General features: G+C 45.1%; 3 long non-coding RNA genes across 4 annotated transcripts; 1 reads left to right on the top strand and 2 right to left on the bottom strand.

Moving 5' to 3' along the window:
* Positions 1-15,198: 15,198 nt before the first annotated feature.
* On the bottom strand, positions 15,199-90,648 carry LOC309665158. 2 transcript variants are annotated; one of them, XR_014266248.1, is made up of 4 exons: positions 90,558-90,648; positions 25,752-25,804; positions 25,202-25,390; positions 15,199-17,590 (listed from the first exon to the last, which is right to left on the bottom strand). It is a non-coding gene; the product is annotated as an uncharacterized lncRNA (long non-coding RNA). The 2 variants fall into 2 exon arrangements; XR_014266249.1 differs by having other exon boundaries at positions 15,199-25,390.
* On the bottom strand, positions 25,919-56,696 carry LOC309665166. Its single transcript, XR_014266259.1, has 4 exons — positions 56,072-56,696; positions 33,430-33,513; positions 32,195-32,340; positions 25,919-29,399 (listed from the first exon to the last, which is right to left on the bottom strand). It is a non-coding gene; the product is annotated as an uncharacterized lncRNA (long non-coding RNA).
* A 21,933-nt stretch (positions 90,649-112,581) lies between the features above and the next one.
* On the top strand, positions 112,582-131,839 carry LOC309664699. Its single transcript, XR_014265990.1, has 2 exons — positions 112,582-124,167; positions 124,391-131,839. It is a non-coding gene; the product is annotated as an uncharacterized lncRNA (long non-coding RNA).
* The last annotated feature ends 12,340 nt before the right edge of the window (positions 131,840-144,179 follow it).

The following is a 144,179-nucleotide window of genomic DNA, read 5'->3' on the forward strand; positions in this document are numbered from 1 at the left end:
GGCACTCTGGGGTAGGGGCAGAGCATAGGTGTTGTTAAGCTCTCTAGCTGACTACAGTGGAAGCCAAGTGTGAAAGCCAGTGTTCCGAAGGGTTACTTACTATCCCCCCACTTCGAAGAGAGTCACTCAGGTATTATTGAAAATAGTGGGAATTTGGAAATATCCCTCAATAAAGGAAATGATAGATAAAGTTTGTATTGTTGCATAATAGAATATTTGCATCAGTCAAAATAAAAAATCATATGCCAATATGGAGAAATCTCTAAAGCATTGTGCTTAGTGGAAAGAGCAAGTTGAAGAATGATACATACACTTAAGTGTCATTTGTGTAACGTTTAAACCACATGCTACAGTTCTCTTACATGTTGGGGATAAAAACATGGGAAGAGACACATCATACCCATGGAGGAGAGGTGGAGTCATGTATCAGGGACTTACCAAGGGAGCATCAATTCTGCCGGCCACACTTCATTTCTCAAAAGGAAAACATTAGAAAGCAAAAATGGCAAAATATGAATTCATGTGAAACTGGATGGTGGGCACACGAGTGCTGATTATATTCTCTCTACATTTTCACGATAATCTTTTCAAGAGACAGTGACATTTACGGGTGGAATCTGGGTGGAGGAACAGCTGTGAGTTTCCAGATCCATGGAAATAAGGGACCCCACCTGACCCCAGGGGCTCATCCTATATGTCTTTGCACAGCCTTTACCCCCGGGCCCACCCATGGGATCCAGCAATCACAACAGCATGCTTCCTGAATGCTGTGATTTAATTGGGAATTGGAATAAACTCAGAACTCTCTATAGGCATGCACTGTTTCAGCATCCTAAATTTGGTAATACCCACATCTCCTTCTGACCCTCTGCCTTGGATCCAGGGACTTTGCCTTCTCCCTCCCCCCTTTCCTTCTGAGCCCTTCTCCACCTGGCCCTCATTAATTCTTCTTGGAAATGGCCAAAGTCAGATATCATTTCCTCTGTGAAGCCTGTGTGATCCAAAAGTCAGGTCCATCCTGAGTGGTTTCCCCATAGTTGATAATGACCTATTTAGGTATCTATCACCATTGTACCCAAGCCCTCAGCAGAGCACATTCAGTGCATATGTGTTAAATGTAAGGACTGCCCCACTCTTCAACTCCTGTTGAATGTGTGTCCATCTGTCAGATGTATTTCAAATACATCTGCAGTCTGTACTGAGTGAGAGCTGACACCATTACCCATTTTCTACAAAACGCCGCCTTCTCCTCCAAGGAACAGGCTTCAGGAGCTGCTGTTTGCTAGGACGCAACAGACCCTTCTAACTGCAAGCAACCTCACATTACAAGCCCCCATTTGGCCTGGGAAGCTGCAGCCCTGCCATTATTTCTTGTCATTTCAGATTCTGCTCAGCAAATGGTAGAAGTCCTTCTGTGCTTGCAGCCCCCAGGAGTCCCACACTTTTCTGCTAGTCTACACAATTCATCCACACGTCTACTTTAATGTTTCTACTGGCTTCTTTGGTGGTTTCTACCTGAGACAAGCAATGTCTAGCTGCCGTGTCTCCCTGCAGACACCTGTCTGTCTTCACAGTGGCATTTGTCCTGTGACCTTAGTTCTCTGATGGTTTCACAGAAAGGTGTTTCTACATGTCCAGATTCTTTCTTGTTGTAAGGAAGGAGCTCACTATATGTGACATCAAAACTCTACCTAGATCCAATCGTGATTTCAGATCACATTAAATAATCTATGTGAAAGCTCTTTGAACAGCACACTGCTCCACATACTATCATATTAATGATAGTATTCTGTGTAAAAGCAACAAAAATTCCCTTTGGCTCTCCAGGCATTCACCCTTCTCGTCTGTGCTCACAGCTTTGTCACACCAACTATTAGACAAATCACGGGCGGCAAATGCAAATGTCAGCAGGTGCCCGCCATGTACATGCAATCCACCTACTTTGGAAAACAATTTGGCAGTTTTTTTAAAAATTAAATATACCTACCATATGATTCAGCCATTCCTCTCTTATATATTTACCCAGGAGACCTGGAAGCTTGTGCTCACACAAAGAATTGCGCACAGATGTTCACAGCAGCTTGATTTGAAATAGTCCCAAACTGGAAGCCACCCGGATGTCCAGCCACAGAGAAATAGATAAACAGGCTGTGGTATGTCCATACAATGGAATACAGCTTAGCAACCAAAAGGAATAGAAGGGAACAAAATGGGTACATCCTAAAGTAGTGATGCTGAGTGAAAGAAGCCAGATAAAAGGGTATATACTATGTGGTTTTATTTACGTAAAATTCTAGAAAAGGTGAAATAAACTACAGTGACAGAAAGTAGACCAGTAGTTGCCTCGGGGTGGGAGGGAAGGATGCAAAAGGGTGCAGGAAAGTTTGGGGATGATGGATATGTTCATTATCTTGATTGGTTTTACAGATGTATGCATATATCAAAACCTGCCAAACTGTATCCTTAAAAATGTGTGATTATTTGTGTGTCAATTGTATCTCTAAAAAGCTGTAAAAAAGAGCAGGAGAAATGTGTGAGTGGCTGAGGGTAGGGAGGAAGGGGGTACACTGTTTAAATGCAGCCTTGATTCTCAATTCCACCACGTAAAAAAATGTGCATAGGGTTGCCAGAGACTCCCATCTTTCAAGAAAACCTGGAAGTGAGAAAATACTACTTTCCCCAAAAAAATTCTTTAGGCCAAAAAAATGAAAAGAAAAAAAAAAAAAGAAAAAGAAGGCAACAGGCCACTAGTTTATGACTTCTGATATACACATGAAAGCACATAAAACATACTAGTATTATAAATACTGCTCACCAACCAGGGAAGCACCCGTCTATCAACATACCTCTCAGAGAAGGTGAGAGGTAGGTGATCCCAGGTCTCTGGGATCACCTCCCAGACATTCTGAGGGGCAGAATATTAAAATTCTGGCAGCAGAGCAGGTGGACAAGTCTTCAAACTTTGGAGTCCACACCTACATTTGAATCCAGTTCTGTTTCTTAGTGGCTGTGTGACCTTGAGCAAATCACCTAACTTGTCTGCTTCAGTTTCCCCATCTGTAAAACAAGGATAATAGCCGCACCTACCCCAGGGAGTTGCCATCAGCTTAGAATGCATAAATACACACCTATTATTTGGAAATGGGCCTGAAATATTTAACATGCTTCGTGATTATGATCTGCTTTTGCTATATTATTATTGTTACTACTGCTGTCCTTTCTCCCTGCCGGCCTCACTCCTCTATTCCTCCTCAAGAAAATGCTATGCTCCCCTTTCTCTCTACATCAGTAGGAGGTAACATTTTCAGATATCGGGAATTTGTGTCATTGTGCAAAATCTGCAATACTAAATGAACTGTAAATTGCCTTTCTGATCAATTTAATCCCTGTTTTTCATTTGTCGTTGGGAAGTGTGGGGCGGGAGCTGTTTGCTTTTTGGTGGTGACTTTACATTTTGACCCACACTTGTAAGCTAAATTCCAGCAACACAAAGCAGCCCCTAAGACAGACTTGCTCTGGGTCTGAGGATCCACCTCACTTCTCAGGCCTGGTTCCTTCTTCCCATGGCCAGTACTATTGCATGTCGGCTGGCTCCCCACTGCGCTCCCTGAAATTGGCTCAAACATTGGCAAGGGCACATCAAGCATCCGTCATGGCAGTCAAGCATCTGTCTCTGATTTGTTGGAGTTTAGGGGTTCCTCCCCATCTGTGACCATGTGGTAGACCCGCCCCACAGGGCACCTGATGAGTTCTAGAAATGCTCCTACCTGACTCAGGTGGGCAGGCAGGTAAGCAACACCTCCCTGTCCATTTGCTTCTGTCCAGATCAGAGCTCTCCAACAGAGCTTTCTGCAAAGATGGAAATGTTCTGTATTGGTGACGGCCAGCATAGTAGCCACTAGCCACATGTGACTATTGAGCATGGAGGAACTCAATTTTCAGGCTAATTTCACTTTAACAAATTTAAATTTAATATAAGTGGCCACATGTGGATAGAGACTGCAATGTTGGACAGCGTAGGTCTAGGTGAGCGTGTGAGAGCAGCTCACACAGAGGGAGCACTGGGGTGTCCGGGCACAGCAGGTTGTGCATGAGGTCTTGCCCAGTAAGTAACAACAGCTGATGAACATCCATTAACACCCACATGGGTAAGGTCGTCGGTCCAAGCATTTCACATAGTTCACTTAGTCCTCCTAACAATCTGGGTAATTATCTCCATTCGATGGGGGAAGAAACTGAGGCAGAGTGAGATCAGCCACTTTCCCAGCATCACACAGCTTATCAAGGTGGAGTGGGAAATTCCAGTCTAGCCAGCCCCATCTCAGCATTGTAACCACTGCTGTCTGCCACTCATCTGGAGTGAAGCCAGCCAGCCTCATGTTTTCTTTTACAGCCTCCTGCCTCATATGCAAAGCTGTCACTCTCTCTGAGCTGTCCTCCCCTGAGCATGGCCCAGGCTTATCTGGGCATCATCTGGGCACATCTTTTGCGGGTCACTTTGTCCCCTTGGAAACCATGGCTTCTACCCAGAGAGTCCCGGCAGAGCTTTCAGAGGGCAGGCATTCAGCTCCCAACTCAGCCTCAGGGGTGTCTGTGGCTCTCAAAGAGAGACAGCCTGGCTGTGGCAGCCAGAAGTGTCTGGAAGCAGGGAGGGGGAAGGGTAAGCTGGGATGAAGTGAGAGAGTGGCATGGACTTGTATATACTACCAAATGTAAAATAGATTGCTACTGGGAAGCAGCCGCATGGCACAGGGAGATCAGCTCGGTGCTTTGCGACCACCTGGGGGTTGGGATAGGGAGGTTGGGAAGGAGACACAAGAGGGAGGAGATATGGGGATATTTGTATATGTATGGCTGATTCACTTTGTTATAAAGCAGAAACTAACACACCATTGTAAAGCAATTATACTCCAATAAAGATGTTAAAAAAAATTTTTAATTAAAAAAAGAAGAAGTGTCTGGAAGCATCCTTTCTTCTATTGTTGAGAAAAGCAAGGAGGGAAGGCCTGCCGGGGCCATGGGCCCGACCAAAAGGACTTCTCAAAAGAGCAGATGTCCAATCTGGGACTTCCCAATCAGCTCCCTTTGGCTTGACACCTGTCCCCCCATGGGGGGCCTGATTATGTGGTGGTCATGTCCATCAAGGGGCAAATGGACATGACTCAAGGCAGGCCAGCAACTGCAATTTGTGACTAAGTGCATTGCTGTGGGCACCACGCCCCAATGGCGGAGTGAAGCAGCTGCAGATCCATAGCTGGGCTATGTGGTCAGGACCCATCCTGGCTAATATAGATGAGCCTGAAAAATCACTTTTGAAACCATGTTTTCTTCTTCCAAACGGTTTTGGTTTGGGACTGTTTGTGTTTATATTTGCCTTTGTTTCCTTGTCTGTTTATTGACACATCTGAACTATAGATGCTTTCTAGATTTGGGAGACTAGGCTGATGTGGCAAAAATGGCTAATTTTCACCAGTACCTGTGCTCTCCTTTCTTCCTGGCTCTTACCTGTACAGTATTTATCAGCTTCCCTCGGAGTCGCAGGAGATCACATGACTAAGTTCTGGACAGCGGAGTGTAAGCAGAAGTGACATTCACCCCTTCCCAGACCTGTCTATAAGATCTACATGTAATCCCAACTGTTCTCCCACCTACCAGGTGAATGGAGAACATTCCAGGAACCAATATAGGAGGAGCTGGGAGTCCTGCATGATCCTATGGAGCAGAGAATCCCCTCCAGCTCACACAGGACTCACACAGGACTGAGCTATGTATGAGAAATACATTTGTATTGCATTAAGCGCCTGCAGTTTGGGGTTGTCTATTACGACAATTAGACACCAACTGAGAAGAGCTCATTATAGACAAGCAATATCAATGTCAGATCAATGTTGGCTAATTTTATTTTTCTTAAGCAAAATATATTTACACATGATCTTAACAGCAGCCAGAATGTTAAAGAACTGTGAAGCACATCAGTGGTAAGTAACAAGGAAGCAATTGGATCCCAGCCAAAGCCAAGGAAAGATGGTGCTTCCAAGTACTTCATCCATCGCCTACTCTGTCTCCGGCAAAAGACCAAATGTCTTTCTGTTGACATGGTTTTAGGTAAACATTGTGCAGGGATATATATAAATGGGTTTGGGTGGCCTTCCCTTTTATAAAAGTGTCATAGCTATAATATCCATATAAACCACATGAGGAAGGACATTTCTGCATAGCAAATACATGCAAGTTCCTAAGAAAGAAAGGACCTGGGGTCTTCAAGCTATCAAGGAGGGTCGGGGCAGGAATGTAGCAGATGCAGGGAAGGGGACACTGATGTGGGGTGGGGGCAGATGCAATAGGTCATGCCATGCCTTGAAGGTCAGCCTTAGGAGCTCAGAAGTTTTATCTGAATGTCAAGGAGAAACAATAGAAAGGTTTTAAACATGATTGATTTATGATTACAAAATCCACATGGTGGCACCGGTATAGGGTAAATTGTGAGTGCTGTAGGAAAGTGTCCCATGCAAGGGGCTCTTGGACTGTGGGAGAGCAGCTGGAGAAGCCATCGGTTGGGAAATATTGTTATTTTTAGTGGTGGGAGATACTAAATTGCTTTTAAGGAATTGAGAATGATCCCATAGAGAAAGAAGATCTGAAATGAGAGAGAAGGTAAGAAAAGACATGACACAGGAAGCACACTGAGGACCTGCACTTTGGTGAGAGAGAGAAAGTTAATTGCCCCAGAAAAGGAAAAAGAGAAGGTGTGTACAGAAGAATTCAGCGTTGAGGGTCTGGTGATGAGGAGTTGAGGGAAAGGGAAAGTCATGGACTAAGAGGGCAGGAGGTGAGGATGGGAAGATGGTTTGAAGGGAATAAAGGTACAAAGTAATCAAATAAGAAACCAGGAAACCTGGCTTGATCGGATAACTCCCCAGGCTGACACACAGGGTTGCTGTAATAGGTTCAGTGCCCCCTTCCTTCCTTTACCATTTGGCACATCCAGGCTCCTGGTGTGGCCCCTAGCGCCCATCTAAGTCTCTGCTGCCTGATCCACTCTGCCTGTTCCCGCAAGCTGGAGGTGCCTGAGGGATCGGGTCTCTCCTCACTCCAGTCCCCAACCCACCAGGTCTCCTGTCCCGTCATGGGGACAACTCTCAGGTGTACTATGAGAGCTCTCACTGGGACTCGCTGGATCCCACAGCCTTACCGTCCTGCTCCCACTGCTTCCTTTTTCTCACAAGTAAAATGGGAGGATGGATGATTATAAACAGATGAGTGTGTGACTCTTACACAGGAAGAGCAAAACACTAAAGTCTAAGTTTCTGTTGGCTTCAAATTCACTGGAAAGAATTTCAGTTGCCAGCTGGTGTACAGGAAAGTATTCAGGGGTGGAAATAATTTATATAGTCTATAAAGTTCTGGGTTTGTTGAGGCATTATTTTAGAGTCCTTTTAGGGAAAAGAAAGTCACCTTCAGAAAGTAATTTCACAAAATCACTGAATACTTGCAAAGACATGCTGAGAAACCCAGAACACATGTGAGGGATCTCATCTTCCTGCACCTGTCAAGCTGAGAAATGGAAAATCATTTTTTGAACCATTTCTTGCATTCACAGCATGGAGTCCCAATGCCAGGAAAGAGGGGATCCAACTAAGCAGATCATAGCTAGGAGTCAGCATGGCAGAACTTCACAGAAGTAGGGAACGCTTGGCTCTAATTCATTAAAAAAAAATGTGTTTTATACAACTATCATCTATATATTAATTCTGTCCCACACTCTGAGAGCACAGGAGCTTGTATACCCATTTTATAGATATGTAAGGTAGGAGGGCTTTCTCAAAATCCAGGCATGTCTCATGGGAGCAACTGGGGACAGAACAATCATCATATACTCACCATGGTAGATTGTCCATGAGTCCACTTCCCCAGCTAACCTGTGACCTTCCTGGGCAAGGACCATCCCCATCCATTTTCGCAGCCCAGGACCTAATCCAAAAGGCAGGAAGGCCTCACTAGGAGTCCCTAGGGAGGCTGTGATCACGCGGGGTGTCATTCCCCTCTTTGTCACATGGCCCTCCTGGATACTCCATGGCAGAGCCCAAACCACCACACTCCAGGATATGACATCATGTATGTTTAATTATGAACTATCCTGGCATGAACATCTTTGGATTTATTCTATTTGCCAAATTTGGGAAGCTTTCAGCCATTATTTCTTCAAACACTTTTTTTAGTCTCACTCTCTCTCCCCTCTTGGGACTCTGACGATACCAGTGTTAGGTCTTGTCTTCATGCTTCACGGGTCCCTGAGATAGTTTCTGTCTTTTTTTTTTTCTTCCCCAGTCTATTTTCTCTCTGCTTGGGTAAATTCCTGGACTCTGTCAAGTTCATTGATCTTTTCTTTGTCATCTCCTTTCTTGTACTGAACCCATCCTGTAAGTTTGCTGTTTGTTGCTTGGTTGGTTTTTGGTTTTTGTTTATTTTCACACTTGTAATATAGTTCTATAATTTTCATATGATTTTGTTATATCATCTGTTTCTTTGTTGACAAAATATTTTAATTTGTTTCAAGAGAATTCACAGTTACTTGTTGAAGCACTTTGATGATGGTTGCTTTAAAATCCTTATCAGATGATCCCAATATCCGCTTCATCTCAGTTCTGCTGTCTGTTGACTGTCTTCTCTCATTCAAGCTGTGGTTTTCCTTGTTCTTGGTGTGACAAGGGATTTTCAATTGTGTTTTTTCAGCACAAAAAAGCTGTTGAGCTTTTTTTCTCATTATAAGAAAAATTATAATCCTAGATGTATTGAATAGTAAATACGCAAATTTTATTTTTTATTTCCACTTGAAGAGTTATATTTCATTTGAAAGTTAAAAAATAACAGTTTTGATTTTGATTTTTTCAGTATAAAAAAGTTGCCAATGGCATATGAGACATAATGCTAATTGTTTGTAGGACAGTTAAATGTCAGTATTGAAACCTAATCTTTAGCTTCCGTTTTGTAGACAGAAACAAATGTTCACCAAGAATATATTTTGTGTTGTGTTGCATTGTACACTGCAACTAATAAGCTATGAAATCAACATATATTAAGTGCATGTACTGTTTGTAAAAACCACAAAAGGAGAATTATAAATTACAATATAGTTTAGCATTTGCTAATTTTACTACAGTCTTTTGTTATGTATATGTAGGGAAGTCATAAGGATGATAAATTCAATTGGAGTAAAATTTAAAACCATATATCTTATGATAAAGAGTCTTTAAGTTAAGATGATCAAAGTACTGATATACTCACTGTAAAGAGAATTACTCTAAGAGTTTTATTTCTCTGATATTAAAAGTTACTTAGGGGCTTCCCTGGTGGCGCAGTGGTTGGGAGTCTGCCTGCTAATGCAGGGGACACGGGTTCGAGCCCTGGTCTGGGAGGATCCCACATGCCACGGAGGAGCTGGGCCCGTGAGCCACAATTACTGAGCCTGCGCGTCTGGAGCCTGTGCTCCGCAACAAGAGAGGCCGCGATAGTGAGAGGCCCGCGCACCGCAATGAAGAGTGGCCTCCGCTTGCCACAACTAGAGAAAGCCCTCGCACAGAAACAAAGACCCAACACAGCCATAAATAAATAAATTAAAAAAAAAAAAAGTTACTTAATAAATACCTGTTTCCATTAACTTGAACAAACAAACAAAAAAAACTGTCCTGACCCTGGACATTTGGTCTTATGAGATTCTGGATCTCCTTTTATCTTCTGTTAGCAGGGAGTCCCCTGTTGAAGTATGGCGTAAGGACTGTGGCTGTGTAAGTCCAGCTTCCCTCTGGACCTTCTCCCTCTGCATGGGGAGGGAGGAAATTCAGCTCCCTCCTCGCCCTGCTGACAACTTCCTTGAGAAAATGGGGAGCAGGTGAGAGTACAGCTCAGTTCCCCATGGGATGCTGCCAACACTGGGGGAGGGGCCAGAATGCCAACCAGCCCCTCCTTTCACCACCTTGTTCTGGCTCATCACCTATGCTAAGTGGGAGGAGAGGGTCAGCTCCCTCTGAGAGACTAGCTATTGAATCCAGCTCAGGACCTGCTCCTATATAACCATGGGCAAGTTCCTTAAAGTCCTTGTGTCTCAGTTTCCTTATCTGACAAATAGAAGAGAGTAATAGTATTTAATCCCTAGTTCTGTTATGAGGATTATATGGGTTAAGCATGGTCCGCGGATCCTGGGAGCGTCTTAGAAATTCAGAATCTCAGGCTGCTCCCCAGACCTGGGGAATAATACTCTGCATTTTGATAAGATACCCAGAGGGTTGAAGGGCATAGTAAAGTCAGAATGCCCTGATTGAAAACATTTACAACTGCAAGTGAAAAGCAATGATCTAGGTTAAAATATCCACAACTGCCATGCCTTTTCTTTCTTTCTTTTTTTGGCCGTGCCATGTGGCTTGCAGGATCTTAGTTCCCGACCAGGGATTGAACCGGGAGCCATGGCAGTGAAAGTGCCGAGTCCTAACCACTGGACCGCCAGGGAAGTCCCATGCCATACCTTTTCTGTAAACAGTACAAGGAAGCCCCAGCCTCAGACATTTCCCTTACCTGAAGAATCGTTTCAACTGAGGAAGTTGGGAAAGCTGCCTCCAATCTAGATGCCAGTGGGTATTACAGAGGTTGATGGGCCTCTGTCTCTTCACCCATTCTTTCAAATGATGGCATTTTTATTAAAGGTGACATTTCTTCAAGAACACTTTCTGTGAGGTTTAACGTTTACTTTTTTGTTAACTTTATATCCAGTAATGAATGAAAAAAGTACTTGAACAAAATGAGTCAGAATTTGTCAGACCCTGGAGCATGGATTAATGTATGCATCACCATTGCAGCATTCATGGTAGACCTTCCGTGTACAGTTAGAACTGTATTACGCATGCCCCCCCAGTTCCTCCACGATCCTTGGATTCAAGAACTACTGTCAAACAGCATTCTTCCTGTCTCTTACACAAATAAACCTGCTTCGAATTAAACTCTCTTTGAAAAAGTGTTTTGAATGATCATAGGAATGCTTTGTGACGTACACAGAGAAAAGACGGCACAGAACACAAATAATTCTGTTCTTGCCTACCTAGTTCCTCTTTGCTGTTTTGCCTTGAAAATATGGCAGCCAAGTGATTCATGTCAGGAAACTTCACACTAGATAACCCTCAGGAGCCAATACTCTTCACTCTCTCTTTCTTGCTCAAATGATTGAAACAGCGTCAGATAAAATTCAGAGCTCAGAGAGCAAGAGAGAAAAGCAGCTCCTTGGTTTTTGTGTGCTGAGGCTTTTGAATCTATTAGTACCACTCCGTAACCTCTGTTTGCTGCTGCATAGCACCAGGAAATCTTCGGAAAGAAGATCTGAACAGCAGAACCCATAATAAAACGAACGTCTTAGCACAGCATGAGGTGAGTGAAGGTGTACATGAAGCTTTCTCCTACAAGTAAGGGGAGAGCCATGAAGGAGGGCATCAGACACAAGCTTGGAACTAGAGCAACAAGAGGCCACTTGCACCACCTCCTCTTGTCGGACCCTGCCCTGTCTAACAAGCGGCCCTCTTGTCTGTGAGATTCTAGAAAGAACATCCTGACAACCTCTCCCAACAAACCCTCAACAAGCTCTCAAAAGCTCTCGAATGCCTATGTCCTGGGTTGAGTTTTTTCCCCCTGGCACCAAAGTCTAATTATTCTGCTGCAGTTGAGAGTAATTTCTTCGTGTTCCTTCTTTTGTGGTGTCCAACCATATACTACCCACAATGTGGAGGTCTTTCATGTACATCGCATCTCAGCTTTCTACCAGAGGCAGAGAGTATCACTTCTCTTAGTGTCCTATTGGTTTTTGCAGGAAATAAGACCATGTGTACCATGTCTTGGGGCCCCATCACCCACCTCTGCAACCTGCTCTGTCTTAGGACACAAATGCAATATTTTAGCTATCAGGGCCTGATTTTCCATTTGTAAAATGCCATCTATACTGTCGTATGTACCTCCCAGAACTGGTCTACCTTTTCAAACAAAAATAGAATAATGGACTTCAGGCTGTAGGGCAGCACATCCAAGGGTGTGACTGGATAAAGGCAGGGGCAGGGGGAGTTCCTCGAGGAGGTGACTAAGGAATCCTATGTCATTAGGAAGAGGAAGAAGAAAAATGGAACACAGCAGGCTTGGGTGTGGCCTCTGTTATCTTGCCTGTGTGCAGCTGTAGGCTTTTCAGAAGGCTGTCCACTGAATATGCACCCCCTGCACCTGGGGAATGCAAGTGCGGCATGATCGCCATCACTACTTCCAGGTGAAGGCTGCAGTGGTCACTGCCCATTGTCTCACTTTGTTCTCACAGGAGCCGGGAGGTAGGTAGCACCAGCTCCACCTCTGACAGTAAAGGACCAGCTAGCGGCCTCAGCCTCTGCCATCATGCAGCGCAGGGAACGAGACTCAAGGGGAGAAGGCAGGACCAGGCAGAGTGACCAGGAAGGTGAGAAAGCTGCAACTCCAGCTAGTCAGACATGCCACTGACCTTTGTGGGTTTCAAACCATGCTCTTCAGAGTGGGGAGACCTTCAACCTGTGAGCGGGGTAGTAAGGAAGACAAAGGCTCTAGATTCCCACTCCATCTTTACATCTGAGCCGCTCGGCCCCTGTTTCACACACAGGGCCTCTGCATGAGTTTTCACCTAAAACAAAGTTTCATTAGTTTTAAAAAAAAAAAAGTGCAAAGTGCCTGGCCTGCAGGATAAAATCCAACGTCCAAGCATAGCGTGCTGGGTGCCCATGACATGGCCCTTCCTCTCCAGCTGTCCCTCTCGGGCACCGAAAATGGCCCGTGTCCCCACCTCTGCACCTCCCGGTGTGTCTGTCCTCTCTCCCTGGCCAGGTGATCTCCCGCTGCAAGGCTCTCTCTCTTGCCAGGATTAGGTCCCGCCTTCCTCTCCTCTGCCATCCTGGCTTTGTGGCTTCCTCACCACGGCCACCCTGGCTTTGCAAGCTCCACCGTGCAACCAGGGCTCTTTGCTGTCCAGAGTGCGTGCCCTCTGTATTCCTGCTCCCAGGGTGGCCCAGGCTCTGGGATAAAGCGACGGCCAATGACAGGCAGCCAGGCGTGGATGTGTAGATCTAAGTGGGGAGGGGTAGAGGGACTCCCAGGAGAGCGGGTGGGCCTTCTGTTCAGGAAACAGGAGAAATGGCCAAAACTTGGCTGTTCATGACCCCAGGGCTTAGAAAAGAGGGTGCTTACACCCTCCACAGGCTTGGGGTGACTTGCTGGTTTGATCTCACCTACCTTTTAATGTTACTTCTGAACATAGTTGGTTTATCCTGAGGGAGGAACTGAAATCATGGGAGTAACATTTTATCCGTCATGGTTTAAGAAACATGATACATTAAAATGCCTTCGCAATATTTCAATCTTTTGTTTAGAAGACCGGTATCCAGATAAAAAAAAGTATTGTAAAAGAGAGGTATCAGTTGGTGTCAGAAGCCAAATATTGAATAAAGGTTAAGAGTTAAAAAATAAATATGAAAAAAACCCTCTGCTGAGTCTGCAAATGTCACACTCTCAAAAGATCACCTGGAACACTCCAAAAAATGGAAAATGTGATCTTCAGTTGCCTCCAAGGGGAACAAGGGGGTCAGGGACAAATTAAGACCCACCGGCCTGATGGGTCTGATTACCCAGGATGCGTGGGAAGGGCAAGCAACATGTGAGTCCACAAGAGATGCAGAGCCCTGAACACAGCACCAGGTGGATGCCCTGGAGTCAGGACCCTCCCCCACCTCACAAGTGAGGAAAGGAGACCAGAGAGATGAAGCACCCAACCCCCCTCCTCCAGAGAAGAACACAGTCTCGAGCACCAGATACCAAAGGGAACCAAGTCACCCCGTGGGTTGACAGTCAGGGAGAAAGACCCCCGACCTCCTAACATCCTTCTTTCTGTAACAAGTGCCCCTGGAAACTAATCAAGAAGAAAAGTCATACACTTAGTTTCATGTGAAAAAACAGAAGCAACAACTCATGCAAGCCTTTCTCCACATGAGATGGAAAGGGAAAATGTTGTGTAGAAATGTCTGGGAGAAGAGAAGTTATAGAATATAAGGTATTTCTTCATTTGTCTGTTTATTCATCCAATATTTATGGGCCACCTACTATGTGTCAGGCACTGGGACAAGTATCAAAGACATAATACGGATGCAAAACCCACCTAGTCTGTGCCCTCCTGGAGCTTACGAGCCATGAGGGGAAACATAAATGCATCAAGTAATTTATGCAAAAAAAATGTGAAGTTGCAAAGAAGACAAGTGCCAGGAATAGGAGGAATATTCTTCCTTAATTACCTGTAGTTGGGCCTACGGGGTGACCTCAGGTGGGAGGTGGCAGAAGATGCACCAACAACCAACATGGCGGCCAGCAGTTCCGGCTAAGCCACGGGGCCGTGGTGGTTAGCACGGGTGTTCCCACAGATCACCTGGGGAGAGTGAAAACGAGGCCACCCCTGGCGCCACCCTCAAGGGACCCTGACGTAGTTGGTGTGGGTGAGACAAGGGCTCCCCAGACGATTTCAACAAGCAGCCAAGTTTGGGAAGCACTGCGCTAGCTGGAAGGAGGGCATGAACCCCTGTGTGGGTGGAGGAGGGAGTGCAGGGTCTCCAGGAGCGAGCACAGAAGACTGCCTATCCTCTCGCTTGGGACAGAGAGAGGGCACATGATCAGAGAAGCATTTTCCAAAAATCAGAAGAGTCTTCTGGAGTCTAGACTGCAGAGGGGAGACTACAACCTCATGAGTTTTCAGTCCCATAACCATCAGGGGCAGCCAAGGATTTACATCTAAGATGCGGGCAGAGACACACCCCCAAGGGAGGGGCACCCACCAGCTTCCTGCCCATTTCCCTTTCTGGCTCCAGATCCAGTGCGTCCAGCTGGGGTACACAAGAAAATCTTGGGATTCTTTAGTGGGTGTTTGTTTTGCCAAGGAGGGTGGCCTGATTCGGGAGGTCTTAGGGGTGTGGACAAATGGAAATGCTATAATAAGTCTGGCAGGCAGTTGAAACCACGTCATGGCAGGAGCATCTATAGGGCCCTCCAGGCAGCCACTGTCGTTTGTCATCCTTTCCTCTCACTGGCCTGTTCTAACTGCTCCTTACTTGTCCTCTGGGCCCTTCACACACACACACACACACACACACACACACACACACACACACACACACACACACACACACACACACACTGAAGTCTATCACCAGGTAGCCACACTGTGGGCTCCTCCTAGAGTATCTGGTTTTTCTCCTCACTGCTTAGAAATGTCTGCTCCATCCGCGCTGTCAAAGAGGAAGATCCCGCCCCGTGATCTGCAGGACATTCTGCAAAAAGAGTCCGGCTGCTGAGCTTGGGAGAGGCTGGCTACCACCCTGCCATTCTAAACCCTCCTCCTCAACTTCCATTTATCCACAGTCAGCTCAGCCGCTCTCTCTGCTCTCAAACTGCCTGCCGGCATCCTCTGATCTCTGCCACTGCCCACCAGTCTGCTATCTTTCCCCTCTTTCCTGCTCATCCCTCCCCATGGCATCACTCACTTCTGGACGTCTGCACACAATGTCTTGGCTTTTATTGTTGTTCCCTCCAAGGAGTATGGGGATTTCCTGCATGACCAGCCTGTATCCTGTTTTGTGTTATCTCTGGCTCTTCAGTCGTTTCCGGATCGGCTTCCTACTTTCTCTGGGGCCAAATACCTTTCTTTTTTTTTTTCCCTTTATTTAGAAGTTTCTGGCTTCTGAACCCTTGGGTTTGCTAGAAAGCTGACTTCCAGACGGCTGGGGGGATGATAATAATATCTCAAATGTATCTGGTTTCTTTCTCTTAGAGGTTTGCATGCATTCCATACATGTGATCTCATTAGTCTCCCAGCATCTCTGCAAACCAGGGAAGTGACAGGTGTTTATAGGGAGGGCACCAGCCTTAAGTAATATCTGCTCAATCATAGGGTGAGTCATAAGGACTTAAATAGAAACTGCTTGAGTTGCACTTCAGTTCTTTTTCCACTCAGTTGATTGGCAAAGAGTTATAACTGTTTTTGTTTTTGTTTTTTTTTAACCAACAAATGGATGTTTACACTACCCAGATAAGCATGTTCCAAAATCTCTGGTGGTTCACCCACTGGGACCAGATGAAATCAGCATTCTTTTGCCTGGTATAGTGGGTTCCCCACATAATAGCTGTTTTGTGCATGACAGGCCAGACCATTTTTCTCGGCCTTTCACCCTCCCTTGAATTATGTGTAATTTTCAGGGCTTGTTGATGCATCTAGATGTGCTGTCCCTGGCTTGGGAGTATGGCAAACTTCAGCTCCAATGCTAAGTATGACATTTCTCTTCCAGACTCATTCTCTTTTGCTCCCTCTATCTATCTCTGTACATGATCCCCAGAAAGTCACAATCATTTTATTTGATTATAATTCTTTCTTTCCATTGTTCTTGTTATTAAGCTGAGAGGAGAGAATACACCTTTTAATCTGTATTTCCAGCTTGAGTAGTGTTCAACTACAGCTGTATAACAAAGTACTTACATGCTTAAAGCCACCATGATTTCTGAGGCAGGAATTTGGAAAGAGAGGGTCTCTTATGGGGCCAGAGTCAGATGTCATTCAGTGGACTGGCCATTCATGAAGTCTCATTCACATGGCTGGCAGGTGATGTTGGCTGTTGAGTGACAGCTGAGCTGGGCTGTCAACTAAATTGTGTACTCATGACCACTTTGGCATGGTGGTCTTGGCATAATCATACTTCTTACATGGAGCCTGGCTTCCTGTAGAGCTACGGTCCCCAAAGAACCAGGCAGAAGTCATGGCTTTGATGGCCTCACCATGGAAGTCAAAGAGCATCACTTCTACCACATTCTATTGGTCACAAGTGAGTCATGAGGGCAGCCCAGATCAAGGGCGGGAATTAGACTCAACCCCTGGACAGGAGAAGTGTCAAGTTCACCTTGCAGAAGAGCGCATGGGATGGGAGATATTGTTGCAGCCTTCTTTAGTAATTCAACCTATTACAAGTGGCATGATACTTTTGCTAAGAACTACTCCATAGATAATATTGAATGACCGTAAATGAAGCTGATCTCTACTGCTGGCACTCAAAATGACTTAAAACCATGGTCACAGCAGTCCCAGAAGGTGCTTGGGCAACATTTCTCAGTGTTGCTCCTTGAACCTCCATCAGTAACCCCAAGATGCTTGTTAAAAAGGGAGATTTCAGGGGCCCGATCCAAATGGAATCTCTGAGGGTAGCATCAAATGTGTGTATTTTAAGCAAGCCTCCACCCCAGGACAATGCTAAAATGTTGTACAAGAAAGTTGGAGAAAAAGATCTTAAGGGGTTCTATTAGTTACCGTGCAGAAAACTTCCCACCAGAACTCAGTGATTGAAAACAACAACCATTTATTACCTCACTGTGCCTGTGGGTCAGGACTCAGGGTGTGGTGTTGAGGTGTCTCTGACTCAGGATCTCACACAGGCTGCAGTCCGAGTGTTGGCTGGGCTGTAGTCACCACAAGGCTTGCTTTGGGAAGGGTCAGCTTCTGAGATCATGCATGTGGCTGCTGGCAGGTCCACAAGCAAGTTGTGAAGACCGAGAGAGAGAACAAGATTTAAGTCACTGTCTTTTATACAACCTAATCTCAGAAGCTTCATCCCAACACTTTTGCCATATTCTGTTGGTTAGAAGCAAGCCACCAGTCCCGCCCACACTCAAGGGGATGGGATTACACAGGAGTGTGAATAGCAGATGGTGAGTGTTATTGGGTCAACCTAGAGGCTACTTGTCACAGGTTGCAGAAGTGGGGATTGAGTGCAGACCATCAAGAGGTTGTTTGTAGGAGACTAGAGGGATGAGCAAAGGAGGGCATGACGGAGGGCACACTTGATCAGTTCTGATAACAAAGCACTGAGGATCATAGAAACTGCCCCATCCAGGGCATTCCCACAGCCTCAAGTTACAAGGAAGTCTTGACTGTGATTTTGAGAAGATGTAAGGACTTGAATAGGCAGAGAGGAGAGAGAAGAAAAAGGAGCAGTCTCATTCATCTTATTAGGACTGCTTTCTAGATCATAGGTGGGAAGTTTATTAAAATGGAAACATTTCATTGAATTGTTAGAAATATGACCCAGCAGCTCCTTTGCCAGGAGGAGGCCATTGTATACTAAAATTTGTGGTCCAAGTACCCCATCCTCTACATTCTAAAATAGATCCCATGAGGAATTTACTATTATAGGGTAGGATAGTAAAGTGAAGCCAATCTCAAATTTAACCCAACCTCCTAACCTAGCACCATGAACAACAAATGGCTTCAGAAAGAGAGACGAGAGTCAGAGAGAGAGACAGAGAGAGTGCAAAGAGAAATGGCTGTTTCCAACCTCCCCAGCTTGAATTTGTGGAGTTCAGTGCAACTCTCAACTTTTTCTCGATATTGTTCTCAACATCATTAAAATATTATTATAATACCCAATTGGAGAGAAACAGCTCAACATGCCATTTGTTCAAACTTTCTATAGAAGAGGATGGAGAAAACCAAAGGGAAGAGCAGAGGGAAAGAAAAATGCATGCCCAAAAAGCCAAAATAATCTAATCTGGAAAAAAAGACAATCTGAGGACAGGTTTTGTCATGAATATTCTGGACCACATTTAACACATTTAGTTCGCAACGAGGATTCAGAGAACACACACCTTGCACCAGGAACATGCCAACCATCGTGGGGAATAAGAATTATACAACATGGACCTGTGCTCATAATGTTAAAATTCCACTTGACCTGCCCCACCCCACAGGGTCCTGAGCGAGAGCAGAGCCTGGCTGCTGACTGCTGCTCACTTCCTTCTCAAGCTCATCCAAGAGAAGAAACTGCTCTGTGACTGTCCCCATGCAGAGAGAGGAACCGGAAGCCAGGGATCATGCAGGTGCTTTGCACATGAACCCTTCTCAAGCTTTGGGCCCCTTGGTCCTCCATCCTATACACCTTGACCTCAGAAAGAACCAATGAGGAAATGTAGGGCAGGACATGGACCTCACCGACCTTCCTCAACTTACTAATCATTAAGAATGACCAACTTTCATCAGGGGAAAAGTAGACCCCTTCCCTCAATCTGCAGCCCCCACAAAGCCCCCACCTTTCTGGAAGATCTATCATAGATTGCAAGCTTCTCAAGCATTCTCAATCAATATTCAATATTAGGGTCATTCAGACCCCCAAGTGAGTTCTTAGGATGTGCCTTCCTCCCTGCAGATGGATCATCCGGAATGGACAGAGCTGCCCACCACTTTCCCTCGTGGCCTGAGATACCCCAGGTCAGGAGCAACCTCTGCAGCAGATGTCAGAGGAACAGAGAACTGCTGGGTAGCCCCAGCTTCCTCCAAGGAACAGGCACGGTCCTGGCTCCTCGCCCCTCTGCTGCCTTCCTCTGCCCTCTGAATCCAGGCCACCTGCTTTCATGAGAGCCTGGAGGGATCTTTTCATGTCTTTGCCTATGCAGTGATAAATTATACTCAATTTCCATTTGTTCTTTTCATCACAGTACTTGACTTTCTCCAAATAAGAAACCTAAGGTCACTTCCGTTTAAAGCTGATGAAAAATTAGTTCCAAACACACATCGTCCTTTATCCACCAAGTCACAACCAAGGTTCAGGAATAAAAGTTCCCTCCTTGGTGAGAATGGGTCAGTTAAGATGTGTTGCTTGACTCACGGATGGTGTCAATTTATGCCAGAGGTGCATTCTGTTGGTTAGAATGAGCATTGTTTCAGAAGACAGCAAACTGCGTGTGGTTTCTAGCGCTCAGTGATGGAGGGAACACCTGTTTCTCTTCAACTCCGCATTCCCAGCACACACCTGCTTCAGGCAGAACTGCCGTCGCTGTGGTGTTTGTCCCCACGAGGCAAGAATTAAGGAAACGGAACAGTTTTCTGCACATCTTAGGGACCCGCCCCACATTCTGTTTCATCTCCAGTGTAGAATGGATACATCTTAAAGTGCCTCCGCCACTCCAAAGACAAGTAAAAGGAAGAAACATGAACTGGGAATAAAAGACTCTGTAAACTGGAGTAAAAAATGTCTGTGGATACCTTGCCATTTGTGTTACTTTGAGGATCAAATGAGGTGATTGGGTAAACTTGCCAGGGAATGATAAAGCACCACACAAACACAAGCTAACGTGGAAACACCACCTGGATTTCGGAAGAGCTGGGCTTCGTCCTAGTTCTGTACCATCATGTGATCTTGGGCAAGTTCAGTACAGTCTCCAGGGCCCCAGTTTTCTCAGCATGTGGTTCTCCTGGCTGTATGATGCCCACCACTCTGGTCTCGCTGGAGTGGGCTCTTAACACATCTCAGCTTTGGCACTTGGCTCTGAACCACCCTCTGTTTTCCAGCTACAGATTTCATAGAACATGTGGTGTCCATCAGAGGCCCTCTCCAGGTGCTGGCACTGACAAAGAGATGCAGCTCCAGGCCCCAGTGTCCTTGACCATCTTCACAAGGTCACGAAAGGAAACAACATCAAAGAAAGGGTCCATTTAAAGAGCTGTTGTGGGGCTTCCCTGGTGGCGCAGCGGTTGGGAATCCGCCTGCCAATGCAGGGGACACGGGTTCGTGCCCCGGTCTGGGAGGGTCCCACATGCCGTGGAGCGGCTAGGCCCGTGAGCCACAACTACTGAGCCTGCGTGTCTGGAGCATGTGCTCCGCAACAAGAGAGGCCGCGATAATGAGAGGCCCGTGCACCGCGATGAAGAGTGGCCCCCGCTTGCCACGACTAGAGAAAGCCCTCGCACAGAAACGAAGACCCAACACAGCCGTAAATAGATAAATAAATAAATAAATTTATTAAAAAAAAAAAAAGAGCTGTTGCTACTGACTGGAACGGGTCCTTTGGGATAGAAGCAGACTTTGAAAGCAGGGTCCTCACCTGACCAGGCTCCCTGTTAATGCATGTTTCACTCATTCATTAACCTGAGTTACTCTCTTAACCTGCTAGATCTCTTGCTTTTACAACTAATTTTTTGCTCTCTTGGGCAGTTGCCAACTCTCAAAGCACATGGCTCCCTGCCAGGTGTGATCACAGACAGTCCATTTATTTCAGTGAGAGATGGAGGTAAAACATCCCCTCCCACTGGATTTTAACCACTGGCACCTAAAGAATGAAGACCTCTCAGTCCAGTGGGGTTCAGTGGGGCGTCTTGGCCAAAAGAGCAGCTGGGGCCGGGTCATTCCCAGAGTGGGCTATGGACCTGGGAGGGCCAGCAGGGAATGGCTCCATGATATGGAAGCTGGCAAAATCACAATTCATTTTTGTGGGCCCTAAAACCCTGACTATGATGACTTGGTGATGTGACCTTGAATCTGGGGTTTGGAAGATGACATTCCTGTGATACCTCAGAGATATGCCTCCTTGTATTAGCCTCACTCGCCCCCTCTGTCTCCTTCCCTCTCTTCAAATGCTGCCTGTTTCTTGTATGCTCAGGGCATCGGGGTTCCCCACAATGTGGACAGTCCCTGGAACAAAAGATCAATGGGCATCTGATCTGAATTTAGAGTTGAAACAACCCAGTGGCAGGGAGATGGGGTTGGGGTGGGGGGGTGATACAGCAGCTAATGCAGAGCTAAGCAGGGAGGATAAACTCTCCCCACCCCCCGAAGGGTATGGGGTTGCCTAGTTCACATGTGACCCAGTGCTTCTCCAGGGGGGCCAGGTGACAAGGAGGAAAGTGCACCGGGCAACGGGTAGAGGCGGAGGATGGTTGCATTTCCTTGGATTACTCAAGGTCTCACCCATCAGCCTTTCCCTGGGAATGATCTCTGCTGCATTTCTGTGTGTAAAATAAATTCTGAAATTGGAGGAGCTCTCCCTCACCAGCCACAGGTATGTCTCACAACAGCTTCCCCCCACCATGGAGAAGATCCTGCAGGTAGTAATGCCCAAACTCACTCAGCTCACAATGCAAGCAAGAATGTGACTTGTTCCCTCTCATTTAGGTCACCACAGTGCAGTGAGTAGAGTTCCCTGTGCTATACAGTATGTTCCCCTCAGTTGACTATTTTATACATAGTATCGATAGTGTTTTTGTGTCAATCCCAATCTCCCAATTCCTCCCACCAAAAGGAAGGGGATATATGTAGGTGTATAGCTGATTCATTTTGTTGTGCAGTAGAAGCTAACACAACATTATAAAGCAACTAGAAATTAATTTAAAAAAAAAGAATGTGACTTGTTCATTCAGGATTTACAGAAAAATACCAGAGTCATTTTCCCCTTTTGTCACACCCTTTTTAGAAATATTTCTCTGTACTTGGCCACTCGTACAGAAAGTGAGCTTTGGTCTCAGACAAGAAGATGTTATGAGTACCAAAGTATTTTTATATTTGGACAGTAATAAACAAACAAACACAAATAAGTAAATAAATAAAGTAACCAATACTATAAGTTACGATAAGAGCAAATTGCATCTCAGTCATCACGAGTGCAAGCGTTTGCGGTCAATGACCCGAGTTGTTAGTAAAACAGAAACATTTTGTACCAGCACATGCTCAGGCCAGCTCAGTCCACTCACTTGTTTTGAGGAAAATTTGGTCAGAGAGCAAACCCCTGGGCTCTGTGGGTGCTGCTTCGCTAGAAATGTGCCTTGGCTTGAAACCAAGGAAGAGATTTGGGCAAAACCTTCTGTTGAATGAATGTGCTTGTCCAAGCTCTACAAAGCATGAGAGAGGAAAAAAATGTCCTTGCTTGGGGCCTAACTTCCCTGCCCTTCTCCAAAGCCCCAGTGTTCCCTTTCTGATCACCAGCAAACTACCCCATAGCCTCAGGCACTTCTTTCTTCTGTGAACTTTCTCTCCTCTTCCCTTTCTTAAATTGGCTGTTCCCTGAGAACACCACTCCCCCTGCACCCATTTCCAGTTGCAGCTGTGAATGTTCTCCCTCCTACTCCTGACCATGGGCTGGGAGGTAGAGCTGGTGTTTTCCAAGCAGGTGCTTTGGTTCTCCTTCCAGATGAGTAGTTAGCCTTTAGCCTCTTGGGAAAGCCTTTGATTCACACCCCATTCATCTCCACAACTCTCCCCCCTTTTTATGGCATCAGACACCCCTCCTTATAGTATAATCTAAACAAGGCCACCTAAGGGCCTTGGTTGGTGGTGGGAGGATAAGGAAAGGGATAAGAGAAGGATGAGGTCAGTGACTAGCGCTTTCTGTGCCTGGCTCAGGTCATGAGGCCATTTCTCCCTCCCCGGGTAAAGCCTCCAGAGCACCCGCACACTGAGAAAACCCTCCAAAAGAGTTGATTTCACTGCCAACCAAATAAACACAATGAAAGCAAGGTGTGGGACCAGTGATACCACACACACAAAAGGCTCCATCCAGGGATGGGCCTGCACGCACGTAGGTGAAACACACGTCTCATCTGGTGTGTCACCTCTGGTAGGTAGGTAGTGGTTGTCCAGGGTCCTATGCTGAGGATTCAAGGACACCATGGCCTTCAGAGGGTTCAGGTAGTGAGACTGTCCTCTGGTAAGATAGGACGACGGGGACATATGGGCTTGTGGTCGCTCTTCCTGGTTTAGAGACATGTAAGAGATGTTCCAGACTGATGGTGTATCCCGCCCACTCCCCGCAGTCCCCTCCTGCCCGAATCCATGTCAGTGCACATTTCCTTCTTTTCCACTCCCACCCCATCTGACTCCAGGCTTACCATGCTCTGAAATGTGCCTACTGGTGGGATCAATAACTATTCTGCATTATGACTTCAGCTATTTATAGTAGAGTGGCTGGCTGTATGGAACGATGATGACAAAGCTACTCGCCATTGCCCTTAACCCATGTCTGTTTAGGGAGAGGACACGACTCCTTCACTTGTTCCCAGTCGGTCTGGCCAATGTGATTCCAGAACCAAGACAACGGCAGGGCAGGACGGCGACGGGAATCCCAGACACATAAGAAGCACATCCAGGACAACCTGTGAGTCTAGCCCCTACCTCATCACAGGGCCAATAATGCTGCTGCCCTGGCCACCTCCTGTTTCCAAAACAGAAAGCTGGACAGGGGCTCCTCATTTCCCACGGGACAAATCAACATGCTGCGGTCTGTCAGGCTCTGACTTCTAATCACCTTTTGTGTGCACTGCCACAAGACCAAACTGTCTGAAATGACACTTTCTCTTGGCCTGTCTGTGCCTTTGATGCACACCTCCATGACTTTGCACAGAATTCCTCTTTCCACTCTCCCTGTTGACCATCCTCTCTTCTCCTGTCTGAGAAATGCAGACCTTCCTCTTGACTCCTACTGCCCCTGTTTATGTGTCTCCATGTAGGGGACTTAGTTTATCTCTTTACACATCTGTGCCCCATTGGCCTGTGATGGCAGGGTCTATGGAATTTTCCCTCTCCATATGACCGGAGTGCTTGATATCTAGTAAGTACCCAATGGTTAAGTAATTGGACAAGATACTGAATGCATCAATAAATCAGTCTTTTCAGTTGTGGAAGAAACAGATGCAAAATTAAGCCATGTTCTGGTATTAACTTCCTGTGAGGTTTCTCCCCCAGGTGCACGCACTGTGGAAGGGAACAGCTCTGGGATGACCAACAGGTCTTTATTGGTACTTTCTAGGGGACAGTACAGACATAATGGTGGATGAAAACAGAGCTGGTCAGGGGGTCATGGCAATTACTACCTAGGGGGAAAGGCTGGCATTAATAACAAACTTTAGATCGAGGAGTAGAAAAAGTGCCAGAAGAAAGGAGGTAATAGCATATAGCAGATGACAGGCAGTGAGAAGGAATGAAGTTAAATTAGAGATATTTACTAGGATGAAGAGAGAAGGAAAAGGAGGTATAAGGACAGTGTCTAAGTTTCTATTTGCATACTTGCTGGGCATGGACACCACTCACTGCAGTACAGAAGGTGCAAGAGTAATAGGTTTAAGGGGACAGATTATAACTTAGCCTTTATGCATGTTGAATTAAAGGAGTCCTCCAGATAACTGTGTAGTGATTCCAAGTCAGCCCTTAGCTTTATGAACCTGAAACTCTGAGGATTAGTCAGGCATAGTGACATTGAGGTTTGTATGCTTTGTAAGTAAACGCTAATTGAAGCCAAGAGAGCATAGAAATATCTGCAAGTAACAAAAACCTCAACTTAGAATGATGTTGACAATAAAAGTATCTATTACCTCATATTACAAGGAGGGTGATGGCAAAGCAGTTACAGGGTTGGTTAATCTCACCATGGCATAAATAACCCATCTTTCTATATTTCTGTTCTGCAGTCTCAACACTTCAACTGGATTTTCAGGAGGCAAAGGAGTCAGGGTGGCCAGAGTAGAACAGGCTTCAGATCTCAGGTCAACTCATCCTGGTATCTCTTATTAAGAGTGAGAAAAAGAGCTCTCAAAACATACCCAGCAGAAGGATCGCCACATCTCATTGGATAAAATCAGATCCCATGCAAAGAGAAGGGAATTACTGTGACTGGCTTGGATGAATTGGAACTGACTGCCAAGTCACTTGAGGGGGTGGGCCAATTTGGAGCCCCAGCAAAAAAGAAGAATGAGGAAATGGATGTTAAGGGAAAAGTGTTTGCTCCATCTAAGGAGAATATGCAGAGTGAGTAAAAAAGGACTTGAGAAATACACATGCTTAATGGTTGGAGGATGAATCTGCAAAGGGATTAAGGTACAGCCAAAGAGCAGGAGGAAAGCCAGGAGAAGGTTTTTACTGAACCTGAGGGTAGAACAGGTCTCATGAAGTAGGTTGTGCTCATTTGCAGAATGCAGCTGAAAGATCAGACAACAACATGGAGATCATGAGTTACCTGAGCCAGAGGTGTTTTAATGACATGGTAAGGTCAGAAGCTGGATTAGAAAGGCTGAGAAGTGATTGGGGGATGAGAAGTGATTGGGAGGTGAGAAGTGGAGACATAAAATATAGGCAAGTCTTGTGAGAAATTTCTATAAATGCAAAGTGAAATGATAGACAATAGCTGTAGAGTTTTATATTTTTGTTCATGTTTTTGTTCTGTAACAGAAACTTGAGGCTGTTTTATATTTTACTGCAAGAATTCATCTGATAGGGTGAACAGAAAAGAGATCCAAAGTATCTGTGGGTATTCGGCGGAATGGAGCTGTGATTTGCTTTAGATAGGGAGAGGGCAGCTCTTCACTGGATAGCTCGGGAAGAAGGGCAGGTTGTGAGATTTATATAGTAATGTGTGTTGGATGTTTAGGGGATGGAAGATTTACTGTCTGGTGGCTTCTATTTTTCTCTGTAAAGGGGAATATGAGGTAATCAGCTGAGACCAAACACTGTTGGGTTCTTTGCTAGGGCTCCCAATAAATGTCATCCACGTTTCCCACCATGAGTTCTGAGTCATCTGAGAAATAAGTCAGAGGTATAAGCATATGGAAGCCAAAACATCACATATATTACTGATACAGCCGACCTTGAGAATGTGGTGTATATCTGCAGTCAAGTGGGCTCACTGATTCTCAACCCAAGAATTGTTGACTTAAGGAGACAGTGCAGTGCTGGCCAGGGCCAACACACACCAAGATAGTCATCGCAGACAAGAGACCTCTAGTCATCAAAATGGACAAACCACCTCAATAAATGACAGAAACACAAAGAGTTTGACCCCCAACAAACTCTGAAACGGTTACATAATTTATCAATTAAATTATCTCCAAAACCACCCTGTACCCAAGACAGAACACTTATTCTTGGATCTGTTTTTCTTTCACCAATTATGTATACTTCCATCATTCAATATAGTTCAGCAGGAGTCCTCAATAAGAGTAAATGGAAAAATTAAATGCCCCAAATAATTTGAAAAAATCTAGGGGTGTCTCAAATTTAAGGAAACATTTTCTCCCATTGCCAAGTCCCCAGAGAGAAATTAAATTCTCCGGTAACTTCAAATCCAAAGACCAAAGGAAGTAAAGGGCAAAATCAAATGATCCTGCCCTTGAATGTTAAAAGTTTAAAGAAATGAAAGTCCCTCTTGGTTCTTACTCTGCTTGGTATCAGCATCATGGCCTCTGGATACCTGGGTGGCATTCATGTTTCTGTAACCTGGGCTGTCTTTCACGGGAAATGGGTAGAACCTTCAAGACCTCAGAATTTGAATTCCCCCCGTGCCACACCTGTGATGTGGCTCCATTGTTAAAGTGGACAAGCGTATGAGATGCAGGAGATGATCAAGAGCCTCACACAGCCCACACTTAGTAATCCAGCCAATTGCCAGAGCCTAGAACAATAATCTGGGCAAAAAATAATAATAGCAGACTTGTTATTACCAGGAGACGTGAGTCACCCAGATAAAGCTTGGTTCTCACCTTACCAGGAAGCCAGTCAATTGATACCAGCTGGCCCTAACATACACTCTGTGAACTTCGATCTAACTGAGAGAAATCTCTCAGCAATTTTGGCACAGTGCACTTATCCTCTCTGGGAGAAAAATTCACCTGTGTGAAATTAGTAGCGAGCCTTCAAGATGCCCCTGTGATCTTTACTATGTATGTTAATAGTTCCTTCCCATGATGAATCAGTGCTGACCTATGTGACCGATAGAATATTTGTAGAAGTGATAGTATGGACAGTGATGGTGAGTGACTTCTGAGTCTAGATTAAGGACATTGCAACTTCTGCTTGACCTCTTGGACTATTTGCTCTGGGGGAGAGCTAGCTGTTGTATCTATTGAAATAGATGAAATCCAAAAAACTGGATCTATGACATGCTGGTGAGGAGGTTGAGCAGCAGACACTTTTTTCCATTGCTGGTGGAAGATATCCACAGAAACGTGGTATTGCTGGGTACAATTTATTTTTTATTGAGATATCATTTACATGGAGTAAGATGCACAAAACTTAAGAGTACAGTTCCATAAATTTTGACAGCTGTATACACCTCTGTAAGTACCACCCAGCTCAAGTTATAGAACATTTCCATCTCCCCAGAAAGTTGTCTTATGGCTCTGTCCAGTCAACACTCACCCTGTTCCCCCACCAGCAGTAACCATCACTCTGAGCTGTCTATCAATTTCTTTGCCCGTTCTTAACCTTCACACAATGGACTCATGCAGGGCATGCTGTTTTGTGTTTGGCCTCTTTGATTTAGGTATTCATCCATGTGGCTGTTGCACGTATCAGGAGCTTATTCTTTTTTTCTTCTTAATTTTGCTTTGCATTCCGTTTAGTGAATTGGTTTATCCATTCTCCTGTTATTGGATGAGTTGTTTCCAGTTTTTAATTACAATGAATAAAGCTTCTGTGAGCATCGTTGAACAAGTTTTCATGAAAATATATATTCTTTTCTCTTAAGAATACACCTTGGAGTCAATTGCTTATTCCCAGGATATACATGTGCTTACTTTAATGGAAACTGCCAAAGAGTTTTCCAAAGTGGATCTAGTATTGTCAGACTCCCCGTGTGAGATCCATTTTTTTCTCCACCCTCACCAGCACTTGGTACTGAAGCCTGTTTTATTTCAGCCACACTGGCAGGCGTGTAATGGGACCCACTGGGCTTCATTTGTCTTTCTCTGATGAGTAGCAATGATGAGCCCCTGTTCATATGTTTATTGTCCATTTGGATCTCCTCCTGCATGAATGACTAAGTCTAAGTCTTTTGCCCATTTTATAATTGGATTTTTGTCTTTCATGCATTGAATCGTGGAAGTACCTTGTCTGTTCTGGGTATGATCCTTTATGAAATACATGGCAGGGTGGATTGAACCTCCAGGAAGACTCCTTGGAGGGAGCAGCCCCTAGGTGGGAGTGGGTGGGCTTTATCTCACTCCACAGGCATGTGGGTGAGCCTAAAACAGAGAGGAGAAAAGGACAAAACCCCTCTCTTGTCCCACCTGCCCCCGTTTTCATCTGCTCTATCCCTGGTCATCCTGGCACAGGCCCGGTGTGGGGACAGGCTATCTGTGGGGAGCATCTGTGAGGCTGGGATTTCTGCATTCTCCCAGACGGCCGGCCTCACCCCTTGGCCTGGCTGCAAGTGGAGTCAAAACAGGTTTATTCCTCCGAAGCAGCCTTTGCCCAAAGCAGATGGACAGTTACGCATCTTTATGGATCATATCGATCAGTAATGACACTTGGTGGGAAAGCTGGCAGGTCCTTCAGAAGAGCCACAGAGAAATGGCTCGTGTCCTGGCTCCCTCTAGGAGTGCTCAATCCCAGAAATAGGAGCGGGGGAGCCCAGCCTTTGTCAGACATAGCCTTTGAGTATCTTCTGAGCGTCAGCACAGTGAAGAGTGGGGGCGAGCAGCATTGTGGGGAGGCAGGCCCAGTCTCAAATATCAGTTCCCCAGGTCACCATCCACGGGGCTGGGACCATCCACATTCTCCAAGCCCTTGTCTTCTCCCCTATACAACAGGAAGAGAAGCATTAGCAATGCCTAGTATGAAAGTTGTTGTGCCAATTCCATGAAATTAACAAGGCCGTATGTGTGCAAGTCGCCTTGACATAGAGACACGGGGAGCCTCCTGCTCCCTCTCCTTGTTCGCGCACGCGTGGCCTCTGCCTCCCTCAGATCTCAGTGGAGTTCTCATCTGAGCTGAGACCGTGTGAGTGAAGGTGGTGCCAGCCTGAACCCACGGTCACTCCAGCTGTAAATTCTCAAAGCAACAGCGGGCTGCACACCCTGAGCCCTCCCTGCTGATCCCAGGACCACAGGGAACTGACCGCCCCTCCTATAGACTTCTCAGGAGTGACAGATTCTGAGCACTGCCTTTGCAGTAGTGCATAGAGTGGGAAACAGGACAGCCGCTGTGATAATGTAGTTTATAATAAGAAACATATATTTCTGCCTTCATCTCTGTTTCTGGCACAGAGCTCCTAAAACCCTTGGAATTTCTGAAGTGAGGAAAGCATAAAGATGTCTTTTGTTGTGTTAATGAGGTTATGTTTTGGACTACAGCTAAGCACTGGGATATTCACCAGAAGAACCTGATAAGAGGGTTGGAACTTTCAGTTCGACCTCCAACTTCCGGGAGGTTAGAGGGGCTGGAGTTTGGATGAATTGCCAATGGCCAATGGCTTAAATAATCACACCAGTGTCATAAAGCTTCCATAAAACCCCAAAAGGAGAGGGCTCAGAGAGTTTCTGGGTTGGTGATTTGGGGAGGGTGGTGCACTCGGAAAGAGCATGGAAGCCCCCTCACCCTTTCCCCAAACCTCACCCCATCCAGCTCTTCCATCTGGTCATTCTTGAATTATATCCTTTTATAGTAAATCAGTAACCTACTAAGTAGAATGTTCCTCTGAGTTCTGTTGAGTCATTCTAGCAAATTAATTAAGCCCAAGGAGGGGGTCATGGGAACCTCTGATTTATAGCCAGTCGATTAGAAGCCCAGGTGACAACCTGGACTGGCAATTGGTGTCTGGAGTTGTGTGTGTCTGGGGTGTTGTTCTTGTGGGGCCAGGCTCCGAACCTGTGGGATATGATGCTACCTCTGTGTGGGTAATGTCAAAATTGAGTTGAATTACAGGACGCTCACCTGCTTTCAGAGAACTGCTTGGTGGTGTGAGGAAACCACACACGCATGTTGGAATGGGGCACAGAACACTGAGTCACCAACCTCTCTGTGTTTACATGTTGGTGGAGGAGACAATGAACCCCAGAGGTCACAGTTTAAGAGCAAGGAATATTAAGAGCAAAGACCTGCACGTCTCTGAGAACATGGCATTTGAGAGAACCTTCCAGAAGGCTGAGGGAAGCATTCCCACCTGAGAGCTGGGACACAAATGAGTCCATGGTCTGAAGAGGAGCAGGGAGACGGGCGTTCCTGAGAAGGAGTAGATAGTGGTTGGAAGACCGGTCAGCAGGGCCAGACTTCAGAGTTTGGATTTTATTCTAAGTATGAGACGGGGCAGGTGAGGCTCCAGGAAGGAGGGGCCCTTGGGCTTCGGGTTGGGTGGAAGTGGACTCCGGGGGGCTGTGAGGAGTCTCGGCAGGGGTTGGGGGCTTTGGAGGAAGAAATGGTGTCAGGGTGATTGGGGTCTCGTGGCAGTGACTGACCCAACACCTCGACAGCGGAGATGACAAGGTGCATTTGCTGTCCACACTGTCTATTGCCATCAGTGGGGGCACCACCCTGTGTCCTCTGTTCTCTAGGACATAGCTGACAGCAGCACAGATCTGGAACATGCCCAGTGACCAGGCGAGGGGCCCACTGCTCTCCCACTCCCTGAGCACTGGCCAGAGCTAATGGTACCCCCACCCCAAGGGGCAGGAGGTGCCCAGGAGTGGGACTGAATTCATGAAACCCCGTCTGTCCTGGTGTCAGTGCTGAGGCCAGAAATGGGAGGAGATGAGGTCCCCGGTGAAGGCAGCGGTGACAGCACCTGCTGGGACTGGAGTTAAGCCCCGGACTCCTGGGCATAAATGTGGGTGTTCGGGGATGTTGGGTTGCAACCCCAGATGGGCACCCACAGACCCACACGGGGTGAGTGTTCAAATGCACCAGGCGTGACAGCTGTGTGACACAGCACTGCTTCCCAGGAACACGCGGCTGGTAAAGAATCCCTGCTCAGCAGGTCAGGCACAGGCCTCTGTGTGTGCTCGCCCCCATTCAAATGAGGCTCCTTTTGGTGAAAGCAGCCTTGCCCAGGACCGCGGTCCCCTGGGCAGGTTCCACGCACTCCCTGGAGGTGCCTGCTGACATCTGCTGCCAACATTCCACTCTTCTGGGAGGTTTCAAACTGCTTCAGGTGAACCATAGTTTCCCTCTGAAGACACTGTATTTAAGTTGTAGTTAAATGAAGTCATGACCATTTCTAGCTGGAGACCCTTCCCTTGCTAGATTCCTCGAGAACCTCTGTGGGCTAGGTTGTCAGAAAAGGAGATTTGGCCCAAGAATCTTGTTGTTTCAGAAAGACTGTGACTTCCTCTGCCTGCTTGGAAATCAGTAACAAGCCCATCAGAACTTCCTGTTACGTGGCTTGAACCTGTGACCTCTGGGTCCTGCATCGACAAGGACGTCTCCAACAAGCATCCTGGGGGACTCTGAGGGAGGGAAGCAGGCGAGGGGCTGCCGTGGCCCAACTCAGACCAGGTCACCTCTGTCCCCCGAGCCTCCTTTGAGCACGACACACGCCACAGGCTCGGCCTTTATTGTTTCCCTGGACCCACCTTCAGAGAGCTCTCTTGTCTACACACCTGAAGCATGCAAAGTGAGCATTTCCAGGGAAGCACCAGGGTCGTCCTTTGGAAAACATTTTTGTTGAAGTTGTGGGTGCAGTGGCGGCTGGTGGGGTGGGGAGGTGCAGAGCACGACATGCTGAATTTTCACAAACTGGACACACCTGTGAATCCAGCACCAGATAAAGAAACACAAGACTCAGATCCCCCGCCTGCCCCCTTCCAGGAACCAAGCCCAGAATAATAGCTCTCCTGACTTTGAATGGCACGGATCTGCTTTGCCTGTTTTGCAGTTTATATAAATGGACTCATAGAGTATGTGCTCTTTCCCGACTGACTTCCAACAATGGCCTTTCAATGCAATCTATGCTGTTCCCTTCTTAAAACAATCCACGTCTTGATTCGGGAGTGGTTCCATGTGGGGTCTTGCTGTCCAGGTGCTCGGGCTCTGGGGGCACCACTCACATCCCCTGCATTGCAGTCCATCGCCCCTCAGAGTAGGGTCCTGGGGTGACCCTCTTGCTCACTCACAGAGAAATCTGGATAGAGTCGTAGAGCCAGGGTGGCTTCATTGTTGTTTCAAGACCCTAACCCGAGGTGAGACCCTAGGGCACTGTGGGAGTTGGAACCCAGAGAGGAAAAGAGTGAATATAAAAGGACTATGCCCAGCCCCCCAACGGCCCCCTGGACCACAAGGTTAGAACAACCCGGAGCCCCAAACAAGAAGACTCACCTCTTTCCCTCCCTCCTTCCAGCTCAATCCAGGCCCCTCCTGCTCTGTCCCTTCTCCTTCCGGACTTCCTTCCTTCCTTCATGGTCTCCCTTCTGGCCCAGCTGCCATAAGCCCTACACATAGGCTGCCCTATTCCAGACCTGTCCCTCTCCGGTCCATTCTCCACAGTGTGCCCAGACAGATTTTTTAAGACAAAAATCTTACCGTGCTACTAGACCATTAAACACTTTAATAGTTCCCCTGGCCCTTACTTGTGACCTCACCATCTTTAAGTGATCAGGTCATCACGGCTTCTGTGTGCTTCCCCTGCCTCTTTCTCTCCCAGATGCCCCTCATGCTCTATGTTCGGCCACACTGAGCTCCTTGGCCCTCATTTCGGGCCTTGGAGAGGCCACTTCCTCTGCCCAGCAGTCTCCCTTCCCTCAGCTCCTCCCTGGGAAGCTCCGTGCCCACCCCACCCCTCCCACGGCCTCTGCATTCTAGGGGCCCCGAACCCAATGCTCACCATGTGGGGCTATACCTGCGAGTCTCCGATGGACCACACACTCTGTGAGGGCAGGAACTAGGCTTCTATGGCTCATGGCTTTTTCCTCCAAGAAAATATCTGATGTATATTAAACAGGAAAGAAACATTAATTGAATGAATGAATGAACTACAACAACCCATTGTGGTAGATCAGTACCAATCTATGCCCAATCCAATCAGACCTTACTCCACGGGCCTTCCACCTAAGAAGGATTCCATAAGATGCACCTAATTGTACCAAAAGTTATCAGAGTAAAATCAGGACCTTGGTAACAGAAAAAGAAGTAGTCTTGAGATAGCTGCTGATTTCCAAGAGACAGAGGAGGCCCTGCGTGCTGAGATAAATGGAGTAAGGTTTGTTCCATGACTTCCAAAGATGACCAGCCAGCCAGTATCTGTGGGCACCCTTCCTGTGCAGTGGCACCACAGACGCAGGCAGAAAGGACATCACCCAGGATGACTGCCAGGGACAGGAAGGGGGTCAACGGCCCCTGTATTGTGCAGCAAGTGGGGCGTGAGCCCCAGAAAAGCTTCAGGGAAGAAAGGGAGAGAACAGACACGCATTTCTACAGTTGCATGCCTGTGACCAATGGTAGATGTCTGGCCCTATCCTTTTCCTAGGATTTCATCTCATTTTCTCCAATTTTCTCCATTCCAGGAGGCAGGACTTGCAGCCAGAGGTGGTGGCACCTGGGCATTTCTTCCACCCAGCTCTTTTTTTCCCTAAGGATGGCATAAAAGCAGTGACTATTCCAGCAAATAAGCTAACATCAAAAGTCAGGTAAATGTCTCAAATTCATGAGCAAATTCAGAGATCACCCGTCCCGGAAGGTCATTGCGGAAATCACAGATGTGTAGCGGAAGGCTGAGCGGTGACTTCTGTGCTAATGCTGCCCTCCTCCCTTTACCACCCCCTGCTCAGTTTGACCTCTGCTGACATTTGAGACCTGGATGTAATGAATCAATCACTTTTGTAGACAACAATCTTAGAGTCTTTGCTTGTGATCAAAGCTCGCCTGTTGACCTCACCAGTACAACAAATTACCTTAAGATCCGAAGCCTGGAGTTTATGGCAACCCCTGATCCTCTTTCCCCAGACTCTCTTCAATAAAGAGCAAGGCCCCCAGCCCCCAACGCCTACATAAACACTCTGCAGCTGGTTCTGTCTTTCCTGCGAACCCTCACCCCGCGAGTGAAAAAGTTGGGAAACATTCCAAATGGTTGGCCTGTGTCACTGGGGCACCTTTTTTTCTTGGGTTGGGTTTGCATTTGGAGGAACACTTTTCAGAGCCTTTGAGTCTTGGCCCGGTGACTCTCCAGGGTGGCGGTCAAATTAATATTGACCTCCTCAGAGGCGGATACACAGCCCAGTCGCTCTCTAGCAGTGAAGACACACAAGAGAAGAGCACCCACACCTTGGCCTCATCTCTCAAGGGGTGGCCCAAAAGAATACTAAGAAGCAACACGCTACGTGGTGCAGGGGTCGGGGACAACTTCTGGGAGGCTGTCATTCTAACTTACACCTCTGCTTGTTGTGCAAGCAGGAATCTGACAGTTTACGACAAGGCTGGAAGACTGCCTGGCCCGCGAGGGAAGATTGGTGCCAGGCCCAGCTCCCTACACCAAGCACCACAATGCTGTGCTGCTCTATGCTCAGCTTGGTCAAGCTGGAGGCTTCCGTCCCAGACTACTCTTCTCCACATGGTTTGGGGGTGAGCTGGCCACAAGTGACCCTTGGCCTGAGATCTGGGAAGCCAAGAGCTATGCACATTTCTGGCGGGCAATGGAGAAGGTCCTTGCTCTCCTTGGGTCGGTGTGCGGCAGCTCCAGGGTACCATCAGACATCCACTGCCCCACCGTGGGGCTGCACAGAAGCGGATGCTGCCATGGCCTCCCCACCTGTGCACCTTTGAGAACACACCCAGAGTTCTCTGCAAGCTCAGATGCGGCCACCCGAGCTAGCAGTTTGGCACGTCTAATTGGTGATCTCTTGACTGTTCATCTTCCCAGCTTCTTCCCCACCATGAGTCCAGGTCCTATCAGCATGCTTCATGTGTGATTCCATGGTTCCTTCTTCCCCAGAGTGAGCTCCAGTTCCCACGAGCATGGTTCTTTTGAGCATGATTCTTTCTTCTTCAGTGTGAGCTCCAGGTACTGTGGCATCCTCCTAGTGTAGTACCTTCTTCCACAGTGTGCACTATAGTTCTATAAGTGCCCTTCCTGCATGGCCCCCTTCTCTCCAATGTGAGCTCCAGGTCCTATAAGCACCTTCTGTGTGTGGTTTGCTTGGGGCTCGGCTTCCTATATTGCACCTTGATGAAAACAGATCCTCACCCATCACTGGAGATGAACAAGTGGGGACTTTGGGGGATTGTTTGGATTATCTTGGATCCATTCTGCAAGACGGGCATCCTCCACCTCCTTCCCAGGCACACTTTGGTCCACTTCTCCCAAAACTTGCTTCCAAAACCTCAGGCTCTTTGCAGGGGTGGTTCTCTGATCTTGGGCTTCTCTTGGCCAGGTACTTGTGTGGTTCACACTCCCATATTGCCAAGTCTCTGCTCAAACACAGCCGACTAGAGCTGGACAAGAGATGTCTTCACTTCACCAAAGCTGAAGGTCGGGGAGGTCAGGGGTGGGCACAGAGCTGCCCACACCACTGTCAGCCAGGAAGCCTGGAGGGCTCTAACCTGCCCACAGGCTGCACCCACGCCTTCTGCCAGCTCCCTTCCTGGGACCCCAATGTACCCACTTTGGCTTCTCCCATCTCAAAAGTGTTGTGACACCTCAACCTTTTAGTGTTTTGCTTTTTTTTTTTTTAATGTCCTATTGTAAGTGTTTGGTTTACACCGTACAAGTAACACTAGTAGCTGTTTTGGATTTTGTAACCCAATGTACCCAATGTAACCCCTCCAACCTTCTGTGGTGGCCAACCTCCACAGTCTCTTTGCAGCCTTTTAAAATGTTTTGTATTACTATTTTTTCAAAATAGGCTTGAATTTGGAAATGTTGAGTGTCTGGGATTTACTTCATTTGCTATGATATGGTCTACAGATGAGTGCTCTGAAAGGCCATTCAAAGAAATTGTTCACTCTGAAAGGCCATTCAGAGAAATTTTTCACTTTGCCTAAAGTTTGCTTCATTTAATGTTCTAATGCTCTGCCATTTCCTTAGCCTTCCCATCCCAGGCTGCAAAGTTACCCAGATAAGAGCAAAGTATGTCCCCTGCTAGTTGTGTCTGAAAAGGAGGAAAGGTGTCCAGGATCCAGAATCCTGAAACCCTGAAGGAGCCAAAACACAGAAATTGCAGGAAATGCACTCACTGCTTGTAGCAGAGACGTCGGTATTCCTTCCTGACCCCCTTGCCTGGTTGGCTGCTCTGGACCTGCCTGATTCCTCCAGCCTGTGTCCAGTCTTGCTACTCCAACCAACCAGCATTGGCATTCATCTTCCATTCACTCTTTCTCCCCAAAGTGGCCCCCGTGTGTGTCATGGGTCTCCCCTCTTCCTAAGGCAAGTTTGGAAGGGAGCAATTGGTGGGGTAAGGGCTGCAGCCTCGATGTTCCCATAAAGATCCCTCTCCCCGCACAGGCACTGTCTCTCCTCTGATGGGAAGACAGTTGGAGAGCATGATAATGAGAATACCAGAAGGGAGGACATGGAGAGAGCCATTCCAGGAAGCCCCAAAGATGAGCAAAGCATGGGGTGCAGACTCACAGACTCGAAAATGCTGAGGTGAGCGGGAAGGGCGATGAAACCAGGAGCCTCTCAGTAGATACTGAAAATAATGGCCAAACTGTCCATGACCCTAAGAGCTGAGGTTTCTAACAGCCCACAATCTCTTACCAATTAAGTTCCCCAGTGGAGAATGGCAGCTCTATCAGAACCAACAGAGAACTGCTGTTTCCTTTCTCACCTTGTGACAAGGGCTCCCAGGCCTTCTGAGCTGCCCGCCCCTGCAGGGAACAGCATAGTTGTCACTCACCTCAGGAATGAGCAGTGTTAAGTGTTAGAACTCTAAGCAACCTGTCACAAAAGCATTTTCAAAGAGAGGGTGACAGATGGAGTGGTATGGCCCCAAGGAACAAGAAGGGTTTCCTCCCAGTTCTGGCAGCATAAATACAAAACTCTATTGGCCTGTCTCACTAATAAAAAGGCAACACAAAATCCTGCCAGAAGACTTTCACTGTTTCTAAGCCTCTGGGGGCTATGTGTACACATTCTTCTACTCTCCTTTTTGCTGTAAAATCTTGTTTCTATTTTTAGCAAAGTACATCCACATAGTAAAATCAAAGAGTTCTAAGTAGCTTATATGGAAAAAATATTGGACCCAGTGCCCAAACCTCTACTGCTGCTTTAGAGGAAGGCATTATCAACTTCTGAAGATTTTTTCTGATATTTATTTCTGTATTTTCATGTAACATAAAATCCTGCTATTTCTTGATTAATCAATACTCTAGAGTACTGCATGGACTCTCTATTAAGGAAGGTGAGAAGTCATTCTCTCCATCACCCCCATGCCCCACCTCCCCACGTCTTCCCCTCCCAACAGGCAGAGTTTACATTAATCACATGGGGTACATATGTTCCCAATGCTTGGAGTGAACATGCCTCCTTTCTCACACCGCTTTTACGGGTTTTATGGTTTTTTTTCCAGAAGCTAAAAATTACCCTATGTTTTCACTTGCTCAGTGTTCCATGTGCTTCTTAGTAAAAGTTTTTAAAGTTTGAACACATGTATTAAATACCTCAAAACTTTTCCAAGTATTCAAAGAGCATTTTTCTCTTAGAGACTTTTGAGCTTTCCCCACCTCCCTCCTGCATTGGGCCCTCTGTTTCCAGAATTCCATCTTATCTAGTTTTCTTCCTTATTTTACTGAAGTGCATTATCCAGTAGTTTTAAAAGAAAGAGTTCAAGGGAAAGATAGATAGATAATAGATTACCGACAGAGAGATAGGTGATAGATGAACAGACTATATAGATAGAAAAGTAGACAGATGATAGCTGGGTGAATGAATGGATAGATGGTTGGATGGATGGCTGACTGGCTGTCTGGCTGGATGATGAATGGATGGATGGATGATGGATGATGGATGAAAGGATTGTTGGATGGATGGGTGGATGCATTGTTGGATGGATGGCTAGCTGGGTGGATGGATAATGGATGGATAGGTTGATCAACTGTTTGATCAGTAGATGAGAGATGGATGTGCAGATAGATTGGTCTTGCTTTCATGTCTAAAATATCTATATTCTACCTTACCTCTTGACCAATAATTAGTAATTCTTTTCTCATAGCCTATTGTTCTTTATATATAGATGCAATCCCATCTTGATCTCTAAGAATATTAACTCTTATTTTTCAGTCCTCTTTTAGCTCCCTGGTAATTGTTTCTTCTGCATATTTGCTTTCTGGTTTTTCTCTTCTGAGTCTCAGTCTTCCATGTAGACACTCTCTCTCCAGTGTCTGTGATCCTTGGCTGTCCATTCATATCTCAGAGGGAAGCATTAAACTGCTGGATGCGATTTGGGCAGATGGGAGCTGGGTAGGTCTTGCAGACTTATGCAATGAGATGATCCAGACACAACTGAGAAACCACCAAATACCAATACCTGGTGACATTTTCTTTGGGAATGTCTAATCTTCTCCCTGGGTGAGCACAAGGTAGGCCTGGCTGTTCTCCCTGTGAAAGTAGAACGGGAAAGGGGACTGAGGACGCAGAGTCCTGTAGGCTGACATTCACTCAATCCTGCCTTTTCAGCCCTGCAGCGCTCTCCAGCTCTCTGTTAGGTCTGGTGTCCCTGAAGTGAAGATTCTCTGTTCTTTCACCCAGGAAACTCCCCACCAAATTATAAGTTGAATTTTGTGCCCCCCAAATTCATATGTTGAAGTCCTAACCCCCAACACCTCAGAATGTGACACTATTTGGAGATAGGTTCCTTGCAGATGTAATTAGTTAAAATGGGGTCATTAAGATGGGTCCTTGTGGGATTTTTTTTTTTTTAATTCACACAGAAAGTCACAAAAATTATACTCATCCTCATCAGTTCACTCAGTCCCATGTAATTAATTATTTTTTCATCTTGATCTTTTGTTAGCACTTTTATGAGTTCATCAGTTTTTCATTAGAGTCCTGAAAATGCTTATTCATTCAGTTCAGCAGTACAGTCAGTTACCAGAAACCTGTACTTGTCAGAGTCTTTTCCATGAATTTCTTGAAGATGAAACCCTTTTATAGGAACATATTTGCAAAAGCATCAGAGTACACCCAGAACTGTCTGTAAATGGCAAAAGACTTAAAAATGACCACAGTTAAAGATTTGATGAAAGTTCATAATAATGCAGTTGACAAGAAAATTAGTTATTTCTGAGATGTACATTTTAAAGTAATAACTAGGATTAGACTTATAACATTATACCAGAACATATAAGATTTTTAGAAATTTCATGTAATGTCTGAAACATTTATATTAACATATTTCCATACATATTTCCATACAAATACAAATATAAGATTTTTAGAAATTTCATGTGAAGTCTGAAACATTTATATTAACAAATTTCCTACAAATAAAAAAAAAAATCCCTCAAGGACTCAGAGGCAAAGAATATACAAATCAATTTTCACTGCAAAGTAAAGGAGCTGTTACAGTGGAGGATTACTGGACTGAATGTCAATATTATGACATAGTATGAGTGTGTTTCATGTTTGGTAATTGCAATCATTGTTGCTTTTGTTGTGGTCAAAAAAAAAAAAAAAAAAGATGGGTCCTAATTCTATGTGACTGATGTCCTTATAAAAACTTGGGCACAGACATGCACATGAGGCGAACACCCTGTGAAATTTGGAGTTATGCTGCCACAAGCCAAGGAACTACCAACAACTGGAGAGAGGTCTGGGACAGATCCTTCCTTAGTGCCTTCAGAGGGAACCTGGCCCTGCCAGCACCCGATCTCAGACGCCGGGCATCCAGAGCTGTGAAACAGTACATTTCTGTTGTTCTCAGCTACCCACTCTGTGCTCCTCTGTTACGGCAGCTCCAGGAAACTAATACCTACTTCGTTTGGGTGATGATTGCCGGAGTAACCCCTCTCTGCACAGGGTGGGAGAGGAACGTGAGATGCTGGAGGGTCTCCATGTAGACACTCGCCCCAGCCCTGTTACGGGCCCCTCCAGCCCCTGCTCCATTGGCCTTTGCACTGCTTTGCTCTTCCCAGTAGGACGGCCAGAAAGGGGACCACTGCTTGTCAGTAGCCACTCAGCTGAGTCATCCCAAAATGTGTGAGGTTACTTCATCCCTGGCTTCAACCTGCTCTCTTTATCTCCATGAGGTAATCAGGTTTTCATTCCTTTCCTGTTATTTTAGTGGGGCAAGTAGAGAGAAGCGAGGCATGAGAGTGGTCAGTCTGCTATCCCTGACTGCAAGTCCCCTTGGGTCTTTGTACAGTACAGCTTTCCATGGCTGTTAATGAGCAGTCCCTCTAGTTTCATATCTGGACGGGGCAGACATATTCCCTGAGAAGACTGTCAAAGGTGTTACAGATAAAAATGTCACCTCCTTATAGAAGGAAAGGCAACCTCTTAACTAGTTTAATAATAATAATAATTAGCAATAATGCTGTGAACAACACTTTCTAATTAGTGTGGTAAATTTAACATAACCTCACGAATTCTGGGACACTTGCCCCTCCAGGAGTTGGCATTTCACTTCTCTCCTCTTGAGCCTGGGCTGGACTGAATGACTCTTGTAACAAAAATATGGCAAAGGAAAAACAGTCACTTGCCAGTGGAGAAACCTGGCAGACACCGACTTAACCGACAGACCCAGGTGAGCATCACCAGGAAGAAACCTAGTTGAGGTCATACATGCCCTGATGTGGAGTGAGAAGGGTGCATCACCTCTGTGATATTCTGCACAGAAATCTCTAACCATAATCTAATCATGGAAAAACATCAAACAAACTCAGCTGGGGGAAATTCTACAAAATAACTGACCAGCACTCTTCAAAAGTGTCAAGATTATAAAAGACAAGGAGACACTGAGGGGCTGTTGCAGATTGGAGGGGACCAAGGAGACAGGACATCTTTTTTTTTTTTTTTTCTTTTTGACAGGACATCTTAATGTGACTTGGTGTCCTGGATTGTGTCCCAGCAGAAAAGGGGGTCCAAACAGAGCCTCTGGTTTAATTAACAGGATTTTACCAATGATCATTTTTCAGTTTTGACAAATGGACTGTGGTTATGTAAGATGTTAACATGAAAGGAAACCAAGTGGACTGTATATTCAAACTCTATCCTTGCAGCTCTTCTGGAAATCCAAAATTATTTCAAAGCATTAGTTTAGAAAAGTAAAATGAAAAGCAGAACATGACCCTGATGCTCTTTCACAGTCGCTGCTCCCTGTGCAGGCCCAGCACCCTCCCCTTCCAATCTCCCTCTTCCGGACACCCCTCCATCCCCACTGTGGTCTCCTCTCCTCTGCGGTCTAGAACCCCTGATTCTTCTGCTCTTTCCGGAGTTTCCTGGCACCCCCTGCACACCTCCTCATCACCACCTCTACATTCAGGGAAGGAATATCTTGCATACAAGACCTGCAGACTCCTCACACCACTCTGATCAGCCCACGGGCCTCGTCGTCTTGGACACACCTCCGTGTCCCCACTGCGGTCCTCCCTGCCGCTCTCCACCCTCTGCGGGCACAGTCACGGGCTGGCGTTCCTCTTGCCATCAGCCGGTCTCCTGCTCCAGGGTCCCGGGTCTTTGCTCCTCCCGGGTTTCCATCACTGTGATCGTCCTCCTCACCAACATGTTCTCAGCATCCTGCCAACGCAGACCCCAAGCCCCACGAAAACTGGGCTGTGCCCACTCTTTCAGTCCCCATCCCACCCCCTCTTCCTTGCAGGACTCGGAAGAGCTCCTGGTGCATCACAGACGCCAGAAATGTGGTGAATGAACAACTGCCAGAAACAGAGACTGACATGTTCTCTCCTTCTCAGTGTCCTCAGGAGGGGCCCTTCCTGAGGAGGAAACCTCGAAGGCTTTGCTTCAGGAATCCCTTTGATGGTAAGGATCAGGGAAGTCACTAAGAAAACACTGGTTGGACTGCAGGTGTGGGGTATGTGTTGGTGGAGGCGAGTGGTGTGTGTGTGTGTGTGTGTGTGTGGTGTGTAGGGTGTGTGTGTGGCACAGTGTCTGTGCATGTGGTGTAATGTGTGTGTGCGTGTGTGGTGTGGTATTTGTACATGTGGTGTGGGAAGAGGGGGAATGGGATGCGAAGCCAGGGACAGTGTCGCCAGGTGTGGTTGCCTGGGGTCCCCCATGGACTCACTCAGCCAAGGAAGAGTTAATCAGAAACTCAAGGATGCTGCAGCCTCCCCAGAGACCTGCAAGGAACAGGCCAGTCTGGCTCCAAGAGCAAACAGACGTGGGACAAGCTCCGGCCCGGCAAACATTTCTGTCCTCACTTCCAGCTGGACTTGGGATTACCCAGCCAGGGATGAAGCACGCACTCTTCGCCTGGAACGAGGGGCCTGAGAGGATAAACAGCCCAGCCATCTGCTCCATCTGCACCGGCACTCGAAGCATATCCCATTAGGAGGGGAAAGAGCTGAAGACACCCAGATACAAAGGCGTTTCTCAGGCACCCTGGCAAAGCTGCATCCTGCTCATTAGTTGCAAACTGCCTTTGTGGAATGGTCTGGATGGTGACCACTTGGATTAATGAAAAGATGATACAGTTACTGAATGTGTTGGCCACACCTCATTTATTTTGCTAAAAGGTTAATAAAAGAATATGCCAGTTATGTTGAACAATACCTTGATGATTATTGGATCTTTTTATCATTCGGAGGTGTATCAATACCTGCAATGCCTGAAGTGCGTTATTATGAATGTCACATCCAAGGACTAGCAAAACTTCTTGGATAAATGGGAGGGCAAAGAGTTTAACTAAAGTGTCCTCAAGATACCAATGCACTTTCAAAGCAGGCTTAAACAATAAAGTTTATTACTTGCAAATAAAATATTGTTTTGATATTACCCACTTTAAAGCCCAGTTCTTGAGGAAAAGATTAATTTTTTCAGTTTTTAAAGTGGAATCCAAAAAAAGGAAAGAGGTAGTGTTTCCATACTTGAAAGCTCTTGCATCCAATCAGAAATAAATGTATTTTGCAATTCCCACTTCGTTTGAAACAGCTTTTTTTAAAAAGAGTATGAAGGATGCAAATACGCCACATCTCTAAAGGACCCCACATTTTCACCTGTGCACGTGGCTATGATCCTGGACTCTACCTGACTGGACAGGCTAAACCCACCTTGTAGTGTCTGTTGCTAGTGGTAGAGTGCCACTTCCTGTGCCATTACTTTTGGTGGTGCTCTTTCTGTCAACATTCAGAAGGGACCGTAAAATCCACGGACGCGGTCTGAGAACGAGAGGACAAGCATACGTGGACCCCCAGTTTGGCCTCTCAGAGAGAGGCTTTTGTTTGAAGAGGAAATCACACGTCTCTTCACCCCTCATCCTTTAAAACAAAGCACCTTCTGCACACCAGCCCTGCCATCTTAAGATAGTGACCTCAAACACCCAGGGTATATACTTGTTTCCAAAAGCAAAGTTCGACCAAGGCCAAGTAAAGGCCAAGTAGTCCTTTCATTGCCCTCCTGCTTTGGAAGGATTGAAAATGCTCCATCCCCAAGCAATATGGCATTTGTCCTCAAAAGCAGGACAGAACCCTCCCCAGTGGGAAGACCTGTTTCTGGGACAGCACCCCAAGAGTGTCTGGAAGCATGGCCACCACATGAGCAGAGCCACAGCCGTCAGCAGGGACAGCTTAGGTGGAGATAGTCTGGGTACTTTCATACTGCTTGCCTCTCATCAGTTCACAAAAGTTGTTTCACGAACAAATGTTGGGTCAGTGGAAGTTCAAATAGGAGGCTCAGGGCCATCCCTGCCCCAGGGGTATTTCCACCGTTCCTGGAATTAGTCTGCTCAGGCTGCCATAACAAAACTCCACAAACTGAGGGGATTAAACAACAGAAATTTCTTTCTCGTAGTTCTGGAGGCTGGAAGTCCAAGACCAAGGTCTTCCCCGGGTTGGTTTCTGGTGAGAGCTCTCTTACTGGCTTGCAGACGGCCATCTTCTAGCTGTGTGTTCACATGGTGGAGAGAGAGCTTTGACGTCTCTTCCTCTTCCTTAAGGTACCAGTCCTAGCGAATCAGGAATCCACCCTTATAACGTCATATAACCTCAATTACTTCCTAAAAATCTTGTCTTCAGATACAGTCACATTGGGGGTTAAGCTTCAACAGATGAATTGGAAGGGGCACATTCAGTCCATAGCAGTGGTCGTGTGATCTGCTCCATTTGGCACTATTAACCACACCCCTTTTCTCTACTCACTCCACCTTGGCTTCTCAGACCACACTCTCCCCAGGTTTCCTTCCTAACTCTCAAGCCCGTCCACAGTTTCCATAGTGGACACTGGACATCCTTCCTGCTCTCTGTCCCCTGCTGGCTCCTTGTCTCACTCTTCACTCTACCCCAGATGAGGTCATCCCTATGCACAGCTTTACTGATGACTGGTTCCCAGTTCACAGAAGGAATGATGAGCCTGGGAGCCAAACGTCAGCTTGAGTCCCAGATCTGTCACTTTCTAACTCTGTGGTCTCCGGCACATCACACCCCTACACCCAGTGTCTGTACCAGTAAGACGGGTAGGATTTACTCACCAATCATCCAGCCCAGTTTCTGTCCCCGCTATTCTACCTGTCACCTGCCCAAATCCCTGGGCTGCTGCTTTCTTTCCATTTTATTTCCCAAATGTTTGGTTTTGCTATCATTCCCTTGTTTTTCCTTTCTAATTTTTACTACAAACATATACATTCCTAAAAGTATATATTGTTTATTTTTGCACACTTTTGAACTTGAAAAAAATGGTGTTACCGAGTATACATTCTTCTGTGATACTGCGGGGCTGGGGCGGATGGATGGGGTGTCCATGCAGGAATGAGATTAGAGTGAAGAATGTGTGCTGAAGGGTGTGGAAAAGGCAGGGCCCACGTGACAGCCCGGGATGGTGGGAGGGGAGGGGCCGAAGTGGGCTGGGCTGGATTTCCACTAACTGCAGAGGCGGCAGCATCCCAAGAGAGTCTGGCACAATCGTGCTTGTACTTTAGGAACTTTCCTCCGCACTCCAACTGCCGCATTGGGCATAGGCTTGGTGGGGAATTGGGGGTGCAGGAGGAAGACCTCCCTCCCTCCTCAGTGGGACCCTGAACTTAATACCTACTGCTTGCTGTTGATGGAGCTCCTTCTGTGTGCTGGACACATACTTATATCGATTATCTGTCTTGATGCTCTTAGACAGTCTCCACGTTCATATAGAACTCTTCCTCTCCCTACTTTAACAGTGGGGGTGGGGCTGAGTCTGAGAGTTATTCCACCTGTAACCCACACCCCGTAACTGGTACATGGGGGACTAGGAACTGGTTGTGAAGCTTGAATTCTGAGCCTCTCTTGAATGCACTCCTCTGGTTAAGGAAAGAGGGGTGGATTTGTGATATGAGGGGCTGACACAGACGGGCTCTGCAGCTGATAGAGAAGGGAGAGGGAGGGGTTTCGCCTGCCTTGTGTGGCCGATAGTGATTTATCAGGAGAGAGAAGGGGGTGGTTAGAGAATGGGATGATGAACTTGAGGGGCCTGAAAGCTTCTCCATTAAAATGAAGAATGTATATATATATGTACAGCACAGTGATTCATATATATATATGAATCACTGTGCTGTACACCTGAAACTAACATGACATTGTAAATCAACTATACTTCAATAAAATATAAATTTAAATAAATAGTTGAAAAAAATCAAAAGAATAGTAATATTTCATGACATAAAAATTAGAATAAATTGATATATCTATGTATAACTGAATCACTTTGCTATACACTTGAAACTAACACAACATTGTGAATCAACTACACTTCATTTTTTTTTTAATTAGAATAAATTGAAATTTGTGTCAATTTAAAAAAATAGAAGATTCTGGACGTGAGACCTGTGACCTCTGTGGCCTCTCCCTCCTCCATCACTCTGGTGGTATTTGGATGCAGTCCTTGCACAGCAATGCTGGACTCTTCACGGGTGTCACTTTACTGAACCCCACATCCTAAGAGAGAGACCTTGCCCTCCATTCATTCATTCATGCCACAGTATGTGTTGGCCGCCCGCCATGCGCCAGGCACTGCTCTAGGATCAGGGCACAGAGCTATCAACAAGGCAGGCAGGACCCGAACTCAGGCTCTTACAGCTCTGAGGGTCCCGCTGTGAGAACACCAGCTCCACTGCAGCTTCATCTCTAAAGGCTGTGTGTCACTGTAGATGGCATGACAGCAATAACAGGAGATTTTCATTCAAAAAATCTGAAATATTGACCTTCACATTTTTTCTAAACCTAAAATCATAGACAATAACGCAGGTTTCCTATCTCCATGCATGTTACCCTAAAAGGAAAACACTAAACCCCTGCCCTGGCAGAATCACCTTTGGAGATGGGGGCAGGGCCCAGGGTGGGGCAGCCAGTGGGAAATAGTGCTAGTGCCATGGCAGAGTGGACATGGCAGGGGTAAATAGGAACCACGAACTTGGGACAGGGTGCAAAGGAGATCCAAACTTGAATTCATGCTATCACCAAACTCCACACTCCTACCGAATAAAAGAAACAATTTGAAAGAAGGAATTTGCACATTATGTGAGAATGTAGACTGGATTGATAATTCTGGCACTTTTTCCCCCTTATTTAGAAAAAAAAAGAACGCCTTCCCAAAAAAGTCCATGAATTTTCCAAACAGCCTTAATACAGGAACCTGTTCCATGAATTCTTTTGTTTATGCAATGCCTGGAAGAATTCAACGGTGGAAGGAGTAGCCACACATAGTGACTTGGTCCTGTGGAAAGAAAATACAAAAGGAATGAGGTCACACCCTGATTTGTCCTGTCATTGGTGGAACTGCAGAGAACAATCATCTAGGGGTACCCCATCCTGAACTGCATGGTCCTTGTGTGGATCACGCAGATGTTACTGAGAAACTGGACAACTGGACGCCTAGAGAAACTGGCTGGACGCTTAGAGCACAGCATAAACCCAGATACAGCGCTTGGGCATTACAAGCTAAGATCAAGTAAATAAATGATAGGAGAGGCTTCCTAACCCAGGTGTCATGTAGGAAAAACTGGACATTTTTTTTAATTTAAAATTTTAATAATTGAAAGAATTTAACATTTTAATAATTCTTTACACCAAAAACACAATAAATAAAATATTTTTTAAAAGCTGAACTGAAAACTCCTCTTGCACATTGAATAGAGAGAGAGTTGGTGGTATAATAATTCACTCCTACAACATTAATAAGAAAAAGTGGGCAAAGGAGAGCAGTCTGCAAATTCACAGAAGCAGGGCAAATGCTCCATTAACTATGCTAACCATCCCATGCAAGGATGATTAACCTTGCAGTGTCCACAGAAGTTCAAACTGAAACAATAGTGAGACATCATTTTTTGTTAATCAGATTGGCAAAATTTTTCAATATTGTAACAGCCTATGTTGGTGAGACTTATGAAAATAAGTCTTCATGTACCATGTGTGAGAAGATCAATTATTGCAACTTCCCAGGGTATAAATGGGCAAAATTTGCTAAAATCCCCTGACTCAGCATTCCTACTTCTAGAAGAGCTTTTTAGAAATAAAAGGGGCTATTTCCTAGAAATAAATAAGAATGGTCCTCATACGAAGGTTGCCAACAAAAAGACCCTGGCAGCACGTAAATGACCATTGATGGAAAGATGGTTGAAGGAATTATGACAACCCATGATATGAGATTATTTAATCAGGAAAAAGAGTAAGGAAGGCTTATATGTATTGAATTGGAAATATTTCCACTATATATATATATATATATATATATATATATATATATATATATATTCACAATATATTTTTAAGTGTGAAAAATTCTCAGAACAATTTATATATCAGGCCTCTATTTTTGTGAAGAAATAAATGGCTCTATCAACATCTCTCTGTGTAAATCTACATACATGTGTGGAGAGGTAGAAATGTTTCCTTTGGGACAAGAAGAGAAAACTTATGGAAGGTTCACACCAACCTGTTGACTTTGGCAGCCTTAAGCATTTAAAAAAGAGAAAGATAGAGACAGCGATTAATATTCATTAATGCTCCCTTCTGCCCCTGGGTGGCTCACACTATTACCACAGCCATATATTACTTTCATCATTTAAACCATGAAAGAAACTATGAAGGAAAACAGTATATGTGCATACAACTAACACCAGAGACTCATGTTCCTATCTGAGAGTGGCATCTGCTGGCCCTTCCTGGTGCTAGTGAGCAGAGGACATCAGGGGACTTTATTGTCACATGGCCACCTGGTACCTGCAAACACCCCACAGTTTCCAATGGGCTGGGGGTGGTGGAGGGCAGGTGTCCTCATTCATTCACCCACCTTTGCTCAGACAATGCTGTGCATGTGCTCGCTGCTAACACCACACTTGTTTCTTGAAGAAGACGGCACACACATCCTCAGGTGCTGTGCAGCCCGCTGACAAGCAGCCCTTTCCAGGCAGTTCCAGGTTTCCTCACCACTGGAGACAAGGTGCTTTTCAAATAGTCTTCACCTGCTGCAGCACGTTTGGGCTGACTCAATACTGAGCTGGTTCAGGGAACCTCTTCTGGGAGCAGAAAATTAGTAGACTTTTGAAGAGCAGTTCTACTCTACGAGAAAGGGTGCTTATAGACAGAGGAATCAGGAAGGATCCTAAAGCCTGTCCAGTCCAGTCCTCCATGTTCAAAAGCCCAAGAAACAAGACTTGGAGAGATGAAGTCACCAAAAAAGGTGCAGAACTAGAATTTGCACCCACGTCTCCTGCCACCAGACTTATTTCCTTCTGCTGCCCGTGGTCAGGCCACCCTCCCAGGCTCCTTTGCAGTCTGGAATGTGAGTGGGGTTGTGCCCACCACTTTTAGAACTGGTCCATCAAAAGCCTCTACACAGTCTCCTCCTGCACTTCCTCTGACTTGTCCTTGGAAGGCAGGTGTTCAAGATGGCAGAGCACAACTTCACATGAGCAAGAAAGAAACTTGTGTGGGGTCAGTGCTGACCCTGGAGAGTTCTTCGGGAGTTAGCCCATCATGACTGCAGGGAATCCCTCCATATTTCCCCCAGACTACACCAGGTCCCTTCCAATATGACATTTCTTGCTGTATTCAAATACATGCTTTTTACATGAGCCATTATGACCAGTAAGAGGTGGGATGACAGAAGAGGTCTTGACTGTGGTTATAGAAATGATTCTGACTGTAGAAGCAAAGAAGGCCAACTCAGCCACTCTAGAGACGTGGCCTCAGGCTCATCAGCAACCACATAGACACTGACATCTACAGCATGAAAGAATATGGTGGCAAGATGGGCCAAACTGAGACCATTTGGGTATACTTATAAAGAAGGGAAGCAGGGGAAATTTGGTGGAAAAATCCTCACCAAACAAACAATGATGAATATGAGAATAAATACTGTAGCACGCAAGATTAAGAAAAATACCAAACAACCCTGTTACCTTGGAACCCCCATATTTCATGACCACAAGTCGTTTCGGGAGGTGGGAAATGAGGTCAGAGCAGCGGAGTTGTCATGCTCTCCAGGAGGCACACAGATAGGCTCCAGCAAGGATACAGAGCCCCCAGGAGGGTAGCTTATTTCCTTCTCTTCTCTCAATCCAATAACACCAAGAGGGAGGAATTAAGCCCCTCTGTTCTTGCTCCCTAGTACCCTCAGCTCCCTGCCATGGGGTCCTCCTGGTTCCCAGCCATGACTCACTCCCTTCCTTCCCAGCAGAATGTAAAATGAGAGTCAATGAGCTGAGAAAAGTCCTTATTTCCAGAGCTGGACAAGACAAAGATAAAAAATAAAAGCAGGAACTAACAAGAGTGCTGGGAGTGACCCCCAACAGGAAGAGGTATTGGATGGACAGAAAGGGAGTGAATGCCAGGACGGGGAGCTGTGACCTGCTGTGACCTGTTGAACTATGACCTGGCTGTTGCTGACCCCAGCATCACAGAGGGGAGGCGGGACTGTGTTCCCTGGGTGAGATCTGCCCCAATGGCCAGTGCTCACACATGTGTGGGTGAAACTTCCTAAGCAGTACTTGTTACCTGAGCATATGTGACTTGCAGAGCTGCCATTGGACACCTCAGTCCACTCACAGCCCCGCAGGAGGAATGACCAAGTGTTCTGTGGTTGTGGGCTGTGAGGTCCGGTCTATAGCAGCAGACGGAAGTGGCAGAAGCAACTCAAGTTTGTATCAAAGCAATAATCTCCAGGGCTGCAGAGTCGATCTCCTCCCTCTGGGTCCCTGTCCAGTCTCCCCTTTCCCACCTTTCTCAGGGCACAAGTGGACTCAAGGAAAGGCATTCCCATCACTTAGCTAACAGTTATTTCAACTTCTTCCTTCCCCCACCCTACATGGTTCTTGGGGAGACAGTGAAGAGAAACATTTGGAGAGCTGCAGGAAGGGTATTTCTCCGGAGCCCACACCAGGCAGTAGGGAAACCAAGGGTGACAGTGTTACCAGCTTGGCTTAGACCAACTCTCCACTCTCAGAATTCTCACCTGGGACCCCACCAGCCCAGGGTACCAGCACCCAGCTCAACTTTGCATTGGGAAACAATGTCAAAGTCACCATTCACTGTTCTTTCATCAAGAACGTTTTCCAATATTTCCAAGAATATATCTTTCTACTACCATATTGAAAATTCCCAGCAGACATTGAAATGGATAAGACAGATGTGCTTGAACTGACTAGAAAGATATTCAAGGTCCATTGTTCTTCGACAAAAGAGGTTTGTAGAACAGCATGGGTAGTATCATTTTGTTTGAGGATAGGTAGATAGACAGACAGACAGATAGATAGATAGATAAGTGATAGCTTGATTATGATGATAGATGATCAATCAATCAATAGATAGATAGTCTTTAATGTGTAAAAAAATGTGTGGAAGGAAAATGTATCACACTTTACACAGTAGGCAGCTGGAAAGACATTTGTTATGGAGTGAAAATGTCACTTATGTCAATCACTTCCAAATACTTTATATTTTTTCTACTATATTTGCTATCATGGCTTATAAAAGCAGTAAATACTGGTTGTCAAAAATTCAAAAGGAACATAAGATTGTAAAGTGAAAGATAAAATTCTCCTTTCCTCCTAGGTAAAAGCATCACTAACATTTTCTTGTGTGTCTTTTTATAAGATATACATCATGCAATCTTTACATACACACATCCTTTAAAAAATTGAGTATTTGGTTATATATAATACATACTGTTCAACTTTCTATTTTAACTAATAATATATCTTAAGCATTTTCCAAATCAACACAAAAAGATCAACTTCTTTTTTTTAAGTTGCTAATATTTCATTTTATGGATGTAATAATTTATTTAATCAGTCCCTTAGACACAGACATTTTGATGGTTTCCAGAATCTAATTTTTCAAAAAATTATGGAAAAAAAAGCCTTACACTTAACCATAGGGTTTCAGGAGGAGAAGGATTTGCACAAGTCAAATACATTTCAAATGTATTTTAATTCATGGAATCTGCGGGATTAAAGTAGTACACATTCTTAAATTTGATAGCAATTGAAGAATGCTCTTCCAAAAATGTTACACTGAATTACATCCCACCCACACTATATCATGTGTCTTTGATTTCCAGTTGTTTAGATTTAAATGTAGATCTGTGCCTCTTTAGATATTCAGTGACTATATGCATTGCTTTTTCAACAATATTTTGGCACCCCAAAAGAAAATCTGAGTGAGATGTAACTCAGTATTATCCAATGTCTGTGTGTGCTTGTATGTGTCTGAGACTTTCCTCAAGTTTTACAGATAGTTTTACTCTTATTTGTGGTCACATTTACAACTTTAAATAATCTACTACAAGCTCTTTCTTGATTTGTAAAATGTGAGAGCCCTGGGCCAGGTAATTGGACAAGCTCATAGAAAAGGACTCCAGTGCCTTCTGTAGGTCACCTGGGTCCTTGGGGTCAGATGCAGTGAAAGAGAGGCATGGATGTCCACTTGGCCCTCATGAGTCCCAGTTTTTTCCTAGGGGTCCCTGAGTTTCCCCTCATAGGTTCCAGTGTGTCTTATTCTCCCTCTAACCATGTTTGAAGCTGTTCCTTCAAAAGACCTGCAGGCCAGCCACCAGCCTGAGCCACAGAGGTGACATGGGAACACAGACTTCTTCCTTGTGGTCCCTGTCTAATATTCTGATCCTCAAACTGGATTCTCCCAGACTATTATTCTTTCCTCAGTGACTCCTACAAGTGCCTAGGGTCCAATGCTCACACATACACACATGTTCCTTATTTCATATCACTCCAAGCAGTTCTGTTTCTCTGATCAAACCTAACTAATAAAGATCATATATTATTAATCACAAAATGCATCACCTTAAATCACAAAGCTCTGTTTGGCCTCTCAATCGTGGTGCCTTCCCAGTCATACTATGAGCAAAGGACACACTCATATTTACAACAGCCATAGAAACCCCAATTTCCTTCATCACTGTGCTGTGAAGTTGGGTGACATCACATTTGAAGAGGCCCACTTGAATGCCTCCCAGAGCAAAGGGATGAGGGAGTGGGGAGAGATGAGTCACCCTCTTGTGCTCTCTCGCCATCCTTTCCAGCCCACCCTCTTCTCCCACCACTGCTCTCAGTGGGAAGCCGCCCTCTGCCTCTTCTCATGCTCCTCCACATCACCTGGAACCAAACGGCTCTCCATATCGCCAGCTGGGCAGGAAAAACATGAAAATCAGACCTGCTCTAAAGCAGATTCGGCCCAGGGGCTGATAGAACAGCCCGATTCTTTCTGGGGAACACCAGTTTCTATGCTCACTTTTCGTTTTCCCATTTATTTTTAAGCCTGTAAACATTTAGTGAGGAAATAAAAGTGAAAAAGGAAGGATGAGCAGAGGGAGAGAGACTAATATCAGAATGAGGTCATTGCTGGTCAGCGATCATTAATCACACGGCACTCTCACCTACAGACCTCAGCCTATTTCCAAGAACATTTTCTCAGGCTGTCAGTTTCCTTGAATTGTAGGTTTGGTCATGTGACCTTGATACTTGAGTAGAACCATATCTTTCCCAAGTAGGAAATGTCACCACATCTCATGAAATATGTAAGGGATCAAGAACCGCATGGAGAAGCCCCAGAACAGGGCTGGGGAGGTGGGAGCAATTCTGGGTTTCCACTTCTTAAGCTTTAACAAAGATAATGACACAATTAAACAGTATTTTATGGAGGAATGTTTAACAACATAGGAAAATATACACCATACACTAAGTTTTAATAACCTAACAAAATCATTATAAAATTTATAAATAATGTGCACAATGTGTTTGTTGTTTATAAGGCCTCAAATATTATTATTCATTATTTCTGAGTAGTCAGATTCGACTTATTTTTTTTCTTTTTGGGATTTTTCAAACTCTTTATGATACCTATATATTGTTTTTATGATTAGAGAAGCTAAGAAATAGAGCTACCATATGATCCAGCAATCCCACTCCTGAGTATATATCCAGAGAAAACCATGGTTCAAAAGAATACATGCACCCCAGTGTTCATTGCAGGGCTGTTTACAATAGCCAAGACATGGAAGCAACCTAAATGTTCATCGACAAATGAATGGATAAAGAAGATGTAGTACATATATACAATATAATATTACTCCACCATGTAAAAGAATGAAATAATACCATTTGCAGCAACATGGATGGACCTGAAGATTATCATACTAAATGAAGTGTCAGATAGAGAAAGACAAACATCATATGATATCGTTTATATGTGGAATCTAAAAAAAAAAATGATGCAAATGAACTTATTTACAAAACAGAACCACTCACAGATTTAGAGAAAAAACTTAGGGTTACCAGGGGAGAAGGGTTCTGGGAGGAGGGGTAGACTGGGAGTTTAGGACTGACATGTACACACTACTATATTTAAAATAGATAACCAACAAGGACCTACTATATAACGCAGGGAACTCGGCTCAATATTCTGTAATTAAGTAACTGGGAAAATAATTTGAAAAAGAATGGATACTTGGTATAACTGAATTACTTTGCTGTACACTTGTAACTAACACATCATAGTTAATCAACTATACTCCAATGTAAAATTAAAAATAAAAATATATACCATAAAATACTCATCAGAAAAAAATAGACAAAACATGCACTGAGTTTGAAAAAAACAAATATATAAGAAAAAAATTCCCAAAATGTTACTGCAAAATACACCAAGATATAAAGGCATTAGTAGAAAAAAAAATAGGACATTACATAATAAAAGAAACAATTTCCAGGATATCAATATCACAAGTTTGTATACACCTAATAACACTGCCTCAAAATATACAAAGCCAACTCCATGGAAATCTAAAGGAGATTTTAACACATTTCTATCAGAAACTTATAGATCAAGCATATGAAACAGCACCAATTAGCTTAAACTAATAATTATTTATAGACTCTTGAGCTAAGAGAACATACAAACGTTTTGAAGCTCACATAAAATATTTACAAATTTTACCAAGTAATAGCTCAGAAAAAGAAGTCTTAGCATATTTCAAAGAGTAAAAACACACAGAACATACTTATCACAATGCAATTAAATTAGGAATCAACAACTAAAATGTGGTAGCATTTTTATGTTTAGAAATTAAAAGTGATCTTCTAAAAAGCAATGAATTAAAGAGGAAACCATAATAAAATTACGTTTTAAACTTAACAATAAATAATTTTTTAAAAAAGAAAGAAAAAATAATATGTTCTCTTTTGTAAAAGAGAGATGTTTAACTGGGTAGAAATAGGACCTCACCCCTAGTTTGGGCTTAGTATCACAATAATGTATCCTGAAAGTGCCAGAAGCCATGCTTTGAACTCAACTTGTTCTAAGTCAAATTCATGTTCATTCCTCCCAAACTTGATCCTCTTCAATTCTTTTCTATTTGAATGATTACATTTCCACTCACTGAGTTAAGCCAAAACACCTCGTTCTCCCTACTGCCCCTTAGTCAATACAACACCACCCTGGAAGTTGACATCCTAAAATATCTCTCAACTCTATCCCCTTCTCTTCTTACCTCCAGCCAGCACACTCTTCCCCGCCCCCCCCCCCGCTCCAAGTGCAACCCACATCATTCCTCTATCCTAGACTACTCCAAGACCTTAAAATCTGCTTTCTCCACTTTCCTCTGCTCAACTTCATTCCCAAACCATTCTGCTTCCCAGGTTGAGGCCAGTACTGATAGCCATTCTCTACTGAATAACCATGTCCAATAGACATGTCAAATATAATCCAGAATTGAAAATCTGGATTACCACCCATCAAATCTGTTACTTCCCTGGCCTTCACCATCTTAGGAAATAATAATATCATTCAATTAGCTCATCATCAAACCCTGGAGGCATCCAGTTTATTCATCAGTGGAAAAGCCTCGTCAACCACAGCTCCACAATATAGCTTGAATTCTTCATTCCACCTACATTGCTACAACCAGAGCCCCAGTCAGCATCATCTCTTGTGTACAGTACTGCAGTCACCTCCTGACTGGTCTCCCTGCTTTTATTCTTCACCCTACAATCTATTATCTGCAATAACCCAGAGAGATTTTTAAATCAAAGCAGAACAAACACCTGGTAAAATTCCCTGGAGGATTTGTACTGCACATAGGAACAAAATGAACTCCTTCTCTTGCACAACTTATGGCTATCCACTTCTTAGAACACATGTCTTAATCACCCTTTGGCTCACCAGGTTCCTAACACACTGGCCACTTTCTATTGCTCAAGAAAACCTCAGGTGATTACAGCTCAAAAACTTGGCTCTTTCTGTTTCTACTGCCAGGAATGTTTCCCTCTGGCTGTTGTACAGTCTGTCCCTCCTTATCTTGCAAAGCTCAGAGCATACATAACTTTCTAACAGAGGCTTTCCTGGTTACCAGTATAGACAAGTAACCAATCCCAGCTTGGTATCCCTTTGATCTAGTTTTATTTCCTCCTTTGCATTTATCTGAAATAGTCATCTTTACTAATGACCTTGGATGTTACTTATCAATCTCCCTCCACTGGAAAGTAAATTCCACTGTGCTTTTTTTTTGCTTGTTTGTTTTTTGTTTTGTTTTGTTTTTACTGCTGTTTCCCAGTGTCTAAGAATGTGCCATGGTTATTAAATTTTTGTTGACTGGATAAATGAATGAATCTCCAGGACTTTCTCATAGTTTCTACATGAGTATATATCACTGCCTCTGTGAGATTAAGTCCCTGCCATAATCTAAGATTTCATAGTTCACACTTAAATTAACTATTGATAAGATGATTACCTTGCCAAGTTTGCTAGAAATTAAACTGCCTCACTGCTGTGGGAGTGGGTGAAGGCCCTCAAATTATGATGGTGCATTCGTGAAAGCACGCTCAGGCTCCATGAGAGCACCAGAGCTGGGCAGTCTTCTCTCCGAGTGGCCTGAGGACACCATTTGCCACTCTCTGGCATCTCTGGTACGTGCTGGAGGAAGCAAGCAGCTGCCACATGATAGATCAGGAAGCAGAGGAAAGGCCTCACTTTCTGCCAGTGTGCTTCTGTCCTGATCTGGGAGAGCCTCTGTCCTTCAGAGTAGAAAAATTCAAAGGCTTTCCAAAAGAGGGGAAAATGTAGATAGGTGGGAGTTGTTAGGACAGAACTACATTCCTTCTCTTCTGTCTGATCCATCCTCACACTCCAATCATCAAAGTATTCATGTTAGTGTTAGCAGCACACGCCCACCAAACAGCTCTGGTCCCGCCCACACTCAGATTGTACAAGCCGTGTGTAACCTGTAACTCAGGGACACTGACTTCCCATGTCCTGTCTGTCCTCAGGGAGCAGCCCTTAGAGGGGTACTCTTGACAGCAATGATCACTGTTCAACTGCAGCGTATCGAGTTGACATGGTTAATCATGATACACACAGCCCAGATGAACGAAGCCCATTTTTTTTAAAATCATTTTCTTCCAATGTCTTACAGTGTAGTTTTTTTTTAACATCTTTATTAGAGTATAATTGCTTTACAATGGTGTGTTAGTTTCTGCTTTATAACAAAGTGAATCAGTTATACATATACATATGTTCCCATATCTCTTCCCTCTTGCACCTCCCTCCCTCCCACCCTCCCTATCCCACCCTTCTAGGTGGTCACAAAGCACCGAGCTGATCTCCCTGTGCTATGCGGTTGCTTCCCACTAGCTATCTATTTTACATTTGGTAGTGTATATATGTCCATGCCACTCTCTCACTTTGTCACAGCTTACCCTTCCCCCTCCCCATATCCTCAAGTCCATTCTCTAGTAGGTCTGTGTCTTTATTCCCATCTTACCACTAGGTTCTTCATGACCTTTTTTTTTTTTTTTCCTTAGATTCTGTATATATGTGTTAGCATGCTGTATTTGTTTTTCCTCTCTCTGACTTACTTCACTCTGTATGACAGACTCTACAGTGCAGTTTTGAACCTCAGGTGTTCTGGGCTCTCTGTCTCTCTCTGACAGTGAGATAGTCTAATGTGAAAACTGTGAGAAAGTCCTGGGGATTTAGAAGGTGGCAGTGGCCTGGTGTGTGAGAACAGAACATCCGTGGCAGAGAACCAGACACTAAGGTCAGAGAATCATCTGGGTGACAGACTTGCCTCATTCTCCAGAGTGAATCAGATCTTGCCTTGTTGATGCTGTGAATCATGAAATTAATCGCTCTGCTTGCACACCATTGGAGGGTGGGAGCAAACATTAAGGCAGCATCAGATGCTACAGAGTAAGAACTTGTGGATAGATCAGATGGCCCAAAGGGACTTTCTTTTCCCTGTTCTACCTAGTATCCCCAAGAATCACAGCTAAAATACAAAGAATATCTCTTGAAAAAGTAGATTGAGGAGCAGGGGTAGAGGCAGGTTTCCTAGATAGGCAGGGTTACCTAAACTCAAGCCCACACTTGGACACCAGACCCTCTCCCCCAGGAGAATGTTAGCTCCTTTTTAAAATCACCAGGACAGGCAGAAACCCAAACCATGGCCTCATCCCATTCTCCGAGACAAATAATCTCAGTCAGGGTAGCTGGCCCTTGAAATCTGAGTTCACAAGGTGGGGAAGAGGAGACAACTGAGCAGAATAGCCAATAATAAAAGTAATAAATTGAACAATCTACATCAGATGAAGGCAAATTAAGAGATTAAGACAGATAAAGAACTTAAAATATAATAAGTATTCTTGAAGAGATAAAAGAGGATATTGCTGCCATGAAATAGAGACAGAAGAAGTTTTTAAGAAGAACCAAGTAAAAATACTGGAAGTGAAAAAATAACTAAATTTTTTAAAAGTCAGTATATGGGATTAATTGTTGAATGGATAAAGCCATAGAAGGAATGTGTGAGCTGAAAGACGCAGTGAAGATGCCTTCTCCCAGAGGCATCTAGAAGGAGCAAAAGGATAGCAAATCTAAATGAAAACTGAATAAATGTAGTGGCTATATAATATTCATAAACTACAAGTCTAATAAAAAGAGAGGGAGATTTATTAGAAGAAATAAGAAATTAAAATTTTACTAAATTAAAGAAAGACGAAAGCCTTCAAGTTGAAAGGACTTACCAGGTACCAAAAAGATGGATAAGGAAAAATCTATAGTAGAAACATTATAGGGATATTTAACAATATCAGAGACAAACAAAAATTCTAAAAATGTTCAGTGAGTAGGGGTTAATAATTTCCAAAATAAAAAAATCAGAATCTGAATGTCATCAATGTTTTAATAATAACATGGAGAATTAGAAGACAATAGAGTGACATTAAAATAACTGAAGAAAAAGAACTTCAAAACTAGAATTTTATGTTCAGCTACATTGTAGCTAAATGAAGAATGAATCCAGGAAGAAACAAGGTGATAAACAGAAGTAACATTAAGGAAATAGCAAGAAATTGTTGTTTTCTAATAAATTGGGTACACAAGGTTACCTCTAATATTCCAAAGCTAAAATTGAGAGATACTTGATGGATTTCAGGCAGCCATTATAACAGGCCACAGTACCTGTGGTTTCTGCAGGCCATACCGATCTTCCACCTCACCTCACCTCACCTCCATCATACAGAAACACGAGGCAGCAATCCAGTGCTCCCGCTCAGCAGTGTCCGGAGGGCCGAGCCTGGAGCTCACCTTCATTTCCTGCTCAGCAGAAGCAGGTGGTGGCACTTTGATTTTCCTAGAAGGTGGAAGCAGCAGTACTGAGAGGCAGCTGAACTTTCATTCCACACCTGGCAGAAGTAGGTGATGCTCTGATTCCTCACCAGGATGGTGGGGTGGGGCAGGGAGAAGGGAAGAGTCCAGCAAGCTGAGCCTCCACCCCTGTCCAATATCAGCCAGACCAAATGAGGCCATGCAAGTGAGGCCTAGCCAGCACACTATTTTCTCCCACCCCTGGTCTCAGCAGGTTCAAGTGGAGAACTGTGCCTCTACCTTCATCCAGCATTATTGAAGTGAAATGAAATAGTGGATAGCAGGGTTGGTTGTCATCCCCTGGGGTCTGTGGAGTCATGCAAGGAGCTGAGCTTCCGTTCCCCATGTGCAGCAGCAAATTGGTAGGGCTCAGCCCTCCATGTACCCCTACCTGGTGTCAGCAGGGTCCAATGGGAGCTGAGCTTACTTCTGCCCACATAAGGGCAATGAGGTGGTCCCAGTCAGTGACCCCATTGGTCAGACTGGCCCAGAGAAATGCTGAACTTTCACCTCATCATTCTACAAAGAAGCTGTGTAAGTTAGCACTCCTTTTTTGCCAGAGTGGTGTTAGCTGAGCCCTGCAGGAAGCTGGATGTACACGTCCACCCATTCCTCATGCACACCTCACCAGGGGACTAGTTCCAGATTATATAGGTCCCAGAGTCTCATGACACAATATGTCCAGGATACAACTGAAAACCACTCATCATACAAAAAATCAGGAAAATCACAACTTGAATAAGAAAAATCAATCAGTAGACACTGACACTGAAATGAATCAGATGTTCATTTTATTGAAATTCTGACAAGAATTTTTAAGCAGCCATCCTAAAAATGTTGCAATAAGAAATTATGAGTTCTCTTAAAACAAATGGAAAAAAAAAAAACAGAAAATATCGACAAAGATTCAAAGATACAAAGAACCAAGTGGAAATTATAGAACTGAAAAATGCAATCACCAAAATAAAAAACTCAGTGGAAGGGCTCTATAGTAGAGTAGAAATGACAGAGAATCCAATCAGGGAAGTTGAGGACAGATCAATAGAATTTACCCAATCTGCACAACAGAAAGGAAACAGACTCAAAACAGTACAGTACTGATACAAAAACAGACACATAAATCAATGGAAAAGGTTAGAGAGCCCAGAAATAAAGCCACACACTTATGGTCAATTAATCCATGACAACGGAGGCAAGAACATACAATGGAGAAAAGACAGTCTCTTCAATAAGTGGTGCTGGGACACCACTGTCCAGCTACAAGTAAAGGACAAGTAAACTAGACAGCTACAAGTAAAGGAATTAGAAAATTCTCTAACACCATACACAAAAATAAACTCAAAATGAACTAAAGACCTAAATGTAAGACAGAATATTATAAAACTCCTACAGAAAAACACTTTTTGACATAAATAGCAGAAATATTTTGGGGGTCCATCTCCTAAAGTAAAGGAAGTAAAAGCAAAAATAAACAAATGGGACCTAATTAAACTTAAAAGCTTTTGCACAGCAAAGGAAACCATCAACAAAACAAAAAGACAACCTACTGAATGGGACAAAATATTTGCAAAGGATATGACCAATAAGGGATTAATATCCAACATATATAAACAGCTCATACAACTCAACATCAGAAAACAAAAAACTTGATTAAAAAACAAACAGAAGAACTGAATAGACATTTTTCCAAAGAGGAAATGAAAATGGCCAACAGGCACATGAAAAGATGCTCAACATTGATAATTATCAGGGAAATGCAAATCAAAACCACAATGAGATATCACCTCACACCTGTCAGAATTGTTATCATAAAAAATAACACAAATAACAAATGTTGGTGAAGATGTAGAGAAAAGGGAACCCTCGTACACTGTTGGTAGGAATGTAAATTGATGCAGTCACTGTGGAAAAGAGTATGAAGGGTTCTCAAAAAACTAAAAATAGAACACCACATGTCCCAGCAATTCCACTCCTGGGTACATGTCAAAAAAACTAAAAACACCAATTTGAAAAGGTAATGTACCCCAATATTCATAGCAGCATTATTTATAATTGCTAAGATATAGAAGCAACCTAAGTATCCTTTATAAGATGAATGGATAAAGAAGATGTAGTATATATATATACAATGTAATACTATTCAGCCATAAAAAAACAAAATTTTGCCATTTGCAGGAACATGGGTGAACTTGGAGGGCATTATGCTAAGTGAAGTAAGTCAGAGAGAGAAAGAAATATACTGCATGTTATTGCTTATATGTGGAATCTAAAAAATAAAACAAACTAGCAAGTATAATAAAAAAGAAACAGACTCACAGATATAGAGAACAAACTAGTGGTTACCACTGGGGGTGTGTGCAATAGAGAGATAGGAGATTAAGAGGTACAAACTATTAGGTATAAAATAAATTACAAGGATATACTGTACAACATGGGGAATATAGTCAATACTTTAAAATAACTATAAATGGAGTATAATGTTTAAAAATTGTGAATCACTATATAGCACACATGTAACATATGATATTATACAGCTACTATACTTCAATTTAAAAAAAGAAAGGAAAATAATAGAATGAAAAAAATCAACAATCTCAAAGATCTGGAAATCAACAACAAAAGAACTCATGATATCATCAGAGTCAGAGAAAGAAAGGAGAGAAAGAGTGGGACTGAATAGGTATTTGAAGAAATAATGACTACACATTTTCCAATTTAAATTGTGAATGATGTAAGCCTACAGATTCAAGAGGTTGAATAAATCCCAAGAAGGATAAATCCTAAGAAATACACATTAATACAAACCAAAATTAAACTTGGAGAAACTAAAGACAAAGTCTTTAAAAAACAGCCAGAGAAAGACAACATATTCCTTATAGGAAAATGCCAATTAAATGCAGTGGATTTCTCATCTGAAACCATAGAAGTAAGAGGGAAGTGACACCATGTTTTTCAAGAACTGAAAGGAAAAAAAAAAAAACAAAACTTGTCAACCCCAAATTCTGTATCTGGTGAAAACACCCTATAGTAATGAAGAATATTCATAAACATAAGAAAACTAAACGAATTTGATGCTGTGATCCCTACCTTTAAAGAGTGGCTAAGGGGGAGACCTTCAAGATGGTGGAGGAGTAAGACGTGGAGATCAACTTCCTCCCCATAAATACATCAAAAATACATCTACATGTGGAACAACACCTACAGAACACCTACTGAACGCTGGCAGAAGACCTCAGACTTCCCAAAAGGCAAGAAAATCCCCACGTACCTGAGTAGGGCAAAGGAAAAAAGAAAAAACAGAGACAAAAGAATAGGGATGGGACCTGCACCTCTGGGAGGGAGCTGTGAAGGAGGAAAAGTTTCCACAGACTAGGAAGCTCCTTCACTGGCAGTGACAGTGGGTGGCAGGGGGGAAGCTTCAGAGCCACTGAGGAGAGCGCAGCAAAAGGGGTGCAGAGGGCAAAGTGGAGAGATTCCCGCACAGAGGATCAGTGCTGACGAGAACTCACCAGCTTGAGAGGCTTGTCTGCTCACCTACCAGGGTGGGTGGGGGCTGGGAGCCTAGGGCTTTGGAGGTCAGATCCCAGGGAGAGGACTGGGGTTGGCTGTGTGAGCCTACTGCACCACAGCTAGCCAGGAGGGAGTCCGGGAAAAAGTCTCGAACTGCCTAAGAGGCAAGAGACCATTATTTCTGGGAGCGCAAGGAGAGGGGATTCAGAGCACCTCCTAAATGAGCTCCAGAGATGGGTGTGAGCTGCGGCTATCAGTGTGGACACCAGAGATGGGCATGAGATGTTAAGGCTGCTGCTGCAGCCACCAAGAAGCCTGTGTGCAAGCACAAGTCACTATCCACACCTCTCCTCCCAGGAGCCTGTGCAGCCCAGCACTGCCAGGGTCCCGTGATCCAGGGTCAACTTCCCCGGGAGAACACACAGCACGCCTCAGGCTGTTACAAGGTCATGCTGGCCTCTGCTGCTGCAGGCTCGCACTGCATTCCGTACCCCTCCCTACCCCCGGCCTCAGTGAGCCAGAGCCGCCTAATCAGCTGCTACTTTAACCCTGTCCTGTTTGAGCAAAGAACAGAGGTCTTCAGGTGACCTACATGCAGAGGCAGGGCCAAATCCAAAGTTGAACCCCAGGAGCTGTGCGAACAAAGAAGAGAAAGGGAAATTTCTCCCAGCAGCCTCAGGAGCAGCGGATTAAATCTCCACAATCAACTTGATGTAACCCGCATCTCTGGAATACCTGAATAGACAATGAATCATCCCAAAATTGAGGCGGTGGACTTTGGGAGCAACCGTAGATTGGGGTTTGCTATCTGCAACTAATTTGTTTCTGGTTTTATGTTTATCTTAGTTTAGTATTTAGAGTTTACTATCATTGGTAGATTTGTTTATGGATTTGGTTGCTCTCTTCCTCCTTTTTTAAATTTTTTTATATAGAGAGATATAATTTTTCTTCCTTTTTCTGTTTTTGTGAGTGTGTGTGTGTATGCTTTTTTGTGTGATTTTGTCTGTATACCTTTGCTTTTATCATTTGTCCTCGGGTTCTGTCTGTCTGTTTTTTTTTTTTTTTTTTTAGTGCAGATTTTAGAGCTTGTTATCATTGGTGGATTAATTTTTTGGTTTGTATGCTCTCTTCTTTCTTTCTCTTTTTTTAATTACTTTTTAATTTTTTTATTTTTAATAATTATTTTTTATTTTAATAACTTTATTTTATTTTATTTTTTAACTTCTTTCTTTCTTTTTTTCTCCCTTTTCTTCTGAGCCATGTGGCTGACAGGGTCTTGGTGCTCTGGCCGGGTGTCAGGCCTGTGCCTCTGAGGTGGGAGATCCAAGTTCACAACATTGGTCCACCAGAGACCTCCTGGCTCCATGTAATATCAAACGGTGAAAGCTCTCCCAGATATCTCCAACTCAAAGACCCAGCTCCACTCAAGGACCAGCAAGCTACAGTGCTGAACACCCTATGCCAAACAACTAACAAGACAGGAACACAACCCCACACATTAGCAGAGAGGCTGCCTAAAGCCATACTAAGGTAACTGACACCCCAAAACACACCACCGGACGTGGTCCTGCCCACCAGAAAGACAAGATCCAACCTCATCTACCAGAACACAGGCAATAGTCCCCTCCACCAGGAAGCCTACACGGCACAATGAACCAACCTTACCCACTGGGGGAAGACACCAAAAACTACGGGAACTACGAATCTGCAGCCTGCAACAAGGAGACCCCAAACATAGTTAGTTAAGCAAAATGAGAAGACAGAGAAACACACAGCAAATGAAGGAGCAAGGTAAAAGCCCACCAGACCAAACAAATGAAGAGGAAATAGACAGTCTACCTGAAAAAGAATTCAGCGTAATGGTAGTAAAGATGATACAAAATCTTGGAAATAAAATGAAGAAAATACGAGAAACACTTAACAAGGACCTAGAAGAACTAAAGAGCAAACAAACAATGATGAACAACACAATAAATCAAATTTAAAATTCTCTAGAAGGAATCAGTAGCAGAGTAACTGAGGCAGAAGAACAGATAAGTGACCTGGAAAATAAAATAGTGGAAATAACTACCACAGGGCAGAATAAAGAAAAAAGAATGAAAAGAATTGAGGACAGTTTTACGGACATCTGGGACAACAGTAAACGCACCAACATTCGAATTATAGGGGTTCCAGAAGAAGAAAAAGAGAAAGTGACTGAGAAAATATATGAAGAGATTATAGTTGAAAACTTCCCTAATATGGGAAAGGTAATAGTTAATCAAGTCCCGGAAATGCAGAGAGTCCCATACAGGATAAATCCAAGGAAAAATATGCCAAGACACATATTAATCAAACTATCAAAAATTAAATACAAAGAAAAACTATTAAAAGGAGCAAGGGAAAAGCAACAAATAACATACAAGGGAATCCCCATAAGGTTAACAGCTGATCTTTTAGCAGAAACTCTGCAAGCCAGAAGGCAGTGACAGGACATATTTAAAGTGATGAAGGAGAAAAACCTACAACCAAGATTACTCTACACAGCAAGGATCTCATTCAGATTTGACAGAGACATTAAAACCTTTACAGACAAAAGCTAAGAGACTTCAGCGCCATCAAACAAGCTTTACAACAAATGCTAAAGGAACTTCTCTAGGCAGGAAACACAAGAGAAGGAAAAGACCTACAATAACAAACCCAAAACAATTAAGAAAATAGTAATAGGAACATACATATCGATAAGTACGTTAAATGTAAATGGATTAAATGTTCCAACCAAAAGACATAGACTGCCTGAATGGATACAGAAACAAGACCCATATATATGCTGTCTACAAGAGACCCACTTCAGGCCTAGGGACACATACACACTGAAAGTGAGGGGATGGAAAAATATATTCCATGCAAATGGAAATCAAAAGAAAGCTGGAGTAGCAATTCTCATATAAGACCAAATAGACTTTAAAATAAAGACGATTACAAGAGACAAAGAAGGACACTACATAATGATCAAGGGATCAATCCAAGAAGAAGATATAACAATTGTAAATATTTATACACCCAACATAGGAGCACCTCAATACATAAGGCAAATGCTAACAGCCATAAAAGGGGAAATTGACAGTAACACAATCATAGTAGTGGACTTTAACACCCCATTTTCACCAATGGACAGATCATCCAAAATGAAAATAAATAAGGAAACACAAGTTTTAAATGATACATTAAACAAGATGGACTTAATTGATATTTATAGGACATTCCATCCAAAAACAACAGAATACACTTTCTTCTCAAGTGCTCATGGAACATTCTCCAGGATAGATCATATCTTGGGTCATAAATCAAGCCTTGGTAAATTTAAGAAAATTGAAATCATATCAAATATCTTTTCTGACCACAGTGCTATGAGACTAGATCTCAATTACAGGACAAAATCTGTATAAAATACAAACACATGGAGGTTAAACAATACACTACTTAAGAACCAAGAGATCACTGAAGAAATCAAAGAAGAAACCAAAAAATACCTAGAAACAAATGACAATGAAAACACAACGACCCAAAACCTATGGGATGCAGTAAAAGCAGTTCTAAGAGGGAAGTTTATAGGAATACAATCCTACCTCAAGAAACAAGAAACATCTCAAATAAACGACCTAACCTTACACCTAAAGCAATTAGAGAAAGAAGAACAAAAACAAAACAAAAAAAACCCAAAGTTAGCAGAAGGAAAGAAATCATAAGGGTCTGATCAGAAATAAATGAAAAAGATAAAGGTTCTTTGAGAAGATTTAAAAAATTGAAAAACCATTAACCAGACTCATCAAGAAAAAAAGGGAGAAGATTCAAATCAATAGAATTAGAAATGAAAAAGAAGTAACAACTGACACTGCAGAAATACAAAGGATCATGAGAGATTACTACAAGCAACTATATGCCAATAAAATGGACAACTGGAAGAAATGGACAAATTCTTAGAAAAGCACAACGTTCCGAGACTGAACCAGGAAGAAATAGAAAATATAAACAGACCAATCACAAGCACTGAAATTGAGACTGTGATTAAAAATCTTCCAACAAACAAAAGCCCAGGACCAGATGTCTTCACAGGCAAATTCTATCAAACATTTAGAGAAGAGCCTACACCTATCCGTCTCAAACTCTTCCAAAATATAGCAGAGGGAGGAACACTCCCAGACTCATTCTACAAGGCCACCATCACCCTGATAGCAAAAACAGACAACAATGTCACAAGAAAGAAAACTGCAGGCCAATATCACTGGTGAACATAGATGCAAGAATCCTCAACAAAATACTGGCAAACAGAATCCAACAGCACATTAAAAGGATCATACACCATGATCAAGTGGGGTTTATCCCAGGAATGCAAGGATTCTTCAATATACGCAAATCAATCAATGTGATAAACCGTATCATCAAATTGAAGGAGAAAAACCATATGATCATCTCAATAGATGCAGAAAAAGCTTTTGACAAAATTCAACACCCCTTTATGATAAAAACCGTCCAGAAAGTAGGCATAGAGGGAACTCTCCTCGACATAATAAAGGCCATATATTACAAACCCACAGCCAACATCGTCCTCAATGGTGAAAAATTGAAACCATTTCCACTAAGATCAGGAACAAGACAAGGTTGTCCACTCTCACCATTACTATTCAACAGTTTTGGAAGTTTTAGCCACAGCAGTCAGAGAAGAAAAAAAATAAAAGGAATCCAAATTGGAAAAGAAGAAGTAAAGCTGTCACTGTTTGCAGATGACATGATACTATACATAGAGAATCCTAAGGATGCTACCAGAAAACTACTAGAGCTAATCAATAAATTTGGTAAAGTAGCAGGATACAAAATTAATGCACAGAAATCTCTTGCATTCCTATACACTAATGATGAAAAATCTGAAAGAGAAATTAACTATACACTCTCATTTACCATTGTAACAAAAAGAAAAAAATACCTAGGAATAAACCTACCTAGGGAGACAAAAGACCTGTATGCAGAAAACTATAAGACACTGTTGAAAGAAATTAAAGATTAAACAAACAGATGGAGAGATATACCATGATCTTGGATTGGAAGAATCAAAATTGTGAAAATGATGATACTACCCAAAGCAATCTACAGATTCAATGCAATCCCTATCAAATTACCACTGGCATTTTTCACAGAACTAGAACAAAAAATTTCACAATTTGTATGGAAACACAGAAGACCCCGAATAGTAAAAGCAATCTTGAGAAAGAAAAATGGAGCTGGAGGAATCAGGCTCCCGGACTTCAGACTATACTACAAAGCTACAGTAATCAAGACAGTATGGTACTGACACAAAAACAGAAATATAGATCAATGGAACAGGATAGAAAGCCCAGAGATAAACCCACACACATATGGTCACCTTATCTTTGATAAAGGAAGCAAGAATATACAATGGAGAAAAGACAGCCCCTTCAATAAGTGGTGCTGGGAAAACTGGACAGCTACATGTAAAAGAATGAAATTAGAACACTCCCTAACACCATACACAAAAATAAACTCAAAATGGATTAAAGACCTAAATGTAAGGCCAGACACTATCAAACTCTTAGAGGAAAACATAGGCAGAACACTCTATGACATACCTCACAGCAAGATCCTTTTTGACCCACCTCCTAGAGAAATGGAAATAAAAATAAAAATAAACAAATGGGACCTAATGAAACTTAAAAGATTTTTCACAGCAAAGGAAAACATAAACAAGACAAAAAGACAGCCCTCAGAATAGGAGAAAATATTTGCAAATGAAGCAACTGACAAAGGATTAATCTCCAAAATTTACAAGCAGCTCATGCAGCTCAATACCAAAAAAAACAAACAACCCTATCCAAAAATGGGCAGAAGACCTAAGTAGACATTTCTCCAAAAAAGACATACAGATGGCCAAGAAGCACATGAAAAGCTGCTCAACATCACTAATTATTAGAGAAATGTAAATCAAAACTACAATGAGGTATCACCTCACACCAGTTGGAATGGGCATTATCAGAAAATCTACAAACAACAAATGCTGGAGAGGGTGGGGAGAAAAGGGAACTCTCTTGCACTGTTGGTGGGAATGTAAATTGATACAGCCTCTATGAAGAACAGTATGGCGGTTCCTTAAAAAACTAAAAATAAAACTACCATATGACAATTCCACTACTGGGCATATACCCTGAGAAAACCATAATTCAAAAAGAGTCATGTACCACAATGTTCATTGCAACTCTACTTACAGTAGCCGGGACATGGAAGCAACCTAAGTGTCCATCGACAGATGAATGGATAAAGAAGATGTGGCACATATATACAATGGAATATTACTCAGCCATAAAAAGAAACGAAACTGAGTTATTTGTAATGAGGTGGATGGACCTAGAGTCTGTCATACAGAGTGAAGTAAGTCAGAAAGAGAAAAACATATACCGTATGCTAACTCATATGTATGGAATCTAAAAAAAAAAAAAAAAAAGTTTCTGAAGAACCTAGAGGCAGGACTGGAATAAAGATGCAGACATAGAGAATGGACTTGAGGACACAGGGAGTGGGAAGGGTAAGCTGGGACGAAGTGAGAGAGTGGCATGGACCTATATATACTATCAAATGTAAAATAGATAGCTAGTGGGAAGCAGCTGCATAGCACAGGGAGAGCATCTCGGGGCTTTGTGACCACCTAGAGGGGTGGGATAGGGAGGGTGGGAGGGAGACACAAGAGGGAGGGGATATTGGGATATATGTATATGTGTAGCTGATTCACTTTGTTATAAAGCAGAAACTAACACACCATTGTAAAGCATTTATACTCCAATTAAGTTGTTTAAATTAATTGATTAATTAATTAAAATAGGAAAAAATAAACAGAGTGGTTAAATGAATTCTCTAAACAGTAAGGGAATAATAACAGAAGAAAGCTTGGAACTGAAAAAATAAAGAACATCAGAATGGATAAAAGTAAGGATGAATGTAAGAGACTCTTCTTGTAAGTTTCTTAAATCGTATTTGGTAGTGGAAGCAAACATAGGGTTCACATTAAATTGTGCATATAATATATAATAGAATTATACACAAAGGGGGCAGGGTAAAGTGTCCTAAATGGAAGTAAGGTTTCTACACCTCATGCAAAGTGGTAAAACATCAACTCCAGCAGATTATGATAAGTTATTAATGTATATTTTAATACCTGGAACCATCACCAAGAGATGATAGAACTAAACAAAGAGATATACTCGAAATCACCCTAAATCAATCAAGATTAAATCCTAAAAAATATTCAAGTAACCCAAAGGAAAGTAAATAAATAAAAACAGATGAAGGAGAAATCGAGGAAACAGAAAGTAAGTAATAAATAAAAATGGCAGTCCTAACATATCAGTTCCTTAAATATTAATGGACTAAATAACAACAATGAAAACACAGAGCTTGGCAGAACAGAGTAGAAAAAAAAAAAAAGAAAAAGAAAAAAGAAAATTTAATGCTATCTACAAGAAACTCACTTCAAACAGAACCATATAGATTTAAAAAATCAGCACTGGATATATTAATATCAGGTAAGGTAGATTTCAAAGAAAATAAAATTACTAGATACAAATAGGGATGTTACAAAATGATAAAAGTATCAATCCACCAGTGATTGACCAATTATTCTAAATATGAATGTACCAAAAAGCAAGAACCTCAAAATACAAGAAATAAAAACTGATACTAGTATTAGGCATTAGGGAAATGCAAATTACAACTGCAATGAGATAGCACTCCACATCCATCAGGATAAATAACATTTTTAAATGATGATAACACCAAATTTTAGTGAGTATGTGGAGAAGTAGGATCATTCATACATAGCTGGTGGGAATGTAAGTAGATACCACTACTCTGAGAAAGAGTATTTTCTTACAAAGAGTAAGAAAGAGTAATTTCTTACAAAACTAAACATGCTCTTATCATATTGCTCAGCATTTGTGTTCTTGGACATTATCCCAAACAAGTGAAAAATTGTTCTCACACTAAAACCTGTACACAAATGACAAAGCAGCTTTATTTATAATAGCTCAAAACTGGAAACAGGGCTTCCCTGGTGGCGCAGTGGTTGAGAATCTGCCTGCCAATGCAGGGGACACGGGTTCGAGCCCTGGTCTGGGAAGATCCCACATGCTGCGGAGCAACTAGGCCCATGAGCCACAATTACTGAGCCTGCGTGTGTGGAGCCTGTGCTCCGCAACAAGAGAGGCCGTGATAGTGAGAGGTCCGCGCACCGTGATGAAGAGTGGGCCCCACTTGCCGCAACTAGAGAAAGCCCTCGCACAGAAACGAAGACCCAACACAGCCATAAATAAATAAATAAATAAATAAATAAATAAATAAATAAATAAAATTAAAATGCTTTATTAAAAAAAATAAAACAAACTGGAAACAATTCAGGTGTCCTTCAGTGGGTGAATGGTGGTCCATCTACACAATGGAATATTAAAAGGAAATGAACCCAAAACAATTTGGATGGATCTCAAGGGATTTATGTTGATTTGAAAAAGCCAATGTCAAAAAGATGCATATTATATGATTCAATTGAATAGCATTCTTGACCCGACAAAATTACAGAAATGGAGAACAGATTAGGGGTTTCCAGGGAAAATGGGAGGCAGGAAGGAAGAGAGGTATCTGTGTCTACAAAAGGGAGCACAAGGGATCCTTGTAGAGATGGAACTGTCCTATATCTTACTGCAGGGTGGCCACAGGAATCTGCATATGTAATTAAGCTGCATAGAACTAAACACACACATACATACACACACACACCCTGGTATTGATACATGCAAAACTAATTAAATCTGAATAAGGTCAATGGATTGTTTCAATATAAATTTCCTGGCTGTGATTTTTCTACTATAGTTATGCAAGATGGTACTATTAGCAAAAATTGAGTGAAGGGTATATGCAATCTGTATTAATTCTTACAACTGCACGTCAGTCTACAATTATCTAAAAATAAAATGTTAAAGAAATGAATATATAGGCATCTAATGACATAGCCTCAAAATACATGGCTATATAGTTTAATTAATATAACACCATTCTTATAACAAAGAGAATAATGATTCATAAAATAAGCAAAGATATGAGTTGAATAATATGATGACTAAGCTCAGGCTAATAGTTGCACATAGAATGTATATCAACAGCAACAAAAAAGAAGACATATTTTGGTTCCCTTTTATCCACCTGGTATTCAGTGTGCTAACAGAATTCATTAACTCTAATTGTCTATCTGTGGATAACAGATGGCAGAAGATATTGGCAAAATGTAAAACTGACCATGTGTACCTGGAATATACAAGGAGCTTCTACAAATGGGCAAAAGATACAAGTAGGCAGATGATAAATGGAGGAACACATGGCCAACAAGTATTTGATGAGATGCTCAAATTCTCTATTAATCAGAGACATGCAAATTACAGTAGTGGTGAGATCTATATATATCTATATCTATCTATCTATCTATCTATCTGTCCACCTACCTATCTATATCTATATATACCTCAGATTGGCAAAAACTAGCAAACTGAGCGATATCGATGAAAGATCTGGGGAGATGGGAACCATCACACTCATGTGCAAAGCCTACTAGTGACCTTGAACAAGCATGCTGGAAGTACCCAGGCATTGCTTGGTAAAGCCAAGCTGTTTATAACCCATGAGCCATCAATTCCACCTCTGGGGATGTACCCCGGAGATGTCACCAGCAAGTCCCTGCCCAGGAGGTCTGAAGATTTTCATGATTGCCTTGTCTGTGATTGGTGAAATTGAAGGGTGCGGGGGAGCAGACTGTATAATACCTGCTGCAGTTAGAAGCATCAAGGCAGATGCACAGAGAGCCTGGCAGAGAGAGCTCACCCCAACACTGACTGCCTAAAAAGTGAGACAGAACAAGGATCTAGCACACATATTCTATGTGGATTAAAAACAAACATAAAGACACAAAACATTTTACAAACACACCTCTGTCTTTAAGGCATGTGGCATATAGGCACATGTGACTCTGGAGGGGGGACTGAAATAGGAGTAGAGTAGAGAGTTAGAAATAAATAGGGTAAAACATAAAACCAGAAAAAGCCTCTTCATGAACTGATGAAAAGAATGATAATGCCTTAACCTACAAATAAAGAGAAACTAACATAAGACTATCACGTGGCAGCAGGGTGGTGAGAGAAATAAAGCTGGAAGCTTTCTTAGAGGTCACCTCTGGGTGGAGCTGAGGTGGACGGGTCAGACAGGAAAGGAGCTGCTTCCATTTTCAGAGCCTCTTTTCTTTTTTTAAAACCATGAGCGTGTATTACTTTGGTAAAAATAGAAAAAGAGAGAAGAAGCAGAGAATGGTTAATGCAAACAAGTTGAAAGCTGGTAACACTCTCAGGACCAGCTTCTGCCTCGACTTCCCCTCTACTCTCAGGCCCCCACTGTCTTGTGTTTTTAATGCCGCCAACTCCCAGGAGCCAGGAGTGCAGGCATCACCTGCTCTTCCCAGGCTGCTCCTTCCACTGGGTGTTTTCACTTTGGTCCCAGCAGCAGCATGTCCTCTTCAGGATTTCTGTCAGGTAGAGCAAGGCTAAGATGCTGAGTGGTTTCTAGCCCGGCGTCCAGCCTCTCTCCTGAGGCTGCTCATTCTCTGGGGCTCAGAGGACGTGCTCTTTCCGGGGAAGGGAGCCAGGCAGCTGGGGTCAGGGCTTGGGGGTACAGACTAGCTGTGGACCCGCGTGGAGCGGATGGGCAAGCCTGCTTCACGGCCTTTCCCTTCCTCACTGACAGGGCACTCGACAGACAGCCCCAGTGTGGAGCCCGGGCGCGTGGGCATGTCTGCCCAGGGATGGGGGGCCTGCCAAAGCTAAGCTGCCTGGGATCCCCATGTTGCTTCCTGGGGAAAATGCAACCATTGTTCCTACACAAAACAGTCCTCTGTCCCTGATCAGGCCGGTCCCTAGAAACTTATTTCCACAAAACCCTGAAGGCTGCAAAAAATGCGCTCTGGCTCAGTCTCCCGTAGAGAGCTCTTAGCCAAGTACAGTGACACACTTAGCATAACGGCTAAAAGGTCCTCGGGAGGGACAGTGGGACACGGCCAGCATGAGCTGCCCACTGAGTCCTCGTCCTCTGGCTTGGGAGCCATCCCTTGTCACAAACCCACACGAAGCCTTGGCAGCCACTTCCCCTGAGTTTAGTTCTCCCCAGGAACCAGACGATCACAATCAAACCTTTGGGCAAATGGGTCCTGGGCATGCCCTCCCCAACCTCAGGCTTCTCCAAAGATTTCCAGGGTCTTTGAGTCCCCACTCAGCCCCTTGTCCCCAAGCCTCCCTCCGTTACCCCTTTGACAGACCACGGCCTCCACCAAATCTCCCGAGAGGATGGAACTGTGCTTCCCTCCTCCTGGCCAGCCTGGTGGTGGGTGAGAGGCATAAGGCAACACTTCTCAGCCCCAGCCAGGCCAGCAGGCTCCTCTCCACCCTCGTCCCCATCCCTGTGGGCCCCTAGCCAAGCAGAGCCCTATGAGCAATCCCTATGAGCTGGAAATCTCTTGCTATCATGACGAGCCAAATAAACAAAACTATTATTGAGTCCCACTAATAATTTTTACTTTAAATACTAAATCTTAAATTAGGAAAGTTTGCATTTCAGTTTGGAATGAGATATTCTAGTAGCATTTTGTAAAAGACCTTGGCGTTTGGCAGTCACTCCCTTCTCTTACAACCACCAAGGCCGCTTTTCATTATGTAGGTCATGCCTCAAACGGGACTTCCACTGTGACTGTGGACGCCACTCCCTAACACACAGGTGCATGCTGCATGCCCTGTCCTGCCATTCCTGGAGCTGTGGGACCCACAGACCCCCAGATGCCCGGACAGACAGAGGGGTTGAATCTGGAGCCATGTGACCTCGGGGCCTCGGGATGTGTGGCATCAACCAGGTGGAACCAGTTTACGGGCAATCAAATATGGCCAACTTGTCCTTCCCCATCTGGTAGTCATCTTGGAGGGGCATTTGAGCCATCCTCCCTGGATATGGCCAAAGACTTGGCCGGAGCCTAAGCAGGGGTTGGGGCATTGAGAAGGGCCACACTGTGGTTGGCAGGGCTCCCCACCTGGGATGCAGCAGGCACTCTGGGCTGGGCCCCAGTAGCCTCAGAGACAGGCGCACAGAGGGGCTCCCGGGGGTTGGAATGGGGCCATTCGGGGGCTCTTGATCCTCTGCTTACAAGAGCAGCTTGTAAGTTAGATTCTCAAAAACATCATAACCCTGGAAGCACTGATGGATTATTTTGTTCTTGAACGGGCTACTCTGCTCTCATGAATGCCTGGGCTGGAAGCCTGCACAGCAGAAACCTCAGCAGCCGGCTGTTTGCTTTTCTAATGACTCCAGAGTTTGGACAATCAGATCCTCTGACGCCAAGACCCAGCTCCTGTGCTTCTCCGGCAGGACGTCTGCCGCCTGAGCTGATGACTGGGGCTCTCACCCAGCCTGGGGCATTCCTTGAGAAAACGGCTCCTGTGAAAAAGGTAAGTGTTTCCTTTCGCCCACCTTGGTTTTAATGCATATTTTCCGCCTTGTGGAGTCTGGGAGACATGTTTTCCTCTCAGTCTCATCTCTACAAACTCTTTCTCTCCCTCTAAGTTGTTTCTTTTCACCGCAGAGGCATCACCTTCCCAGAAAGAGCTGATAAGCCAGTAGGGCAGCTGCCCATCTAGGGCCTTGAAGGAAAAAGGAAGAGGAAGAAGGGTTGGGGCTTACACGGCTCTTGTGGGGGCAGCTGGTGAACAACATCCGTCCCTTACACTGCCCTGACCATTTGGAGTCTCCTACACTTGGGACATAGCAGGTCTACTAGTTTGTTTGTACTGCCGTAACAATGCCACAGACTGGATGGTTTAAACAGCACCCATCTATTTTCTCACAGTCCTGGAGGCGAGAAGTCCAAGATCAAGGTGTTATTTAGCAGGGTTGGTTCCTCCTGAGGCCTCTCTCTTTGGCTTATAGACGGCCGTCTCCTCCCTCTGTCTTCACATGGTGTTCCCTCCATGCATGTCTGTGCCCTAATCTCTTCTGATAAAGACACCAGTCACGTTGGATGAGGGCCAACCCTAATGGCCTCACTTTAAAGCCCTGTCTCCCAACAGAGTCACATTCTGAGGTCCTGGTGGTTAAGACTTCAGTGTATGAATTTGGGGGACATGGCTCAGCCCATAACAGATGGTGTCTTCCAGCAGCACACCCTGCTCTTCTGACCTCTCCAGTAAGGTGAAAAGGGCTGGAGCAGGATGCTTTAAAATCAGTTTACGGGTGGAGACATGCTGCAAAGTCATTGAGAAAAAAATGAATTTGGCAGAACTTGACCCTAGAGGGTCTTTTCTCATCTTGTTCACTAGGGTAGGGATCAACAAACTACTACCTGGGCCAAATCCCACCAACAGGCTGGCCACCTGGTTTTGTAGAGGAATCTGTACTGGGCATGGCCACCCCACTGCATGAGTGTCGTGTCTGTGGATGCTTTTGCAGAGTTCAGTAGATACAACAGAGACCACATGACCCTCAAAGCCTAAAATGTTTATGGAAAACATGTGCCAACCCCACACTAGAAGTCAGCTCCCTCTGGCAGGGACTTTTGTCTCCTGCTCGGAGCTGTATCCCCAGCACCTACAACTCTGCATGGCACCTAGTAGGGCTGAAGCAATGCTTGTTGGATGAGCAGGTGAACCTGTGCTCATGGAACTGAAGGTGTGGTGAAGTCAATCCCTGGAAACCCCTGGAATAATCCAATAAAATACATCAAGCTAACGTTCATCCCTTGTGCCCAGCAAGATCACAGCAAAGACGAGCAGGCCTTTCTGTCAGGAAGGGCCTAGCCATTGCCTCCCTTACCCAACTGCCCCTTTGTCCACAGGATCTGTTGTTGAAAGTTTCTCTCCTACTTAGTATAGAGGACTCACTACCTCATGATCATCACCGCTGCCTTTCTGGCTTCTGACACAGTGATGTTGGCTGTACTGTGTATGTTCTAAGACACCACTGAGAACCCAAATCAAAGTGTGAAAGGTGTTGGCCACATCATCAGCCTGATCAAGCACTTGCAACAAGGGGCCTGACCAACCTTCTTCCCACTAAGGAGTAAGGTCCCCCTGCTTTCTCCCTAAAATCCCAGCCTCACAGTGTCCTTAGGACTTGTCACCACTCCCAAAGAAAACCACGGCCAGGGGGACATAGTGCTCTGCCCTCCCTGACCCACAGCTTTCGTTAGGTTTGAGCGGTCCTGACGCCCCCTTGACCCCAGGTGGGCTCGGAGTTCCTAAGGATGCCCTTTCATTTCTAGGGAGTCTGGGACACCCCACTGCAATGACAAAATCCTCCCCATACATCCATGCACTGACACAGCTGTGCAGCTGCAAATCAATTCCCAGGCATAGCCTCAGGCGTCCCATAATTCCCCAAAGTGCAATTGCAAAATAAACTCTGATGTGCCCTGGTTCCAGGAGCCTTTGGGCACGCTTTTGAGAGACAAGAGGAAGAGGAGAGAGCAGGCAGAAGAAGCAGTTCCCCAGGCTGGTGTAGACATTCAGCCTCCTGGAAGTAGGATGTGGATGTGGTCCAGATGTGCCCCCTGGATCCTGCAGTGCCTCCCATCACTTCCCTAGAAAGTTCTGTAGAAGTGAGGCTGCGAGCCGGCCTTCCAACATCGGAGACCTGAGTGGGAACACTGGTTCTCATTCTTCCCCGGGCGAGGAACCACTGGAAAGCCTCACTGTACACATATGTAAAATGAACTAAATAATACTGACTTCATAGACCTCTCGAGGGAATTAGCAGCAATAAAACACATAAGCACTTATCACAGGTACCTGGCACGTAGGAAGAGATCAATCAATACCAAACCTATGTGAAACCTGGGGAACAGGATGAGAGGGGAAAACAGGCAAAAAACACTAAAGAATAAAAGGAAAGGAAAAGTGTATATTTTCTAAATGTCCTAGAGCTATTTTTTTTTCAAAAGTTCTAGCAGGAAAAGTAGAAACAAATAGTTGAGTTTTGTCCCCCAGGCTGACACTTACACAGACAGAAATATGCATAGACTACGTAGGTGGATGATTGTTCCCATAGTAACAGGATGCAGACAATATTCTGGTTGGGATGCAATCTACCTTGATACTTTGCCATAAAGCCTGTCTGCCACACACATCCAAGAGATCAACCTGAGAAATATTTTCTGTTTCAACTCTCAGATCGACCCCATCTTAGCTTAGAGAACCACACAGTGACCTTATTTTAGGACACGGTTTAGCCTGATGATGAGTGGTGCCAACTGTTCCTGCCAAGAGTGCCAGGAGTGTGCTGGGGCACCTCAAATGCAATCTTCAGATACCTTCGCTTCTACCTGGCTCCTTCACAGGTAAAGTACCTCATCTTTGGAGACCAAGCCATGACTGCATTGTTAAGTTTAGCGTGAATGTGTGAATGCAAAGTGCTTCTATTATTAAACTATCACAAGAGAGAAATATTTCTCCAGTGACATCTAGCAGCTCCTGGCATCCAGGGACTCCTTTCCCCAAATCCTTTCCAAATAGGGAACTAGCAGCACTCTAAAATTGAACCAAGGGGACCCCAAAGAATTTGTGGATTTGAAAATATTCAATGCATACTCGAAATACCTTTCGCCTTTGGTATTCAGAAAGACCTGTGGACTCTGAAATACGAAGCTCTCATGACCACAGAAAGTGCAAAAGTGCCAACTGCACTGAAATCCCTGTCAGGATCCCTGGCCATGTGTGTTTTGGGAAACTGCATTAACACCTTCCATCAACTCGTGTATTCTCAGGACACTTACATTTTCAGTTTCAGCTTTTAAAAGAACCATGATTCCATCTCAGAAACTCTCACTCATTGGGGAACACAGGATATATTTCTTTTCCAGGAAGACATATTTTAAAATGTCAAGAGTAATGAATGCCCTGAAAATTCAGAGAAAGTGAAACAGTATAATACGTAGCATCTATTGAGTGCTATGCTCTGGGCATTGGGTTTGGATTATTTTATTTGATCTCACCACAACTCAATGACATAAGGTTGGTTATCCATTTCATTTTTCATTCATTCCTTCAAAAATAACAAATATTTATTGAGCATCTACTGTGTACCAGGCTTCATTCTAGCTGCTAGGCAGATGGCAGGGAAGTAGACAATGGCCCTTCCCAGATGGAGTTGATAACCTAACGACAGAGGCAGAACACAGCGAAAATCACATAGCTATAATATGACATCACATAGTGATGAGTATCTCAAAGAAAGATGAAGCAGGGTTAAGGGTCCAGATGAAAGGAGCAAGGTCAAGAATGACTTCTAAGAGCAGCTGACATCTGGGCATCAACCTGAGTGGAGGGAGGGCGTGGCCAGTCGAAATTCGAGGAAAAGTCCTCCACGCATAGGAAACAAAGCAAGGGGGTCACTGGGGGTGGAGGGCAGGGAGGAAGGTACAAGGGGCTATTGACATCAGAGAGGCAGGCAGGGTCTGAGCATCAGGACCTGATGGGAATGCATAACATCTTGGTTTTGAAGTTGGATGGGAAACAAATAGAGGGTTTAGTGCCCTCTGATATCTCCTATTCCATTCCTAGTTCACATTTTTAAAAAATGCTAGTCACACTTCACTAAATTGATTTCACAACCCATTGAGTTTGAAAGCCACACTCCAGTGGGTATCTCTTACTTCTGAATTATCCTTATCAAAATAGAGACAGTAAAAAAGACACCAATCATCACAAGGAAAAAAAAAATTTAACTATGTGTGGTGATTGGTTGTTACTAGATTTATTGTGGTGATCATTTCACGATATATACATATATCAAATCGTTGTACACCTGAAACTAATATAGTGCTATGTTATGTATATCTCAACTTAAAAAGCATCCCCCAAAAAAGAAAAAAGAGATCTAGCAAGTTTGACTGTACTATCTACACAATCTAAAGAATTAACTGCAAAGTGATTGTGTAAGTGAAATCAAATAGCAACCCTTCTGTATTTTACCTTTTGTGTGTTTATTTTATCTTATAGTTAAGGAAGCCAAAATGCCCATGAATGGCAATGCAAGGCTGCCTGTTTCCCCAGGAAGCCATGAGCCGTTGGATCCACCAGCCCTGTCTCTGAAGGCAGCTGACTGCAGAACTGCTGCCCCCTCGGCTGCCAGCTGGCGTTCAATGCCGGGCATGTGTTGGCACCAGCCCGCAACAGCAGGGCAGAGGAATGCAGATTCACAAGGCTCTTACGGGGAAAGACTCCCTTGAGTCTTACATGTCCAATTCTGGTTGGGTTTGTGGCTGCTCTTCTTATCTCAAGATGGCATTCCTGTCTGTGCCTTTTAATCACAGAATTCCTGGGTATTAAAAGCATGTGAGAAGTCACGTCCTGGGTCCCCACGCCACCATGCCATGGAGGATCACGCCTCAATCCCCTGCAGCAGGCAGACAGACACTGTCCCCAGACAGGGTCGCAGCACCCCTCAAGGCACGGGTCCAGTGTCTCGCCACCCTGTCATAAAGTCTTTTCTAGAAATGGAAGCTGGTTCTGCCACTCCCCCATTAAATCTGTTCCCACTTCTGGGACCCAGGCAGTCATAAGCCCCCATCCTCCCCTTTCCAGAACGACCCAGTTCTCGCTCCTCTCATGGGCAACACGCAGGGCTTCAGTTTAGGCCCAAAAGACCTGTGGGTTGCAGCCCCCAGGCTCATGACCTTGACCTTGCAGGTCTCCTCCAGCACGGAGGAGCCTGGGGCCTGAGGTGTCAGTGGCTGGCTGTCCTGGAGCACTCTCCCTTGTCTGGGGGGGTGACCAGTGCTGGGAAAAGCCAGGGAGCAGGCTGTTGGCAGAATTGTCTCTTCTTCAGATTCTTCAGCCATTACTGCATCAGGCGAAGCAGCCAGCAGACCTTGGGAACACGTCATCCACTTCGGTATTTTCAGACACAACTTCCACTGGACCTGCCCGCGCTCATGCTCAGCCTTGATTCACCCTCGCTGTTAACCCTGCTCTGGGTGTAGACCCCCGTCCTCTGTCAGCCGGTATCCAGAACACACAGGGCTTCCAAGCTGCTGCCCCACTCGCCTCCCTGCGAGAGTCTGTGTCTTAGCAATTCACGAGGAACGAATCGTCCTGGGTATGTCTTGACCCTGCACAGGTGACTGGCAGTGGGGGCCTTCAGCACCCTCCAGAGCCCCCCCAGCCCCAAAACGGGGTGTTGTTGTGACTGCAGCTGCACCCCTACTCTATCATGTTCTCCCTGCAGCCCCACAGCAATTTCCCTATGTGTAAGGACACGGTGACAACAAAATAAAGATCATCAGTTAAGATCCCGAGTAAAGGAGGAGGAGCATATGCTGCCTACTTGTTCCAGCGGTGGGAGGGATCAGCCGCCCGCCTGCCTGGAGGGAGCAGGGCCCGTGGGAAGACTGTTCTCTTAATCGCCAGGGCTTTGCTCCTGCTTTCATTTGGTGATGTTGTTCAGGGCTTACCAAGTTATTTTTAAGAACTCCTCCTGGGTTTCTTTGGATTTTTTTTTTCCTGCTTATTTAGTAAGTTGATTAGTTGTAATTATCAGCCATGTGGAGTTTCTCAACTGGATACCAAAATGAGCATCTAACGTGGTAGCTGAACTGAATTCCCAGGAGTCTATATGTGTGTATCTTATAAATGTGGGTGTGCAAGCCTGTGGGGTCAATATTATCACTTTTTTAATACCTACATGCACATAAGCACATGAAGTGCAGGACAGAATATATATGTAATGCCCATCTCTCACATGTCATATTCTAATGAAAACTTCCTGGGAGCCTGTGTGTGTGTGTGTGTGTGTGTGTGTGTGTGTGTCTGTCTGTCTGTCTGTGTATTGGTGAATAAATGACTAAGCCTCTTTTCTGAACACACTGGATGACGCCAGCAGTCCTTGAGTTGAAAAAAGTAAATTCAAGGGCTGGAGGGAGAGCGGTACTTCCTTTCCCATCCTCAGAATTGTCTCCATTATCCACCCCTGAGGGTACCTTCTTCTGGCAGGCCCAGGCCAAGCTCACACCTTGTGTCACTGTCACTCTTCTTACAGCTGCCTTCACAGACCTCTTCAGTCACTCCCTGCAAGCCCTTGGCTTTATGTCCTCATAGTCAAGAATGTGGGAAATTGATTATAACTTAAAAAAATGTTCTCTTATAAAGCAGATTACTTCTCTTCAAGATGGTACCTTGGACTCATACTTTAAACTCCCTCCTTTATCCCAACTACATTGGCATACTTTTTAAACAAATTATATATATATACACACGCATGTATAGATGTGCATATGCACACACACACACACACACACACACACACACACACACCAGCCCATCTCAGGGTACAGAAATCTGGAACCTTCCCAGAAAAACTTGTTTTTCTGAGCACATCTCTGATTGCCCATGTAATGTAGTGAAGTCATACCTTGCATGGTGCAAATCTGCACCGGGGCTTTCAGGAGCAGTCCCAGCACCCCTGCTCCCCACCACAGCTCTCTGACCACAGACTACTGCATCGCCAGGGATGCTGGTCCAAAGGATGCTGCCCAAGCCCCAGGCCACACCCTCCAAACAGAACCCCTGGGGACTGGGCCATGAGTCTGAGCTTTAACAAGCTCCTGATGCGTTCTTGGGGCCACTGCTTAAGCTCCAAGGGCCTCCACTACAGCCAGAGGCAAATGTCACAGTCAACCCCTGGGAAGCTCAGCAAACTGCAGAGATGGAGGAAAGTCCTGTTTCTCACTTTCCCTAAACCTGAAGGAGAGTGGCCCCTGCCCAGACTGCATGCTTTAGAGGGGCACCATTCAGGCTCCCTTCATCATTTGCAGCCCACACCCCATCTTTCTAAAGAAGCACTCCACAATTCTCTGCGTAAATGCTCTCTGGCTGTGTCCTGACCTGTTCAGGCCTTTTCTCTGTTCAGACGTGCCTTGGGCATGTACAATTATAGATCCATTGGGTGATCAAGAGGCAGCTGTTTCCAGGGGTGTAGACAGAGCTTGGATGTGCCCATAAGGTACCCCATGGTAAAGAGTGCAGAGGTCAGACCCAAGGCCAGAATCTAGAAACAGGAAGTCCCCATGCCACCACGTTCCAGCAGGATGACCAAGGGGTCTAGGGAATCTAAACGTAACTTAACTTCCAGGACATAATGAAGGTATATTATTGTTATGGACTGAATGTTTGTGTCCCCCCAAAATTCATATATTGGAGCCCTAACCCCTAATGTGATGATATTTGGCGGTGGGGCTTTGAGGAGGTGATTAGGTTTAGATGAGGTCATGTGGGTGGGACCCCATGATGGGATTAGTACCCTCATAAGGACAGGAAAACAGACGAGAGTTTCATCTCTTTCTGTCATGGGAGGACACAGTGAGAGGTGGCTGTCCACAAGTCAGAAAGTGAGCTCTCAGGTGGGACCAGTTCAGTCAGCACCTTGATCTTGGACTTCCAGCCTCCGGAACTGCAAAAAATAAATGTCTGTGATTTAAGTCTCCCAGTCAATGGTGTTTTGTTATAGCAGCCTGAGCAGACTAATACAACAGTCAAGGTGGGAAGACAGAACCAATCTTATCTATCACATTATAAGACCATTGCATCATTGTTAGGCACTTGGGACTATGGTAGGAGAGCTCTGTTTGCTCTCTTGCACAGGCCTTGTTTGGGACAGCCTGTTGGCCCACCCTCCTCACCTTTGGACCCCTTGAGAAACATGGCCCTATGCTTCTCTTAGCTCTTCTTCCCAGACCATTTATTCCCTTAGAGTCCTGAAATATTTCCACAGTGGCTTCCTAGGCTGCAGAGAAGCTTGGTGGCACCCTCACTTATATGTTCGTAGACAATGAACAGCCTGCACTGGCTTTATGGAACCAGGCCTCTCTTCTGAGGAATGAGTGTCTGGAGGGCCGGGCCAAGGTGTTGCATAACAGGGAGAATTTGTGGGATTTACTTAGAGGCCCAGCTCTGCATCCAGGCCCAGCTGTGGATGTGGACATGACCCACCACTGCTCCCAAGGGTGCTGTTACAGGTTGAATTGTGCCTCCCCAAAAAGATATGTTCAAGTCCTAACCCCACAGTACCTCAGAATGTGGCTTTATTTAGAGATAGGATTTTTACAGAGGTAATTAAGGTTAAATGAGGTCATTAGGGTGAGCCCTAATCCAATATAACCAGTGCCCTTATAAAAAGGGAAGATTTGAACACAGAAATGGACATGCACAGAGGGAAGACGATGAGAAGACATAGGAAGGAGGTGGCCTCATGACTGGAGTGATGCTTCCACAAGCCAAGGATTGCTGGCAACGCCAGAAGCTAGAAGAGGCGAGGGAGGATTTTTCCATAGAACTGCTGGAGGGAGCATGGCCCTGCTGACACCTTGATATTTATTTTTCTTTTCTTTTTTTTAACATCTTTATTGGAGTATAACTGCTTTACAATGGTGTGTTAGTTTCTGCTTTATAACAAAGTGAATCAGCTATACATATACATATATCCCCATATTTCCTCCCCATTGCCTCTCCCTCCCACCCTCCCTATCCCACCCCCCTAGGTGGTCACAAAGCACTGAGTTGATCTCCCTGTGCTATGTGGCTGCTTCCCACTAGCTATCTATTTTACATTTGGTAGTGTATATATGTCCATGCCACTCTCTCACTTCCTCCCAGCTTACCCTTCCCCCTCCTCGTGTCCTCAAGTCCATTCTCTATGTCTGTGTCTTTATTCCTGTCCTGCCCCTAGGTTCTTCAGAAACTTTTTTTTTTTTTAGATTCCATATATATGCGTTAGCATACCGTATTTGTTTTCCTCTTTGTGACTTACTTCACTCTGTATGACAGACTCTAGGTCCATCCACCTCACTACAAATAACTCAATTTTGTTTCTTTTTATGGCCGAGTAATATTCCATTGTATATATGTGCCACATCTTCTTTATCCATTCATCTGTCGATGGACACTTAGGTTGCTTCCACGTCTTGGCTATTGTAAATAGAGCTGCAATGAACATTGTGGTACATGACTCTTTTTGAATTATGGTTTTCTCAGGGTATATGCCCTGTAGTGGGATTGCTGGGTCATATGGTAATTCTATTTTTAGTTTTTTAAGGAACCTCCATACTGTTCTCCATAGTGACACCTTGATTTTAGATGTCTGGCCTCCAGAACTGGGAGAGAATAAATTCTTGTTTTTGCCCACCTAGTGTGTGATATTCTGTTACAACAGACTGAGGCCAACCCACATGCATGGGCTCTTCTGCCATTTCACATGATTTGTCCTACTCCACAGCAACAGTTCTGGAAAATGTGGTCCCAGACCAGCACCATCAACATCACTTGGGACTCTGTGTGCAAAGCAAAATGCAGGCCCCACCCAAACCTACTAATTCAGAAATCAGGTGGATGGGACCAGCACCTGTCTTTTAACCAGCCCTCTGGGGAGTCTGATGTCGCTCCATTTGGAGCATCCCTCGGGGGGAGAACAAATATCAAGGAATGGGGAGTACTGAGCACCAGAGATGGGCCTGCAATGGGTCCACTTCTCCTCCCAGCCTGCATCCCTGGACAGCCCTGGTAGGTAGGATTGTTGGCAAATGCATGGTGGGAGAGCTCAAGGGGGTGTGAGCGCACCCCCGCAATGTGTGACCCACAATGTATCTTGGGCCCAGAAAGCTGGGGAACCCCAAGATTGAAGAACTCCTGTGATCTCCCTTGTGAGAACTAGAGAACAATCACAGCCCACAGCTGCTTTGCAGGGCGGGCAAAGTGGTGTCACAGCCAAGGACTGCCCATGCCCTTCCCAGATGATCCCTGTAGGATAAACGCCCCAAGTTCCCACAGCTCCAATGGCACACCCGGGCAGGCATCACTCCAGCTGGTGCCCAGGCCGCCGTGCCTCTGTACACACTATTCCCGTCCTCTGGAGTGTGCTGTCCACACTGACTCATCCTGTAAAACCGTGCTCCCACTTCACCCTCCTAATCCTCTCCGCTCTCTCTATGCACACAGCCTTGGGTCCTCACTCTAACAGCCTCCAGCACATGGCCCATTATTGACCATTGACACATGAGCCTCCTTCCTACACTGCTTCCTTGTGGAACATTCCTGCATGTTCCATTGTATGGATATACCACATTTTGTTTATCCATTCATCTGTCAGTGGACATTTAAGATGTTTCCATTTTGGGGCTATTGTGAATAATGCTGCTGCAGACGTGGCTGTACAAGGTTGTAATGAAGAGTCAGACTCCTTTATTGATGTTTGATCACTGACAGCTTTTCAGCCCACCCCTAATCTCTGCTCCAGAGTAAACACCAGGTTTTTAAACCATTAAAGCTATTTCCAGCCCTTCACCATTCATGTAGCCCTCTTCTCTGTCATAACTGATATTTTACATCACAAGTCCCATTTTTTCCTCTCGCTGGGACTTACTGGAAGAACAGGGGTCTGTAAGAAAGGCTTTCTGAAACTTGAGATGATCCCGCCAACCAGTCACAGGTCAAGGCTGTGAAAGGCCATCACCCCTGGTAGTCCAGGGCAGACGCGCTACCCACAGCCCTCCACATGACCCATCACTCGGGGCCCAGGCAGCAGGCACTGAACATCCAGCCTGTGTCCCAGGCTGTGGGGAGGAGGGTGTGGACAGCTTTAGCTTGGTGACAAAAACGACTCTAAATGTCCTCTAGCTTCTTCCAACTTTAGACTGAAGAATCTGAAGAGACTACATGGAGCGTGAGATCCAGTTTTTACCAAAAAAAAGTCCTTTAATTGTGAAGATCTCGTATGAAGAGACACACGCAGGAGAGCAGTCCCACAGGGCACTCAAACCCTTGGTAACCAATGGTGGGAAAAATGGGGGCAGACGGCCCTGTGAGGCCTCCTGCAGGAGCCTGGAGGGAGAGTCTCCTCCCCTACAGGCATTGCTATCGAACGTGGGGGGAGGGAGATAAATTAGGAGCTTGGGATGAACATACACACACTACTATATATAAGATAGATAACCAACAAGGACATACTGTACAGCACAGGGAGCTCTACTCAGTATTCTGTAATAACCTATATGCGTAAAGAATCTGAAAAAGAATGAATATATATATGTGTGTATAACTGAATCACTTTGCTATATACCTGAAACTACCACAACATTGTAAATCAACTATACTCTAATTTTAAAAAACAAAACCAAACAAACAGGAACAGAGCCAAGAGTTGCTGGGCCCCGGGATGTGCCGGACCCTGTCGAGACTAAGCCATCAAGGGCTCACAGCATCCCGGGTGCTAGCTACTATGTGTGTCTCCCTTTTAAAGGTGGGGAAACTGAGGCAGAAAAGTGTGACCTGGCTAGAGAGAGGAGCTGGGTAGCACCTGTGTAAGACTGCAGCCAGGCGGGGGTGGGGGGGGGTGGCGGGGAGGTTCCTCCTGACATGCAAACAGCAGTCCCCACCCAAGCACGTGTGTTCCCTGGGGAGGACTTGGACCCGGAGCGCCAAGAGGGATGAAGGAGAGCTCGCTCCCAAGGGACTTGGTTTTCCATTGGAGGGAACTTGTGGTTTTCTGTTTTCTTTTTAACTCATGTTTATTATTATTATTATTATTATTACTATTATTATTATTATTATTTTAATCTTCTGTCACCTTGCTGCTTCCCTCTGGTTATTGTTATCTTAGTACTTAGGGGCCCCGCTGGCTCCCTGGTCAGTTGGTCCGAGTGCCTTTTGTTCCCCTCTGGCCCTAGTCAGGACTGCTGGGCTGTCACCTCACCCAGGTTCTGCTGTCCCTTCCTCCAAACCCATTATAGCAGCATGGGTGCCCAGCAGCCCAGGCCTGAACTTCCAAGGACACGCCCACTGTCCTCCGTCAAACCAGAGGGAGGTTACCCCCAAGGAGTATTCCTTGCTGAAAGGTGAACCCTTTACGAGCAGAGACCACAAAGCATAAGCATGGAAGGACCCTGGCCTTCCACCACAGAAGTAGCAATTGTGAGACAGCTTTGGGGAACGTTAGGCTGAATTTCTTTGTCTGCCATCAGCGTGGACATGGCAGGTGGGAAATCCAGCCGGCTGAGGTTCTTAAACAAAAATCTGATGTCTCCTGGAGGTAAGAGAGCTTGGCAGGCAGCATGACTCTCAGAGCTGGTGGCTGTTTCTTAGTGGAAAAAGATAAAAGAAATAAAAAGAGTGAGGCCCAAAAAAAGATCTGCGTGGAAGCAGCTCGGCAGCTTTTCTCTATGTTTGCAGAACAATAGAAGAGGGAAGAGTTTCCATTAGAAGCAGGATTTCGGGCACACGGAAGGACTCCTTGGTCTGAGTGTTGCTTTCACTGGGAAGGCAGCAGGTGCTAAACGCCGAGCTGGGCGCAGGGCTTCGGGCAGCAGTGAGGGGCTGGATGCCCGGGGCTGGGAGCTGGCCGGCCCACATCCGTCTAGACACGGGTGGCTCCAGGACGCCCCTGCTTGCAACGTTCCCAAGGTAAACCTAAACAAGCCTGGGGTTGAGGGAGGTCACGTCCAAGTCCTAACAGAAACTTGGCAGTCAGAAGATGGAGTGCTGAGCCCTGGGAACTCAGACCCCGGGATTTACACAACAAAGGGGATGTGCCCAAACCTGGCTGTCTGGTGTGTCCTTTGAAATGTAGAATTCAGGCTGCAGCCCAGAGGGCTCCAAACACCCACTCCCGCCCCTGGGCCGGCTCACTCTGGGGAGGAGACACCACCCCTCCTGGCTTCACCTTCTCCCCACCCTGATGCTGAGAGCAGTGGTCTCCGCGTGCTCTGCCCTTTGCTTTCACTAGGTCTTCCCGGAGTTGGATGACTCGAGGTACGGCTTTCCCGCCAGGTCCCGCTGCCCAGATCCCTCTGCCAGCGGCTTCCCGGAGGGGAGGGGAGCGAGGGGAGGAGAGGGTTCCCGGAAAGCCCTCAGCAGGAGGCAGGATTGGTTACAGGTATGGACCTTGCCCTGCGTGCAGCCTCTGTCCCTCCTGCACGTGGCTAATTATAGCTGTTTACTGAGTGAAGGATGGGTGTCAGGGGCTGCAGGAGATGCACGGGTGGGAGAAGGGAGGAAGGCAGTGCCAGGCCGGAGATGCCTAGCTACAGAGAAGGGAGGTGTCAGCGACCACAGGGGGTCCAGAGGAGGCAAGGCAAACCCAAGCTGCCCCTGTGCCAAGGCAGACTCAAGTATTTCTTCTGAACTGACACCTCCAGGTCAGCGTTCAGGCCAATGAATTCTGCAGAACTCATTCCCAGAGGTCTTCAGAGCTTTCAGGCAGGACTGGGGTGCCCTGAGTTCACCTGGTTTGGCAGAGACGTGCCGATGCATCAGGATGGGGGCATCAGACCTCGTGAGCCCTCACAGGATTAAAGCCACGAGGTCCCAGAGAACGCTCCCCGCCCAGCCAGGCATTCACTCAATTTACCACCTCAAGGTGCCTCTGAGGGGCACGATAAGCACTGAGGAGGGGTATTCTCCCATAACACAGACAGAAACCCAGCTCAGAGTGGTCCAGGCAAAGCTCAGGGGCACACAGCCAAAGGGCTCACAGCCAAAGCCCATGATGGCTCTGCCCCAAGGAGCCACTCTCAGCCCACCCTGGGATCAAGACGGAGCTCCAGAGAACACACTGGGTGGCCTGCTGGTCCCTACAAGGCTACAATCCTATGAGAAAAGAATTGTTTACAGACTGGGAAACTAAGGTGTATTGGAATTAACTGACCTGCTCTCATCACCCAGAAAAGGATGTTCAGGAGACTGGAGCCCAGGAGTCTTGGGGACCACAGTCCGCACTCTGCCCTCCCAGAAGACACAGACGTGGCCTGTAGCGGCCGGGTGGGAGACCTGGCATTTCCCGCAACAGACCCTGACACCCTTTGGCACAGACCCGTGCTTCTCAAAGCCCAGTTCCCAGACCTGCAGCATCAGGTGAGACATGTAAACCCCATGCTCCAACACAAATCTACTCAATCTGAGACTCTGGGGTGGGCCCAGTGGTCTGTGTGGTCGCAAGCCCTCCAAGGGCTGTGACACTCCTCCAGGTGAGAAGGGCAGGTGCCCTGGAGGAACAGTCCGTGGGGCTGGGGCAGAGCATTCCTAAAAAGGAAAGGCACAGCCTGTGCAGGGCCCACACGGATCCCTCCCTCAGCCTTACCTTGGGCTGCAGAGAGAACGGGGCAGGGTCTGCGTCCGCCTCAGGGTGTGCGCGCCTGATGGGTCAGCACGGGTGGGAGGTGACAGAGAGAACTGAGAACTGACCTGCATGTGACCTGGCCTGGGGGCCGGGCTCCACCGTCACCTCGGCTGGGCCCTGGAAGGGAAGGACATGGCTTGAGGCCCCAGCTAGGGATATTTGATCATCTCTGCTCTGTACTGCCCACAGGGTGGAGCGTAGGACAGACAATTCCAGGGAGGTGACCTTTCCAATTAGGCGGTGAAGTCAATGCGAACTTCAAACAGGTTAAAAATAGGATTCTAAAAGTAGCTCTGTGGAAACAGGAGGTGCAGCGGGAAAGTTCCTGGTGAGGCTGGGCAGGGTAGTTTCCCACACAGCCTCCATGCCCAAGGAGAAAGCTGTGTCTGACCCCCAGCAGGCCACCAGATGGAGAGAAATACAAAAAATCTGGGTGGAGTGTGAGGAGTGTTGTGATGGGGAAAGGGCCTGGGGCTTGGGGGTGTGAGCCTGCCTCATTTATGTTACCTCCGGGTTCATTGATCGGCGGTCCTTTAAATTCTGCATTTAGGTTTGGGTATGCTCCTGTGCGTATGAGCCAGCTAATATGTATATAACCATACATGTTCATCATTTTTTATCAGGTTTTATTTCCTGCCAGACCTTCCAGACCAGAACATCAGCTTCACCACCCCCAGACCCTCTGAGTAAGAATCTGCATGTTTCCACGTCCCTGGGCGTCTCGGGGTCCAGGAAAGTCTGAGAAGCTCTGCTCCAAGTTCCTGGAGGCCTGCCCCAAATGCCAGGGCAGGATTGAGCGTTCTGTGGGAGTCTTCCTGGGGTCAAGGTCTCAGCACACGGGGCTGCTATAGGTGAGAGGGCTTCCTGCGGCCGCAAAGGACGGCAGGTGTGAAGGCTGTTGACTGAGTGAGGTCCAGAAGTCACTCTCCCTGGACAGAACACACCGAGAATCTGGCCCAGACACCTCCTCAGGGCTCCTGTCCACACGTGGGCAGGTGCCAAGCAGTGCTGTGGATGCCTGCCATCACCGCTAGGACGCCTGAGGTCACTGTGACCATGGGGTCTCCTCCTGCCTCCCTGCCCCTGTCCACCCAGAAAAAGTCCATTTCCATGGGTCCCTCCACGACACTTCATAAAGCTCCTACTATGCTCCAGGCCAGGGTCCCCACAGGGAGTGAGAATTGGTCCTGCCCTCGAGGACTTGCAGACCTGCTGGGGACAGATACACGAAGCAGGAAATGACAAAGTAATGTGGAAGCAGAGGGGCGAAGCTGGACCCAGGTGTTGCCGGCACACAGAGAAGGACCAGCCAGGTGACGGGTCCCGTGTGGACATCCGGCCAGCCTGGAGTTGGTGAGTCCATATACAAGGGTTAAGGGTTATTTCTCTAAATCGATCTTTCTCCTTTCTTGGATTTATTAGTTTTTTAAAGTACATTTACATACAGAACAGAGCACTAATCTTAAGGGTGCAGTTTAGTCTAGACAAGAATATACGCTTGTGTCATGGCCCACACATCAATGCGTGGAACATTTTGCCACCCCAGAAATTCCCTCCAAAGACGGCCACTATTCTGCTTCCACCACCAGTGGTTGTTCTTGCATGTTCTGACTTTCATATGAACGGACGCACATGGTGTGAGCATGCTGTGTCCCAGCACAAGGTCTGTGAGATGCACCCATGTTTGAATTTACATACATTGTCCTTGCTGTGTAGGATGTCAGCATGTGGATAAAATACACTTTATTCGGAGACTGGTGGACATTTGGGTCATTTCCAGTTTGGGACTACTATTAATAAAGCTGATGGGCAGTTTTTTTAATTTATTTTTTTTTAATTTATTGAAGGGAAATTCACATAACATAAAACCCATTATTTTAAAGTGAACAATTCAGTGACATTTAGTACATTCACAATGCTTTGCAATCACTAACTTCTATTTAGTTCCAAAACATTTCCATCGCTCCAAAATGAAAGTCCTGAGCCATCAAGTAGTTTCTCCCCACTCTCCCTCACCACCAGCCCCACCTGAAGCCTCTGGCCACCACCAGTCTGCATTCCATCTCTGTGAATTTACCTATTCTAGATGGTTCACATCAGTGGAATCATAGAATATGCGACCTTTTATGTCAGCTTCTTTCATTGAGCATCACGCTGTCCAGGTTCATCCATGTGTTAGTGTGTCAGCACTTCACTCTTTTTACGGCCCGAGTCTATTACATAGTGTGGAATGACCACAATTTGTGCTACAGACACTTGAGTTCATCTTTTTTTTTTTTTGGATACAAGCGCTCATTTCTCTAGAGTACGTATCAAGGAGCTAGATGGCTGGGTCGTGGAGTGTTTGCAGCAGGTGTTTGGTTAACCCTTACTAGACACTACCAAACAGCTTTGCCCCGAGGGGTGCACAGTTCTGGGGTCCTAAGCAATGGGGAAGGTTAGGGGTGGGTCCTGTGAGGGCTGGTTGGCCCTCATGGTCAGTGTGGACATTGTGCTCCATTATCCAAGCCTACAGGCTCCCAGGCTGGGAGCCTGTCCTCCAACCTCCTGAGCCCCACGAAACCATTACTCTCTGAAGCCCTGTCCCTTTCGGGACCCCTTGCAGGTCTCGGGAATCACCCTGAAAATTTGAACAAAGCAGCACCTGGGCCCCAGCTCAGAGGTCAGGATTGAGTTTAATGTGTGGTCAGGGCTTAGACTCCCCACCTTGCTCCAGCCTGCTGGCTGTATCCTGCAAGCATCCTTGCATTAATGCCTTCAACAGACAGCTGGTCCCTCCACCGTAAGTAGGGCGACGAAAGAGCCATCGCCAACCTCCTTGAAGAGTCAGCACGTAATTCCTCGCCCTCAGCCAGAGGCCCACCTCCCTGGCCCACTACAGGGCCCTGTCCTGGGTTACTGCCCTTCACCACAGGGCCTCGCAGCAGGAGACCGTTCACAGGGAAAAGGTGATTCAAAGTGGCCCTGCGAGGGCTGGCCAGATTCTCTCACCTCCTGTTGCATTTCCTTGGTTGTGTGTTGCTTTCTGGTGCGGCTCCAAGGCAGGTGATGGAGATGCCTGCTGCACCGCCACACAATTAGTGCAGTGCTGCATCCGGGCCGTGGCAGCTGGCACCTGTCTGCTCAAGTAAGGGGGCACCGAGCAGGTCCTTCCTGACAAGAGCGCCTCTCTCATTGTGCAGGTTTGGGAATGCACACGCTCTTCCAATTCCTCGTATTCCCTGAGGGTCCAATTCTTGGATTTCCTTTTCAGTAGAACATATATTCCAAGGAAACAGACACACAAGGTCTAATACAATACAAGGTGTTTTCTGCATGATTTCTTTGGTAGTCCTTAAGTAAATAAATCATCAGCCTCTAATGTACTTTCCACTGGGGGAGAAAATAGCTAAGTAAATACAGCACCTGCCACAGGACAGGAGGAAGACAGGGGCGTCCGGCCAAGTCACAGTCATTTATCACTGATACCCAGAAAGGTTCCCATGCTGAACAATCCCAGGGGCTGTGGCCTGCATGAAAAATCAACAGGACTTGGGTTGGTTTTTAAGGTCATTTAGAGAACTGTTTTCTCCTCCTTCTTTTATGTTTTCATGCATGTAAGACCATGCCTACACACCAAGAAAACAGAACACAAGTACAATAGAGTCTCTGGGGGCTAATTTGTCCCCTACAGAGAGGCAAAGGGTTGAATTGAGGTGGACAATTCCAGGCTGACATCACCAGTTCATTCTTCCCGAGAAGCAGCTGGGATCTGTGTTGAGAAAAGGTGTCCAACCAACATTTCCTGAGCATCTGAATGACGCACAGCAGGGAATTTGATGTTCAGGGTTTCATGGCCCAGGATCCTTACCTTCCAAGATGAAGCAAAATCAAAAGGAAAATAAATCAATTTATGAATTACTTTCTAATGGTCTAAAGGATCATTCAAGGTTGGTTTCAAAACTAAAGAGATGCCCCCTCAACACAATCTCACATTTACTGAGTATCTTCAGCCACAGACATTTTCATACCAGTCTCCTACTTCCCGGGGAAGGCGGCTTTTCTTAACAGGTTACGTGTGCAACGCAGAAGTCTGAACCATATGTCACCGATAGGACCGATAGGACGGAAAGTTAAATTACTGATAGAGAAAATTATTCTAAAATGCAATTATCAAAGGAAATATAAAGTACTTTTTAAAAAATAGCTTGGGCTTCCCCTGGTGGCGCAGTGGTTGAGAGTCTGCCTGCCAATGCAGGGGACACGGGTTCAAGCCCTGGTCTGGGAAGATCCCACATGCCGCGGAGCAACTAGGCCCGTGAGCCACAACTACTGAGCCTGCGCGTCTGGAGCCTGTGCTCCGCAACAAAAGAGGCCGCGATAGTGAGAGGCCCGCGCACCGCGATGAAGAGTGGCCCCCGCTTGCCGCAACTGGAGAAAGCCCTCGCACAGAAACTAAGACCCAACACAGCCATAAATAAATAAATAAAAATTTAAAAAAAATAAAAATAAAAAATAAATAAATAAAAAATAGCTAAAATTCATCAAATATTTTCTCTGTGTGAAGCTCTTTAAGTGCCTTACCAGCATCATGTTTGAAATAACATATGGAAGGATGCTTTTCTTCCAGCCATCCTCAGCATCCCAGCATCTCCTAAATGTCTGTGAATAACTCTGGGAGCAATGACTAGCTCTGCAGGCATCTTTACATCTTTGTGCTACATCTTTGCTTGTAATCTCCCCTCCAGAAGATGATCATTGGCCATGTCGAAAGTGAATTAAATGACCAGAAATAGCTTTACTCCCAAGATGGATCTGTAGGGAGAGTGCAGTTTATCTGGAAGCCTTAGCAAATCAGACTCGAGGAGGAAGAGAGAAGGGAGAGGAACTCCAGGGCAGAGACTGAAGCAGAGTCCTAAGGACCCCTCATGTGTGGGAGAAACAGGAGGGCCACAGACTCCTCCTTGAAGGGGAATCTGATGTCAACACACTTCAAACCATCGCATACCTTTAACATGAGGGGTTAAACAGGAGTCATGGGCCTTCCTGCCTACATTTCCTGGCTTCCCCATTTGGCCTATTCCTAAGTCCCCATGAGTCTTCTCAACAGTCCTGTTGGCCATGAAATGCTGAGGACCCCTTGTGAGGAAGCAGGAGCTGTAGGTGCAGAGCTGGCTTGTTCTAGAACATTCTACCTCCCTCCACACTCTCCATCGGGGGCTCAGGCAGAACCATTCTTACCAAACGGACACTTGATAAGCACAGTCTGGGCCAGGGAGCCATGTCACTGTGGACTATGGGGACCAGACCCTGCTTTGCCAGCTGCTCTGTAATCAGGAAACCCGTGCATTAATGTGCAGGGAGGGGCACAGGGTGGCCGCCAGGAAGAAAGGAATGGTGAGGCCACGCACATGGAAAAGGGACTGCCGCAGAGCTGGACCACTTACCCGTGCCATGATCTTCATTACCAGGTCACTCTTGCACTACTGACATCCTGGCACTGCCTTCCTCAGAACTTGGCCATTCCAGAAGAAGAGAGAGGCACATCTGGCTCAGTGTCTGGACCTCATTACCCCTAACATGCCTCCCATTCACTCTGGGATGAAGCTGGAGTGGGGGGTATTAAAGATGGCTCCCATTTCTTTGACACACACACCCTCCCATAGACAGGTGGTTGTCTGTGTCCCCTCCCCAGTGAATCTGGGTGGCTCTGGGTCTCCTTTGACCAATAGAGTATGGCTGACATGACAGGACATGATGCCAGGTTCTGGGCTCAGGAATTATAAAATAACTGCATTCTCTTCCCATCTCATGGGACCCTCCTGGGGAACCCTGAAGCACCATTAGGCAGCCTGCCACCCTCAGGTGCTCTGCTGAAGCCCTCTGAGCCATTGCCCTAGCCAGGTCCAGCCTACAACCACCTCCACCAATGTGCCATGTATGGGAACAAAGAGCTCAGACGCCCAGACACCTCTTGGCCAGTAGATGACCACCAAGTTAGCTCAGCCCATGCTACCTGGAGCTGAAAAGTCACCCAGCCATGCCCTGCCAGAATCCCTGACCCAAGATAACCATAAGATCTAACAAATTGTCTCCACTCGCTGAGTTCTGAGGAGATGTCATCCAGTAGATAACCAGCCAGAGCACAAGTGACCGTGATGTCTTCCTCACACTATTTCCAGCTCCCGTTGGACTGACCATGAAGTCCCCCTTCACCGCTTTAGAGCAGAATAGGGTCCCCCTCACAGCCCCTGGGGCAGACCCACACACCTAGTGTGCCTGGAGCTCTCTGGTGCTTGGGGTCCAGTCTTTGGGGACATAGGGAGCAACACAAGGAGGAAGGGCGGCAGCTGGGGCCAATGAGCCAACCCTCAGAGCCTTGGCAGGACACCCAGAGCTCTCCTCTCCTCCATAGAACCTCAGCATGAGGCCTGGCCATATGGAAACTCTCTCAGTCCACTAAGTAGAACCAGCCCTCCAGGCGGCCACCCAGAACAGAGTTTCTCGACCTCGGCACCATGGACCTTTGGGGTCGGGTGATGTCGTGAGGCTGCCTTTTGCACTGGAGGACACTTGGCAGCTTCCTGGCCTCCTACCAGCTGTGACGACCAGATGTGTCTCCAGATTCGCCTAATGTTCCCTGGGGACAAACTGGCCCCGGGTCCAGAACCTGTGCCCTCGAGTGTTCTGACGTGGCCAGAAAGAAACAATCCCGACTGCACTAGAACTTGCAACCCCAGTAGGCCATATGTCACTCAATTTATTCCTTCAGATGCCACCTTGGGGAACATCTGCCCTGTTTGGATCACCCGACTATTACAGATTTCCCCTTTGCATGTGGTCCTGGAGGGAGAGAGATTCCCAGTGACCGCCTTCCCCTGGGTCACAGCCAGGGCCAGGAGGGGACGTACACTCACCCACTGTGGCCTCTCTCCTTCCACCTGCACCTCTGAGCTGGGAGTGAGGACACAGATGCAGGGAGACGAGCGTCCAGAACCCAGCGCCCCAGCCCAGGTGCCAGCATGCCCAGGCCTCCGCGCACCTGCCACAAGCCCCCAGGCAATTCTGCTTCCAGAGAGGTCTCTCCAGCTTAGGTGAGCCTCTCCCAGCACATCCCGTGGGTACTACTCCTCGTCAGAAGGCAAAAGGCAGAGAAGACCCATCCCCAGCCATTTAAATTAGTAGTGGCAATAAAAATCCTCCAACTCAACCTGAGTAGATAAAAGTTGTGAGAAATGCATCCTCCCTGCCACAAAAAAAAGAGAACAACCTGTTGACCTTCAGAATAATTCAATTGTTCAGCAAATATGTAACAACTACATCTCTCAAGCCAGGGTGATAGCCTGAAGGGATCCTAAGAGAAGGTGCATCATGAAGAAATGGGGGCCATGGGGAAGCCCTGAAGGTGCCTACTTGGATGTAGATGCATGAAGTCCCAGGTGGCCTGAGTAGGAGCCGAGTGTGTTCTCCCTTGGGGGTGGGAGGAGCTGGATGGGAGTGGGCTGGGGAGGGGAAGGTGCTGAGAAAGTCCGTTCTCTCACGAATCTCCTGAGAATGAGAGAGAAGAGATGGGGAGTAGATGTGGGGCAGGCTGGGGGAAGGGGGGTGTTTGCTTCAAAGGAGACTCTTGATTATATTTAAAAGCAGTGAGGAAGACCCAGTGGTGGGGAGGGTGGGGCGTCCTGGTGAGAGGAGTCATGTTGGAGATGGAAGGGCCTGTAGACACAAGTGGATGGATAGATGGATGGATGGATGGCAAGTCTAGGTGAGTAGCTGCCCTGCAGGGTACACCCACCCATCCCACAACTGGCCTCAGGTTCAAGCTGGTGGCTCCATCTCTACCCCTCATGTGGGGTACGGTGGCCTTTGCAGCCGTGGGGACAAAGCCCAGGACGTCTGCCCCACCTCACCACGGTGATGTACTTTACTTGCCTCTTGATGGTGGAAATAAAAACTTAGGAATATCTTTGCATCCAGTACTTCTTCTTCTGAAACTCAGCGCCCCAAGCAAAGTAGCCATTGCCAAGCCCAGCTGGAGGAAGGACCACTCACCCCTTTAGTATCTGTAAAATACGTGCCTGGGAGGAGCTACAGGAGGCATCCAGCTCAGAGCCAGAAGAAATGAACACACAGGGGACGGGCTTGTGCATACAGGGGCTTCAACAAGAAGTTCCGGTGCCCTATGCTGAGCATAGCTGAGGGGATGTCATGGAAGAGACTAAGGGAGTGTGAACCAGGCCCCCTACCTTATCTAGAGGGTCAGGGAAATGACACCTAAGCCACATTCCTAAAGGACGACATGGGTGGCCAGTCACAGCAGGGGCACCCACATGCCAGTCCACTCCAGCATTGGCCTTGCTGGCGTTCCCATGAAGGAAAGCCACCCAAACTTTTGTCACAGTCTCCTCTGCAGCCATCTCAGCACATCAATGTCACAAAGCTCTTAATAGCCAGGCAGGATGCTTCCTGCCCAGCTCCAGGGCTATTTCCTCTCAGTCTTTTTTTATCTTAATTTCTCTTATCGCCATTGACTGCACAGAACTTGATCCCTGACTCAGGGATGCTACTGAAGGAGGAATTTTGTGAACTGTGATATCACAGCATGATAGGGTGCCATAGTTTTCTACATGCAGGTTCCCTGGACAGAGGTATATAAACTCACGCCCTCTGCTTTCATCTGAAGGTCAGTTACTACTCCAGAAATAAATACGTAGCCAATTTCAAAATCCAAAATTTACTTACAAAGTGACACTTAAAATGATCCAACATAAACTGTGAAATCTCAAATAAAAATGGTGCCTTGATCAGTAACCTAAAATTGTGAAAGGATTTTTTCACAGCTTCATTTACAATATTGATTATATTCCCCTGAGACAAAAGTACATTTATTTCGTGCATTCAGGATTTAGATATAGAACAATTCCAAGGTATAAGTTGACTGAAAATGCATTTCCACGCATATTCGAATATTTACACATTTGTGCATTGAAGTATCATCCCCAGGTATTCAATTTCTTTGCTTTTCGTAAATACAAAACTGAGATTCAAATGTGTACTATTTTATACTCCAAGTATACATTTGAGTAGTTTCCATGCTAATGAAGACAGAAGACTGAATTTGCCACGTTCAACATTCAGCACCTCCCCCTCACTCTGCACTTTATACCACTTTACAGGGCCTTATATGCCCCCCCCCCCACACACACACACCAGTCCACTGTGCAGTGGAAAGAGAGGGGCAGAGGGCATGCTGCTCACTTGACCTGAAGAAAACTCCATCTAGTCATGGTGGCAGCTTTTGCAAGGCCCTGGGCTCCATCCTCCCCCCCAGAGATGGCCTTGCCCTTAGTGCGCCACCTCTAGCCCAGGCAGGTCCGTCCAGAGGTGGGGCCATGCATGACACCATGCCCAGAGACACTTGGCAGTCAAGAGCCATCTGTCACAGCACCTGAGGCCATGAACCACCCAGGCACCTCCTTCTCCATGTGGAGACTTGCACGTTTAGAGGCAGAATCCAGAATTTGGGACACCTTAGTCCTCTTTCCACAGCTTTGTCATCCAGTTTCCATCTCCCCAGAAGTAACGCAGTTTCCACAGGGAGACAGTGTCAGAGGCGTTGTATTTCATCACCTTTGATTCAGTGTCGGCTGAGAAAGCCTGTTCTTTTCAAATAGCAATAGCTGAAGCAGGCGCACTCTCTCCAAGTCAGCTTTCCCAGGGCTAAAAGTTACTTGTTTTTTGCCAACAAGTATTAATACTGTTTTCCTGGTGCCATCAGGGAGTGGGAAACTGCCCCCAGGAAGCAAAGCCACACTCCTCTCCTCCTGATCCCTAACTGCACTCCATAATCATCCAACATGAAGAGTGTCTCGGGTTCTCCGAAGAGAAAACAGGCGATTATTTCTCCCAGTGAGCTCCTCAAAGTCATGGATGCACCTTTTAGCCCCACAAAGAGCTCAGGGCAGCCTGGGGAAGGACCAGCGAGCTCCCCAGGCCATGGTGTCATGAGAGTGATAATAATAGACATTTTTTGAGCGCTTACAATATGCCAGGCGCTGGGTGCTCTTCTGTGACGACACATCACTCCCTAGAGGGGAGATGCTGTCCAGAGGAAGAGAGTCATGTAACCAAGATGCTTCCTGGAGCTGGGGTCCACTCACATGCTGCCTCACCCAGATCTCTCCGGCTCAACGTCCACTCTCCTGCCTCGCTAGAGCCCGCACCCTGCAGAGAACCATGGGGAGACATAGCCATCAGGCAAAGATAGTGCCATTAAGAATAGGAAGACATCCCCACAGCTTCGGCACAAGGGGCAGTGGCAGAATGGGAGAACAAGAAGGAAACCAGGGAGGAGGGACCCTTGGGCCCCCAGAAGCTCAAGGCCAACGCCACAGAGACCAGGAGTCACCTGCTGGTGAGAGGCAGAGTCAAAAGGCACTTTGCACTGCTCTCTGGATGCCCATGGGTCCATGATCAGCTGCTGACAAGATGGCCTTATTTGAGGAGATGGATTGTTTCTGCAAGCTCCCCAGTGCTGAGGACCAGAGGGAACTGCTACACACACAATCGTGAGCCAGAATCCCCCCTACCCGCAACTTGATAGATGCCCAGAGAAAGGGACTGATGGTTCCATGGTACCAGATTGAAGGCCAAAAATGACTAGCCCTAGAACCCCAGCCCCAATATCTTGTCCAGAGTATGCTCTGAGTGTAGAAAACCCCAGAACACACTCTGCTATCTTCCCAGCTGCTGTGGAGGTCGTAGCAATCATAACATTTTTCCCGGATGGGAAAGAAGGAAGCAGCAGCTGCCTGCATCTCCTGGAAACCCTGCCAAGGGCCAGATGTTGAAGCAGACTTCCCAACACAAAGTCAACCCTCCCCGGGGTGCAAATCCCAGCTTCCAACTTGGAGAATTATTAACTCTGTGTTTTGAAAAGCAGCCGCTTGCATTCAGCCCTAAAAAGCATCAAAGCATGGAGCTCACAGTGTACAGACTGCTATCTTGCCAGGTCACGTGATAGACAAGAACACAATCATCAAGGTCAGAACCCATATCACAGAGCCCATAAAAGAGGGCAATTAAAGTATAAGGAAGCCTCTCTCAGAGAGGCAGGTGGTTTCAGTTTTGCTGAACCTGGGGCAGGCAGGGAGGGAACATCCAGGAAATGGATCGTTTGAGGTTGTTTATGCAATGATGCTGGGCTTATGAGTGGGTAGTAAATCTACCTCAGGTGGCTTCTTGTAAACCTTGCAGCACAAGTGTAAACAGACCAGACCAGGTGTCCAGACCCCACAATGGACACAGACATCACCCTGCTGGCCACAGGCTAGCTGATCACTTTGCTTCCAGTACCTATTGATAGCCCCCTGCCTTTTCCCTGGAACTCAAAGTGGGGTCCAGGACCAGCAGCACTGGCATCACCTGTGAGCTTATTAGGAATGCACATTCTCAGGTTCTTCCTAGACCCACTGAATGTGAGTGTGTGGCGACAGCCTACACCTACACCCTAAATAAGCTCTCTAGCTATTCCAATGCCCCTGGACCTTTGAGAACCATGGATCTCTAGGCCAGCTCCTGAGTCTCTGCCCCCAGAGAGTCCTTCCTTTAACCCATGCTTTCTACATACAAAGAATTACCACTATCAAACCTCAGAGGCCAAGTCATTCCCTCACTTGGATTCTGGAGGCCTTTCCATTGCCTCCTTGATAAATTCCCTCATTCCCATGGCTTTGTTGGTCCTTCACTTTTTTTTTAATTTTTATTTTACATTGGAGTATAGTTGATTAACAATGTTGTGTTAGTTTCAGGTGTAAAGCAAAGTGATTCAGTTATACATATACATGTATCTATTCTTTTTCAAATTATTTTCGCATTTAGGTTATTACAGAGTGTTGAGCAGAGCTCCCCATGCTATACAGTAGGTCCTTGTCGGTTATCTATTTTAAATATAGCAGTCCTTCACGTTTTTTTAATTGTGGTAAAATACACATAACAAAATTTACCTTCCTTACCATTTTTAAGTGTAAGGTTCAATAGTATTAAGTGCATTCACATTGCTGTGTTAAGCATAGCCATCTTTCATCCTAGAACTCTTTTCACCTCGGAAAACTGAAAGTCTGTACGCATTTAACAATTCTCCATTCTCCTCTCCCCTCAGCCTCTGGCAACCGCCATGCTACTTTCTATCTCTATAAATTTGACTACTCTAAGTCCTTCATATGAGTGGAATCATACGGTGCATGTCTATTGTGGCTGGCTTATTTCACTTAGCATAATGTCTTCAGGTTCATCCATGTTATAGCATGTGTCAGATTTACTTTCTTTCTGAGGTTGCATAATATTACATTGCATGTGGTAAATACCACATTTTGTTTATCCATTCAGTCAATGATGGACACTTGGGTTGTTTTTCACATTTTGGCTACTGTGAATAGTGTTGTTATAAACATGGATGTATGAATATCACTTTGAGAAACTGCTTTCAATTTTTTAGTTATGTACCCAAAAGCAGAATTGCTGGATCATATGGTAATTCTCTTTTACTTTCTTTAGGAAATGCCATATTATTTTCCACTGGAATTGTACCACTTTACATTCCCACCAGCAATGCACAAGTGTTCCACTTTTCCCACATTCTCACCACAAATTATTGTCTATACTAAATAGTAGCCAATCTGGTTGGTGCAAAGTAGTATCTCATTATGGTTTTGATTTGCATTTCTATAATGATTAAAGATGCTGAGCATCATTTTGCATTATATATCTTCCTTGAAGAAATGTCTATTCAAATCCTTTGCCCATTTTTTAAATCAAGTTGTTTGTTTTTATGTCTTTGGGTTGTAGTGTTCTTCATATATTCTAGATATTAATCCCTTTTCAGATATATGATTTGCAAGCATTTTCTTCCATTCTGCAGGTTGCCTTTTCATTCTGTTGATTATGTCCTTTGGTGCACAGAAGTTTTTATTTTGATGTAGTCCAATTTATCTGTTTTTTCTTTTACTGCCTGTGCTTTTGGTGTCATAGTCGAAAAATCATTGGCAAATCCAATGTCATGAAGCTTTTCCCCTGTTTTCCTCTAACACTTTTATAGTTTTAAGCCTCACGTCTAGGTCTTTGATCCATTTTGAGTTAGTTTTTGTGTATGGTGTTGGGTAAGGTTGAACTTCTTTCTTTTGCATGTGGATATTCAAATTTCCCAACATTTGTTCAAGACTGTTCTTTCATCATTGAATGATCTTGGTACTCTTGTCAAAAATCACTTGCCCATAAATGAGGGGGCTTATTACTGGGGTCTCTATTAAATTCCATTGGTCTATGTGTCTGCCTTTATGCCAATACCTCACTGTTCTGATTACTGTGTTTCTGTAATAAGTTTTGAAATCATGAACTATGAGACCTCCAACTTTGCTCTCCTTTTTCAAAATTGTTTTGGTTTGATTGATTGAGATTGATTCCATACGAATTTGGGGATGGATTTTTCTACTTATGCAAACAAAAAAAAGCCATTGGGATTTTAATATGGATTGCACTAAATCTGTAGATAACTTTGAGTAGTGTTAACATCTTAACAAGATTACATCTTCCAATCCATGAACAAAGAATATCTTTTTATTGAGTGATGTCTTCTTTAGTTTTATTCAATAGTATTGTGGGGTTTAATGTACAAGACTTTTACCTCCTTGGTTAAGTTTATTCCTAAGTTGTTTATTCTTTTTAATGCTATTGTAAAAGGGATGGTTTTCTTAATTTCTTTTTTGGATTGTCCAATGCTAGTATATGGAAATGCAACTGATTTTTGTGTGCTGATTTTACATTTATAAACTTCGCTGAATTTATTTATTAGCTCTAAGTGTTTTGCAGACTTTTAGATTTTCTACATATAAGTACAAGGTTTTCTACATATAAGTCGTCTGAGAACAAATAGTTTTGCTTCTTCATTTTCAATTTGGATGATTTTTATTTCTTTTTCTTGTCTAATTGCTCTGGCTAGGACTTCTAATACTATGCTGAGTAGAAGCAGTGAAAGCAGTCATCCTTGTCTTTTTCTTAATCATAGAGGAAAAGATTTCAGTCTTACACCATTAATAACATGTTACGTGAGGGCTTTTTATATATGGCCTTTATTATCTTGAGGTAGTTTTTGTCTATTCCTAGTTTGTTAGGTGTTTTTCAAATTATTATTATGAAAGGGTACTGAATTTTATCAAATGCTATTTCTGCATCAGTTGAGGTGATCATATTTTTTCCTTCATTCTGTTAATGAAGTGTTTTACATTGATTGATTTTTACATGTGAAATTGTTCTTGCATTTCAAGTATAAATTCCACATTGCCATGGTGTATAATCATTTGAATGTGTTTTTGAACTTGGTTTGCTAGTATTTTTTTGAGAATTTTGGCATCAATATCCATATAGAACATTGAACTGTAGTTTTCTTTTCTTGTAGTGTTTTTGTCTGGCTTTGGTATCAGGGTAATTCTGGCCTCATAGAATGAGTTTGGAAATGTTCCTTCCTCTTGAATATTTTGGAAGAGTTTGAGGAGGATTGATGTTAATTCTTCCTCAAATGTTTGGTAGATTTAACCAGTAAAGCCATCTTGTCCTGGGTTTTACTTTGTTGGAAGATTTGTGATTACTGATTCAATCTCCTTACTGGCTATAGGTCTGTTCAGATTTTCTATTTCTTTATGACTCAATCTTAGTAGGTTGTGTGTTTCTAGAAATTTTTCCATTTCATCAGAGTTATCCAGATTGTTGGCATACAATTGTTCACAATTTTCTCTCATAATCCTTTTTATTTCTGTAAAATTAATTGCAATGTCTCTGCTTTTATTTCTATTTTTAGTTATTTGAGTCTTCTCTCTTTTTTCCATTGTCAACTTTGTTGATCTTTTTGAAGAACTGACTCTTGGTTTCATTGATTTCTCTGTTGTTTTCCAAGTTTTTATTTTATCTCTGCTCTAATCTTCATATTTCCTTCCTCTGTTAGCTTTAGATTTAGTTTGTCCTTCTTTTTCTAGTTCTTTAAGTAGTAAATTTACATTGTTGGTTTGAGATCTTTCTTCTTTTAAAATGTGAACCTTTACAGGTATAAATTTCCCTCTTTGCACTGTTTTTGCTGCATCCCATAAGTTTTGGTATGCTGTGCTTTCATTTTTACTTGTCTCAAGATATTTTCTAATTTCCACTATGATTTCTTCTTTGATTCATTTGTTCTTTCAGAGTGTATTGCTTAATTTCCATATGTTTGTGATTTTCTAGTTTTCCTTCTGCTATTGATGTCTAGTTTCACTCTATTGTAATTGGAAAAGATAGTTTGTAAGATTTTATTCCTTTTAAATGTATCAAGACTTATTTTGTGATCTAAAGTATGGTCTATTCTACAGAATGTTCCATATGCACTTGAGAAAAAAATACATAAATTCTGCTACTGTTGGTGAAGTATTTTGCATATGTCTGTGAGGTCCAATTGTTTTACAGTGTTGTCAAGTCTTCTTTTCCGTATCGATCTTCTGTCTGATTCTTCTATCCAGTATTGAAAGTGGGATATTGAAGTCTTCTACTATTATGGCTCTTTCTCATGTGACTCTTTCTACTATTATTCTAGAGCTGTCTGTTTCTCCATTCAATTCTGTCAATGGCTGCTTCATATATTTAGGAAATGTGATGTGTGGTACATATATATTTATACTTGTTATATCTCTGTGGTGAATTGACCCTTTTATTGTTATATAGTATCCTTCTTTGTCTCCTGTAACAGTTTTTGATTTAAGTATAATTTAGCCTGGTATTAGTATAGCCACCCCTGCTCTCATTTGAGTACTATTTACATAGAATATCTTTTTCCAACCTTTCACTTCCAAGCTGTGCATGCCCTTAAATCTAAAATGAGTCTTTAACTGGTTTCTAGAGTTCCCACAAGGTCGCTTGTGTCTGCATGTTGTTATTTACTTGATGTTTCTGTAGAAGAGTGAGGACCTGGAACTAGTTTGCCATATTGCTGACATTGCTTCCACATAGCCCTTGATTTTTACTAAGTCAAATATTGCCCTATTTCACCCCCTCGGATTTAACCTGCACCATCTCATTCCTAGAGCCCTGTGAAAACATCTTTTTCATAACACATGCCTTGTTTTGTATGAGAATAATTTCTCTTCCTCATCTGAGTATGAGAATCCCTGTGGACTTGCTGGAAACTGATTCCCAGGATCATCTCCTTGTGAATCTGGGTCAGAACATCTCAGGTGGAGCCCAGGAATTTCTATCTTTAACAAGTGCCCTAGGTGATGCTTAACCAGACAACTTTGAAAAATAACATAGTACAGGCTGCCATTGATATGGGAGCTGCCACTAAAATTTTCAGTGTTAGTATTTCCCACACTTAATGAAATGCTACTAGATAAAATAGTAATATCTAACATTTTTTTCCACTTACTGCAGGCCAGACACTGTTCTGTACACTAGGTATATATTAACTAATTTCATCTTTCAATTACCTATGAGATTGTGCTTATTATTATCACTCCATTTTACAGATGAGGAAACTGAAATATGGACAGTATAAGCCATTTTCCAAGGTCACACATATGGTTAGTTGTGGAGCCTGATTTGAGCACAGGTCATATGGCTCTTCACTCTTTGTGCAGGTGCCCAGGCAGCTGTCACTTTTATTATCTATGTTTTCAATGTTTTATTACTTGAGGAAGTCTCCTCACAGACAACATGACGTGCAAACTGGCATTAGCCACCTGAACTTCAGACACGCCTCAACTCCATCTTTTAGCTTTACCCTTGACGGTTTCCCAAAATGCTCCCACAGGACTTTCCTGCATGTAAACCAAGGGTCAGTTTTAATTCCTTCTTTATCCTTGTGTAGCATTTGGCACTGTTGGCCACAGGCTTCTCCAGAGAACTCTCACGTTCAGACTCTGTGTTCTCTGGCTTCTCTTATTGCTCTGTTTTTGTGGGTGCTCTTCACCCATTAAATGCTGGAACACCACCTTGGAGCTTGTTTTCAAACCTTCTTCTCCTGGGCATCCTCACTAGCAATATGCTTACAATTCCCAGTCCTAGGTCTTCATGCAAGACCCAATTACTGGGCCATTTATCTACATGCTATTTCCCTTTAGATAGCTCTCTGGCTCACCCAACTCAGCACACACAAAGCTGAGCTGGTCATCCACCCCACAGAACTGCTTTCTTCTGAGCTCTCCACTACATTATACAGCCAGGTGCCCAACCAGACCTGCCTGGGTTCTTAAGGCTCTGAGAGCCAGTCTGTTCCATAAGTACTTATAATCAATCAGGCTAATTTTCTACCAAACACCCAACTTGTAGTGTCTGGACACAACAGAACTTCATTTCACATTCACACAGTCTCCTATGGATGATTCTTGCCATGGGGCCCTGTCTCAACAAAGTGCCAGTGGTCCTGGCCCCACCTCCCATGCCCCTCACCCTGGCCCTCTTCCAGATCTCCAGGATAACTTCTTTTCATCTCCAAAGCTCTGATCAGATGCCCCCTTCTCTAGAGGTGGCTTCATGGCCCCTACATCAAGGTGGTGAGTTGTGAAACAGGGACAATAGGGGCCACTTTGCAGAGCTGCTGTGATTTTATGAAAAGAAAATGGCTGTACATCCCCAGGACGATGCTCCAGGAGATGCATGCTTCTTTTCTCTCTGCTCCACCTGTACCAGCACTCCACGTTCACAGCCCTGACCCCGCACAACAAGAGTTGGAGTGTTTGCCACCCTCCCAAGACTGTCGAACTTTCAAAATCAAGGATTTTGTCTCTTATCTTTGTCTCTCTAGAGCCCAGCATAATGCTGCTCTCATGGTGGAAGCTCAATAAACATGCATTCAAGGATTAAATGCAGAGGATAGAATGAGAAAAAATGGAAGAAATTCTAGGCCAATAGTTCTCAAAATTTAACGTGCATCAAAATCCCCTGGAGAGCTTGTTAAAAAAATAGGGTTCTGATTCAGTAGGTCCTATGGGACCATCAGCTGCTGGTTCTCCCACCTCCCTTTGAGACCCCCCACTCTGAGGATTGTCTGCTCCAAGCCACCCATGTGATAGATGCTGAAGTAGAAGGTATAAGATGTTAAGAAATCTTCCTAAAATCCCTCAGTCACTTTTGGTCACCCACCTTCAATTTCAGCTGACGCTGCTGTGGCCTGTTCCAGAAAGTTCAGAGTCTTCTTGCGCTGGACAAGTCCCACCTGAGCTCTACACATCTTCTGGCTTCCTAATGGCCTCCAGCAATGGCCAGTGGTCATGACTATCCTCTAGGAGGGCCAACCACCACCCATACTAACAACTCTAACATGGAAGAATGGAAACAAAAGCAGAAGCTCTCTAGGAAAAAATGATCCTGAATTGGTTTGGTGCATGACTCACTGACGTTTGCTAGGTACCTACTGTATACAAGCACGGAGGTAAGGGTTAAGGGACCAGAGAGGAGTCTGAGTTCTGAGGACCCCGACTCCCACCCCATCTACAAGGGAGGGAGAATGTAAGTAAACGACGTGTTCAGAAAAGCACTAGAAGCACAATGGGAAAGGTGTGAGCAAGACACAGGAGTGGGAAATTAACATTTGTTTCCACAAAGAGGGGAAATCAAAGAGACACTCTGGGCAACATGACTTCCAGCCTGGACCAGACACATGAAGATGCTGGGAATGCTGGTCACAAAGACACCTGGAGCAACCCCAGCAGCAGCTCAGACCTACCCCATCACTTCCTGCCACGGGCAGGCTGGCTCCAGACACAGAGGGACAGTGTCTTCCCGTTTGCTTTGCTGTCTTCTCAGAAATACACTTCATTCTGAGATGCCTGCTAGATCTAGGGATTTAATAAAAAATATATTTGTTCAAAGCCAAGAAGGTGAATTTCCTATTTCTTGTCTGTTTTAAATTTTTTTATATTGCATTTTCCCTTTCTTATTCCTCAGTCAAAACACATGCTGTGGAGAGACTGAGGTCTTCATCTTATGAGGTTATTTCCAAGAGGTGTCCAGCACCCCCATAGGAGGTGATATCCTGCTAACGTTTACGTTATCCGTCCATCTCTCCCAAAGCCACTGACTAGCATTGATGAGACAGGATCACCAGCTCGATCATAGACCCAGGTTGTTCTGCATTCTAACCTGGCTGCACATTCCTATCACCCGGGTAAGTTTCTAATCCTCCAATGCCCATGCCTCACCCCAATGAATTAAATCTGTATCTGTAGGTTTAGCATCTAGACTTTGGCATTCTGTAAACTCCCCCGATGATGGACAGTCATGTGTAGCCAGGGCAGGAGAGACAGCTCTTTCCCAGGGATGACCACCATCCCACAAGTGTGTCCCCACAGGGACAGGGCAGGGAACACATATCATTTAGCAGAATTCCGTCCTTCCACACACAGAGACCAACTGGAGCATCTTTGTGTACCCACCACAGACTCACACAGCATTTTTCAGCAGATCACCCAAGCAGTGTTTGCCAAACCTGAACAAAACAACATCCCCTTTAAAAGAAAAAAAACTCATCATGGATCTCCTGTCTTGTCTTAATTATTCTCATTGTAATGTGACTTAAATATGTAACAACATGAAATTACGTATAAATTTCGTGCGCTTTTCAGCTTTTATATAACTATAATAATTTTCAAATCAAGGACTATAAAACTGCAGACTCCATAAAATACAAATAGGCCACATTAATTTAATGTGACAGGTGATGTTGTTTGGCAGAAACTAATTTGCCAGTATTGGGTTTAGAGCAGGAAGCTGTCACCTCTGGGCTCATTTTAGAGATGATATTTCTGGATTATAATTTCAATTAAAAAAATACAGGGGATGTCTGTCCCATAACAACGCTGTTCTGAAGATATTAATAATTCCAAGGCCTCGTTTGCTGGCTCAGAACAGCCTATCCCTTCAAGCCCGGGCGCATCCTCTCTGGAAACACTTCTGTCTTAGGTCTTCAGTCAACGATCTAGGCGGCACCCTTGGTTCTTCTCTGCCCTCACTTAATGCTGGGCAAGTCCTGTCAGCTCTCTTTCCAAAATATGCCCCAGCATCTCCATGTCTGTCCTCCGTCATCCCCTGCTGCACTACGGCCCTGTCTGCTCGCCAGCCTCCTGCCTCCCACGGCTGCTGGCCACCACCCACTGTCCACCTACACCTCAGCCATCCTTCACACGTGTAAACAGAACCCTGCCCTGTGGCACCCTGTAGGAGTCCCAGTGCACACTTGGAATAAAATCCACTCTCCTCTTTGTTCTACCCAACCCCCCTGCTCTGACCCCTGCCCACTTCTCCATCGTCTTTAGCTACTGCTCTACGCACCTTGGCTGATAACAGCACAGCCTTAGCCTCTTTCTGCTTCTCAAACACTCCAGGCACCTCAAACCTCGGGCCCTTGTGCCAGCCCGTGTCTCTGCCCGGAAGGCTTATGTCAGCTTCAGTCTGCCTCCTGGGAGAGGTGACAGAAACACCCACATGGCCAGCCAGTCACTCTCCAGCTCCCCGAGGTCTACGTAGCACTTGGGCTCTCTGCTATTGTGCATCTTCATTTCTTTGCGTTTTGGGGGAGGTATTTATTTAGCTAATGCAAGCTACTGTAACAAATAAGCCCCCAAAATCTCCTGGCTTAGCCAGCTATAATTAAAGTTTACTTTGCACCCATATGAAATCAAAAATGATTGTTCTGATGGGCAGGTAAATCTCCTCCAGGCAGTGGCTCAGGGACCCAGCCCCACCCATCTCAAGCTTTCTCCACCTTGACTACGTGCCAGAGACAGGAAAGTGGACCCAACATCAGCCCTCAAGCAGCAGCCTCTGTTTTGGGCATGCCCACATCAGCATGTGCCGTGTGCAGAGTTCATTCCCCCACTACCACTCTCTTTACTAAATTCTTGTCAGCTATTCACTTTCCCGGCCTTTCGGTCTTCATTTAGTGGAGTAATGACATAAGTCCACATTCAGATGCAGGTATAGAAGTCATGGTTCATGTTTGTGTGATGGACAACTGGGTCATTCTTGATATGTTTCTATTAACCTTTGAAAGTTATTATCAAACCCAAAGCCCAAAATGAGTGTGTGTGTGTGTGTGTGTGTGTGTGTGTGTGTGTGTGTATGTAAAATAAATGAAGTCAACCCAAATGAGAAGGACCAAATGTTATTTATTCGAAGCTTGCTTTGGCAAGGGAGTCAGCCACCATTGCTGCCTTTGACAGAAACTCAAATCCTCATACAGAACAAGAAGGGAAAGTGTTAAGTGCGCTGAGCTGAGACAGTGGGCCTGGGGAAGCTGGGGGTGGGCTAACAAGAAGGGACATCCCATGCGATTGGTTAGGGAGCACATTTGACTTTCTCTGGTTGGTCCAGTGTTAGAAACAGGACAAGAAAAAGGGAAGCCAGTGGTCATCAACCAAGTTTCAACCATCCTGGGCTGGTTGCTATGGAGATCCCAGGTCAGAATTCTGCTGCTGTATGTGGTCTAGCCATTGTCTGTTTGCATATTCAATATATCACTGCTTATTCAGTGTATCAATACCTATGCACATGTACATGTACAAATATACACACCCTTGTCCTCTATCAATGGACCCTCTACTTAAAAAACTTTGCATAGGGCTTCCCTGGTGGCGCAGTGGTTGAGAATCTGCCTGCCAATGCAGGGGACACGGGTTCGAGCCCTGGTCTGGGAAGATCCCACATGCCACGGAGCAACTGGGCCCGTGAGCCACAATTACTGAGCCTGCGCGTCTGGAGCCTGTGCTCCGCAACAAGAGAGGCCACGATGGTGAGAGGCCCGCACACCGCGATGAAGAGTGGTCCCCACTTGCCGCAACTAGAGAAAGCCCTCGCACGGAAACGAAGACTCAACACAGTCATAAATAAATAAATAAAAGAACGTGAATTTCTTTAAAAAAAAAAAAAAAGGAAAGGACCGAAGACCCAACACAGCCAAAAATAAATTAATTAATTAATTAAAAAAAAAAAAAAACTTTGCATAGAAAAAAGTCGTATTTCTCAGCACCTGTAATATTGTGTTCACTCAACTGGTATTTATTGATGATCAGGATATAAGGGCAGCAAGAAATTGGGCTACACTCTAAGTATACAGAAGCAAATGAGACACACATTGTCTCCAACCTCAAGAAGTATGTGGTCTTATGGAAAAGCCTAATTGCTTAGATTGTAATGACTTATGATGTCACAGTACAGCGGCCTGTCCTCCAGGAGGGCAAGTGTCGTCTGCTGTGAAAGCACTGCGGGCAGGGGCAGGGGTCAGGAAAGGCACAGAACCAGGCCAGGTCAAGCGACCTCCTGAAGATGAGACCTGAAGGAGTGGCTCAGGGCAGGTGCATAGCCCAGAGGTGACCCTCTGGGGCCACTGGGGGAGCCTCATGAGTGCCAGATGCAAGGAGGGAAGACTTCCAATGAAAAGGTGTCAAAACAGCCTAAAAAACAGAGACAGAAAACCATTCACACTGACCTCTGAGCAGAGGCTTCCCTCCTGTCCACCGGGTCATCCATCCCACGATATTTAGTCCTGAAGTCAGTGTCCTGAGCCAGGGACCAGGGGTTGAGGACCAGCTGTGGCCAAGAGACAAGAGATCTAAGCTTTGATGGAAGGAATACTCTTAGGGTGAAACTGACAGCCAACCAGTACATTTAAAATACACACACTCACATTCGCATGCACTAACTCACACTCACACACACTCATACAACCATAGACACACATACTTACCCAGATACATGCACTCACAAAAACTCCACACACACACACACACACACAGTGCTGCATATGGTGACAACCACTGTGGAAAAATGTAAGAGAGGAAGATAGAGAATGGAGGGTTGGGGCAGATCACAGTTTTCAATCATGTGATCTGAGAAGACGAGATCCGACACATGATCTGAAGAGGCGGGAACAAACCAAGACCTGAGACATGTGCTCCAGACAGAGGGAGCAGCAAATGAAAAGGGCTGGAGGCTCAGCTTGACATAATGAAGGACAAGCCATGAGGTCAGAGTGGCTGGAGCAGGGCAATCACAGGGGTCAGGTGAGTTCAGGAAGAAAACAGTCAGGATGTGAAAACCCGGTCAGGTCTTGTGAACAACTATAAGCACGTGGTTTTGCTTGGGGGGAAATGGGGAGCATTGGAGTGTTTGGGGCCGAGGGGTAACATGACCTGTCTTTGGTTTCCAGAGGCTCTCTGTGAGTGCTGCGTGAAGCACTGAAGGTAAGGGAGCAAGGGCAGCCTCAGGGAGCCCGTGGGGACGCTATTGCACTGATCCATGCAGGACATGGCGGTGGCCTGGCCCAGGATGGCAGCCATGCAGGTGGGGAGGGGAGCCAATCCGTCATGATGTTGTGGAGATCCGACCTCCTCAAAGTCCCTTACATCTGCCCACCTCTCCCACCTGGACCTCCTCAATGCAGAGCAAGCTCACCAGGGCTGCCTCCACACGGAGCTGCTCTAGCCATTTCCACTCTGGCCAGGAGGATCCCCTCAAATTACACGTGGCCCACCAGCCAGGCCCCAGCCCCCAAACTCTTCACACAGCAGACAATACTGGCACCCATGGCATCCCCTTATCATGTGTTTGGCACATACTAGGTATTCAGCAAAAATATGTGGAAGGAATAAATGAATTTCATATAAGGGTATCAAATCAGCTAATAAGAGCAACAGAAGCCACTAATGTCTAATCAATGCCTATAACCAATAAATATAATTTACTGACTCAGCAAAGTAGTAAAAATCCATCAGCAGTCTTTAGCCCTGTGTACATAGTCTGAAGTAGAGCAATCCCTCTGACAGCAGTAACAGGAGGTTCCATAAGGCAGTCACCAACTCTGGGAACATAGCTGAATGTATGCTCAATGGTTCATCCATGTTACTTTCTAAAGAAAATAACGTTATCCTTATTTCCGGACTTTACGACCACCCTGCAGATATCCAAGTAACAAGGTGACTTTAGATTCTAATTTCACACTGATTCCAAACAATGGAAATCAGCTAAGATCCTCTCTTTCTGTTGAAGAAAGGACATAAATACTTAATCTGACCAAGTATCAAAATCAGCCTAGATGAACTAAGGACAGGAGTACAGGATGACATAGACCAGTGAATTCTATGAGAACTCATGGTTAAATGTTCATTCCATGCAGTTAGATCATTGCAGAAGTGAGCTGCTAGGTGTCTTAGGTACCTCTTGCTGCCGTAACAAATTACCGTAAACTGTGTGGCTTAAAACAACATGAATGTATTATAATTCTGGGGGTCCAAAGCCCTAAGTCCATTTCACTGGGCTAGAATGAAGGTGCCAGTAGGCCTACCTTCCTTCTGAAGACTCCAGGGAAACACCTGTTTCCTTGCCTTTTCCAGCTTCAGAGGCTCTCCCTTTTCTTGGCTCATGACCCCTTCCTCCATCATCAAAGCACATTGCTCCAGACTCTGCTTCCATCCTTGCATCTTTGTTCTCCAGCTCCACCTCAGACTCTCCTGCCCCCTCTCTGATAAGAAACCTGGTGACTGGGGGCTTCCCTGGTGGCGCAGTAGTTGAGAGTCTGCCTGCCAATACAGGGGACACGGGTTCGAGCCCTGGTCTGGGAAGATCCCACATGCTGCGGAGCGGCTGGGCCCGTGAACCACAACTACTGAGCCTGCGCGTCTGGAGCCTGTGCTCCGCAACAAGAGAGGCCACGATAATAAGAGGCCCGCGCACCGCGATGAAGAGCGGCCCCCACTTGCTGCAACTAGAGAAAGCCCTCACGCAGAAATGAAGACCCAACACAACCAAAAATAAAAATTAATTAATTAATTAATTTAAAAATTATAAAAAAAAAAAAAAGAAACCTGGTGATAACATTGGGCTCACCCAGATATTCCAGGGCAATCTCTCCATCTCAAGATTTTTAAGTTAATTCCATCTTCAAAGAAATTTTTGCTATGTAATGTAACACATCTGCAGGCTCTAGGTGTTAGGATGTGAACATCTTTGGGGGGGCCATTATTCAGCCAACCATACTAAATAAATTCCAAATAAAAGCGTGGTTTAGATCAATCTGCACATTCCTTGGAGAATCACTATTTTCCTTAAAACTCTTCAGGGACTCCTGCTGGAGGTAAAATGAGCACTTTAATCTCCTGGCAATTTGATTTCCACCTGGGTAGTTAGGAGCAAGAAGCAATTGGAAAAAGGCTCCAGTAGGTCCACAGAGCACTCAGCTCCTGGACGACAGCTGAGCCGGCTGGCGGGCACCGTGGAAACACTCTTTCTCTGCAGTTGCTTGTGAGGCACCTGCTCAGTGGATTAAGGAATGACTAGATTTCCTTGGACTTGGAAGCCTCTCAAGCCCTCCTTAAAATAGATATTTCCAGAAAAGTAAAATGGAAAAAAAGTGTGTATCTATTAATATTTTATAATGGCCCTAAGACATGGATCACTGCCTGGATCCATGGGAACAACAAGAGGAGACGCCAGAAAGATGAATTAATACCGTGTGGAATCTTTTTCCCTTCAACTTGAACCTCTTCCCACACCTCCCCACCAGCCTCCATTCCAGTGAATTTTAAAATCTCTAGGTTTTGAGCTCTCCGAAACTCAAAGGAAGCCCCTGCAATCTTTATTTAAGTGACTTTTCTGCACGTCGGTTGTTATCTTCAAGATGTTCTGGCCATTGTTCACAACAGTGGCCATCCAGAGGCAAATGTGCGTGACTCCAATGTAGTCTTCCCTGGTTCTTATCGTTTCCTTTTCCACATGCAAAGTCCATCACAAAGCCTGCCAACTCTACCTCCGAACCACGTCTCAAACCTGCCCCAGGCTCTCCGTGCCCATTGCCAATGGGCCAGTGCAAGCTGCACTGCCCTTGCCTGGACCACGTGACAGCACCCTAACTGGCCTCCCGCAGCTTCCTCCCTCCTGGCCTCTTCTCCACCAGCTCCATCTGGGGTGACCCAGCCCATTTCTCCAGCCTCTACTCCATCCTTCCTCTCATTCACTCTGCTGTGATCTTAGCTTTCTTATGTTTCCCAGCACATGCCACCACCCTCTCTCACACTGTAAAGCCCTGCACACGCTGTTCCCTGCACTTCAACACCTTTCCCTTCACTCTCAGCAATGACAGCTCCCGATCCATCAACCTAAATATTTCCTTAACTACCCCGGGTGAAGCAAGGGCTCTCCAACAACTCTCCTCCTCCCCCGTGCACTGTTTGTTTCCTTCATGCTGCTTATCACAACCTGCAATTGCGATCAACCAATTGATTGATTCTCTCTTTCACTTGTTTCACTTCTGTGCCCCTAATTAGACTCTGCAGGGAAGGGCGTGCTACTTCCTTTTCCTGAAGCTTGCTCCCACGTGCAAGGAGCTGCACCAGGAGTGACACTCTTGGTGACTCTCCATGTCTCCTGACTCACCCCTTCAAAGGGAGAATGAGGGACTTTTACTGGGAGAGAAATTAGGAATGCTTTGTGTCAGGAGCCCACCCTGTCGACAGAGGGCCTGCGATCTGCTCCGTGCCCCTTTCACAAGCATTGAGGGTACAGCTGGTGTCTGGTCACAGGTGAGTGAGTCCATCTCCTGGGTGTCCAGGACCAGCATCTCTTGCCTCACATATAACTTAGACTTGTCACTTATGAGACCAATATTCTTACTATCATACACGTGACTCTTTGTCATAGTTGTCAAATACTGTAGTTGAGATAGGATCCCCTGAAGTGTTTTTTATTACCCACTCCTCATGGTAAAACAACAGCCAACCAAGCCCTGGCTGAGAGCTCAGCACATGCCCACCGCAGGTCTTGGCTCCTTGTGGTGATCAACAAGCCGGTATTGAACAAATGCAGTGATGGTTTGAAAGGATTCCTGAGCAAGTGAGTGGGTGAGAAGTGATGGGTAGAAATGTTTCTTGAGCAGGACAGCAGCCTTGAAGGCAGAGAGAACATTCGGAGCTTACACAGAAGCGTGGGGTAGGGTGGGAGGCCTGCTGCCCTCTGGAGCGGGTTGCTTTAGTTTTTCATCAATTGTGCCCCCGGGGAGGAATCCTGCACCTGCTAAAGTGGATGGCAGCCCCATGGGGTCCTGACCGGCTCAGCCAGGTCAGAAGCACCTGGTTGTGGGCCTGCTTCCTGTGAATGAGAGCCTGGTGTTAGTGGTCAGTGGGAGCTGATGAATGTCCTCACTGCCCCTCACCTCTTTATTGACTTGGTCCTGTGATAATATTTGATTCCATGTGTCTTAGTGAATGCCGGCTGCCATAACAAAATGCCACAGGGTAAGGTGGCTTAATCAACAAACATTTACTTCTCACAGTTCTTGATGCTGGAGGTCTGAGATCAAGGTGCCAGCAGATCCAGTGAGAGCCCTGTTTCTGGTTTGCATATGGCCACCTTCCCGCTGTCCTCACATGGTCTTGCCTCTTGCATAGGCACAGAGAAAGAGAGCAGGCTGACTGGGTCTCTTCTCATAGGCCCACCAGTCCTGTTGGATTAGGGCCCCACCCTTATGACCTCACTTAACCCTAATTACATCCTTAAAGGCTATATCGAAATACAGTCACATTGGGGGTTAGGGCTTCACCAGATGAATCTGGGGGGACACAATTTGGTTCATAACACCACATGAGATGCCCTCACTACCTTTCCTCAACCCAAATCAAGTGAAGTACAGCCCACGAGCAGCTCCATTTCACCACAGGAATGTGATAACAAAGGAAAGACAGCTCTTCCCATGGAAACCAATCAGAGCATACTCCGAAGATGACATTTTAGATGGAAACCAATCAGAGCATACTCCAAAGATGACATTTTAGATTCTTTTTAATTGTCCTTGTACTTCTCCTTGAGACCAACTTGAACCTAAATTGGAAAATGGGCCCATCTGCTCCTCCCTTCATTTCTTTGTCTGGTCTAATTTCACCACAAGGATCCAGGAAGCTTCCATAGAAACCTACACGGATAATGATTTGTTCTTAAATACCACATCCTCAAAGAAAAATCCAATTTAAAATGGAGAGCAATAACCATATCCTCAGGAACTGGGAACTGACCTCCGATGAATGTATCTTTTTCAGATTATTATTTTGCCCTGAAACTTTGCATCCCTGCCCCTGTCCTCCCAAGGGACCAGAGTGCAGCCATGGATGCCTGTCCCACAAATAGAAGCAGAGGTGTTCCTCCAGCCAGGGGTCAAGCGAACGGGCCAGCGGTCCTGGGGTCAGGAAAATAACCCTGCAGGGCAGGTGCTCATAGGATATGCTGCTTCCATAATAAGGTTCCCACGAGCATGCCAGGGTTAAAGCCAAACTCTCCAAAACGATTTCCTTAAGCAAACCCATTCCAGGAAGTCAGAGATGAAAAAAACATTTCAGGAGAACAGCTCAACCCGTGCAGAGCAGGAACTAGGAGATCCTGGATGCTTTAAGAAGACAAAAAAGTACATTTGAATCTCTAAACTCTGTCTAAATATTTAAGGATATGAAATAAAGCTATGTGACTTTTAAGACATTTACAGAGAGATGAAGCTTTTCCTCCATTTTTACTCGGTGTTCTATTGATGTTTGTACTACAAACGTTTTTAAAGAACTGCTAAATCCTTTTCCATCAGAGTGCGAGCTACAGTTGGTCTCCTGAGCATACAGGATCAGGCTGGTGTCAGGGCGCTCATCAACTCATAAGAGTCACCCCTGGTAGGGCATCCATGGTGCAATGTTCACAGGTTGGGCTGTTAACCTAAGTCCATACGGTGGTCCCCAGACTCTTCCTGCTTCCTTCCACCCCGCTGACCATGCTCCAGAGTCCCTGAGAATCTCTGCTCTTCCTCCAACGTTCCAAGCGAGTTCCCGCCTCATGTCCTTTGCATTCTCATATCCCCACCTGGAACACTCTCTCCCCAGAAACCCACATGGCTGTCTCACTCATGTTACTTATGGTCTCTGCTTAAATACCTCCTTTCATGAGGCATCTCTGACCATACTTTGACACTCTTCCTCATAGATCTTATCACCATATGCCATGTAGATATGCCATGTACTGTTGACTGCCCTGTGTCCCACCCAGGAAGTGAGAGCTTCAGGACAGAGTCTTCATTCAATCGATTCTGTTGCCTACTGTATCCCAGGTGTCCGGAACGTAGCCTGTGCATAACAGACACTCAATAAATACTTGCTGAATGAGTGAATGACCATATCACAGGCCCCATCGTATCAGGAACTCCTAGAAAGCAGGCATTGTCTCATTTATATTCACATGCTCAACCTGTGGATCAGCATTCAACAAATGCTTGGATTTGATTGCCTGCAGCTCTTCTCTAACTGCATATGTGATGGCTTTGGGTGTGTTTGTCTTATCTCAGCTAGAGACAGGACTGGACTCTGCCTTGGACCTCTGTAATCAGCCTCGTAGGTAAGACATGTGTCGGATACGTGATGGACACTTGCATACAGAGATCAAATGTTAGTGAATCTTTAATGCTTTAGAAGTCACATCCAGAATGTTTAGGGACGCAAGATCTTCATTTTCTATTGTTCTATACTTGGGGAGCTGGAGGTCTGGGAGTGTGGAAAGGTTCCTATCTGCTTAGATTGAGGGGGAAGAAACAAATATGCCCTATTTTTCTGAAAAGCTGTCTTAGGTGTTACATATGTCATGACAGGCCGATTATGCTGTGGTAACGACCCAGCTCACATCTCAGTGGCTTAGCACAGCCAGCATTCATTTTGCAGTCATCTCAAGCCTGCCAGGGGACCAGGTATTTCTTTGCCTGTGGGACTGGCATTCTGAGCCACCAACGGTGTCTCCATATCAATACATGCTTCCTGGATCAGAGAGGCAGGCGAAGGAAGAGAGGAAAGCACTGGTAAATAAATACCTCCAGGCCTGGAAAGGACACGTCACTTCCACTCATGTTTCACCTGATCACAGTAAATCCAAGAGTCCAGGAGGTACCACTCTCTCAGGCAAGTACAATGTAGATCTCCACGTTTGGGAACAGCAGTGAGATCTGCCATGGGGCCATTCCATTTCTCTTTAACTTTAGAGAGACCACCCTGGTGTACAGACCCCTCTTAAATCCTTTGGGGGAGGAAGCCCCATCCTTCTGAACCACAGAACAGTTACCTACAGGTGCATCCACGATAGCATTGCCTCGTGGCAACTAGGACCTCACCTGACCTGCCCCAGGCCTTGACATCTGTGTGCCACTCTAAGCCACAGTACTAGATCAGATGATCTAGAAGATGCTGTGGACAGAAAAGAGCCAAGGATCATGCCCTGGGAAGTGACAATGTGTAGACACTGGGTGTGTGGAAGGATCCAGGAAAGGTGCTGAGAACAAGCAGCTAGTGAGATGGGAGATGCAGAGAGTGCGTCCGGGAAGGCACTGAAGACTGTGTTTCAAAGGGGAGGGAGGGACCCACCATGCCAAACGCTCTTCTACAATGCGACCTTGTCACCCTTTCAGAGGCAAAGTTCATTTTTCACCCTCCCTCTTGAATCCGAATGGTTCCAGTGACACTTTGACCATCAAAACCCAGCAAAAGGAGCCCGTACCTGCTTAGGTGGAGCCCATAAGTGACCTGGCAGTTTCTGCTTTTTGTCTCCTGAATGCTCACCTTTGGAATACTCTCTCGTGGAACCCAACGCCACTCAATGAGAAGCCCAAGCCACATGGAGAGGCCATGTGCAGGTGCTATGGTCAAGGGTCATGCTGACCTCCCAGCCCACAGGCAACACCGACTGCTAGCTGGGTGAGTGCGCCATCTTGGATGCACAGCCCAATCTTGCCTTTGGGGGCCATCTGACAGCAACCACACAAAAAGCCCATCTAGAACCATCCACCTGGGCCCGGTCAACCAACAAAATCATAATGATTCATAGCAATATATTGTTGTTTAAATTGGGGGGCACCTTGTCATGCAGCAATAGATAGCTGGAGCCAGGATTGACCACTGGATTTAGCTATGTCAAGGTCAATGGTGACCTTGAAGGGGAAAAAAAATAGGACTGGAATGGACTCAAGGGAGAATGGGGAGAGAAGTGAAAACAGAATCATTCAAGGAGTTTTGCTGTAAAGAGGAGCAGAGAAAGGAGCTGGAAAGACTGGTTAGGAGACTTATTATGGCATGTTTATACACTAATGGGAATGATTCCGCAGATAGGAAAATTGATAGTGCAAGAGTAAAGGGGAAATTGCTACAGCAAAGTTAAGGAGTGCAAATGAGTGTGGAAGATGATGGAGACTCTGTCCTTCTGTAGGAGCACTGATGACTCACCCCAGTGATGAAGGCTGTCCTCACCCCATGGGAGGCTGAAGCATCACCCAGGAGAGAGGACAGCACCCAGGGCTACACACAGAGGCTGACCGATGTGGCAGGGAGCTTGTGCAGGTTCATATCTGGAGGCTTGTGTTTTCTCTATGGAAGATATGTCATATCTTCAGTAGAGAGTAGGAAGGGAAAGGAAGGGTGGAAGGTGTGAGGAGAGAGAATTTCAAGGAGCCAGGCAGGGAAGCAGAGGGGACTGTGTGTGCTGTGAGTGCTGGAGGAACACAGGCAAGGGCTCCCTGCCCATGAGGATGCTGGAGGGCTTCACAAGGAAGTAACATTTACAGGGAATTTTAGACAAAGAAGAAGAATTTGCTGGGTGGATGCAGGTGGAGGGGTGGGGTGCAGATTTGAGAAAAGAAAATGTGGGGAAACATGGAAACAGGAAGAAACAAAAGTGCTATAATGCAGGGACTGACAAGATCAAGTGTGCTGGGTCAGGACCTTTCCCAGCCTTAGGGACAGGCAGGATTTGCACAGGTGCAGAGGACAAACACTGGTGTCAAATATACTGCAATAAATCTACTATTTTGGTTATATGGCAAGTGTTAATGAACCAGGGTATTTATTCATTCATCCAACAAACAATTATCATGTTCTATTGTAGTTTAAATTAGTTTGGGCTTTAAATACAAAGAAATATAACATTAGCTTAAAAGAAATAAAAGTTTCTCTTTTGTGTAAAAGACAGCAAAACTAGTAAAAGAAGTGTTGAGGTCAACAGTTCAGTTAACTAGTAGTGTAATTTCAAAATGCTATCAGGAACACAAGCTTTGTTCTAGATTACATAGCCATTGTTAACATTTTGCCCTCTTCCTTGGGCTTCCAAATAGCTACCAGAGCTCCAGCCATCACATCTGCATTCCAGGGCACACTCACTCCTTTTAAAGAGATGTGCTAAACCCAGCTTTTGTCCTTCCCTAGATTTGCTAGGACTTGGCTGCTGCTCTATCACTTCCTCTCCTAGACTGGCTGTCTCAACTCACTCTGAGGTAAAGGCAGGCGGCATCACAGCTTCTATTGTTCCCACCACAGAGGATGATAGCAACTCTGGTACCCACAAAGGCTATGACACTTCTCCTCACTTCTGGGCTCAGATGAAGCTCCACACCATCAGCGGTGGAACCTGGCCTTCCCCAAGGCTACCTCAGGAGTGATACAAACAGGACAGGAAGTAAGGAGTTGTATCCCATGGGTCAAAATTTGAAAAATAAGAGGTTTGAGACAGGACGCTGGCAGATACACTGGTCTCCCTCCCTCCCTCAGATGGACTGTTCTGTTGGAGAGGAGTTCCATATGACCAAGTAAGTTGCCACGCTTCTCTGGGAAGCTGTGGACAGCTCAGTAAGGCGTCTCCCATGTTTGCCATCTGTCTCTCCCGCTGCAGAGTCCATTTTCCTGACTCTCACTGCCCTGGGATGACACGTCCCAATAAAGCCTCTGTACGTATGCTTTGCAGGCTGTTCCGCAGGGAAGCCTGGCTGAGCCAGGGGCTCCTCCAGAGTCCACACAATGCTTGGGGCCACATCTCATGGAGGAGGATGTAGGAACACGGTCACACGTAGCCACAAAGAAGCTGAGAAACATGGTCTTTCACTGACTGCCGTAATGAGCCCAGATAAAACTTTGAGCTCTTGTTACTAAGGAGGAATAGAGAATGGATGTCGGGGGAGGTAACCAGCAGGCTCTGGCAAAGCACATGTTCAGTGAATGAGCCTGCCTCATCTAGAAATTTAAGACATTACAAGGAATTTATGCTATGGGCTGATATTTAACACAGCGAACTCACGCCAGTAAGCATGTAACTGGGCTTTCAATTCAGACCTCCCTTAATTTATAAATCAACATCAAGACAAATCTTCCTGTAGCCCTGTCTGGTGGATGCCAGAGTGACCCTGGTGATTTCCGAGGAACCAGTGAAGGAGAGAGAGCTGTAAACAGACACAACAGCTCCACAACCATACCAGGCATGACACATTTCCAGGGAAAGCTTAAGGCACAAATTCCTCATATTTGCTGGCAGTTAAACCCTCGCTAATATCAATCCCCTTTTCAGGAAAAGCAATCCTGTCCTGGTAACAGGAAGCAGGAGCTTGTGAGCTCCCACAGCTCTGCACAAACACAGGGTGCCCCCCTCAAGAACCTCTGCACACCCCCAAACACAGGAGACCCCCAGTAACCTCTGCACATCCCCAAATGCAGGGTGCCCCCAGTAACCCCTGCACACCCCCAAACACAGGGTGCCCCCAGTAACCTCTGCAGACCCCCAAACGCAGGGTGCCCCCAGTAATCCCTGCACACCCCCAAACTCAGTGTGCCCCCAGTAACCTCTGCAGACCCCCAAACGCAGGGTGCCCCCAGTAACCTCTACACACCCCCAAATGCAGGGTGCCCCCAGTAACTCCTGCACACCCCCAAACGCAGGGTGCCCCCAGTAACCTCTGCACACACCCAAATGCAGGGTGCCCCCAGTAACCCCTGCACACCCCCAAATACAGGGTGCCCCATGATAACCTATGAGACAGCCAGTGTTCCTGGGGAGAAAAAAATTCCTGGTAAAAGCCAATCGAAATGCATTTAGAAGAAGGAAGGAGAAAAATATTCAAGCAATTAACCAGCATTTTTACTCTTCTGCTGACCAAATTACATGCCACTTGCAGACAAACTCTGAAGCCTGTGACGTTCAACTTTCTGGGACAAAGTGCTGCTCGATGGCATCGGTTGATTTAACTGTTTCTGGATTTGAAGCTAAAATCTCTTGACAGTTTTCGCTAGAAGTCCTTTATTGGGACTTGGAAGTTTTCTAGTCAGATATAATAAATACATGAAGTCTCCATTCATGTAAAACTTGGAGTCCGTGAAATGGGAGCTGAATAAAATTACTTTCAGTGTACTGGGACCTAACTGCAGAGGAAAATATGTAAGATGACCCAGGCTTTCTGTTCCACAGGAAAGGGCATTTCAGGGAAGCTGGACAACAGTGGTGGAATAAATCCATGTGGTGTCAACCCAATTGTGGGGAAGGGATGAGCAATGCTCACCAATTATCATCATTTCACAGACCCAGCAAGCAACTTTGTCAAGGAAAGATTCCCATCCCCTATTTACAGATGAAGAAACCGAGTCTCAGGAGATGCAAGGAGCTTGTTTGGGCTAGGCAAACACAAATTTGCCGTTTGGTCACTTTTAGTTGAAATCCAACAATCTTTCCACCGTGATCTAAAAACAAGCTTTAGGCAAAATAAATTCATTTGTGTCCATCTCTTTCCAAAGGGGACCACTGACCCATATTTCTGCAGGATCATATTTCTGGAGTATTCTTAGAAGTTTCAAGCTCCGGCCCCAGGAGAGTTCAGACCTTTCTTTTGTGTCTCCATTTCCAGCAACAGGAAAGTAGTCCAGCAAGTAGTAAGTGGTCAGGACAGGGTATCCTTCGCCATCCAAACTTCAGTATCGAAGCAAGAACCAAATATCGTTAGCCCCTGAGGGACAGATCTGCCCATGTTGAGTGGAAGGCATAGGTGTGGATGCTGAGGAAGAAAGAATAGAACTTTCCATGCACAAAGAGGTCTGCTTTGCTTGCCTGCATCGATTGGCATTTCATCAGCTTCAACGCAGTGTGATTCTTGTATTGAACCAAAAGGGACAAAGTCAGGCTGGTCACGGTCATATTTTGCATCGGACCCCTGCTCGCCCATGAACAAGCCGTTATTGAGAAACTAGCAGGTGCCGCATAGGATGGAGGGGAAATGGAGGTGAGTCTGAAAGAGCCTGGCACGGAGGAGAGCTGGTGATCCAAGAACCGTGCTGCTTGGAACCACAAAGCGTGTCTTAAACAGCCATTCTAGGAGGTCTGACCTGCTGTCAAGTTCATTGTCTAGCCTCAGGTGCTGTATGCTGAGCACGTTCCCACCTCTCCTCCTGGTGGTATCCTTTGCTCCACAGCGCATTCCCACGAAGTAGGCATCCCTGGATCCTGAGCTGGCCTGCTGAGGAAACAAGGTTGTAATAAATTCAAACAAATGTACCGGGACCACACCCCAATACTGGGACGGGGACTTTCACCTACATCTTTTGTATCCGGTCTAGTGTTTGTTCCCTTTCACCAACGCCCTTTCCTGAATTCTAGCTTTTGTGACGTCTCTAAGCAACAGTTACTAGGTCAGAAAATCTCTCGGGATTTTTTCTTGCAAATGCACCATTTATACAGAGCTGTGATGAGCACATCACCAGCTGGCTCCTTAGAAACCATATGCTGGGTGAGGCCACAGGACACATCAGCATCCGCTGTGGATATGCATAGTCCATTGCTACTTGACACCTACATTTGAGAAGACCTTTGTACTATTAAAATTAGAGGGAAATGTGATCTGCCAAAGTCCCACTTAAGTGGCCCTTGTTCCCAGGAAGAAGTATGGACCACAGTACGAGATTTTGAATCTGTCTGCTAGGGCCTCTGCCTTTTTAAGTTTGGGGGAAAACAAAATAGAAACGTGGAACATTTACATACAACCACTTTTAAGTCTTTTTTTTTTTTTTTTAAGTTTAATTTTTATTTATTTATTTATGGTCGTGTTGGGTCTTCGTTTCTGTGCTAGGGCTTTCTCTAGTTGTGGCAAGTGGGGGCCACTCTTCATCGCGGTGCGCGGGCCTCTCATTATCGCGGCCTCTCTTGTTGCGGAGCACAGGCTCCAGACGCACAGGCTCAGTAATTGTGGCTCACAGGCCTAGTTGCTCCGTGGCATGTGGGATCTTCCCAGACCAGGGCTCGAACCCGTGTCCCCTGCATTGGCAGGCAGATTCTCAACCACTGCGCCACCAGGGAAGCCCCATACAACCACTTTTAATTAAGAACAGAGGGACCCATCAGTCCCTAATCAGTACTAAAACATGTCAGAGGAAACAGCACACACTGAAAAGAAAAGAATACAGGCCTTTGAGTTCATGTCTGGGAAGAGTCCCAGAGAGCTTCATTGCTCCATCCACCCGGGCTCACCAGTGGGTCAAGTGTTATCCCAAATGACCCCAGGCACTGCTTGGCACTGATATCTCTGAAGGCAAGTGTCTGCGGTTCCTTCAGGGGACAATAGAGTTTGATGATAAGGAAGCATGAGTTATTTAGTAGTAATGTTCTTAAAAATGTCTTTTTAAAAAAGTGACCTGGTAAAGAATGGGAAGATGGCAGAGGAGACTCCAGCCAAGACACCTGGCAAGTGTTCAGGAGGAGACACAACTCTCCCTTCATGAGGGCAAAGCCACACACCAGGAGCCCACATCACGCTGAGGCAGGTGTTTGAAGAATGGACACAGGTCACCCACCCAGCCTCTTGGAAGTAAGAAGGTCCATGCAGGTCACTGTACCTGATGTGTGAAATGTCACGGAGGTGTCTTTCTCCCACATGGGGAATCAGCTGGGAGCTAGCACCCCAGGAGAAACACCTGTTCCTCACACCCCACTCTCATGGATAAAATGCGACCCTATCAAAGATACAAAAAGCTAGAGACCGTAGAATTTTATGGTGCCCTCGTTAATAAGAAGGTGGAAGGGGGAACAGATTTTTAAATGCTGCATATGACTGTCTCAAAAACCTCTAGCCCAGTTCAGAAGAGAGAAGAGTCAGTCCTTAGGTACCAGAAATGAAGCAGAGACACTCAAACAGGAGCAAAAACCTATGCTCCTCCATGCCCCACAACCTGGAAACAGGCTCAGTGGTATTCTGGGTGGGAGGTGGGATGTGGACCCACCCAGGCAACCAAGATCCCAGCATCTAGCTGTGAGAATGGAAGGGCTATCCATAAATGACCATCCCTCCCTGTGAAAAGAGGAGGTTAGAGGAATTCCAGCTGCCAGTCCTGGGATGTGTCAAGCAGGATTGCCATCTGCCTGGGGCTCTGAATGGGAAAAAAAAAAGGTTTCCCATGAGAAATCAAACCCTCAAGCTGTACCACATGCATGTAAGGATTCCAAATTTGCACTGTTCATATGGTTCAGGGGATCTTAAGCCAAGAAATGAATGTAAAAACTTGTCCTGGATGGGTGAAACCTGGGGCCCCCCAGCAGAAGAAAAACAAAGCCATTCCGTGGGAATATTTTCACAACCCAGGATAAACGTGCCTCAGGCCTCCCACATGTGATCTGGGCCCCCGGTCTGCTCAGGCTTGGTCTCCACATGCCACTTCCATTTTCTTGTTAAAACTCTGTTAAGCATGCAGATTGCAATCTCTGAATTTCCCACTAAAAAGGACCAAAGCTCCTTGAGGAATGGCTGACTCCACACCTGGGGCAGCAAGTGTACAAGATGCAACAGGAACAATTGCTCTTATCTGAAAGCAAGGATGCTAATAAAACTATGAGGGTTGTGCAAAAAAGAATCAGGAAGCACTGAGAATGGGATCTCATGGCCATAGAAGGGACAGTAAGAGCAACAGCAAAGATCATAAGGGCTGTAGATTAAAACACAACAAGGTATTTAAATCCTTGGATACATAATGGTATTTTTTTTCAAAAGTTATTACAGGAATTAACTCATTATCTTGAAAACTGGTAAATAAAGGGAAAGCATCAAAGATTTATCCTGCCTTCCCTATATAAACTTTTCACTGGGTATCAAGTAGCTAATGAGAGAAAATTTCCTCTTTATAGAAATATCCCAGCTAATGAATGATGAAACAATGCTGGAAATAGACATCCAATTTTGTACCATTAATGAGAGTATGTATTGGGGAAATGAACTTCAGTGGCTTTTGATATCACAAAGAGAGACAAGTAGATATCATGTACTGTCTGATGTAAGTACACACCATCTGTGAAATAGCCTCTCCCCCCAAAAAAATCAATCAATCAATTCAATCTAAAGTAAAATAATCCTCTGAATTCAACTACCAATATATAGGAAATACCAAAGACAGAAGAACAAGGTAAATAAAAATATGGGGAAGAAATCAACAAGATCCTAACTGTTGGGAATTCTATAAGGCAAATAACTAAATTTGAGAAAATAAGCAAGAAAGATAAAGAGGGAAGCTATAGATTAAAAGAGAGTTGTAAGGCGTAGCAATCTTTTCCAATGTAAGAATCTTATTTGAATAGTCATTCAAATAATTGATAAAAATTTTAATTATAGAACATGGCCAAGTGAGACTGTGAGGTACATAAGACTGATTCAATATTAGAAAATCAATTAATATAATCTACCACATCAACAGGCAAAAGAAGAAAAATTATATGAACATATCAATTGATGCAGAAAAAGCATTAAAAAAACACATCTGGGCTTCCCTGGTGGTGCAGTGGTTGAGAATCTGCCTGCTAATGCAGGGGACATGGGTTCAAGCCCTGGTCTGGGAACATCCCACATGCCGCGGAGCAACTGGGCCCGTGAGTCACAACTACTGAGCCTGCGCGTCTGGAGCCTGTGCTCTGCAACAAGAGAGGCCGCGATAGTGAGATGCCCACGCACCGCGATGAAAAGTGGCCCCCGCTTGCCACAACTAGAGAAAGCCCTTGCACAGAAACGAAGACCCAACACAGCCAAAAATAAATAAATAAATAAGTAATTTTTTTTAAAAAACGCATCCATCCATGATAAAAAAAAAAAAAAATTTCAGCATAGTAGGAGTAGAGTAGAACTTCCTCACCTTGATAGAGAACATGTACCAAACACACACACAAAAAAAACAAAAAGCCACTATAGCTAATATCATAGTTAATGGTGAGAAACTAGATGCTTTCTCCCTAAGATGTGAGATAAGGCAAAGATGTCTCCTCTTACCACTCCTAATCAATATTGTATTGGAAGTGCTAACTGGTGCAATAGGAGAAGAAAAGGAAATAAAAGATATATGAATTAGGAAGAAAGAAATAAAACTGATTTGCTCACAGGTAACATAATTGTCCATGTAGAAAATCCCAAAGAATAAACAAAAACAACGGAAAAACACACCTCTTGGAAGTAATAATTGAGCATAGCAAAGTTTCAGGATACAAGGCTAATATAAAAAGTCAATCACTTTCTTATACCAGCAATGAACAATTAGAATTTGAAATTAGAAACACAGTGTCATTTACAATAGCAATAAAAATGGATTTAGATATAAATCTAACAAAAATTTACAGGATCTGTATGCAGAAAACGACAAACTATTAGGGAAAAAATAAAAGATCCTGGTTGGAAGACTCGATATTGTTAAGAGGTCAATTCTTCCCATCTTGATTATAGATTCTATGAAATAGCAATAAAGTGTCAGCAAACTATAGTGTCTGAGTCTAAAGTTTATAGGGAATAGCGAAAGATCTAAAATAGCCAAAACAGTATTTAACACCAAAGAGGAGGAAGAGGAAGTAGAGGAGGAGGAGGAGCAGAAGAAGGACAAAGTTGAAGGACTGATAATTCTTGATTTAAATACTTACTCTAGAGCTACTGTAATCAAGACAGCATGGTACTGATGAAAGAATAGACAAAATCAATGGAACAGAATAGAGAGCCTAGAAATAGCTGACGCAAATATAGTCAACTGGTCTTTAATAAATTACCAAAGGGATTTAGTGGAGAAATGATAGTCTTTTTTAACAAATGCTGCTGAAACAACCGGATGTTCATTAATGAAATCTAACATGCACAAAAAATGATGAAACTAACACATACCTTACACCTTTCACAAAAGTTAACACAAAGATCAAAGACCTAAAATGTAAGACTATAAAATTTCTAGAAGAAAAGATAAGAAAAATTCTAGGTGATTTGGGGTTTGGTAATGAGTTTTTAGATAGACCAAAAGCACAACCTATGAAAAAAAAACTTAGACTATATTAAAATTTAAAACTTCTGCTCTGCAAAAGACATTGTTAAGAGAGTAACAGATAAACCGTTTGCAAAACACATGTCTGGTAAAGGACTCAAACCCCAAACACAGGCATACCTTGGAAATATTACAAGTTCCATTCCAAACAATCCCAATAAAGCAAATATAGCAATAAAGTCAGTCACATGAATTTTTTGGTTTCCCAGTGCACATAAAAATTATGTAGTCTATTAAGTGTGTAAAAGTGTTATGTCTAAATAGAGAATATACATACTTTAATTAAAAATACTTTCTTGCTAAAAGTATGAGCATTAGTGAGTCAATCTTTTTGCAATAGTGACATCAAAGATCTCTGATCACAGATCACTGTAACAAATATAATAATGATGAAAAGTTTGAAATATTGCAAGAATTACCAAATTGTGACACAGACACATGAAGTGAGCAAATGATGTTGGAAAAATGGCACCGATATACCTGCTCGGAGCCCAGTTGCCACAAACCTTCAATTCGTAAAAAACGCAATATCTGCGAAGCTCAATAAAGTAAAGCACAATAAAATGAGGTATGCTTGTATACCCAAAAATGCTCTTAAAATTCAGTGTTAATAAAACAAACTACTTGTTTAAAAATGACTACAGAATCTGGACAGACATCTCACGAAGGAAGATATACAGATGGCAAATAAGCATATGAAAAGATGATCAACATAATTTGTCATCATAGAATTACAAATTAAAATAACAATAAGACTACACACCTATGAAAATAGCTAAAATCCAAATGGTGGTGAGGATGTGGAACAACAGAAACTCTCATTCATTGTTGGTAGGAATGCAAAATGGCACAGCCACTTTGGAAGACAGTTTAACAGTTTCTTACAAAGCTAATCATAGTTACATGAGCCTGCTGGGGCTCCCATAACAGAATACCACAGACTGGGTAGCTCAGACACTATAGACAGAAAAGCAAAAGAGTAATAAAAAGTCTTAATTATAAAAAGAATAACTTCCCAAGAATTTATAATACTACTATCCTTGGGAAGAGCTAACAGCATAGCCTCAAAGGAATTAAAACAAAAACTAACATAATTTCCAGAAGAAAGTGAAAAATATAAAATCATACTAAGAGATTGTATTACTCTCTCAGAAAATGAAGCAGACCCCCCCCCCAAAAAAAAAAAAGTTAGGATTTCGTTTTGAATCCTGCTGAGTATACCAATCTAGGAGACATATGCAAGACCCTGCATCCAACAAACAGAAAATGCAACATGCATTTCAAGAATGCATGAAATGTTTTCTAAAAGAGACCACCCCCTGGACCACAAAAGAAGTCTCAACACATACTCCAAAATCAATATCATGTAGACCACATTCTCTGTCAATCAGATGACAAAATCAGAAACCAATGCCAATAAAATAACTGAAAATATGCCTTATATCTAAAAATTTAAAAGCATATTTCAAAAAAAAATATGTGTATCACCAGGTCATCGTGCCTTTTGCCGTGTCAACCCACCATAGGCTTGCTGACTTTCAATTCTAAGCTCCTCTGTCTGTTCCCAGCGAGATGAATGGGAAACTTCTACAACTCACTCATGATGCTGGGACCAAGGGTACAGTGGGAAGGAGATGGGTGGGTGGGATGTGGTATTGCGCACACCATCTCTCACGGTCTAAACATGCAAACCTGACATTTCCCCTCTACTGAAGCTTTCCCAGCTTTATGCAAGGTCCTCCTTGGATGGTTTCCTCCAAAAGGCCCCAAAGGAATTGGGATCCACTCTTCTGAGAGCCCCTAACCTGCATCATTTTTGTCTGGAGAGAACAAAGCCAGAAAACACACAGCTGACCAACTGCTCTTCCTTTTCCCTCAGTCCATTTTCCTGGAACCAGGTCTATCTGATTCTTCTTTCTGGCAACTGGAAACTTCTCTATGCCATGCCCTCTCTTGAAACAATTCTCTCCTTTCCCAGTGAAAAAGACTTATAGCTTAAAATTAATGTGTAAGTTCTACAACATGATTAATAAGAATTATTAGTTTTACTAATATTAATTAGTAGAAATTTTTAAATCTCATTCATGTTTTCAAAATATATCCACATTGTACATATCCATACTGGACAGGGACAGAAGTCTACACATGGTGATGGAGGAATGAAAGATGAGAAGGGGTAAAGGTGAGCTAATTTGCTCATGCTTTTTAGTGAGGTTTCAATAAATACTGTTGTTCTTGTTGCTGCTTCTAACAATGGTAACTCAAAATATAGACATTTTTTGACATCATTTAAAGATAACCAAAATAAGAAAAATGTATTCTGAATTACCAAAGTAAATGGAAAGACAAAGAAGACTATGTAAGAAAAGACAGAAAGCAAAAGAAACATTTTTAAGTAAACAGTAGATATGAGATAAAATTAAGACCAAATTGATTTGATATGTTCATAAACATGAGATAAACTTATTTGCTTAAAATAGAAAGAAGTTCAGAATAGGTTAATAAAGAAAATCCAACTATATGTTACAAAAAAATCATACAAAATAATATTCAGAGAAAAATTTGTTAGCCATTCATATTTATATTACTAAACAGAAGTAATAATTTTATGAGATGGATCAATTAGTCTACTCTAGAATAGACTATTATTTAGGTAAACATATATTTGCCAAGTTGACATCAAAAGAAATCAGAAACCTCATAAGTCAATAACCACAGAAGAAATTGCAGAAGCTAGCTAAAACCTACCTGGACCTCAAAATGCCTCATTTAGATAGTTTTATGTGGGAAATCTTGAAGTTTTTCAAGGAATAAATAATTTCACTAAAACTTAATCTTTTCTAGAATACAACAAAGAAAGAAATCTTCCAGATTCTTTTTTTCAAGGTCATCAAGACACTAATACTTAAATTGGACTAATATGAAACAGAAATAGACCAGCCTTACATAAGAAAGCAATGTCAACATCTTAGCAAATATAATTCAGTAGTATTTTAGAAGGAGAACACACTCTACCCAAGTTGAGTTCATTCCAGTAATGCAAAAATGGTTCAGTGTTAGGAAATCCACTTATGTAATTCACTGTATCGGTCAGGGTTCAGTTACAAAAACTAGAAACCTCTCTAGCTGGTTTAGTACAGAAGAAGATTCATCGTGGGCTGTTGAGTGGCTCACAGAAGCCCAGGCAGGACTGGAGAAACAGAAACCAGGATGAACTTTTGGGAACAACTCCCAAAGCAGCGTAGCTGACTGGGCCAGGGACGGGCTCCTGCCCCCTCCACAATCAGAAAGCACCACCCTGCCACCGCCAAGACGGAGAAGGCCACAACCAAGAAGCTGCCTCCATCGGAAAGCCACTAGGATCAGGACGTGGTCTGACTGGGAAGACAGCTGCCACCTCCAGGGTCACACCAGCCGGCTGTGACCTGTCGAACGGGTGCCCTGTGTCCTGCTGGTCAGTCTTCACAATCCCAGAGACTGGATCCTGCCCTGCTCATCCCTCCGCTAGCAAGGCAACGTCTCCACCACCATGTTTCTCAGCAGAAACAGCAGATGCAGCAGAAGTGCAGCCTTCACAGCCCTCTGTGTTGCAAATCTAAGGTCAAAGTGTCTGACATTTAAACCTAAGTCGAACAGAGAAGCCCGACTCGAAAGGGATCTCAGAATCATTCTTTCCTGTCTCTGCTGTGCAAGAAGACAGTCTAGGAAGGGAGAGTGGGTCATAATATCCACCCAGCCACCCTGCGGCTTCTCAACACCCTTCTGTGCCATTCCCACAGCAGTCACCCTCCAAACAACAGCACTGATCTGCCTCTCCTTTGAAATGCGACCCTCCCCACATCAAAGGAAGACACCCACCTCTCCCATGAAGTGAAGACCCCGGTCCCATCTGTCACTGCATCAATGGCTGAGAGATGTTCTCTCCTCGTCTAGCTCCATAAAAACCCAGACTGAGTATCCTGTAATAATCTAAAGGCTAAATCATAGCATTAACACCAATAGCACGCCCTCAATAAAACAGTAGGGGGAAAAAAGCAGAGGAAAGCTGGTAAACATACATAAATATAAACCATCCAAACAATGAGAAAACACGTATGGGAAACAGTCTTAAGTTCAGCAACTGGTCACGAGGCCAGTGTTGACATGAGATGGATAGATAGACGACAGATTGATAGACAGAAATAGATAGATGTTAGATCAGTTTATGATTAATTATAATGTATAGCAACTTGTTGCGATATAATTCACATACCATATAATTCACTCATTTTAACTGAACAGTTCAATGGTTTTTAGTATATTCACAGGCTTGTGCAAACATTATCACAATCACTTTTAGAACATTTTCATTATCCCCAAAAGAAATCCCATATCTATCAGCAGTCCCTGCCCACTTTGCCCTAAACTCTCCCATCCCAGCCCTAGACAACCATTACTCTATTTTCTGACTCTTTAGATTCACCCATCCTGGATGCTTCATATAAATTGAATTATCCAATATGTGGTCTTTCTGGACTAATTTCTTTCACTTAGCATAATCTCTTCAAGATTCATCCATGCTGTAGCGTGTATCAGTGCTTCATTAATTTTTATTTCTGAATAATACTCCATCATATGAGCGTACCACATTTTACTTATCCATCCATCAGTTGAGTCACTTCCCCTTTTTGTCTATTCTGAATAATCCTGCTACTAACAGGGGTGTACACATTTTTGTGTGGACATGTGTTTCCTTTCTCTTACATGTAGCCTCAGAAGTGAAATTGACTGGTCACATGTTAACTCTAAGTTCAACCTTCTGAGGAACCGCCAGACTGTTTTCCAGAGCAGCTGTACCATTGTATATTCCCACTAGCAGGCAATAATGATTCCAATTTCTCTGTGTCCTCACCAACATTTGTTATTATCTGTCTTTTTGATGACAGTCATCCTTACGGGTGTGAAGTGATAGCTCATTGTGATTTTGATTTGCATTTCCCTGTTAGCTAATGACATTGAGCATCTTTTCATGTGTTTATTGACCACTTTTATATCTTCACTGGAGAAATATTTAGTCAGATCCTTTCCTCATTTTCTAACTGGGTTGTTTAATGTCTTTACAAGAAGAAGGGAGATCACGTATACAGTAATGGAGTGGTTCTATTAACCCTTTACTCCCCATTTCATGTTTCTGCATTTGTTCCTGTGGATCTGAGTTACCATCTGGTGACATTTCCTTACTTCAGTACAATTTTGTGATCTTACTGTCAAATATATCACATTTCTGCTGGAGACAAGTAGACAGACATCCATCCGGGGAAGACTGGATAAAGAAATCACAACCCATACTATAGAATACACTGTGGTCTCTTAAGAAACCAGATGAAACAACATGTGCTGATGTGGAAACGTGTCCAGCATATATTGTGATGTAAAAAAAAGTGCAGAGCGCAAAACAGTACCCACCTATGGCTTCCAGCTGTGCAGAAGTACATACACACCAAGACATCCCCTAAGTGCTATACACTGAGCTAGTAAGTGACTCCCTCTGGCCATGGCCAGACGCTTATATACCCTTCATGGGAATCACTGCTGTTTCTGGGTTTATAAGGAGCATGAAATTCCTTTATTTATCTTTTTAAACCTGATAGATAGAGACACAGACAGCCATGTCCTGAAAGGCAGGCCTTCTCGGTGATGAGAGAGAGACCACACTGCCACAGACTGTGTGCTGAGCTCACGAGGGGCCGTTCAGAGTCTCAGCAGGAAGAAAAGGGTCTTCAGATTTGTGGTCCTGATGAGAAATGACCAGTTTCTTGGGGAGACTTGGGCTTCCCTTCCCAGGACAGCTGCTTCAATCAGAAGGATTGAACAGTAAGGTCAATAAGAAAAGAGAACCAAAGTCATTTCACTCACAGGGAAAAGCTTCAAGGGTAGGGGATGGCCCAGAGCTGGCCTTCCCGGTGCCTGCCAAGGGGAGAGCTCTTGCTTCTTACAGGATGCCACGCCCCTCTGCAGGTCCCCACAACCCAGGCTCCCAAATCCATCCGCTCTCCTCCTGTCCCATCCCATGTGCTCCTGGGTGAAGCCGCTCTCGGGAGAAACGACCAGTTCATTCATCAGAGTCATTCACAACCTTGTGAAAATGAGAGACTCAACTCCTCCAGGACATATATTTTACTATAAAAAAACTCAACTCAGAAACTACACCAAGACGGTAAAATGGGCATTTGTGAGAGCACACACACATACACACACCCTTGGAAAACACACAATGGCTCCTCCAGGTGGACTTGAGTTGTGAGAAATTCTCCAGAGGTAGAAGCCATTGGGGTCTGAATGTGAGGAGCCGGGGAAGCCCCACACCAGAGCACAGGCAGGACGCAGCGGCTGCTGGGACAGAGGGGACCACAGGCTGCCCCCAACGTCAGCAACAACAAAGACACTTTCTCGGCTGCATCACAGGCAGGACGCAGCCCCGGACTAAAACTGGGAAGAAAATGAATCCGCTGCCTGAGAGGGCGGCCAGACTTCAGTTAGCTGTCAGTTGACACAAGGGACACAGAGAGCAAAACAGACGTCCCAGCTTCTCTGCTCTTGGCCCGGGGTGGTGGGGACGGGGGGCGGAACACGGGGGCACGTGCAGGCCAGGCCCTCTGCATCTCTCCCTGATCCAAGCGGGGCCTGCTCACTGCACAGAGAGGCCTGGCCCAGCCCGCAGGAGCCCGACAGTTCTGTCCAATGCTGGGGCCCATTAGAAGGCTCACAAGCTGTCACTCCAAGCCTCGTCCCTAACGTAGCCTTTGTCAGGAGGAAGATGGCAGTGAGGTTCCCATCAGCCGCGTCTGTGATTCCTCAATTTCAGAACCTGGATAGAGAGGAGGGTGGGCCCCTTGGGGACCTGACACTTCACTTTCACGACCTCCTAAAAGAGGCAGGGCCCCTGGCCCTACTAAGCTGGCCGAGAGGTGTGCCCTGGCCACAGAGGAAGAGGCCCTTATTCCAACCCCCGAGACACCTCCTGAGGGACAGGAAGCGCTGGCCTAAGTCTGCAGTTTTCAAGTGTGGCCTCAAGTCCCTGGGGACTCCCCGAGACCTTCTCAGGGCCGGATAAAGTCAAGACTGTTTTCATAATAATAGTACGTGATATGCCCCTTTCATTCTCACATGAGCGTGCACAGGTGGGCAGTGGGCACTTCCAGAGGCCACATGATGCGTTAACAAGTCCGTCACTCCAGCAAGCAAGTGCATGTAAGTGAACTCTTGTGTTTTAAGATTGTTTTAGTTTTGATAGCTCATGTAGTAAATATTGTTAGATACACCCACACAAACAAAAGTCTCGGGGTTCTTCATGGTTTTTAAGAGTGAGTCCAAAAAGTTTGAGAGTCAAGACATGCAGATGCCTCTACCTGGGCATCCTCACCTCCTCAATGTTCGCTCCTCAGGGAGATGGGTGAGTCCAATTCGACATCCCCGTGGCCCCTGCTTCAACTCTCACACTCCATTCTCAACAAGAGAGACCATAAACGTCTTGAGTCAGAGCACGTCTCTCTCCCATTAAAATCCCTTTAGAACAAGATTCAGATGCTGATGTGGCTGAGAAGGTCCTGGAGGTGCCATCCACTCATTCACTGCAGGAGGCCGGGGGTCCTCAACCCTGGATCTATAAGAAGTGCCTTGGTTTGATGTCACCCGCCTGCTCCTGTGGTGATGCCTGGGGACTCTGCCCACTGCTCCCACCTCCTTGAGCCGCCCTCCTTCTCGCCGACTCTAACCCACCACGCCGGCCCTGTTGGCACAGCTGAGATCAGGTGGGGCCCGGGCTCCATCGCTCCCCAACTGTGCCCTTGCCGGGAGTGCACATGCCCTTATGGACCTGCTCAGAGGTCACCTCACCAGGGGGCCTGCCCTGACCCCTCACAACTCTCTAACAGTCTGAATTACATCACCCACACCTGGGCCTAGTCACGGCAATATGCTCAGTGAGGCAGGGGGTCTAACAAAGGGGTCAGCATGCTCTGGTTTGGGGGGAACCGAAAAGGGATGGTCCCATGGAGAGGATGCATTTCTTATGATCAGAACTAAAGACTGGGGTATCTTCTCTTACAGAACCTGCTGAGCTTTTCCAGCAAATTAATTTCATCCAAAAACTATTTAAATTTTTTATTTTACCAAGTTAAAACATGCATGTAGTATTTGGAAAAGAAGACTGAAAGCTACAAAATAATACTGAAAGAAATTGAAGAAAAGTTAAATAAATGAGAGATATACCAGATTTTGGGGACAGAAGACTCAACATTGTTACTGTGATGACTCTCCCCAAACTGAAATGTGGATTCAACACAAGAGATTCCAGAATTCTCCATCATGAGCCCTGATTTCTTCTTGTAAGTCATCTCCAAATTCCCCACGGTCTGCAGGCAGCCCACACTGGCACAGCCCACCTGACCTCGACACAAGTTCCCACGGCTCCCACCATCAGCTCCAGCTCCACTGTCACCCTGTGGGCCTGAGGTCACCCTCTGGGGTCTTCCTTCTGGGAAGCCCCGGTCATCCTGAAGCTGCCCCTCCTGCTCCTATTTCCACAGATGCTAAGGTCTGTCCTTTATTTTCCTGAAAGTCCTTTCCCATGACCCTTCCTCAGTATTCCCACTGGTTCACCAAGACCATGTCTGCCAGATTGAACCCCCCAGAGCTCTCGCTGATATGCCTGCCCCATCTGCAGAGGGCCCACCTCACTAACTTCTGAGAACTCCGCTGTGGGTATCCTTTAAGTAAAGCACTAAGCATGGTCCCAGTATCCCTCCGAAATCCCTGTCTTCCCAACTCCCCCAACACATGCCCTGTCCTCCAGAAAGGTTGGTGCCCCTATAGCCCAATCAGCCCACAGCACACTTTCGCCCAAATTCTGGCTTGGTGCAGGCAGTTCCTCCTGTCATTTTTGCATCTTTTTTCCTCTTCACTGTCCCCCTTATGCAAACCTTCCTTGGCCTTGAAGGCCTAGCTTGGACGTCAGCCTATAGGTCTTTCCATTTCTGGAATCCTGATCCAGTTTCATTCTGTAGCACATACTTTGGAGTCAACGTTCCTTTAGTGATAACATGCATTGTGCCTTTGACATAAGATTTTCTTACATGTAACAATGGCCAAGAGAGGGAGACACGTTTTGTTTTGTTTTGTTTTGTTTTTTTGCCCCTGAGGAACAGCCCCAGGGTGGCATTTTTATTTGCAAAGGGAAATGTTAAGTGTGCCACTAATGTGTTTGTACATGAAAATTAAAGGATGCTCAACATCACTAATCATTAGAGAAATGCAAATCAAAACTACAATGAAGTATCACCTCACACCGGTCAGAATGGCCATCATCAAAAAATCTACAAACAATAAATGCTGGAGAGGGTGTGGAGAAAAGGGAACCCTCTTGCACTGTTGGTGGGAATGTAAATTGATACAGCCTCTATGGAAAACAGTATGGAGGTTCCTTAAAAAACTAAAAATAGAACTACTATTTGATCCAGCAATCCCACTACTGGGCATATACCCTGAGAAAACCATAATTCAAAAAGAGTCATGTACCACAATGTTCATTGCAGCACTATTTACAATAGCCGGGACATGGAAGCAACCTAAGTGTCCATCGACAGATGAATGGATAAAGAAGATGTGGCACGTATATTACTCAGCCATAAAAAGAAATGAAATTGAGTTATTTGTAGTGAGGTGGATGGACCTAGAGTCTGTCATACAGAGTGAAGTAAGTCAGAAAGAGAAAAACAAATTCCGTATGCTAACATATATATATGGAATCTAAAAAAAAAAAAAAATGGTTCTGAAGAAACTAGGGGTAGGACAGGAATAAAGACGCAGATGCAGAGAATGGACTTGAGGACACAGGGAGGGAGAAGGGTAAGCTGGGACGAAGTGAGAGAGTGACATGGACATATATACACTACCAAATGTAAAATAGATAACTAGTGGGAAGCAGCCGCATAGCACAGAAAGATCAGCTCGGTGCTTGGTGTGGTCACCCACCTAGGGGGGTGGGATAGGGATGGTGGGAGGGAGATGCAAGAGGAAAGAGATATGGGGATATATGTATATGTATAGCTGATTCACTTTGTTATAAAGCAGAAACTAACACACAATTATAAAGCAATTATACTCCAATAAAGATGTTAAAAAAAAAAAAAAAAAGAAAGGCCCTGACTCAGGACGGGGATACAGAATTGAACAGGAAGTAAGCTGTGGCCCAAGCTTGCTTACTTGACGATCTCCATGTAAAACCCGTATTTGGGTAACAGACCCTTCTACGAGAGCAGTTTATGACACTGCAGACGACAGGGTGAGCGACAGGAGACTTTGGGGGTTTTGGTGACACCACAGCTATCAGAGAAAAGTGAGCCTGAGAACCGCCAGGATGAATGCAAAAGTCAAAGTGAGAGCCAAGGGCTGGCTCCATCTTCAGTCAGATCAGAATGGAAAGCTCTGGGCATTTCCGTGCCCAGGCCTGTGGCTTTGCGGCCATCCTCAGAGCACCTTCTTGCCCTCCCTCAGGGCATTTAGTTCCCTCTCACTGACCCAGAACTACTACCCTGAGAGCTGCGGTCTGCCCTTTATACCACTGTTGTTTTTTCCCTGCCTTGTGTGATGGAAAGGAAGGTCCCTAGCATTTATTAGAGGTCTCTAATAGAAGGGACATTGGCTAGGTGAGTTACAGGCACTGCCTGCCGTCATCCTAGCCACGGCTCTCCGAAGCAGAGTCTACCTCCAAATTGTGAATGAGAAACTAAGAAAATTCACATATGCATTCATCGTCAGAAAATATGAGCATGCAATCTGTGCCTGGCAGGGCATGAGGTGCCAGATAAATATTGGCGACTGAGAGACGGCCCTGCCGCCCTTTAAGCTGATGAGCTTATAAGTGAGAATCAATGCATTTACCATAGAAAATGAATACAAATTGTGATCAGTCCTATTAAAGAAATAAAGAATGCGGTGAACCAGTACAAGAGAGGAAAGCTAACAGATAGGGAGCCAGCTAGGCCTCTTCAGGAAAGGGCTTGGTTGCGGGGCAGGGGTGTTCTGGGCTGAGGAAGGGCTGGCAATGCGAAGGTCCCAGCCCCACCCCTGAGGTTCCCACTCAGCAGGTGGGTGGGTCCAAGAACCTGTATTTCTAACCCGTTCCCTCCCCCGGACCCACTTTGAGAATCAGTTTGCCATGCCACATCAAATGCCCCTCTCCGGTCTCCTCTCCAGTTCAGGATTTCCTTCTTAAATGTCAAAAGGTGAACAGCAGTGAATGTGGACTGGAGATAAGTCATCTTCTCCCTACAGAAGCCCCCGCCCCGTGCCACTTCCACAGGTGGCTGGGCAGTGGCTTCAGTGCAGTGAGGACCGTCCCTGGGGGCAGCGGCTTCCTGGAGTGATTGTTTCATCCGCCTGACATTACGGCTGCCCCAGCTTTCCAGGAACTGGCCTTTTCTCCTCACATAAAAATAGCCATTTCTCATAAACTATTTAGTGGGACTCGGTGCACAGCAGGAACCAACGGCCTCACAAAACAGGAGCTTTGCTGGTGGCTGGAGGAAGTGGCCAGAAGGGCACAACCAAGGCCGAAGTCAGGCTCCCCTCTTGTTATATTTCAGGGACGGAGGCATTTTAGCTCTGGGTAAGTGAGAGTGAACTAAATGCCCTGAGGGAGGGCAAGAAGGTGCTCTGAGGATGGCGGCAAAGCCACAGGCCTGGGCACGGAAATGCCCAGAGCTTTCCATTCTGATCTGACTGAAGATGGAGCCAGCCCTTGGCTCTCACTTTGACTTTTGCATTCATCCTGGCGGTTCTCAGGCTCACTTTTCTCTGATAGCTGTGGTGTCACCAAAACCCCCAAAGTCTCCTGTCGCTCACCCTGTCGTCTGCAGTGTCATAAACTGCTCTCGTAGAAGGGTCTGTTACCCAAATACGGGTTTTACATGGAGATCTCACAAGTTCCCAGACTCACATCACCGTGTGCCTGCAAATTTCAAATGCTTTTAGAAGTGCAATACCGACGCGTAAATAGTGTAGGTGGGCTATGTATGTGTGCATGCGTGCGTGCGTGTGTGTGCGTGTGTGTGTGCATGTGTGCGTGTGTGTGTGTGTGTTTGTGAGAGCGTGCGTTGTGAGCGTGCCTGTGTGTATGCATGTGCGTGTGTGTGTGCACGTGTGTGTGAGTGTGTGCGCGCGCGTTTGTGTGCGTGTTTGTGCGTGCATGTGTGTGTGCATATGCGTGCGTGTTTGCATGTGCGCGTGTGCGTGTGTGTGTGTGCGTGCACATGTGTGTGTGTGTGTGTGCATGTGTGTGTGTGTGTGTTAATGCCATATACAGCTCCTCCTGAAAGTATTTCCAAGCATATTCTTTCTAAATGTGAAGGCTGCTGGGCCTGCCACCCCCACAACCCCAACTTTCAGGTTCAAATATACATTTTTTTGTTTCCTTTGCTTTTAGACAGATCTTGTCTCAAACTCACGTGGTGCATTAGCACCTCTTTAAAATAAAAATTTTTGTCAACCCCAATCATTCCCTTTCCTTTCCACCCGTCCATACCCAGGAAATAACATGACGAACACCATCTGAGACTCAAATTGTGCAGGAGTAAAAGCACACTCAGCTCTCCATCCAAAATACATCTAAACTCCTCTATTAAGCTATCCTATTTTAGGCTTCTCCCAAGAAATCCAAATTAACCTTAGGTCATCAGTTAGTTCAAATGTCTTTGCTAGGATTTAAAAGGCTCTATAAGCCCTTAGACACGCAAGGGTGTCAGCTAAGTATTGCTCCTGCCACGACTGGGCCTGCAGTGACCTCCCACATAAAGCTGTGCCTTGTTATGGGGTGACCAGGCCTGTCCACTGTCCCATCCTAATGCCTGAGCATAAAGGGCAGCTTTGCATCTTTGCCCAAAGTCCCAGCAGGGAGCAGGCATGAGGGCCATGAATCTCAGTGATGGAGAATACTGAGTGCATTAGCCAGGGATCTTCAGAGAAACAGAACCAATAGGGTATAGGCACACATACAGAAAGAGTTTTATTATAAGGAATTGGCTCATATGATCACGGAGGCTGACAAGACCCAAAATCTGCAGACAGCTAGCTGGAGACCCAGGAGAGCTAATGCTGTAGTTCTGGTCTGAGTCCCAGGAAAAGTGATGGTGGAAGTTCCGGTCTGAATGTTGACAGGCTCAAGACCCAAGAAGAGCCAATGTTTCAGTCCAAGTCCAAAGGCCAGAAAAATAGACTAATGTCCCAGCCCAATAATCAGGCCAGAGAAATTCTCTCTTACTTTGCCTATTTGTTCTATCAGGCCTTCAGCTGATTGGATGAGGCCCACCCATACTGGGGAGGGCAATCTGCTTTACTCAGCCTAGATTCAAATGTTAATCTTATCCAGAAATACCCTCCCAGAAACACCCGGAACCATGTTTGACTGAGTATATGGGCACACCCT

The sequence above is a fragment of the Balaenoptera physalus genome (assembly GCF_965194825.1).
Source record: "Balaenoptera physalus genome assembly, chromosome: 7".
In the NCBI taxonomy this organism is placed as follows: Eukaryota; Metazoa; Chordata; class Mammalia; order Artiodactyla; family Balaenopteridae; genus Balaenoptera; species Balaenoptera physalus.